The sequence below is a fragment of the Alligator mississippiensis genome, chromosome 7 (genome assembly GCF_030867095.1).
Source record: "Alligator mississippiensis isolate rAllMis1 chromosome 7, rAllMis1, whole genome shotgun sequence".
In the NCBI taxonomy this organism is placed as follows: domain Eukaryota; kingdom Metazoa; phylum Chordata; order Crocodylia; family Alligatoridae; genus Alligator; species Alligator mississippiensis.
This window is the reverse complement of record NC_081830.1, coordinates 6,498,378-6,638,836: the sequence shown is the minus strand read 5'-3', so window position 1 is coordinate 6,638,836 and position 140,459 is coordinate 6,498,378. Positions and strand designations below refer to the sequence as shown.

The following is a 140,459-nucleotide window of genomic DNA, read 5'->3' as shown; positions in this document are numbered from 1 at the left end:
TGGAGACCCACGTGAAGACCTCAGCTCAGAGGGTGTCTGAGTCCCGGCCATCTTTATCCAGGACCTGTGCCCCCTGGGGTACACGGGCCTTGTAGACCTTGAGAGTGCTAGACCCACTGCGAGACCTTGGGGTGCTTCCTTAATCCTGAAGCATAGATAGTCGCCTCCTTTAGTCAGCCGAGCATAAGGATCCTAAAGGCATGCCTCGATTCCTCTCCCAGCAAGTCCACCATGCTTGTTATAGTGGAGAGCTTTATTGGTTAAAGAGGGTAGGCTTGGGGAAGGGTACAGGTTAAAGAAGTATCAAACGAAAATCCAAGAGCAAACAGTACAGCTAGGTAGCCTTTTGTAATGCTTCTACATTACGCTATGTTTCTAGACAAGTTTCAGGTAAGTTATTCACACGTTCATCTGGACCCTAAAAGATCTCCAGAGGCTGTGTGCTTACTCCACGTTCCCCAATATGGCTCCCCCTCCTCCAGGAAGAAGGGACTCTTAAATAACCTTTCTGACTTCATCTTCCAGACTTAATCAGGGCAGGTGTTGTTTGAGTCTGACCAACCAATTTAAAAAACATCACTGGCCACCTAAGTGTGTGACATGGCTCAAGCCCCTACCCCTCTGCCATGAGGTCAGTGCTTCCAAAAATAGAGCAGTTAAATCCACACCTTCTTACCTGTCCTCCTCAGGCAAGCAGGCAGAGAGGGTTGCTTAGCAAGCTGAGTGATAGACACATGAGCAAGAGGAGAGGGGGAAACAGATTAGCCCCAGGGCAAGGAGGAGGCTGGAACAGGATTCCTCCACCCCCCACCCCAACCCCTTCCTTTGAATGCTGGGGCCACCAGAGTGACAGACAGGTGGCCTGACAGGTATGGAGGCAATGACAGAGGGAAAAAAAAAACAACTAGTGAAAGAGACAGTGAAGAGACTGGGATGGGATTTCTCTACACAGGCATCCTCTGCAGATTGCACCAGATCAGGCCCCAGTGGGTCACCTGGGAGGCCAGCTGTACTTCCATGGGCTGGTTTGGGGCACTGGAGGACAAGGACCCTGGGCCCCGAACCATGAAAGTCCCCTGGAGGGGGAGACCAAGAGGACAATGTCCTTCATTCTGTGGGTAACCCTGATGAAGCCCTGGCAGAAGGCTGGAAAGAGTTAATGGGAGACTAATTATCTCCCAGAGCTGCAGTCCCCTGCCCACCAGCCCCAGCTGCTCCAGGAGGCTGAGCTTAGGGAGCCTGGGGACTGCATCAGGAGGCTGCTCTGTGCAGGCTCCTGCCCTGCAGCTGGGAGAAGCCGTGGCAGGAGAAGTCTGAAGTGGGAGGTGAGATGTCTCCACTCCTTGCCCTGGGCTCCAGGTTGGGGCCTCAGACCTGAAGCCTTGTAGAGAAATCTCCCCTGGGAGCCAGGCACCCTTGGGCTGGAGGCTGGGGTCTCTCTGTGCCCCTCTGGTCCCTGGTGGGGTTTATTCTCCTTGCTGGAGCTGGCAGCTGCCTTGATGTGTCTGGGCCAGTGGCTGGTACTGTGCCCTTCAGTGCCGTGCCAATGAGGTGTGTGTGCAGGGGTGTGTAGGGGTCATCCCAGGCATGAATGATGCATGCCCCTGGCATTTAGGGGGACACAGCTGCGGTGGTGGCGGCAGAAGCATGGCGGAGGTGGTGGGAGCATGGTGGTGGTAAGCGGGAGATCTCTAGCAGATGCTGCCAGTGCTGCCGCTGGCGGGGGGCAGTGGGGGGCCGGTGTGTGGCAAGTGCCAACCCATCAGTGGGTGGCAACCAATGGGAATTGCATGCCACCCACTGATGCTGTCGGTGGCAAGGTGGTGAGTGGCGACCACCCATAGGCATGGTGCCTTTTTGTAGGGGGTGCACCGCCATGCTCAGGGGGTGCATGTGCACCCACATGCATCACCCCTATGCATCACCCCTGATCCCTATACATCACCAGGTGTTGGTTTTGCATTAGGATCTCCTTCATGGCCTTGAATGACTTTGTGTAGGTCTGGGTGGAGACCTGTGCGTGCACTGAGGGCAGGCTATCCTGTGAGAGTACTAAAGCCTTCCAATAGGAGGATCTTGGCTACACTATTTATGGTGATGGGGAATTGCTTGCAGGCTTTCCTTCTAGCTTACTCCTTCAGGCTTTTGGCTGGGGGCAAGAGAGACTAGGTGGTATCTGAACTCCAAGGCCTCTGGTCTTGGGGCTTGTATGTAGGTTGCAAGCCATGGATTTAGGAGTATCTGAAGCTGCGGGCTGCGGAGTCTGGGAGGGAGGAGACTTGCCGGTGGTAGTGCCACATGGAGTTGAATGATTGAAATCGGCTCAGTCAATGGTAGCTGGAACTGATTTGGGTGACTGGGCCCCAGATATGATATATTAAAAAGAAAAAAAAAAAGATGGGGGGGGCACCCAGGCATTTCCTTCTGCATCCCCTGTCTTTACTGTGGGCCAGGATGGGCAATGAGGGCTGTTTCCTGTGCTTTGGGAGGTAGTGGAGAGCCCTTGGCTCTGTGCTGCCCTGACTGTGGATCCATTGATCATCTGGGATTTCAGGCTGTGATGGTGTGCCCCCCAAGAGCTCAAGGAGTAGCCAGGAGAGGGGGAGCCCACCCAGGCAAGTGCTTGGGTGGTTTCCCAGGTGCACACACTATAACAGGCTTTTTTCCACAATGAAGAAGACCAAGAGGAGACTTTGGGGGGGTCTTTGCCTTTGAAGTAACTGGGAGAAAGGTCCTGGTGCCTGTGTGAGATCACTGGATCTGGTTTGTACTTTCTGAGGGTGGGGATGGTGGGGAGCTCAGGAGGGGACTCCAGAGCTCAGCTCTAGAGGGGCTGCACAAGCTGGTGCCTCTGCATGGGCCCTGCTCAGAGAAAGGTTTTTGCCTGGGCTTCCCGCACAGTGAGTCTCTCGCAGTGATATCGGCCGGTGTCCTCGGGCCTCAGGTCACTCATGTCCAGGTGCAGCAGGGCCCTGGCATTGTCCCTGGAGATGGTGAAGCGCCCACTCACTCCAGGGATGTAATAGGTGCTGCTGCCAGAGGTGTCAATGGCAGAGATCCATTCAAGGCCCTTCCCGGGAGCCTGACGGACCCAGCCCAGCCAGTAATTGCTGAAGGTGAACCCAGAGGCTTTTCAGGAGAGGCGCAGAGAGTCTCCAGGCTTCCTTACATCCCCTCCAGTCTCCACCAGCTGCACCTGGGACTGGGCACCTGGGGAGAAAAGAGAATGATTCAGGGTTCTGTCCTGGCAGGCTTGCTAAAGCCCACGGAGCCAAGGGGGCATTCGCTGCTGATTTCCATCGGCTTTTACATCAAGTGAGGATTTTATGTTGCTCCCTGGGCTCCACAGAGCTGTGGAATGTGGCGGGTCCCAGGGACTTACCTGATAAGGTGGGGAGGGGGAGGAGGAAGAGGAAGTATCCCCAGGAGAGCATGATGCTGGGCTGCAGGGATGGCTCAGATACCTGGTCACCCCTTATACACCCCAACCCTGTAGGGCCAGCAGCTGCCAGCATTTATGAAGCCTCCACAGCACTAGATTTGCATCTCTCCCCCATCATAGAGCCCCACTCCAGCCCTCCAGCACCATCTCTGGGAGTGGGGGTGGGGTGGGGTGGGGGGAGGTTCCAGTGTGATGGAGGGTTAGGCTAGTCCTACACAGGGATTAATCTTGAGGGTGTGCCGTGGCATGGCTGCATCCAGGGCCATCCCTGGGTGGGGCAAATTGGGGCAACTGCCCTGGGACTTGTGCTTTGGGGGCCCCCCGCAGAGTGGGGCAGAGCAGCAGTGGCACGGAGTTGGGTGGAGCAGTGGTTCTGGGTCCATCTGCTTGCTCCCCCCCCCCGCCACTGATGCTGGTGGTGGCAGCTTCTTTGGTCCCGTGTCGTGGGATCAGAGTGGGGCAGGGCCCCACATGGGCTCATTTGCCCCAGGCCCTGCGCTCTGCTCGAGTCAGCTCTGGCTGCATCCACCTTTTAGATTGCATCCAGCCTGGGACTCTCCACGGCAAATAATCCCCCTTCTCCCCCTTCATGCTCCGGCACATCCCCTTCCCCAACCTTCCCCTCCCCACCTGCTGCTGCTCCTGCTTTATCCCAGCCTGGGTTAGAGGGTTCCCCTTTATCTCTGTCTGCTCTGTGGGGGAAGAGTGGGGTGGGGAAATCTACTCCCCACCAATCTCGCTGCTACACCTGCTGCTGTTCCCAGCTCACAAGTAGCCCAGGAGCAGCTTTGAAGCCTCCATACTTCTGAGACTGCATGAAAAGCAATAGTAGCAGGAGGGGAGGGGTAAAGAGGAGAGAGGATGTGACTCTGAGCTTAGAGGAGATGATGGAAATGATGTGTCTCTACCAGTTGTGGGAAGAGGAAGCTGGGAGTGGGGTTGTAGCTGCCCCTGCAATGGGGTGGCTGCACCTTCACCCCACTTAGCCAAAAACTGTATCCACCCATTGTCCTGCCCTGGATGTGCTTTTCCATGAGGATACTTGCTGCCTACTAGAGGAATTTTCCCTGGTTCCTCCCCTTCCTCACAGTCTGTCTCTGCTCTCAGCATGTGGGGTCTTTGGGGCTGATAATTGTCCCTTCCTGAGTGTCTTCACAGTCACAGAATTAATGCAGGGGTTGTGTAACTGTCCCAGGGTTGTGGTTTGCTCTGCGTTGCTGTGAGTCCATGTTACAGTGATAAGTGTTGGTGTCTGCCTAAGGGCTGGTGATATCCAGGCTGAGGAGGAGCTCTGGCTTCCTGGATAAGGAGTCAGTGCTTGAGCAGGGAGCTCTGAGCAGGGATTTGCAGGTGGTCCCAGGCTGGGGGATGTCAGGGATGGGGTAGGCCGTGGGCTTTGTCTACCCCAGCACAGGGTCAGAGGAGGGGCAGACTGAAGTGCTCTGGGTCAGAATACAAGGGAGTCAGGGGAGAAAGGGACTTAACGGTGGGGGTCTACTACAGACCACCCAACTTGGGGGAAGAGCTGGACCGGGAATTCTCAGGTCAGCTCGCAGAAGCAGTTAAGTCAAGGGACGCGGTCATCATGGGTGACCTAAACTACCCGGACATCTGCTGGGAGGAACAGCCAACTAGGTCTGACCGCTGACGTAGGTTCCTAGCTGAGATACAGGACCTCCACCTAACCCAGGAGGTGCACCAGGTGGAATACCTTGCTGGAAATGGTCCTGGCCACCTGGTGAGGGGACTGCGGGTTCTCAGCCACCTGGGCGATAGTGATCACCGCCTGCTGGAATTCATCATCCAGCGCAGGGTGTCAAAGGCCTGCAGCAAGACAGCAGCCCTGGACTTCAGGAGGACGGATTTCAATGGGTTAAGGAGATTAGTCGGGGAGGCACTAAGGTCCCGGAGAGCAAGGGAGTTGGGAGCCCAAGAAGAGTGGTTATTCCTTAAGGAGATGATTCTCCGAGCCCAAAGGGTGACAGTCCCAACGCGAGTCAAAGTGGGCAAGAGTGCTCAAAAGCCCCCATGGCTCATCAGAGGCATTCGGGATCATCTGAAAGCTAAAAAGGAGGCATACACCCGATGGAAGGGAGGGGCCATTACCAAGGAGGTTTATACCTCCATTGCTTGAGGCTATAGTGGGGCTGTTAGGAAGGCTAAGGCGGAGACAGAACTGGGACTAGCGACCAGGATCAAAGACAACAAGAAGTCCTTTTTTAAATACATAGGGAGTAAAAAGAAGGCACCGGGTAATATGGGGCCTCTGCAGGACACGCTTGGCAATCTGGTGGTTGCACCAGATGATAAAGCTGACCTCTTTAACAAATTCTTTGCCTCCATATTTCTGAGCAGGGACTGGGACATCCCCCACACTGGGATCCCGGACAAACCCAGGCGAGGCACAGCTGGGCCCAGGGTCAGAGAGAACCTAGTCAGGGAACTTCTGGTGGGACTGGATGTGTTCAAATCAGCAGGTCCAGATGATCTCCACCCAAGGGTACTGAGGGAATTGGCAAAGACTATTGCGGGACCCCTGGCACAGCTCTATGAGCACTTGTGGTGCTCTGGCGAGGTGCCAGAGAATTGGAAAAGGTCCAATGTAGTCCCCATTTTCCAAAAAGGGAGGAAGAAGGACCCAGGAAACTATAGGCCCGTTAGTCTTACCTCAGTCCTGGGGAAGCTCTTTGAGAAAATTATCTAAGAACACATCTGCGCGGGACCAGCAGGGGAGATCATGCTTAGGGGCAATCAACACAGGTTCATTAGAGACAGGTCCTGTCAGACCAACCTGGTGGCCTTCTATGACCAGGTCACAACATCCTTGGACGCAGGGGTAGGAGTGGACGTAGTCTTTCTGGACTTTAGGAAGGCCTTCAACACCGTCTCTCACCCCATTCTCATTAAAAATTTAGGCAACTGTGGTGTCAATACCTACACAGTCAGATGGGCTGCAAATTGGCTGGAGGGCCGCACCCAGAGAGTGGTGGTGGATGGGTCATTTTTGACGTGGAGGGATGTGGGCAGTGGGGTCCCCCAGGGGTTGGTCCTCAGGCCCACACTGTTCAACATCTTCATCAGTGACTTGGATGAGGCGTGGAAAAGCACCTTGTTCAAGTTCGCAGATGACACTAAGATGTGAGGAGAAGTGGACACATTAGAAGGGAGGGACAGGATACAACTAGATCTGGACAGGTTACGGGGGTGGATGGATGAGAATAGGATGGGATTCAATACTGACAAGTGCAAGGTGCTGCACCTTGGGGGGAAAAACCAGCAGCAGACCTACAGGCTGGGGAACTCCCTTCTTATCAGCACAGAGGCAGAAAAGGATCTGGGAGTCATTATCGATTCCAAGATGAACATGGGCCGCCAACGTGAGGATGTGGTTAGGAAGGCCAATCACACCTTGTCATGCATCCACAGAGATGCACCACAAGCAGGTCTAAGGAGGTGATCCTCCCCCTCTATGCGACACTGGTCAGGCCGCAGTTGGAGTACTGGGTGCCGCACTTCAGGAGGGATGTGGACAACATCGAGAGGGTCCAGAGGAGGGCCACTCACATGGTCAGGGGGCAGCAGGGCAGGCCCTATGAGGGGAGGCTTCGGGACCTGAACCTGTTCAGCCTCCACAAGAGAAGGCTGACGGGGGATCTGGTGGCTGTCTATAAACTTACCAAGGAGGACCAGTGGGGAATGGGAGAGACTCTGTTCCCCCGAGCACTACCAGGTGTTACTAGGAATAGCGGCCATAAGTTGATTGAGAGTAGGTTCAGATTAGACATCAGGAGGCACTACTTCACATTCAGGGTGACTAGGATTTGGAACCAACTTCCAAGGGAAGTGGTGCTTGCTCCTACCTTGGGGGTCTTCAAGAGGAGGCTAGACAGCCACCTAGCCGGGGTCGTTTGACCCCTGCATCCTTTCCTGCCCAGGGCAGGGGGTCGGACTTGATGATCTGCTCAGGTCCCTCCTGACCCTACCAACTATGAAACTACCCTGAGAGTCCTGGCACAGGGGAGAGTCATGAGCGGTGGTGAGAGAAGCTGTGGGCACTGAGCTGGGGCCCAAGGGGCTGGTGGGATTTCACCCAGAACATCTGGGTTCAGTGGGCCATGGCCAGTGCCCAATGCCAAGGGGACATTTTGCAGGCACCCACGTGGCCCTGCATTACCCCGTTGATTTAAAATACAGTTGTATTAGCATGTGCTGTTTGTTCTCCTGGATTTAATCAGGTAGGAAGCTGATGCCTCTTCCTTTGCACAGGCTGCCTGGGTTCTTGCAAGGCTGGTTTTCATGCAGGCTCCTATAGGTTTCCCCAAGCGGTGTGTCTGACGCGGTGAAACCGCGCTGCGTCTCTGGACTGCAGGCCGCTCAGCTGCAGATGCGCACGGCTGCTGGAGGTGTCTCTGGTGATACCGAGGTGGCTCTGGAGAGCACCATTATACCTGGCGCCTCCCCAGCTGTACATGTAGCTGACCCACTCTTGCCCCTTCCCTGTGGTCTCAGTCTGGCCAGCCCGCCCCACTCTGTACTCAGTGAGTGAGGACCCAGGTCAGGTTGAGGGTTTCTTTGGGCTTCCAGACTCCCCCACCTGACTCTCCCAGGCTGAGCTGGACACGCACCGGTCCTGCTTCTGCGATGGCTCCCTAGAGGGACAGAAAGCTGCACATGAGCTGTGTCAGTGCTGGGGACCTGCCTGCACCTTCTCCATAGAGGTGGAGCTCATTTGCACAGGCTGGGAGGTGGAGCAGGAGCATTATGGGAGCTGTGTGACAGGATCCCTCTGTTACAAGTCCTGGCAGAGTGGTTACAGATCAGATGTTGTACATAGTCTTCCCCTGCCACTTTCATTCTCTGGGCAGCAATGGCTGATGTGGCGAAAACTTGTTCAGCTCAAACTTCTTCCTCCTCCTGCATCCCGAACTGGGTGCACTGCCCTCTGCCCAGGCTGCTGTTGCTACTGGAGCTACTGCATTCCTATGGCATGTGCTGAAAAGGGCCTGTTTGGGATTTCCTGGGGCTTGGAGCCATGTCTGCAGAGCTGAGCCAGGGCTCCTGGAGTTGAGGAGAGCCTTGAGGGTGGGTTTGTTCTCCCATTCCCTGCATCCCCTCTGGCCTCTGTGCAGGGCTGTGCTGTGTGTGGGGCAGTTTCCCCCTCCTGGCACCTTAGAAGGGAGGATCTGAGCTGGGATTTTGTATTGCCATGAATAGGGTTTGAGTCACTGTGTCTCTGGCACAGTAATACAGGGCTGTGTCCTCGGGTTTGAGGCTGTTCATTTGCAGGTACAACATGTTCTGGGAGTTGTCTCTGGAGATGGTGAATCGCCCCTGAACAGCCGGGGAGTACCACTGGCTGGATCCACCACTGTTAATTTCAGCCACCCAGTCCAGCCCCTTCCCAGGAGCCTGGCGGACCCACTGCATGCTGTAGCTACTGAAGGTGAACCCAGAGGCTTTGCAGGAGAGGCGCAGAGAGTTTCCAGGCTTCCTCACATCCCCTCCAGACTCCACCAGCTGGACCTGGGACCAGGCACCTGGGAAAGAGACATGTCAATGCTGATGAGACACCTGTAAAGGTTGCTCAGTTCAGGGTACCGCATGTTGTAACAGATGGACAATACCTTGTAGAGCTGCTGCCATGAAAACAAAGCAAAGCCAGGGGCCCATCTTCACTGAAGCTGGAGGACAAAGAGCTTAGGACACTGGCTGGGCACTGCAGACAGCAGGGACGGTGGATTCTCTCCAGCTGCAGCCTGAGCAGACATATTTAAGCAAGGACCTGGCACTGCCATTTGCATATCCTCCTTGCTATGAGCCTGTCCTGCTAATAAGCTGACCTGTCTGTGTTGGGGCAGTGACAGAAGTTGGGGCTACACAGCCCACAGCAGGCAGAGGGCTGCCAGTGCATAAACCTGAGTTACCCCTAACATCTAACCTGTAGGCTGGGGACCAATCCCCAGTTTTTTGCAGCCCATGTCAAGGGCCTGGCTGTGCCCATGAGCTCAGTTTAATTTTGCAGTGGAAGAAGATTCCCTGGGTACAGAACAGGACAAGTGCAGGGGTGACCGGCCATGGCCTGGGGGTTGCACAGTCTGAAGCCCCCTCTCCAGATTGGGGGTGCATGAAGCACAGCCCACAGTCAAGAGGTTTAAGGGGCATCAGCGGCTGATGCCCAGGGTCACACCTAGGCTGTGGGCACTCATCTTACTATGCCTCTTTGTCTGTCACAGCTCCCTGGGGCAGGGTTTTCCCCATGTGTTTCCAGGGATGGATTTGGTAGAGACTTGTGTCCTCAGCACCCACTACCTCGGGCTGGTAATGCAACATATGCACACAGCAGGTGCTGCTCCTGCCAGAAGATGCTCAGCGCTGCCTCCTTGGGCCCTTGTGGGAGAAAACCTATGGCCCAGCTCAACTGCTGTCCATGGCTAGGGGGAAGGTCTCCTGGCTGGGCCAACTGGGAGAGGCCTGATGGGTGACCCATTAACACAGGAGCAGGGCTTGGTGTTTCTGTCACACAAGGACATAGGACAATTTCCAGGGCCTTAGGTTAGTCCCTTCTAGATGCTGTAGATCATGTCCAGCCATTAGAACCAGTGTAGGGGAGCTCCCCAATTTCATCCTGGGCTGCCCTCCCCTGGGACAAGGCAGAGGGCAGGTACAGATGTGCCTGCATGGGCTGAGCTCTTCCTGGAGGTGAGTCTCCCTAGCTCAGCAGAGTTGCACACAGGAGGGGCTGCTGTCCAGCCTGGACCCCCATGGTGTGTTTGAACCACCTGGGAGTCAGGCCTGGAGGGAGAAGGGACTCCTTGGTCACAGCAGCAATGTTGGGGAGCTAAGTCCCTTGGGAGGACATGAGTCCTGGAGGTGAGCTCAAGGCTATCTGAGGGGCTTATAGTCAGTGCTGGAAGTGGGGATTGTCTCAGCCTGGAGAGACCTGAGTGTGGGCTTGTAAAACTATGTGTCTGGAGTGGAAGCAGCAGGGGCTGGGCCCTGAGTGTGTGTGTGGGGCTAGGGGAAGGAAGGTGGGTAGGGACTCTAGCAAAGACTGCAATGTATTGTCATTGCTTTCATAGAGACTAGCCCTTGGTTGTATACAAAGATTTAACCATGTGAGGAAGCAGGATTGCACATGATGCTGGGCCCAGTGATGGGACCAAGCTGGGCTTTTCTGTGTGTGGAAATCCACTGCTTCCTCTGGAAATCTCTTCTATGGTGAATATGCCAAAAGGGGCATGCCTGGGATTTTCTGGGCACTGGAGGAATATTTGCAGAGCTGGGATTGGGGACAGCTTTTGTCAGGTCAGGTAGAGTTGAAAGGAGTCTTGTAAGTGTGGATTATTCTCCCCTGCAGGGTCATGCCCTCCTGCCTCTGTGCAGGGCTGTGCCGTGTGTGGGGTGGCTGCCCCCACCTAGCACCTTAGAAGAGTTGTTCTGAGCTGGGCTTTTATATTGCCTTAAATAGGGCTCAGATCACTGTGCATCTGGTACAGTCATATTGGGTCACGTCCTCAGGTTTCAGGTTGCTTATCTGCAGGTGTAGCAGGCTCTGGGACTGGTTCTGGGACATAGTAAATCACCCTTTCACAGCCAAGGATTATCACTAGTTGGATCCAGTATTTCTTATCTCAGCCACCCAGCCCAGCCCATTTCCTGGACCATGCTGGACCCAGATCATGTAGTAGTCCATGAAGGTAAACTCAGAGGATTTACAGGAGATGTGCAGAGAGCCTTGTAGCTTCCTCATGTCCCCTGCAGACTCCCCCAGCTGCACCTGGAAACAGGCTTCTGAAAAACAAGGTAGGATACAAGAGTAACTATTACCAGGCAGCATCTGTGCAGCACTCCCCTTCCTCTCCATGCCTTGAGGGAGGATGAAATAGCTTCCAGAGCTGCTACCAGGACAAGGAGTTGCAGCCTAAGTCTCACCCTTGGTTCTGGGAAAAACTCTTGGGTGTAGGCCACTCACTGCACAGACTCGAGGTTGTTTGTTCAGGGGCCTCATGGGCAGTAAGACAGAGCGATTTAGACAGGGCAGCCTGCCCCTGATTTGCATCTCCCCTGACCAAGTTCGCTGATGATACCAAGTTATGGGGCAAAGTCAGTACACTGGAGGGCAGGGAGCAGATTCAGGCTGACCTGGACAGGTTGGATCAATGGACAGAGAGAAATAGGATGCAATTTAATAAAGATAAATGTAAAGTATTCCACCTAGGAAGGAGGAACCTCCAGCACACCTATAGGTTGGGGAGTGTCTTTCAGCAGCTCGGAGGCAGAGAGGGATCTTGGAGTCATAACTGACTCCAAGATGAACATGAGCTGGCTGTGTAATGAGGCCATCAGCAAGGCCAATCGCACCTTGCCCCAGGGAGTGACTAGGAATAACGGGTGTAAACTAGTAGAGAGTGGATTTAGGTTAGATATTAGGAAGATTTTTTTCACAGTAAGGGTGGCCAGGATCTGGAATGGGCTCCCAAGAGAGGTGGTGCTATCACCTAGCTTGGAGGTCTTCAAGAGGAGGCTAGATAGTCACCTGGCTAGGGTCATCTGACCTCAGTCCTCTTTCCTGCCAGGGCAGGGGGTCAACACGATGATCCATTGTGGCCCCTTCCGACTCTACAATCTATGAATCTATGGAAAAAAAGGCATTGAGCACTTCAGCCTTTTCTGCATCCTTTGTCACAAGGTTGCCTCCCCCATTCAGTCAGGGCCCACACTTTCCCTGATCCTCCTCTTGCTACTGACATACTTGAAGAAACCCATCTTGTTACCCTTCACATCCCTTGGTAGCTGCAACTCTAGTTGCATTGGCCTTCCTGACTTCATCCCTGCATGCCTGAGCAATAGTCTTGTATTCCTCCCTAGTTGTTTGTCCAAGTTTCCACTTCTTATAAGCTTCCTTATTGATTTAGTTTACTGAAAATTTCCCTGCTAAGCCAAGCTGGTCTTCTGCTGTACTTGCTAGTCTTCTTGCACATTGGGATGGTTTGTTCTTGCACTCTCAGCAAAGTTTCTTTAAAGTACATTCAGCTCTCCTGGACTCCCCTACCCCTCAGACTGGCTTCTGATTTCTGAATTACTCCCATTCTCCATGGTATTAACATCAAATCCCCACCCTAATGACAGCTGGGCAAGCAAGTTGCCGAGGCAGGACTGAGAATCCAGACCTCCTGCCTCCCAGTTCTGGGCTCTGACCAGCCCCCCATCCGTCCTCCCCAGGTTCTACATTGCCTGAAGTTACCTGAGTGAGATGCCAGCAGGAGCAGTGTGTCTACCCTGTCCTGTCCATGCTGCTGTGTGCCCTGGAGGGCTGCGCAGGCTCTGAGATTGTTGCTGTGCTGCTGGTGGATTCTCAATCCCACTCCTTTATCGGGAGGGGGTCCGCTTTCATGTGCGTGTGATCCCTGTTGTTCATTTGCATGAACCTCAGCCTCACTGGTCTTTGCAGGTGCCCCGAAGGGGTAGATGTGAGATGAGTACTTGGTCACTGCAGCCAATCCCACTCTGAGCGCCGGTCTGCACCCCGAGCTCCCACGGACCCCCGTTTTGGTGCTCTGCCACTCCTCAGGATCCCAACGCCTTGCTGCTGCTGTCCCGCTTCCCCAGAGAAGGTGAGGGGTTTCCTCAACTCATCGGCCCAGCTCCCTGCTCCGGATAAGGATGCCACCTACACTCTTGGCTGCTGCTGCATCTCTGCAGTGGAGTGGGGGGCCGACTGCCCCTAGCCTCCGGGACACCTGGCACGTCCAGCACACTGTGATGGGGCCTTGGGGCACCAGCTCTCTGCCCCAAGTCCTCTGCTGCAGGGCTGGAGGCACAGCCGACTGCTGCTGCCTTCTTCTCCCTCAGCAGAGGGTACCATCCCTGCACGTTTCATTGAAGCAGCCAAAAAACAAGAAAGTTATAGATATTTCATTTATTCCCCATTATACCCTAGGGCTGAATCTCTGAATCACCGAATCTTTTTGGAAAGCCTAAAGCTTCTAGCAATTCGATTCGGATTCATAGATTTGGCCTCCAAATGATCCACATAGTCTCCAAATTCAAATCGTGATCCGAAGCTTTGCACAGCCCTAAGCAATACACAGCGGTGTGATCGCTCCTCAGGCTGCTCAGCTGCAGATAGGCCATGCTGATGAAGGTGTCCGTGGCATGTGTGACTGGTGCATTGTAATACTGGGGGGGAGGGGGGGCACTAGTGGCCATGGGGTGGCAGGGAGTGAGGCTGTGGCTGGCATCAACAGGCCCCCCAGCACTTTTGGGGCCTGATCTCGGGGGGGGGGGGGAGGGCATGTGCCACCCCACGTGCCCCCTCTGCCTTCCCCTCACTGTGCATCCTTTGCACATTAATACAGGGGCATGTCCTCTGGGCACAGGCTGCTCATGTGCAGGTAGAAGGTGGAGCTGTCTTTGGAAGCTGTGAATTGCCCCTGGATGGAGGAGGCATATTTTTTTTCTCTCTACACAGTAATATTAAAGCAGCCACTCCATCCCCCTCCTAGGCACCTGCTGGACCCAGTTCATCCAGTAGCTACTGAGTGTTAACCCACTGGTGGCACACTGTAGCATGTGGGACTCTCCAGGCTTCTTTACAGCTGCCTCTGACTGCATCAGAACCACCTGGGAGAGGGCACCTGAGGGGAGAGAAAAGGGAGATGGTGATGAACAGGTACAGCACTGAATCAATGAGGGATGGAGGGAGCCAGCTGCTTTGGGCAGGGACCCAGGCACAACGAGCATGTTCTCTGTGGCCAGGGTCACACCAGGCATCAGGGGCTTGGGATCACTAAGCTCCAGACCAGGAATCTTCACTCCCACAGTGTATTTATAGTGGAGCAAATGACCTTTCAGGATTGCTGCCATGACCAGGAGTTGAAGTCCCAGGGCCATGGTCCCTGCAGGGCAGCTGTGGATGGTCCCTGCTAATGCTGTCATGGCAGAGGGAGAGACTAATTTATAGAGAGGCCCGGCCTCCAGTTGTATAGTTCTCTGTCCTTCTGTCTATCCCACCATCCCTCCGAGCTCTCTCACCATCCCCACCTCCTCTGGTCCTTCTGTTAAGAACCTGGACCAATCGTCTCTGCATCTACCCCATCACCTGCTTTAAAGCTGCGCTGTGTAGATAAGAAAGGCATCAGCTTCAAGACAAAATAGCAAGTGGTGGGTAATGCACTGCAACCCACAGTGAAGTATCCTGAAGGCTTCCTGATTCACCACATGCATCCTTCCTTGACTCCATTCATTCTGCTTCCAGCTTCCAGACCCTGCCTGCTTGCTTCACCACTAGAAACCCCCCAACCAGATTTCTTCTTGGTGTGAATGTCTTGGGTTGTTTGTGATTCAGGGCACTATGAAACACTCCCCAGCGTGTTGTTGCTTGAGGGAAGCTTTCACTGGGTGGCTCAGGGCAGGGGTAGCTTGTACTGGGCATCTGTCTCACAATATTCAGATCTTTCTGTACCTGCTGTCTGGGTCAGGCTCTGGCCATATGGATTTTCAGGGGCTGGAGGGTGTGGAGGCAGCTGTGGATGAAGATGCACATTTCTTATAGAGCGTGAAAGGTCAGCCAAACCTCTTGTGGAACCATGGAAAGGTGTCCCTGTGGGAGCAGGCGGAGACGTACAGAGGCTCCTTGGGAAGATCTGATGTGTGGCCATATCCATGCCTCAGGGAGGTTGGAAATGCCTCTGGGCTGTTACCACAGGATCCCCCCGAGGCACCTTGGGCAGTTGTGTGGTCTTCTGATTGTGGATCTGTGTTGTTGGGTGCCCTGGGAGACGTGGGGATGCAGACTAGGGCAGGAGGAGGAGCTGGAGAGGAATGGAGACAGGGTGGACGGAGGCACAAGATGCCTGGGGTGGGTCTCAACACAGCTCTGCAGCTGGTGTGAAATCCAGAGAGGAGGCTAATGAATACTAAGAGGTTTCCAGGCCCCTGCTCTGTCCTTTCCCCTGCTGCAAATCATGGTCTGTCAGCACCACCTCTTGGACCAGGCTGGGAAATGACACTGGCAAGTTTTTGCCTAGCCTCGGAGGGACTTTCTCTCGCTGTGTACCTTGCACAGTAATACCGGGCCGTGTCTGCAGGGCTCAGGCTGCCCATCTGCAGGTACAGCAGGTTCTGGGTGTTGTCTCTGGAGATGGTGAATCTCCCTTTCACTGCTGGTGCATAGTTGATGGTCTTTGAGTCCCCAATGATTTCACCAACCCACTGCAGCCCCTTTCCAGGGGGCTGCCGGGCCCAGGCCATCCAGGTGTCACTGAAGGTGAACCCAGAGGCTTTGCAGGAGAGGCGCAGGGAGTCTCCAGGTTTCCTTATGGCTCCTCCAGACTCCACCAGCTGGATCTCAGAGAGGACACCTGCAAAGAGAGAAACAATGAAATCCCTGCTGGCAGCCTGTGAAACAGGGACCAAACTGGGGGTGTGTCTCTCTGGTGCCCCAAAGGAGATGACCAACCTCTGACGGCTACAAGAGCAAGAGTAAAACATAGCCAGTGGGTCATGTTCTTCGGTCTGGAGGGAGCTCTCCTGAGGGTTGGACTCGATGCTGCCCAGACACCAGGGGCTGCACCAGCAGGTGGGAAGCCTCAGATATTTAGCAGCAAATGCTGAGGGCTATTTGCATGATCTTCTCCATATAAGCAGGATGCACAGTCCTCTCTGAAGTGGTTTGTACTCCTCTGGATCCCATTGGCTTGCCCTGAGACTGATTCTCTCTGGGTGGTGCAGATGCTCCCTGGAGACGTGGGCTCCAGCCCCTCTCACCCCTATTACTTTACCCAAATTTAAAGGTGTCTATTCAGAGAGATTCCCACCCCAAGAACCCCCAGAGCCAGGCTGGGATCTTAAGATAAATGGGATGGTGTCTTGTGCTCTGATATGGGGATCTGAGCCTGCAGCCACTTTTAGTGCTGCTGTTCATCATAGTCTGTGCCCTACCCCTAAGCTTGGAGACCCATTTAGCCCTGGCCTGTTGCTGGCAGAAGATGGCAGAGCTCTGCTCCTCCCCACCCTGACTGGGCTCCAAGGGGACTGAGGCTAGATCCTAGCCAGGGGCTTTCCGGGGAGTTTTGGCTCTGGGGTCCAGGGGGCCCTGGGGCAGGCCCTGCATGAGCAACTGGGGCTGTGTGGTTTGGGGCTGATGGTGTCCTTTCTCCTGTGCTGCCTGAGTCCAGATCCCCTCTGAGCCCCTCTGAGCCCTTAGACCATTAAAGCTTCATCACAGCTGTGTATCTGCTACTACACATTTGGGAAGTTTCCTAACATGATATATTTGGAGTTGGTCCAGGATAAGCTATCACCAGATACCTGGCTGCACATACATTTCTTGGATGTGTTTGGTGTGAGCTCTTACACATCTTGTATCTGTGCCATTGGCCATTTGCTTGGATCTACTTCTATCTCATAGCAGGGTTGGAGTGTGCCTGAGAGTGTCATGGTCCAAGAAATGTATGTGCAGCCAGGTATCTGGTGATAGCTTATACTGGACCAACCCCATATTTCAGAGAGTCTTCAACCAGCTCACAGGCCCCAAGTGCCTTCCTCCTGTCTGGGGAAGAAGTAAGTAAAGCCAGAGCTAAGGAGCAAGAAAAGCAATGATTTGTGCTTAGTCCTGTCTGCTGCAGGTGTTTTGTGCATTGCCTTTGAGCAGAAGTCAGGGTTGGAGACCTGTACCCAGAAATGACCAGGAAAAGTATGAGGCAAGGAGTTGTTGTTGTTCTCAGATGTTGTATTGGACCAAAAGTACAGATGGGAGACATGCTAGATGCAGTGTCTGGCACAAAGGGCCCTTCTGGTCTGGGCACGTTTCTCTCCCAGTCGGCCTCTCTCTGAGCAGAGGTTGTGAGTATTGCTACTCCTTGTTCCTGGTGCCAGGTGGGAGAATGGATGGCAGCTACAAGTACCCTGGAAGGTTATTTCTCTCCACTTTTCTAGTTGCTCACTGCAGCGTGTTATGTCTGGTTCCCAACTGGGCTCTGTTGGGGTGTCTGTGCTGGGGACAGGCAGGTGTTGGGGATATGCTGAGTCTCTTGTGCTTTCCTCAGTACAGCTGTAGTTGGGGGGGGGGGGTCTACGGTCCAGGCTGTAGCCAGCAGCTGCCTTGGTATGTTTAGGCTGGTGGCTTTTGCTGCATCTGTCAGGTCAGTGCATGTAGTAGGTGTGTATAGGAAGTTATTGTCAGTGTGCAGTGCCCTGCATTCAGTGTGTGCAGGCTCCTAGTGTTGGCTCTAGGAGACTCCCCTCCCAGCCCTTCCCCAGATGGGGTGGTCTAATGGGGTCTGAGCTCAGGGAACTCACCCTGGAGAGGGAGCTGGGCAGTGCAGGAGTGGCAAGCAGAGATCTGGGGGTTTGGGCTCGGCCTGGATTCAGTTTCTGCACTTGGTTTCTCCTGAGTAGGGAGTCAGTGCAGGGAAGGAGGCTAGGATGGGCCCAAGAGAACTGTGCATAATTTGCTTCCCCTTGGATTTCAGAAAAGACACTTGGAGAAGGGGAAGAAAAGTAAAGGCATCATTACCCCTTGTGCCAAGTCCAGGCTCTGGCCCCAGGACACTCAGGTGGAGGTAGAAACCACAATTAGAAGAAGCCAAAGTGATTCCATCCTTATTGTCCTGGGATGGGAGAGACTCCCCAGCAGGCAGAAGGGAGCAAGACTGGTGCTGGGCAGGGACTGAGGCTCCAGGACTAAAGGGGATCTCTTGTGTAAGGTGTAATTTGCACAAGCTCTAACTCCAGCAGCCTTTCAAAACAACAGCAAAGCTTCGGGCATCTGGGAAATCCTGGGTTTTGGTGCATTTGCTAGGAAGCCATGAAACTTAAATGTGTCTGCGGAGAAGTGAAGGAGGCTTTGGCATGTCCTCAGGAAAGTATCTTGCCGCACAGTGAGACAAGCACTGTGCTCTTCCCCCTCTCCCACCAGCTCCAGGCTTCCCAAGAGGAGTCTGCTGTTGTGAATGGTGTTGTTTCCCTGGGGCAGTGAGTGGGCTGCCTGCATCCTGCCCACTCCCATGGCAGTGTGAGGCAGGCGGTTCTAGGAAGCCTGAAGGTCTGTGCCCTTGGTAAGAGGGGGATGCCCTGCTGCACAGTACACAGTGGTTACTCTGGGGGCAGGTATCTTCCAGGGGCCTGGTGTGTGCACATCCTGGTGAAATGGATAATCTTGACTGCCAGAAACTGGGCTGACTGGGCCCTGGATGTGCCTGTGGCTGGAGATGCATTCACTTATCCCCATGTTCACTTGTGCTCAAAGAGAGCAGGGGAATGCAGCATTACTGAGGGCAAGAGCAGAGGCACTGAGAGCTGGACCTGTTCTGGTTCCTTCTCATCCTTTGAGTCTCTCAGCACCTCATTAGTACTGGACAGTTTCCTCTTTTGTTGGAGACAGTGGTGACATGTAGGGGGTGCACAGGGGTGCACGTGCACCCCCTGAGAGTGGCAGTGCACCCCCTGACCGGCCATGCTCCCTGCTTAGGCGATGTACAATGTAATCTAGGGGATAGTGACCATCGATTGATTGAATTCACTATCAGGCAAAGGCAAGGGTGGGTAAACTAACCAACAGGACTGAAGTGCTAGACTTCAGGAAGGCTAACTTCAGGGTGCCTTTCTGCATTGTGCTTACAAGGGAGGTGGTGCTCTCCCTTACCTTGGGGGTCTTCAAAAGGAGACTGGACAAGCACCTAGCTGGGGTCGTCTGACCCCAACGCTCTTTCCTGCCCAGGGCAGGGGGTAGGACTCAATGACCTACTGAGGTCCCTTCTGACCCTAACATCTATGAATCAATGATATGGTGCTGGGCTGCAGGGATGGCAGAGACCCCTGCTCACCCCAGCCTTGCAGCATTTATGAGGCCTCTGCAGCACTGGATTTGCTTCTCTCCCTCCTCTTAGAGCCCTGCTCTGACTCCAGCCCTCCAGCACCATCTCTGGGAAAGGGAGGGTCCATTCAATGGAGGGTTGGGCCACGGCGGCAAAATGCGAGTCCTGTATGTGGGGTCCTGGCTGTGTGGTCACCATGTAGATATGCACTGCTTGTTAGATGAATCCTCCCTGCTCCCTCCCCTTTCTCTCGGTCCACTCTGTGTCTCTGTCCTACACGTGTGAGATCTTTGGGGATAAGCGTTGTCCTTCACTACGTTGTCTGCACAATCACTGAATTAACCCAGGGTTTGCGTTGCTGCTCCAGTGGTGCGGGTGTAGGCACTGGGAACCCTGTTCCCAAGCGCCCTGAAGCTCCTGCCCTGCACTGATACCCCCTGCAGTGTGAGTGCAGTGCAGGGGCTTGGGGTCAGGGAAGCTGGGGTTAGACCAGGGGGTCATCTAACACAGGCTCTGCCTCTGACCTTGGCCTGTCCCAGAGGCTTCCACCAGTGTTGTGGGAAATCCTCTCCATTCCTCACAGGTGTGGGAGGGGGATGTCTCTACTTCCCTGGAGTTTCCAGCCATCTCCTGCCTCAACATGTGCCCGCAAGCCCTGTGCAGAGTTGCTGTGAGGGTCAGTCTGGTGGGGAAGGGACTGGACAGGCCCCCAGAGCGCACCCATTCAATTTTTTGCTTTTCCCATTTTAGGGTGCCGTGGTGCTGGAGCCCAGCCTGTGCCTCTTGGCATTTCCCCATCACTCCCCCAGGAACCATTTTTCTTTTCTCCCACCTGACAGTTTTCTCCCTGGCCTCCCCCAGGCTTGTGACATGCTCAGATTCTGCCGTGATAGGGCTCAGGTGTGATCCTAGATGACCCTCTCCCAGTCTATGGACATATACTGCAGCCCTGGGCATTCACCTTAATAGGATAGTCCATTGCTGGTCAGTAGAGGAGCTGGTCCTGGCTCCTAATGAGCCAATTAAAAGGGCCAGGATGGGTCCCAGACTTCCCTTGAGGGTACTGAGCACATAAAGGCCTGGTGCTAATGCCCAGCAGCTTGCTGTGGAGCAGTTCAGGCAGAGGATGTCCAGCCCAAGAAAGGACAGGCAAGTGTTGGCTAACAAGGACCCTGTGCAATGTATAGTATGCCTGCATTGCCAGCTTGCACAGTAATACGTGGCGGGGTCTTTCAGCTTCAGGCTGCTCACATGCAAATAGAAATGGTGCTGTTTTTGGATTTCCAGCAGTAACTTAAATAACTGGTGTTAAACAAGCCAGCTGCTCCAGCCCCTTGCTTGCAGACTTTTGGACCCACTGAAGACCATCAAAACCTCTCACCAGGTGCTTCAGCCTAGTGGATTCCCTGGGCTGCTTTATTTCTACTCCAGACTGGGCCAAAATGACCTGAGAATGGGGCCATGGAGACACAAGCATATGGTGAAAGGACTGGAGAACTTGAAGTCCATGGCTATTGGATATGGACTGCTCTGTTATTTCAGTGACTGCTGCTCTTTGCTGTCACTGGGAAGGAGGGAGCATTTGGAGAGGTTTTCGTAGTGACTCTAATGTCTCTGATTGTTGTGTGTCTGGTACAGTAATACAGGGCTGTGTCTTCTGCTTTCAGGTCATTCATCTGCAGATACAGCAGGTCACTGGAGTCATCCCTGGAGATGGTGAACCACCCTTTCACTGTGTTGCTGTAGTAGTCTGTGTGGTTGTTGGCAGCACTGCGTATCTCTGATGCCCACTGCAGCCCCATGTCTGGGGTGAGCTGGAACCACTCCACCCAGTAGCTGATTAATTTGAACCCAGAGGTTTGGCAGGTGAGGCGGAGAGATCCCCCGGGCACCTGAACTCCCCCTCCAGACTCTGCCAGCCAGACCTGCGACTGGGTACCTGGAGGGAAAGGAAATGTGAAGGATCTCATGCCCTCAGGACCTGCTCCAGAGCTGATTTAACCACTGGAAACCCCTCTTGGGCTTCCCTGGGTACCAACTCTCTCAGGTACCTTCCAACTCTGCCTGGCTATGGGGAGGGGGAAGTTACCTTGGAGGGAAGTAGGGAGGCACAGGAGGCTCCCCCAGGGTACCATGGTGTTGAGGGCCTGCTGATGGTGATGGCACAGACCCCTTCTCACCACCACTCTGGGGTCAGGGCACTCGCAGGGTTTATGTGGGGTCTGGGGGTACTGCATTTGCATGTCTTCTCTGAAGGGAACATCTATAATGCCAGTCTCTCATGTGAGCTCAGCCCCTGGGCAAGGGTCCAGTGTGATGCACTGTATGTAGCTAGAGACATAGAGAGAAGAACCCCCCGCACTTTCACATGAACTCGTCTCAGCAAGGATGCTCATGGAGCTACAGAGTGGGGGAACAAGGTCCTGGGTGAGAGTACCCTTCACTAACATTTAAATGATAAATGGAAGCCATAGCCTAGCAAGCCCCAAGCCTTCATGATTTCTTTTAAAAAAAAATCCTTTATTTCTCGCACTGCATTTCTGGAAAGCTAATCTTTCAGCCTCTCCTTATTTGCAGAGCCCGGTTGGCTCACTGACTGAGTTGGCCCTTGAGATTTTCAGTAGGTCCAACCAGCACCTACTAATTAAGTAGCAACTTAGGAAAAGAACAGATCATTCTGTCTTCAGATGTTTCATAGTTGGTAGAGTCAGAAGGGACCTGTGCAGATCATCAAGTCCGACCCCCTGCCCCGGGCAGGAAAGAGTACTGGGGTCAAACAACCCTGGTGAGGTGTTCATCCAGCCTCCTCTTAAAGACCCCCAGGGTAGGAGCCAGCACCACTTCTCTTGGAAGTTGGTTCCAGATCCTAGCTGCCCTGACTGTGAAGTCTGACAGGACCTGCCTCTAATGAACCCATGTTGGTTGCCCCTAAGCATAATCTCCCCTGCCAGCCCCTCACGGACATGCGCCAGGATAATTCTCTCAAAAAGCTTACCCAGGACTGAGGTAAGACTGCCGGGCCTATAGTTTCCTGGGTCCTCCTTCCTCCCTTTTTTGAGAATGGGAACCACATTGGCCCTTTTCCAGTCCTCTGGCACCACACCAGAGCACCACGAGTGCTCGTAAAGCCATGCCAGGGGTCTCGCTATGACCTCTGCTAATTCCCTCAGCGCTCTGTGGTGGAGATCATCAGGACCAGCTGTTTTAAATACGTCCAGTCCCTCCAGAAGTTCCCTGACTAGATCCTCACTGACCCTAGGCCTGGGTGCGTCTCCCCTGGGCCTACTGGGGTCCCGGTGTGGGGGGTGACCCGGTCCCTGCTCAGAAAAATGGAGGCAAAGAAATTGTTAAATAGGTTAGTTTTGATCCAGGTCGCTAGTCCTAGTTCTTTCTCCACCTCGGCCTTCCTAACAGCCCCCTTACAGTCTTGAGCAGTAGAGGTATAATCCTCCTTGGTGATGGCCCCTCCCTTCCATCGGGGCTACGCCTCCTTTTTACCTTTCAGACATTCCTGAATGCCTTTGGTGAGCCATGGGGGCTTTTGAGCACTCTTGACCTTTTTGATTCGTGTTGGGACTGTCACCCTTTGGGCTCGGAGAATCGTCTCCTTAAGGAACGACCACTCTTCTTGGACTCACAACTCCCCTCCCCTCTGGGACCTTAGTGCCTCCCCGACTAGTGACTCCCTCATCTGGAGTATCTGCAGAGATGCTGGTTCAGCTCTGGAGACTGGGAAGGAACCACGGTCGCCTTGCATAAAGATATAGGTGCACTACCCACTCCAGCCCCTTCCCGGGAGGCTGCCAGATCCTGTCCCAGGCGTAAGACTGAGTGGTGATGAAAAAGCTAGACACAGTACAGTTCAGGCTGAAGTTCTCTCCAAGCTGCATCACCCTTGCATCTCAGCCAAGACACCTAGGAAAAGGGAGGCAGAGCAAGATGAGAATTAGCCACTGAGATCCCACTCCTTTCTATTTCAATGAAGCACTCACAGGTGGGAGCTGATAACAGGGAGAGGAGGAGCTATAGGGATTTTGCCCTTGCTTCCAGAGAAAGGAAGGATCCCAGCAGGCAGAGACAGGTAGGTTGGTTTCTGGGCAGGGACTGAGCCCCTACACTCAGGGGTTTGCATTTAACTCAGAATACAAGGGAGTTGGGGGGGAAAGGGACCTAACGGTGGGGGTCTACTACAGGCCACCCAACCAGGGAGAAGAGCTGGACTGGAAATTCCCAGGTCAGCTCGCAGAGGCAGTTAAGCCAAGGGACGTGGTCATCATGGGTGACCTAAACTATCCGGACATCTGCCAGGAAAAGCAGTCAGTCAGATCTGACCACTCATGTAGGTTCCTTGCTGAGATACAAGACCTCCACCTAACCCAGGAGGTGCACAGCCCCACCAGGGGAAATGCATTGTTGGACCTGGTCCTGGCCACAGGCGATGACCTGGTGCAGTCCCAGTCATGCTGAGAGCCTGCAGGGAGACCATGCACTCTTGGTGGGGCTTGGCGAGAGGTGTGGGCAGTGCCAGCTGCACCTGACACCTCCCAGCACCACCACTGAAGCCATATATGCTCTGGTTCGTTGTCACTAAGGTCTGGCGCTCAAGAGATGCTGGGGGCCTGTTTCTGACTGTACACTAACCAATAGATTCATACTCCAGAGAGGCCTACACAGGGGCTGGGGATATTTCTCTCCAGTCCAGATGTTTTGCATGCACAGGCTGTGTGCATTGCTGACCCATGTTCTTTGGCCTATGGGGCAGGGGTGTTTCTTGTTGTGCCTCAGTCAGTCACACTCTGAGGCTAGGGTTGTTTCCCATCTGGGGCATCAGTGCTGGGCACAAGGAGGTGTTAGGGGTACAGTAATTTTTGTATGATCTTTTCAGAGCAGGTGTGGTGGATGGGGTGGCCAGGAGTGGGGTAGGGAGGGGGAAGGCCTGGGTGGTGCTGGCAACTACCTTGGTCTGTTGAGCTCTTTAGGACCAATGTTGTCTGCGCAGGCTCTGCCCATGTTGCTATCTGAGCCCATTAGTGTTATTAGGGGTTCATGTGTTACTGTTCATATTGGCCTCCCTCTGTGCTGATGTTCTGTGCACATGCTGCCTGGATCCTGTCTGTGATGCTGTGCCCGTGACTACCCCACTGTTACCAGAAGGAGCCAGAGGAAAGTACTAAATTGTCTTCAGGTGACATCCTCCACATCCTGAATCTCATTAATGGGTGCACCTTCCCGAAAAGAGAGGGACTTCTGTTTTGAGGTCATTCTGGTCTGTGCCTTGGTGCCCTGTTCTTGTCTAATTAAGTTTCTCATTATCTGTTGGTTTTGTGAAGGGCCTATCAGGAAAAAATGGGTGGTGTTCTTGCAAGTTGCAAATGACAGGCCTAGTCCCAGTCCTGTGAGGCTGTTTTGGTTTGTGCCCTGAGGTGGGCCTTTGTGTCAGTTGTACAGGCACTGATCAATGGTTGTGCTAATGCATACTGCAGCAAGGGCTGCAGCGTTCATCTTGTCATGGCTGATCAGTGCAGGAGGAGTTGATCCCAAGAGTAGAGGCTTCCTCTTGGCTTCCAGTAGTGTGAAGCTCCTGGATGTCTGCAGGGGTGGAGAGAGCGATTTCAGCCCTGCAGAGGCTGCCTACCCTGTTCAATCCCTGCTCTGCTCTGTGTCACTGTGTCACCCATGACACAGTAATATCTGGTGGTATTTGTGACTGTCAGGCAGCGCAGCTGTACAGGGAACTGGTTCCCAGAGTCATTGTTGGAGAATATGGTGTAGCCTTGGAGAGATGGTGTACCTATATACACTACAAGTTTTAATCCTCATTAAATTAAATAAATAGGTTTATAAAATTTAAAACGTGTTTATTTTGCAGCATTACATCAGGTTTTGCATGCACTAGGTTTTCAAATGAATTAAGGTTTGGAGCATTGTATCTGTGTTTGCGCGCGCTAGATTTTCAAGCAAATTAAGCTCGGTCCTGAGTTGGCACCACAGGAGAGCTGGACAGTCCAGCAGGATGGTCCAGCACTACACTCCAGGCTGAGGCCTCCCGTCCCATGCCTGGTGCCCAGCCCGCAAACCACACAATAAAAAAAAAAGCAGAATTTGAAAGCAATTCAGAGGAGTGACCTACAAAAAAAAGTTGTATCACCATCTGGCGGACAAATCAGCTCATTACATGTCTTTATATTTGCACACAACAAATCCATGGACACAATGCCTTAATTCCTAGTCAGCCGAACTAAACTTTGAAAGCATCCGGAAAACCCACGTGTGCAAACAGTGATGCAAGGCAAGAAAGGGCAAAAAAATGGCATATATAAAGGCTCAGAGGGCATATACTGTGCTCTCAGTCAGGCCGTGTACTTATCAGATCCGCACCAGACATTTCAGGGGAGGTTGCAGGATCCAGAACCATTAAAAAACCACTGCTGCCAGAATAACTAGAAACAGTGGAAATATGGGTGAGGGTCTCTCTAGGCTCCTCTACCCCCGACCAGCTGCATCTGAATGAAGGCACCTGGGAACAAAAATGAAGTCAAGATGGAGTCAGACATGTAGGATCAGAGCAAGGGATTCCTGGTCTTTTTCAAGGCACTTATAGGTGAGGACAGACAGGAGAGAAAGAGAAAAAGCAAAGAACACTTCATTGCTGTTCTCATGGGCTGGCAGGAATGGGTTTGGAAGGGAATAAGGTGTCAGGAACCAGAGGCTACATTTAACCAGGAGTCCCTGGGAAGGGATTTGCATGTGGGATCCTGGGTCTGTACAAGCAGTAATAGACAGGGAGCTGCCTGGAAAGGTGACAGCCCTTGGGGACAGTGCCTCTTCCATCCCCCAGAGGGTCATGGGGTGGGCTCTGTCTGACTGTAAGAAGCAGGTCCAGGGATTCAGCCCTACACTGGGACACTGGCTGACGTGTGATTTTCAGCAGGTGGGTGTAGTCTGGCTTGGCTCTGTTTCTGGCAGTGGGGCCTGTGGTGGGGCATTCATGCATCCTGTCCCTGTCCAAGCACAGTCCCATCATGCTGGAGTAAATGGGCTTCTTCACTGATGCAACATCTCCCACATGCCTGCATGTGCCTCTGGCTCTGCCTGCTGCTGCAGGAGTGAGATGGGTCCAGGTGCCAGTGCCCAAGGCACAGGGAGGGCATAGAAATCATGGCACATCCCTTCCTGTCAATGCCCCTCCTGGGCTGCTGTGGGAAAAAGCTCTTTCCCACCATCCCATGGATCTCCACAGAACCAGCTTCCCCTCCCTGGTGCCATTCCCTCCCTGATCCTGGGACACCAACCTGGCCTGTCCCCTGGACAAGGACAAGCTGTGATTGGGCTCTGACCACTGCTGTGCTGAGCTTTTCCTGTCCAGCCTTGCCCCAGGGCACACTAGATGCTGAGGGTTAGTCAGGGGCCCTGAATCTGTGGGTTGGAGACTGCTTCTCCAGTCTGTGGAGCAAGCCCTCCTCTCTCCTCCATCTCATTCAGGCCTTTCCTGGGTCCCTGACAGATCCATACCCAAGTGTATCTGTGGTCAGTAATGGACATGCCAGAGAGAGCACACTACAGTGTGAAGGTGTTTCCAGGCCTTGCTGCACTTGAGCAGCGCTGGAGCAGCCTCTCCTCCACAATGGCTCCTGGGAATGAAGAGACAAGACCAGGGCAGAATGAACCACCTGCCCAGCCTGGGGCCTGGCCTTGTATGACTCCCTCTCTGCTCCAGGGACTTATCCATGGGGACAGGGAGCAGTGTGAAGAAAAGCAGGAGCAAATCCACCCTACTGTGAGGTGAGGCAGCTCCCAGAAGGTAGGAGGAGGCAGGATGAGCGCTAAGTAGGGTCTAAGGCTCTGGGGCCAAGGGTCTGTATGTATCCAGGAGCCACTGGGTAGGGATTTGTATGTGGGTTCCCATGGGGAGAGGATGGATAAGAGCTGAGACAGCCCCTACCCACCCCTGCACACACACCCCATGGGCACTGCACTGATGGCCACAGACCCCGTCAGCAGCCCAGACACATCAAGCCTGAACTACTGCCTGAACTAGTAGGTGTGTGTGAAGGAGATATGTCCCCCTGAGGCAGGACAGGGATTTCATCAATGGCTATGGACTGCTGAGGTTGCTGTGCCAATTGAGACCCCATAAATAAATCAGGAACTCTGTTTTGTGCCCCTAGTCTTCTAATCAGCCCTTGAAATTCTCCAACAAAGGTAACATTTGGAAAGGGATTCTTTGTGATTATAACATATTTGGAGAAACCTAAGGGAGGTAGGTTCCCCATGTAGCTCAGGTGCATCATGTCAAAGATGTCAAAAGGTGAATGACCCAGAACAAGCCTGTGCAGAAGGAGCCAGGGTCTTGTGTCTCCACAAAGCCCTAGAAGGTGAGAAGAGACCCCAGATAGGTCTGACTGAGCCTGGGGGTCTCCTACATTTTGCATCTGTGGGGTCTGGTCCTCAGCAAGGTGATGGGGTTCCCATCTGCTGAAAGGTTTGTGCATCTCCTTAGAGAGCAGAGCTGGGAGCTCAGCAGTGCACTGATGGTCTGTGACCAGCATTCTGCTCTGAGCACTCGGGGGGCTTTGCTCTTCATCTCTGTCTCTGGGAGGTTATTTTGAGTGAGTGACCAGGCCTGGCTCCATGCTGTGGGCCACAGGTGTCCTAGGGAATGGGGCAGTGGGTGTTTAGGGGATGGAAACACACTGTGGAGAGTGTGGTGCTGCTCCTCCAGCAGGAAGGAGACGTGGTCTGTGTATGCTGGTGCAGGGAGGTTGGGAGAGGCTGGCAGGGGTTTCACTCCTCTCCCCTCCACTTGCTGGAAGAATGTGCCTGGATCACCCTGAGCATTTCCAGGGCTGGACCAAGGGCTCAGAAACCTCCCTGGTTCTGTTTGTTGCTGCCCCCAGGAAGTCCTTGTCCCAAGCACAGCAGGGAGCTGGCAGGGCGCTGAGTATTTCTGGACATCCCTGCTTCTGCACAGGCCCTGCTGAGCTGGGGAGGGCTGTCTCCCTGCTCAGCTCTATGGGGATGGGGGTGTCTCCACCTGTGTGGGAACTCAGCAGCATGGACTTGGCCCCTGGGAGTTTCTTCAGGGGGAGGGGAAGGCAGCATGGCCCTGCAGAGACCTAGAGGGAGAACTTCCATCCTCCTTATGGATAAGTTGATGCATCTCTTTCATGCTCTGATGGTAACTAGATACCTTGAGGACAGCAGGCTAAAAAAGGGTTAATAAGGAGACTAATTAACTCCCAGAGCCACAGTAACCTGCCCATTAGCCTCAGCTGCTCTAGTGCACTGGGCCTGGGACTTCAAGAGGAGGCTGTTTGCTCTGGACAGGCTCCTGCCTGCAGCTAAAAGAAGTGGTGGGAGAAGCAGTCTGGAGAGGACAGTGTTCAGTTGGGCACTACCCCCAGGTCAGGCTGCACAGCTGAAACCTTGGAGTGAAAACTCCCCAAGAAACCAGACAGCCCCAGGCCTGAGGCTTGGGATTTGCTCTGAAAGTCCCTGTCTGGGCTTCCTGGGGTTTGTTCTCCTGACTGCGCTTGGAGGATGCCTTGATGTGTCTGGGCTGCTGACGGGGTCTGTGGCCATCAGTGCAGTGCCCATGGGGTGTGTGTGCAGAGGTGGGTAGGGGCTGTCCCAGGTGGGTTTTCTGGTGTCTGGGAGTGGATGTGACTATAGGAGTGCTGTAGAGAAGCTGTGCTAGAAAGCAGTGGCTGTCAAACCTGTGCTGGAAATCAGCAGTCAAGTTCAGGGGTTCAGTCCAGAAGCTGCTGGTGCCCTCCCCTTGATGTAGGTGCCATGCAGGGCTGAGGGTGAAGTTTTTTTCCCAGTCCCTCTCTCGGGTGTCTGATGCAGAGGGCAGCACCTTTGGGGCACCTGAGTGCCCAGAGCTGTGCCCAAAGTTTGGAGGCCCAAGGTTTGGAGGCAGTTGTTGTGGAAAGCAAAGTTGTTGTGGATGAGGAGGTTGTGCTATGCCCTGTGATGACTTGGGAAGGCTGGGGTGATCTTTCTGCCCAGGTGGAGCTTAAAGGGCAAGAGCTGGTGTGTTGGGATGAAGCTGTTAGAGGGTAGGAGCTCTAAGATCTTCCTGACCCCAGGCTGGAGGTGAGAGTACCGTCTCCAGGACACAGACATCCAGTATGCTGGAAACATGATTGAATAGTTATTCTTTCCCCTTTAATATTAACTTCCCTGACCTGATGTGGGAGGTTGATGGCAGAAGAGAGCCCAGGTGTCCTGATCTCCTATGACAGCCTAGCTTGTTTGCTTTTTTGGTGCTCACTCGCTGATTCAGCCTAGATTTCATGCCTATGTATTTGTTCAGGGGCTGGTGGTGAATGTGCTCTCTGAGCTGTTCAGCCTCTGCTTCTCCTTTCTGTGCAGCCCTTTCCCTGCTCTGTGTCACTGTGTCTCTGGCACAGTAATACATGGCAGTGTCTGTGGCTGTCAGGGAGCGCAGCTGCAGGGAGAACTGGTTCCGGGACTTGTCTGCAAAGAGGGTTGTTCGGCTCTGGAAAGATGGGTTGTAGTTCTTTCTCCAGTTGGCGCTGTACTGATCAATCTCCCCAATCCACTCGAGCTCTTTCCCTGGAGCCTGCCGGAACCAATCCCAATAGTTGTTAGTGACAGTATCTACAGAGATGGTGCAGGTCAGGGTAAGGGTCTCTCCAGGTTTCACCACCCCAGGGCCAGACTCCTTCAGTGTGACATGGGATAGGATACCTAAGCAGAAATAAAAGTGGCATTAGTTAATGGACTCCCCCTGCCTCTGCCCCCACCCATACCAGAGACTCTCACCCAGGGGGGCTGCCAGCAGGGACAGCAAAGTCAGCACTGGTGTCATGGTCATTCTGGCTGATGCCCAGCCAGTAGGCAGGAGAGGACAGGTCCCTGTCTGGACAGACGCTGGGGTGCCCAGAGCCAGGGCTGGCATTTAAACAGGGCCCCTGGGGCTGGGATTTGCATGTGGTTTGGCCTGGGGAGAATAAGAGGAGGTGCTGCCTGGAGGGGAACCATCCTTCTCTGCTTTCTAATCAAACAATTCAGCTGCCTGCCAGTATTGTTCCTTCACTGTGTCCCCACCTATGGAGCACAGTGATGGCCAGAGTGGGTCCTAACACAGGGCCCTGGCTTGGAGTAGGGCTGACACTAGATGATTGATCAAAAGGTGCTAGAGCCCATGCAACACTGGAGGCAACTGTGGGGAGTGGGAATGGACCCCTGGCTCTGAGACCCTTTGACCTCTGCCCACCTACATGAGCTGCTGAAGCCCAGTGGTGTCTGCTTTGGAAATCTCCTTACTCCTCTGCTGCCTTGGACCAGATCTGCTCTGAACCCTGGGTTGGGCCCTGTGAGACACTCGCTACAGCTGGGGCATCTGCCTGTTGGTCACACCCTGGGCAAGTCTCTCAGGTGATGTAACTGGTGTGAGCTGTCACAGCCCTTGTCTCCCTGCCTGCATCCTCAGAGTGGATCTCAGCTTCCATCATGCATTAGAGTCATCATGTTGTAGTGCTTGTATTGGTATATGCCAGAAATATATAATATATTGATCTCTTATGTCAGCCCAGCCATGCAGTTGGGAGAGGTGGTATGCAGCTTTTGGCACAAAGTGCTCTACAGATGCATGGATGGAGACTGTAAGGCCGGGCTAAACACTAGGGAAAACCAGGGCTTATGTTTAAATTCATATGTAAAATAACAGGCCCTATTTCCACATGGGTTTCCAGGGTGTGCAGGAGAGGGATGGTATTTATAGTGTCTCCAGAAGGGAATGGTCCCTACAGAGGTTTACACCTGAGAGACTAAGTTCAGTTCAGCAAAAAGGATGAGCTTCCAAGATGCTAAGGGATTTGGACAGCCTGATTCCATAATAACCTTTAGGATTGAGGTGCCAAGCTTTCCTGAAGGCTGGTTCCAATGCCAAGTGGCATACAGAAGCAGAAAGGGAGATCCTGAGTGATTGCTGAGGATGTGAGGGCCTAGGGCTTTATGGGGGAAGCAGGATATGTGTTTGTCAGGGGTGGGGGGTGGAGGCAGCTGGAACAAGGGGGATCCAGAGCCTGACAGTGTATGGGAGCAGTCTGGAAATCACAGCCCTGCTGGTAGCTGGGAGTCGATATGAAGGGGTTCCTGTGGCAGGCAGAGAGTGTGGAGCTGTGTGGAGGGGAGCCCTGGGCAGTAATGGGTGATGTGGCCTGGGTTTGTCCAGCTCAGACCTCCTCCGCACCCCTGTTTTGAGTCTGACACCCTTCCCACTACCCAGGCTGGTGCTGCCTGTGGAGATGCTGCCCTCATGTGGCACAGGGTGCTCCACAGCTGGGTTTTTGAATGGTCACTAATAGGCTGTGGCTCCCTGTGCCTCTCGCACAGTAAAACCGTACCTTTCCTTGGGCTTCAGGCTGCTCATTTTCAAATTGTTGGAATTGTTGTTGGAATTGTCCCTGGAGATGGTGCATTGCCTTTGCATTTAATCAGTGCAATGCATTCAGGTAACTTGGATTTCAGCCACCCATTCCAATCCCTTCCTAGGAATTGGACCCATTCCAGAGTACCCCTAAAGGTGAATCCAGAAGAGGTGCAGGGAGTATCCAGGCTTTCTCACATTCACTCCAGACTTCACCAGCTGCACCTGGGACCAAACACCTGAAAACCAAGGTAGGATCCAAGAGTAATTAGTATCAGGATAGTATCAGTGCAGTGCTCCCCTCCCTCTCCCTGTCCTGTGGGAGGACAAAATACCTTGCAGAGCTCTTGCCAGGACAAAGAGGTGGAGCCCAAGCCCTATATTCCTGGTACTGGGGAAAAGGTTTTCAGTGTTACACAGCCAGGGAGAGTGATTCCAGCACGGCAGGGTAATGGATGCCTGGAGGTGTGAAAGGGTCAGTCAAGTTCCCCCTGAGCAGTCCTGTGGCCAGGAAGGGGGGGAAAGGGCAGGCTGAGGAGCTGGGTGCAGCCACAGGGGGTATACGGACGTGGCCCATGTGGTGTTGGAGCTGTTGTGACCTCCTGGCCTCATGGGCAGAGCATGGAGCTGTGGATCAACAGACATTTCCTTGGCTGTCTCCAGTTCTCTGCATCTTCTGTGGGTGATGCTTTCCCTTGGGGAGGAAAACTGGGTTGCCTTTGATCTACAGTGTTCAGCACCAGGGTGCAGGGAGCTGCTGTCTAGTTTGCATCTGCAGAACTGGAGTGGGCACAGGAAAGGCTCCATTGTTTGCCCTCTCCCATCACTTCCTATGTCCCTGCCCATGTGCTTGAAATGCCTCCAAGACTCGAGATGTCTCTCTATCTGTCTGTCTTTCTGCAAGGCCCCAGGCAGGTATCGGGTGATGTCTAAGCTCTCACAGCACTTGTCTCCCTGCCTGTGTCCAAAGGGCTTGTAGCTACTTCTATCAGATGTGGCTAAAAAGGGTGCTGGGGAATCAGGGAGAATGAGTGTCACAAAGCACTGAGGTGCCCGGCTCCCAAAGAGGGGGAAACTGCTAGGGCTTCCTCCCTAGCAGGGAATAAGGAGCCCAGCTGTGGGTTGCTGGGGCAACCAGGGAAGGTCAGCTGACCAGAAGGGGCGGGGCCTGGCTCCCTTATAAACCCTGGGCGCTGGGACCAGAGTCAGTTCACTGCTAGCAGCCAAGGGGGAAGGAGCTATCTGCTATGGAAGAGAAGGAAAGCCTGACTGAAGGGGCAGCATCTGACTCGGCTGAGGGATGGAGGATTCCCTGGTAGGCTGGACTGTTGTTATGGCCGGGTGGCTTCCATTTATGTTATAGCCAAGTGGCTTACGTTTGTGTTGTTGTTTGTGACCGGTGGTTTGGGTGAGGCTACTAGGGGTTGGAGGAGGCCTCATAGGGGACCCACAGCAGAGTGGGGACCCCAGCGCCAGTGAGGGTGCAGCATTTAGGGTGCACAGACCCCAGCCCCAGAGAGGGGCAGCTGAGGAGCCCCGGAGAGGGGGCAGCATTACTGAGAAGCCCCAGTGTGGGCACGGTGAGCCCTGGAGAGGGAGCAGTGTTACTGAGGAGTCCCCAGAGAGGGGGCAGCATTACTGAGTCCCCGGGAAAAGCCCTAGTGCTGGAGAGGGCACATATCAAAGAAAGGAAGGCCCAGAGAGGACAAAAAAGGGCCAGATTGTAATAAGGCTGGGACACAACGTCCATTCCATTGGTAAGGTGTGGACTGCGGTGTAGGGGAAGAAACAGAGCTGTAGATAGCACCCCCTGGCAGCGGGGCAGTACAAGAGCAGTCTCCCGCTAATCAAGGTCAATTAACAGCAAGGTATGGCAGGTGAGAAGGCGGGCAGTTGCCCTAGGAACAAGTGCGTGGGCCACGTTTGGATTGGCCTAGTGCGAATACTTGTTACAATGAGGCATGTTCTCTTGAGCAGGGCATGAAACTCAGCAGCAGGAGGGGATTGCTGGGGAAGAATCCCAACCCCTTCCTCCCCCCCTCCAAGTCTAAATCTTTCTGGCTCCTGTAGAAAACCCCAGTGGCCTGGGGTGGTTAAACTTTTGGAGCTTGGTCCTGCACAGCTGCATAAAGCCTTAGCCCCTGGGTGTCTGGAAGCCTCCTTGAATAGCTCAGGCTTCCTCAGTGCCTTTCCCCTCTACCTGCAGTGTATGGGCAGTGACAAAGGTGCCCTTGAGTGCTGCATGATGGGGCATCTCCTAGAGTGGAGCCCAGGGCTGGGGAGCCCCATCCTGCCCTGTGTGTGTATGCAGGCAGCAGGAAGTTGAGGCTGGGTCTGGTCTTAGCAGGGTTCTCTTATTCTGCTGTGGTCTCCTTCAACTACTCCCAGCAGTCCCTGGGCTGGTCCCTGCAGGTGTGCCTAGGACTGGCCCTGTTGCTTCCTGCCATGGAGATAGGGCCCATGGACTTGGCCATGTCAGAGCAAGGGGCAGTGAGTTATCAGAGAGGTGGTCAGGGACTGGGAGGGGGCAGTACTAAGTAGCCATGTCCCTCCCTGGTTCCAGGGCATGGCTCTGACCATGCTAAAGGCAGACTGGACATGACCCCTGAGGAGAGGCAGCTGTCCCATAAACACTTTGTGCCAGGGCTGCACAAGCATACCTCCTCTCCCCCCACTATGGGCCCTAAGGGCCTGGGAAGGCCTGGCTATGGTTGCCTCAGTGTCCCCAGGTGGCCCTTGTTTCTTGCATGAGTGAGCATGGGCTGCCTAGCAGGACAGATTCCTCTGTCTGGTTCCAGGTAGAGACTGAAACTTTACCAAATGCTCCATACCCCCTTGCTTCCTGCCCTGGCCTGCTCCTGACTCCTTGGTCCATCACCCTATAGTGCCAAGCCCTGGCTGCCCAGAGCCTGGCCAGGCCCCTGATGCTTTGGGCAGGGCAGGGCTGTTCTCTGCCCTGCTCCCCATGAAGGGAGGTGCCATGCAGCTGAGGTACAAGGCTCTGCCAGAGGCAGGGTGTGTATCTCTGCCTAGGATGTGTGCTCCAGTGTTGGTCAAGCTGCTCAGGCTAAGGTGGCTGCAGGAGGCCAAGGGAGATGGGTGTCTGGTGCCCAGCCCAGTGGGGTGAGATCTGCAGGTAGGGTGGCCACATTTTAAATGGAAAAGGAGGGACACATGCTGCCCCTCCTCCCTGCCAGGGGCACAACTCCATGCTACCTCCACCCCTTTGCTATAGGCCAGCAGAGGGCACATTGCCATGGTGGCGCAGGGCTCTGGGGCAAAGGTAGCAAGGCTAGGAGCCCTGAGCCAGCAATGGGTAGCCCACAACTGTCCCTGGCCCACCCACAAATCCTGTGGGCAAGTGCCCCCCAGTGCCCTCCTCCCTGGGGGTGTGTGTAGTAAATGACAAGGAGCCGCCCTTCCCCATGCCCCCTGAGTGAGCTTTCCATGACTGCGTCTTGCTCCTCACCTCATGCGCTGCCCTGGTTGGGCAGCACCACCAGCCGCAGTTCTGCCCCGCTCTTCCTCACCACGGAGGCCGTGGTCTGCTCCCCACCTCCCACAGACCCTCCACCTCCTATAAACTTACCTGCACAGAGCTGCTTTCCAGGCTGCATGTGGTGCCCTTGTGTCCTGCTTCTGGCAGCCCAAAGCAGCCCCTAATCCCCTCCCCAAGCTACACTCAGTCCCATTAGCCCCAGCTACTCCAGCAGGCTGCAGAGAGTCTGTGGGCTGCTCCTGGCAAGCATCTGCTCTGGAGCTGGGAGGGGAAGCTGAGGGGAGAGGTGTCTCTGCTCCCTGCTGGTGTCTGAAATGAAAAAGGTTTGAGTGTTGCTGTAGCCCTCCCTCTTGGTCCAGGAAGTGTTTGAGTGGCAAGTATTTGGTGAGATGCAAGAAAGAGTGCGGTTGGCCTGAGCTGATGCAATACTCTCTCAGTCTTTGTCATGTTGCCATCATACCCTGGAGCTGTAAGCAGGGACTGAAAATCATGTTGGGGTGGGTTGTGAGCAGCAAGCCCAGCTGGAGAAGCACTGGGGTCAGGGATTTAGGAGCATTGACCCTGGGGCTCCATCCCTGACAGCTAAAAGGATCCAGGCTTTGGAGTCAGTGCCATGTGGAGCATACAAGGAGGCTCTGGCATGGTTTAGGGTGGGAGGCATTGGGTGCTGCCTGCTCATGCCTCTTATCTTTGAGGCTCTTGGCATCTCTATTCTTACTCTGGGGAGCAGCGATAGAACTACCTGAGGGCATCGGAGAAGCTGAGACCCGTGGGGATAAGGAGGAGTATACTGCAGAGAGGGTGGCAATTCCAGCCTTCCCCTAGAACTAGCCAGGGAATGAGAAGAAAGTACTGGCCAGGGGTGAGACTGAAGTGTTAGGAGTTAGTAAATAAAAGTTAAAAACAGACTATTTTCTCTTCCTAGTCACATGGCAGTGTTATTTCCCTCATTATTAATGCTTTTCTTCTAGTCCCTAAATTTAGCTGGCCTGTAATTGAGTATGTTGCCTCATGGGGAGTTTGTACCCTTATGGCCTTGGCTGACTTGGGGTCCTGTCACAGGGGGGCAGGGCCTGGGGAAAGCAGGGTAGGGGGAGGCCTGGGGCATGGATGAACTGTGCTCTGTTTTGTGCAAGGTGGTGACAGGCCTTAGGCCTGAGTCCTGGCTGCCTCACTCTGAAGACTGAGGGGGTTATTAAAGGTCTGCTCCCCTGTGACCTGCTTGGTGATTCCCAACCTCAGCATGTGGCCCAGCAGGGCCAGCTGGTTCCTGGGTACAGGCAGCACCCAGCCCTGCTCTGGGTAACAGGAACATATTCTCCTACAGGGCAGGGCTTGGGTTTCCCCATGCTTTGGCTGTCTGGCTCTTGTTCTTGTTTGTAAAAAGTTATTCTCTCTCTCCTCGGAGGAACAATCATTGCTGCTCGCTGGTCAGAACCAGCTTCCCCTTTTTTGTGCAGCCCTAGCCCTGCTCTGTGTCACTGTGTCTCTGGCACAGTAATATGTGGCCGTGTCTGCCGCTGTCAGGGAGCGCAGCTGCAGGGAGAACTGCTTCTTGGAGGTGTCTCTGGAGATGGCAATTAGGCTCTGCAGGGCCGAGTTGTAGCTTGTTCCCCCTTGATAGTTAATAACTCCCATCCACTCCAGGCCTGTGCTAGGAGCCTGCCGGATCCAGTTCCAGTATGTGCTGCTGGCAGTGATGGACTGCTCAGAGACAGTGCAGGTCAGGGTGAGGGTCTCGCCAGGCTTCGCCACCCCTGGGCCAGTCTCAACCAGCATCACTGCAAAGGCAGCACCTGGGAAAAAATTAATTGGCAAGAATCAAGTTAGCTACTGAATACTTCCATTTATCTATCACTATTGCCCACTGCTGCAGGGACACTCACAGGTGAGAGAGGAAAACAAAGCAAGGAACATCAGGGGAGTCATCATCTTGGTTTTCATAAGAAATGAAGCTCCCAGCAGAATGCAGGGTCTGAGGCTCCTGGACCCAGAGGCCATATTTAAGCAGGCACCCTGGGAGGAGAAATTTTGCATACCGGTTCCCGAGAGAGTACAAGAGGTGTCAGGCCAGGAGTACGGTATCCTCTGGGGTCTTCTTCATGTGATAGGTAGGCAGGCACTTGCTTGCTCAGCAACACCAGGATCACAGCACTTCTCTTTGCTGAGAGAACAAGGAGTGTTGTGGGGTAGGAGGGAGGCTGGGCACATTAGAGGTTCCCCCCTCTCCATAGATGATCTGCCAGAAAAACATGTCTCAAGGCTGGGGTCTACTGTAACCTGGGACCCATGGCTGACTGTGCCCCAGGGCTTGCTGAAGTCATCAACTTTGCCTCCCCTGGATATATAGCACCTGGGGAAATGCTGAGCAGTGGCACTCCTCAGTCCTGCCCAGACCCCTTTGAGCAGATCTGAGAGGGCCGGAGATGCAAGTTTGGGGTCTGGTCTTGGACAGAGTCTTCAGGGCCCAGAAGAAGCCAAAGAGCCTCAGCAGAGGGGCAGAGACCTGAGTGTGTGGAGAGGAGGATTTTTGGCCTTGGCTTCATTAAGGGCTGTCTGGATAAAAAGGGTGTTGGAGCACATCTCACTGGGCTCCTCTTTGAACCTCTTGCATTTTCCTGAGGTTGATGAGAATCTGTCTGCGTCTGTCTCTAAGCCCCATGGGGGTTTGCTAAGAGTATTTAATGTGTGCAGAATCTCCTGATCCTTGTCTCCAGCCCTGTGTCCTCAGTGCTTGTATCTGCTTTTACCACATAAGGCCAAAAGGTTCCCAGACATAGATTGATTCTGGCCCAAGACAGGTGAACTGTGCCTTGGTTTCTTCTTCTTCCTCCCCTGGGACCTTGTCCTCACCCTGAGGTTGGATTTTCCCCGGGGAGGGTTTGAAAGGGTGGCAGCTGATGAACTGAGCCCCAAGTGCTGCAGGCCTTGCACTGCTGCAGACACAGCCATGGAGATGGTGGAGTAGAGCATGCCTGAGGCCTGGAGGAGCTGGGATCAGAGAGCTCTATACAGAAGAACCTTCAGAAGATGGGTGCCTAAATCTTATTAAATGTGATTCAGGCTGTCACATGCCCGAAACACTTTCAGAAATGAGATTTCAGGCTCCTCACTCCCTTGGCAGTATTTCCCAAACTCCCTGTTGCTGCATCTGTCAGTGCCATAGGGTCATAGGGTGTTCTGTCTCTGTGACCAAGGCGTCACGTGTGGCCAGGACCAGGTCCAACAAGGCATTTCCCTGGTGGGACCATGCACCTCCTGGGTTAGGTGGAGGTCCTGTATCTCGGCTAGGAACCTATGTCAGTGGTCAGACCTGGCTGACTGCTCCTCCCAGGAGATGTTTGGATAGTGTAGGTTACCCATGATAACCACGTCTCTTGACTTGCCTGAGAATTCCCAGTCCAGCTCTTCCCCCTGGTTTGGTGGTCTGTAGTAGACCCCCACCATTAAGTCCCTTTCCCCCTGACACGCTTGTATATTCTGACCCAGAGCACTTCAGTCTGCCCCTCTTCTGACCCTGTGCTGTTTGTTATGATGTTGCCGTAGGCTGTGAGGGCATGGGACAGCAGTTGTTCAGCACCTGGCACATCAAGCCCCCGTGGTTTCCTCTTTAGGATCCTGGCCCAGATTGAGGTGATGGAGTGCTCTAATGGGCTACATTCTACTCAAAGTCCTTCTCATGGGTCCTGTCTTTGAGTCTTACTGGGTGCATTAGAAGTTACCCATGCCTCTGTCTGTCCATCACCCCCTATAGTATCTGGTAATAACCATACTTGGTGTTGTGCTTAGGGATACTGGCTTGGGTTTGTAGAGGTGGAGAGTAGGCAGTGCCCCTGGAGAAGTGTATGTGGTTGAACCACTGGATTTCCTTGCAAGGGGCTGGTAAGGCTTATTGCTAAGGCCGCACAAAGGAAGTCTGTTCAGCTTAGGAAGATGCAAGCAAACCATTGTGGTTTTGACTCCCATATTCAAGTTTTCTTTGGGTTTTGGGTGCCAAAGGTTCTTTAGGGCCTTGTGCAATCTTCAAGGGCATATAGCATGTGGGAAGGACTTACTAAGTGATTTCTGAGGGAGGTAGTGCTTAGGAGTGTTTCAGGAACTGGAACAACTTCTCCTCTGTGTTGGCCACTAATGGGTATAGCAGGGCACTAAAATGTGCCCACTCCTTTAAGGGCAGAAGCAGCCTAGCCTGGGGAGCCCTGACGACTAGACAGAGCTCCACAGCTGCAGCTTACCTAAATGATAGCCTAATGGGATAATTAGCCAGCACCTGCAGGCAGTCAAATGCCCAGAAGGAGGTAGGGCCAGGGAATATATAACCACAGGGCTGGGGCTACCAAGTCTCTCTGTCTCTGGAGGTGATCAAGCGAAGGAACCCTGCCTTAGAGAGAGCAATCGAGCTTGTTAGTTAGTTCCAACAAAGGCTTGGTGGGTAAGTCAGGTGAGTGGACTGCCCTAGACAGGTGAGCTGACCAATGTTGAGACAGGTCTTGACATGGCTTTGTCACAATAGGATTACAAAGAGCCAAGGAGAATTAGGAACACCTGCTTTTTTTTTGCCTGAGCAACTGAATTGGAAGAGGGAAACGTGAGTCCAAATGGCCTTAGCATATGAAAATACTGATCTAAATGCAATTTCAGGAAATACTACTTTTGTGAATCCAGAAGTCTTTGGAGTATAAAGTATGTACCACCTTTAGGGCAGACCTAGCTGGGCATTCTTAAAGTACCCAAGGGAGTTGGGAACAGCACTGCTATGAGCATTTAGGTGGATATGGACCCCCAGGTCTCTCTGCTATCTAAAACGGTGCTTCTTTTGTAATGTCTGCCAGGCTATCTTGCAATGCAATGCCTACAGTGTTCACAGTGCTCTCCATAATAGCCTATTAGCTAATTTTATGAAAACTCTAAGATGTTCAAAGTTTATCTTGACTGGGAGCTTCTTCCCTGGGTTTTTGTGGGTTTCCCATATGGAAATTGCAGTGTTCTGACTTAGTCTAGTTCTTCTATATAGACTACAGTCTGCTTCCCCTTTCTGTGCAGCCCCTGCCCTGCTCTGTGTCACTGTGTCCTGCACAGTAATACATGGCTGTGTCTGCAGCTGTCAGGGAGTGCAACTGCAGGAAGAACTGGTTCTTGGAGGTAGCTGCAGAAATCATGATTCGGCTCTGCAGAGATGAGGCATAATTAGTATTGCCGTTATTTGGGTAAATCCGTCCCATCCACTCCAACACGTTTCCAGGAGGGTGCCGGATCCAGTGCCAGTCATAGCTGCTGTCAGTAATAGAGACACCAGAGACAGAGCAGGTCAGGGTGAGGATGTCTCCAGGTTTTACCAACCCTGGGCCAGATGCCACCACCTGCACCTCAGTGAGGACAGCTGGAAAAAAGGAAAAGTGGAGAAAGGGGAGAATTGGTCACTGCAGGGATTCTTGCCTCTGTCCCTTCTTTCTTTCTCTTCTGTCAGAGGCACTCACATGTGGGTGCTGATAACAGAGAGAAGAAAAGGAGTAACAGTTTCATCCTTGGTTCCATGGGGGTTGGCTCCCAGGAGGTAGGGGCAAGCACTTCAGTCTCTGGGGAGGGGCTGAAGCCTCTAGAATAAGACAGCAGTACTTATCCAGGAGTCCTGAAGTCTAGATTTGCATGTACGTTCCCATTGTGATGAAAAGAGGTGGCAGGTTTGCAACTCAATCATTCAAGCATCACTGGGGTCTCTAAGCTCGTTTCCATCGGACAGAAGCAACGAGTACAACTCGGCCAAAGGGCTCAAGCTTCCCCAGGCAACTACCCTCAATGACAACACTCAGATTCACTCCCATTCATTCAAGAAACCAGCCCCAATACAGCCATGCAATTCTAGTGATTTGCAATTCCAATGAAGGGGGAATCCAGATCCCCAGGTGCCTGGAAATATCATGGCCCACTGTAGCTGTAGTGCTGCACTTGCTTTCCAAGACCAGGCAAGTGAGTGTTCAGGGCAGACTGCTTTGGATGGGACATGTCCTGAATGGAGCTTGGCGAGGTTCTGGTGCTCAGCTGCCACAAGCACAGAATGACCCTTCAGTCTCTCTGCCCCTTTCAACTGTTCTGGGAAAGCCAAACCACTCTGTAGGTGCACAACTTGTGTTGAGAGCTGCAGCCTGTGCTCTTACCTTCTTACAGCTGACCTGATGCTCCCTCAGTGTCGATCGTTTGTGCACATGGTTCCTGGATCCTGCCCACGATACTGTGCCCCTGACAACATCATTGTTTCCAAAAAGAGCTGCAGGCAAGTACCAACACATCTTCAGGTGCCATCCTCTTCATCTTGAATCTCTCCCATGGGTGCAAACCTCCTAGCAGAGAGGGACTCCTGTTTCCCAAGTGACTCTGATCTGTGCCTTGCTGTTTGGTGCTGGTCCTATTAATTTGCTCTTTAACTGTTGGCCTTGTGAAACACCTATAAGAACTAATTAGCTACTTCAGTGCAGGCTGTATATATTAGACCAAGTTTGGTTCCAGTGAGACCTACTGTGGTCCATGCTGTTCACTGGGTCCCTGTGTCAGGTGTTTATGGATTGATCAGTGGTTGCATGGATACATACTTTAGTGAGAGCTGCAGTGTGAGCCTTGCCATGGCTGCTCAGGGCAGGAAAGGGAGTAATGCAAAGAGCATAGGCTTCTCCCTTTGCTCTTCCTCTTGGGAAGCTCCTTTGTGTCTACATGGCTGAAGAGAGTGATTCTAGGCCAGCAGTGGCCTGACTGCCTGGGGAGAGCTTGCTTCCCCTTTCCGTGCAGCCCCTTCCCTTCCCTGTGTTGTCCATGACGCAATAATATGTGGTGGTGTCTGTGGCTATCCGGGAACGCAGCTGCAGGGAGACAGAGCAGGAATAGAGTGACTGCTCGATGAAATACCTTCTCTTGTGGTCTGTTTCCCCTCAAATTTCCCTCTGTTGGTGTGGGAAGGTCTCTCACAAGGCAGCCACTCCATTTTGGGGTGACAGCAGCTGAACTGGCTGCTGAATGCAGAGCAGTCAGGACCTTTTGTAGGGAAGAGAGAAGCAGCCGTAGCAATGCCATTGTGTGCTGAGATGGGCAGTATTTCCCCAGAGCTGCCACACGAGTCATGTGCTCCTGCCCCGTAATCTTTTTTTCCCCTCCACTGGACTGTCTCCAACTTGTCCACATCCTTGCTGTAGTGGGGAGCTTGAAACTGGGCACAATACTCCAGATGTGGCCTCACCGGTACAGAATAGAGGGGAATAATTACTTCCCTTGGTCTACTGGCAGCACTTCTCTTAATGCTGCCCAGCACCTCTTAATGCTGCTAAAGTAGACAACAGGCCTCTGCAGTTTGCTTCCCCTCCCCTGCTGCCATTAGCTTTTCTTGTCAATAAGGGCATGCTTCTGACTCATTAAGTGTATTGGCCAATGTAATTCTGGGTCCTTTTTTGCAGAGCTGCTGCTTAGCCATATGGTCCAAAGCCGGTAGTAGTCTCCCTGGGCTGATGCCAGTCGTACAGGAGCCAGGATTTAACCAGGAAGCTGGAGGCTGGGATTTGCATCGGTGCTGCCCCTCATGAACACAGTCATGCCCAGGGCTGCCAAGGAGACTTGTTCTACACACCGTGGCTGCACCCTATTGCCTCCCTACTTCCTCTCAGTTTTCCCACTCTGTTTTGTAACAAGCCCTTTCTCTCTTTCTGGCCTTCTCGTTCTCTTCTGTATGTCTGCTTCCCCCAGTCCCTGGGAATCTTGTTTCCTCCAGACCCTACAACTGGCCTCTGGCCTACCCCTGTCCAGGCTGTGGGGGTCAGGGAGCTTTCCCAGATTGTGGGCTGGATGCCGTCTTGCTGCCAGGCAGATGATGCCCTATGTCTAACTGCACGACACAAAGCTAAAGTTGCCATCCCCTGGCCCTCCCTAAATTACAGGTTCTTGGGAAGCTGATGTGGACACTACCATAGATCCTCTCCCCATCCTGGGTTGGGAATGCTTCCTGCATGGAGCCCTGTGTTCTGGAAATCTTTGGGAGGGGCCTCTTGAAGCAGTAAGGGGAGTTTTGGGACTGGAAGGGCCTGGCCTGGGGATGTAGGAGACTCCAGACAGCCCAGCCCAGGCTGCACTGTCAGGTCTTTTAAGGCATAGCCTGGTTCTGGCTAAGACACCAGGGTAAGCTCATGGTAAAACCCTGAGTGCAGGACACTGGGGCAAGAGGAGAGATGAGGTGGGACTGACATTGTAAGCACGTGTTTGTCTGTAAAGAGAAATAGCTTGTGTTTAACTCCATGCGTATGGAAAGGCATTTTAAAATGGAAGATGGATTTGAAGTAGGAGCAGCGAGAGGTGATAAAGAGCAGCTTTAAGACAAGAATGGAAGTCTGTGGAAGAGTGAGGCCATTTGCAGGGGAACAGGGGCCCTGATTGCCTGTGCAGTGCAGAGAGGTAGGTACAGGGAGCAGGTGGATGTAATGAGCCCTAAAACCAGTGTCTGTGTTCTGTGCCCAGCAAAGTGATGGATTTCTGTCCCCAGTCCGGTTTGCTGCAGGCTCTATAGATTTGCCCTGCATCCTGGGCGGTGAGGTCAGGAAGTCGCGGCTGCTCTGTGCTAAGTGTTCTCTTGCCTGGGTTTGGGGGTCTCTGACCTTTAACTCATCCCTGTGCTGGTTCATTCTGGTGCTGACTGGTCTCAGTGATCTGGACTGCTCCCGGCTGCATCATTAGTTCCTACATGGACTAGGACCGTGGGGTAGTAATCAGTGGGCCGGATGAGTGCCGGGATCATCTCTGTCACGTTCTGAATTCACGCTCCAGGCAGACAGTAGACCTTGCGTGTCATGGGATCCTGGTGACGGATGGGACCCTCTGTTTCTCTCAGGATGGAGTCGCCTATGGCGAGTACCCGGCGTCTCTTCTTCCGGGTCAACTTGCCTCCCTCAGCCCATTCTGTGCCTGGAGTGACCTCCTCACCAGAGGTTTCCTCCTCAGCTGACCTGCCATTGTTGCCCTGAGGAGTCAGGCCAACTCTCAAGATCTCAATATTGTGCTGGTAGACGGGAGGGTGTGACACAATTGCACATATACAAACAAACACACAAATCAATTAGGTACACCCACACACACAACTCTCAACTCGGGTACATACATATCCAAAGTAGCCTAGGCACATGCATACCTATCGCCAATTCAAGCACATACACAATACACCCCAAAAGTTAGACAAAAATCAATTGTTCATATCTGCACACTCAGTAGACATACACAGATCACTAATTCATATATTATGCACAGAATGACATGTATACACACATGCTCACCAGTTCAAACATGTACAACCCACCTACACATACACACAAGTAAGCTCCTAACTTGGATGGTACGGTATGTATGTGTGTGCTTGGGGTACCTGGGATACTTGGGGGAAGGTTAAGGTGAGAGAGAGAGTTAAAGTGTAGGAAGTAAAAGTTGCCAGAACCAGGATTAGAACCAGTGAACTAGAGAGAAGCTGGCTGAGGAACAGAGGCTTGGGTTTACTTAAGATCAAGTGGCCGTGGGGTTACTCAGAGTCACCTGGGGTCAGGGTAGAAGCAAGGTGGGGGAGGGTAGAAGCAAGGGGGGGGGGGGGGAAGAAGCCTGGTGGCAAGGAGGAAACAGCCAGGAAACAGAGGCAAAAGGCAGTGGGGATGAGGTGAAAATGGTGGCAGAGATCAGGGGAAAAGGCAGTGGGGATGAGCCAGAAGTTAGAGGAGCAGAGATTGAAGCAGGGCCAGAATTGTAGTAAAGCAAACCCAACGCAGGGGTCCAAATAACAGTTTTATTAAGCAGACAACACACTACACAGCCCCATGAAGTTATTGGTTCACACACACACACACACAAGCACTCACAATGGCAGCAGGAGAAAGAGACTCAGTGGAAGGGCTGGAGTCCAGGTAGGGAAGAGAAGAAGAGTCCAAGTCCTTGGTTGAAGGGGGGGGGGGGGTGATAGCTACCTATCCAGGCTGGAAAGGGGTCCTTGTCCAGTAGGTGTTGTACAGAGTGGGATCACCAGCAGGGCCTCTGGGTGAATAGGTGGTGTGGCATGGTGCTGGTCCAGATGGAGAGGGCATCCCAAGAAGTCAGTCTTCACTACCCCTTTTATGGGGCAGACTACCTCTGATCTCCTATGGGGAGGGCCTGTCCAGGCCCAGAGGATTCCAGGTGTTCTTACTGAGCATGTGCAGCTTGGCACAATGGTGAGTTGCCTCATCTCTTGTTTCTTGAATGCTGAGGCTGGGTCCTTGGTCCAGGTATTTGTGTTGATGGTTCCGTCATTGAGGGAGCTATTTTTAGACCTACTGCCACTGTCTCTCAAGCACCCACATTCATCCCCATTCATTCAGGAACCAAGTTACATAGGAGAGGTAGGTATGAGTCATGGGTTACACAACCGGGCCTGGGGCCAGGATGGAGACTTGTCAAGTTTCCATTTTGTTTGTCATGACTTATGCTAACTTACCTATGTAGGCCTAAATCTTATAGTCCCAGTAAAACAGTAATATAGAACAGTACACATCAATATAAACATCATTCTACAATATAAAGAAGGAGAAAAAACAAATACAACTTGCTACCAAAATAAAATGCTGAAGCGTATCCTATGTCTTAGCTCCCTTATACTTATCCATAGGGAATAGAGAGGGAGAGAAAAAGTCAGAAATGGTTGGGGAAGGGGGAGGGAATGCATTTAAAAAAAGAAAAGAAAAACTGGGGATTCTGCTGCTGTGAGAGAGCTGATGTTCCCTCTCCAGGCTGCAGGTAGGTAAAGGGTGGGATTTCTTTTCTGGTGGTTTTGAGGAAATAAACAGTCTATGGCCAGGGACACCTTTAGGAAGTGGCTTGGGGCTTGCTGGACCTGTACATAGACTTTTCCCCAATTAATTTCCAGGGGAGGGAAACAGCATTTGCAGTTGTCTCTTCAGCACTTATCCCCTGGGGCTTGGGGGTGTGATGTGACATGTACAGAGTCATTGGAGCCCAAATCCCGGACACAGTCAGCATCTTCTCTGCATGAGAGAACTAGTTCCCAATCCTGATTGCTATCTATGCCCTGGCTTCCAGTCCTGGTTAGTGTTGGCTGGGGATCTTTCTCTGAACTTGGACCCTTTCCCAGCACAGACTTTGAGTGCTCCTGCCTCTTGTTCCTGGTGCCTGTGTCTGAGACTGGCTGATGGGCACTCCACCTCCCTGTCCCCTTACCCTCTGGCTTTGCCAACAGTGGCTTCCATTCTTTCCCTCCCTCCAACCCAGTCTTGCCTTCTCCCTGCAGTCATCCCAGTCAGGAGCTTGGGGGATCCTGTGGGGGAGGCTTGTGCAGGAGATCCCCCAAGGGAGGGAACTGGGAGAGCAGCTCTGCCTGGGAATAGTGGCTAGTATGGGAGAGCCCCACCTGCTCTCTGAGGTGCTGGGGTGTGTGTGTGTAATAATGTCCAGTGCTGCTGCCCTGGAAGTCAGCCTCCAGGGAACCTGGAAAGGTCTGATGGACAGATCCTGGTGACTGGTTGGTCTCATGAAATATGGGAAGTAGTGGAGTCTCTATGGGAACAACTAGGACCCAGGAAAATAGCAGCTTCCCCCAGGCTTTGTCAAGCGTCCTTTGATGTCCTGTGCTCACAGGACTCGTGTTCTGTTTCTTGCGGTGCTGTGTGTGTGCCAGGGTTCACAACATGCCAGGCAGAAGCTGCATTATGCTTCTCGTGTCTGACATCCATGGTCTGAGGTGCATTGAGAGCAGGTGTGTGCGCCAGGTGGTGCAGGTGTGTTCCCTGTGGGAAGCAGTGTGTGGGGCAGTCCCAGGAAGGCTCTGCTGGAGAAGCAGATGTGTGTGTGATTTTTGTGGGGTAGACGGAGATGGAAGAAGTGGGGAGTGGAGCAAGCCGTGTAATGGAAGGGCTCTGGAAAGTGCAGCCCTGCTTCCAGCGGGGAGTTGACACTTGGGTTTCCTTGGCCAGCAGTGACAGTGGAGCTGTGTGAAGCCAGGCTCTGGACAGCAGTGGGTGATGTGGCCAAGGCAAATCCAGTTCAAACCTCTGCCTTCCCCCACATCTTGATGTGGGTGCACTCCTCTCTTCCCAGACTGGTGATGCCTCTAAAGGTGCTGCCCTCCTGTGACATGCACTGAAAAGAACCGGCCTGGGCTTTCCGGAGAGCTGAGCCTGGGGGTGAGTGGTTTTTGTCACATTTCTGGAGTTGAAGAGCCTTGTGGGTGGGGTCTGTTCACCTCCGTGCCCTGCATCCCCTCCTGCCTCTGTGCGGGGCTGTGCTGTGTGTGGGATGGCTGCCGCCCCCGGTACCTTTTAGTAAAGATCTGAGCTGGGATTTTGTATTGTCATGAATAGGGTTTGAGTTACAGTGTGCGTCTTGTGCACAGTAATACAGGGCTGTGTCCTTGGGTTTGAGGCTGCTCATCTGCAGGTACAGCAGGTTCTGAGAGTTGTCTCTGGAGATGGTGAATTGCCCCTGAACAGCCGGGGAGTACCACACTTTGGATGCATCAGGTCTGATTTCAGCCAACCAGTCTAGCCCCTTCTCAGGGGTCTGGCGGACCCAGTTCATGTAGGTGCTGCTGAAAGTGAACCCGGAGGCTTTGCAGGAGAGGTGCAGAGAGTCTCCAGCCTTCTTCACATCCCCTCCAGACTCTACCAGCTGCACTTGGGACCAGGCACCTGAAACCAAAGGCAGGATCCAAGAGCAACTAGCATCAGTGCAGCACTCCCCTCCCTCTCCTTGCCACCTGGGAGGATGAAATACCTTGCAGAACTGCTGCCAGGACAAGGATGTGGAGCCCAAATTCCATCTTCCCTGGTGCTGGGGGAAGCTCTTGTGTGTTGGTGGTCACTGCCTAGACCCGATGGCTATGGGTTGTGTGTGCAGGTGCTGCATGGGCAGCAGGACAGAGTGATTTATACTGGGCAGCCTGTCTGTGATTTGCATGTCCCCTGCCTTATACCACCCTGCTGCTTTCCCCTGCAATGGGGATCAGTTGTGCTGGGGACAGACAGTGGGTGCTGGACTGTCCCATCCTGCGTGTCTGGACAACTCCCACCCCAGGCTCTGGGCCTTATTTAACCTTTGCTGAAGGGACCTGTCCCCACCAGGCCATACTCTTCTGGCGCCCCTGGGCAGGGATTCGCATGTGGGCTGCCCCAGGGAGTTAAGAGCTGACAGCATTTGGCTCCTGCTTCAACTGGGGGTCTTTGTGAAGGAGACATATCCCTGTGAGGAACAGCAGGGAGCTTAGCAAGGGGCAGGGATTGCTGAGGCTGCCCAAGGGTTTTGGACACCCAGAATGCATCGGGTGCTGGGGAATCATGCCTGTGCGTGATCCTGTGTGTCTGCCTGCCTCCCAGCATGTGGATGTGCACTTGTCTGGTGTCTGGGATATGAGAAGGGCTGGGGCAATCCCTTCCATGGCAGGTTCTCACAGGGAGGTGAGTGAGGAACTGTGCCTGCTATAAAGCAGCATGCAGGGGTGAGACACACAGGCCTGTTGCTTGCCTGGGCTCCTTTCTCTCCTCCTTTGCCATGACTGTCAGGGCTGGGGTCTGCTTGCTAGGGGGATGCAGGGAGCACACTTGTGACTTGAGCTGGGCTGTCCTGCTGCATTGAAACCCAGTGAGCACCCTGTGGTCAGCACCGTGAGGCTGGCATCTCATGTGCACAGCTCAGAGGGATGAACCCACAGCTGGGCAGTTAGTGCTGGTGGTAGCAGGAACTGCTTCTCTTTGGTGCTTTCCAGTCTGAAGCTTGTCTTAAGCCCAGAAAGTTTGTGATCGCTGTGCATCTAACACAGTAATTGCTGTCCACAAGTGTGTCCCCTGTGTCTCCCTGTGGGGAGCAGGGTGTGGGTTGGGCCCAGGAAGGCTCTGCTGGGGAAGCAGGTGTGTGTGTGTGTGTGTGTGTGTGTGTGTTTTGTGGGGTAAACCGAGATGGAAGAAGTGGGGAGTGGAGCAAGCCGTGTAATGGAAGGGCTCTGGAAAGTGCAGCCCTACTTCCATAGATTTCATAGACATTAGGGCTGGAAGGGACCTCGGAAGATCATCGAGTCCAGCCCCCCGCCCAAAGGGCAGGACGTCAGCGGGGGTCATAAGATCCCAGCAAGATAAGCATCCAGTTCCTTCTTGAAGGTGTTCAATGAAGGCGCTTGAACAACCTCCGGTGGCAGGCTGTTCCAGACCTTGGGGGCTCAGACAGTAAAGAAATTCTTCCTTATGTCCAGCCTGAAACGATCTTGAAGTAGTTTGTGACCATTCGTCCTCGTCATCCCTTGGGGCGCTCTGGTGAACAAACGTTCCCCCAGATACTGGTGGTCACCCCTGATAAACTTGTAGGTGGCCATCAGATCACCCCTGAGCCTGCGCTTTTCCAGGCTATAGAGCCCCAGGGCTCTCAGCCTGTCATCGTAGGGTCTGCTTCCCTGACCTCTGATCATGCACGTGGCTCTTCTCTGGACTCTTTCAAGCTTCTCCACATCCTTTTTGAATTGTGGGGCCCAAAACTGGGCACAGTACTCCAGCTGCGGCCTCACTAAGGCCGAGTACAGGGGGAGAATGACGTCCCGGGATTTGCTTGAGAAGCATCTATGGATGCAAGCCAGCGTTTTGGTCGCTTTACTAGCCGCAGCATCGCATTGCAGGCTCATGTTCATCTTGCGGTCAATGATGACCCCCAAGTCTCTTTCTTCCATCGTGCTAGCCAACATAGCACTGCCGAGCCTATAAGGATGCTGCAGGTTTTTCTTCCCAAGGTGGAGAACCTTGCATTTATCGGCGTTGAACACCATCAGATTCTCGTCCACCCACTTGCTGAGCCTGTCCAGGTCAGCCTGGATCACCCGCCTGTCTTCTGGTGTGGATGCTTTGCCCCAAAGTTTGGTGTCATCTGCGAACTTGACCAGTCCGCTTCTGACTCCAGTGTCCACATCATTAATGAAGATGTTGAACAGTATGGGTCCAAGGACAGAGCCCTGGGGGACCCCACTGGTCACCAGACACCACGATGAGTGACTTCCATCAATTACTACCCTCTGGGTCCGACCCCGGAGCCAATTTTCCAGCCAGTGGATCGTGGGGGACCCAAGGTGACAATTGGCCAGTTTCTCCAAGAGACGATCATGGGACACCAGATCGAAGGCTTTTTTGAAGTCAAGATATATGACATCAATCTCTTCTCCCTTGTCCAGGTGATAGGTCACCTGGTCATAGAAGGAAATGAGATTGATCAAGCAAGACCTACTCTCAACAAACCCGTGCTGGCTATCCCTTAAGATGTTGGCGTCGGCCAGTCCATTAAGGATGGCCTCCTTAATAAACTTTTCTAAGATCTTCCCCGGGATAGAAGTCAGGCTGATGGGCCTATAGTTAGCCGGACCCACTTTCCTCCTTTTCTTGAAGATAGGCACCACGCTGGCCTTCTTCCAGTCTTCGGGCACTACACCAGAGCACCAAGAGTTTTCAAAGATCCGTGCTAGAGGCTGGGCTATGATGCTCGCCAGCTCCTTGAGTACCCTGGGGTGAAGATTGTCAGGGCCGGCTGACTTGAAGGTATCCAGCTTCTCAAGATGTTCCTTCACGAAGTCAGCATTAATGGAGGGCAGGGGATCACCCTCACCCGGACTTCCTGGCCCTGTAGCGGGCATGGGCGTCCCATGGGCCTGATGAAAGACGGACGTAAAGTACCTATTTAATAGGTTGGCTTTTTCCTGGGCGTGAGTTGTCAGTTGCCCCATCTGGTTCAGCAGGGGTCCAATGTTGCCCCTGCTTTTCCTCCGGCTCCCCACGTATCTGAAAAAGGACTTTTTATTGTCTTTGATGCTCAAAGCTAGCTGGAGTTCAGTTGCAGCCTTGGCTTTCCTGGTCTGCTCCCTACAGGACTGGACCAGTGCAGAATAATCCTCCTTGGAGGTGACTCCCATCCTCCATCCTTTGTAGGCCTTTCTTTTTAGCCTCAGGAGGTCTGCTAGGTCCCTGGAGAGCCAGGGGGGCTGCTGTGCCCTCTTGCTGCCTTTCCTCCGAGATGGAATAGACTTAGTTTGTGCATTGAGGATCGCTCCCTTGAGGAGCAACCACTCTTCTTGAACTCCCCTCTCCCTGTGGTCACAGTCTCTTAGGGCCTCACTGACAAGCCTCCTGAGCTTGTCAAAGTCGGCTTTCCTGAAGTCAAGGACTTGCGTGTTGCTGGCTGACTGACTTGCCAGCTTTTCGGTGGATGGTGAAGGTGATCAGCTCGTGGTTGCTGTCACCCAGCTTCCCATCGATCACTAGGTCACCGACTAGGTCCTCCCCAGTAGCCAGCACCAGGTCGAGCAGCGCTTTGCCTCTCGTTGGCCCATAGACTTCTTGAGTCAGGTAGAGGTCATCCACGCACGAGAGGAAGCTCTGCGACCGCTCAGATTTTGCTGAGCGATCCTCCCACGAGATGTCTGGGTAATTGAAGTCACCCATGACAACCATGGTCCTGGAGCAAGCTGCCTCAGCCAGTTCCTGGGCAAACTCCTGGTCTAGCTCAGGACTTTGGGTGGGAGGTCTGTAATAGACTCCCACCATTGTGTCCCCTGTGCCGTGTTCCCCACGGATTTTAACCCAGAGGGTCTCCAGCCGTCCACCCTGGTCGCCAATATCGGCTTGCAGGGATGCGTAGCTTTCCTTAACAGAGAGAGCTACACCCCCGCCCCTTTTCTCTACACGATCCCTCCTGTACAGGGTATAGCCATCTATCCCCGTGGTCCAGTCATGGGTGGAGTCCCACCAGGTCTCCGTGATCCCTATGATATCGTAATTGTTTGCACTGAGCAGGCGAATGAGTTCCTCCTGCTTGTTCCCCAGGCTCCTGGCATTAGTGTACAGGCAGGCAAGTGCCCCCTGGGGGGCTCCTTCCTTGCCCACAGATTTTACCAGGGCTGGGGCTGGGGTGGGCTCCCCTGAGTGCCGTGATCCGCTGGCTTTGCAAGGATTGCTCAGTGGGCCAGCAGTGGCGGTAGTCCCCCCGTCCCCCAGTGGGCTTAGTTTAAAGCCCGGTGGAGCAGGTCAGCCAGTCTGGCTGAGAAGAGCCTCCTCCCTAGGGGAGAGAGGTGGAGACCTTCTCTTCCCAGCAGCTCGCTGCCTCTCTCGCCAAAGAGTGGGCTGTGGTCATGAAAGCCAAAGCCTTCCTGATGACACCAGCGCCGCAGTCTTTGGTTGACCACATAGATCCTCCTGTCCCTTCTCGGCCCATAGCCTGAGACTGGGAGGATTGACGAGAACACCACCTGTGCCCCCAGACCCTTAAGCCCCACTCCCAAATCTCTGTAGCGCCTCATGATCTGGCTGGGAGTGCTCCGAGCCGTGTCGTTGGTGCCCACTTGAATAAGGAGCATGGGATAGTGGTCTGTGGGTTTGAGGAGCTTGGGGATCCTCTCCTCAATGTCCCGGATGCGGGCCCCTGGGAAGCAGCAGACTTCCCGGGCTAAGGGGTCGGGGTGGCAGATTGGCCCCTACTTCCAGCGGGGAGTTGTGTGGCAGGCCAGTAGGGGACCCTCCTGCGTTGAGCCACCCACCTTGCTGCGCCACCCGCCATCCAGGCTCTGAGTACCTCCCTGGGGTGCCTCCCGTCTGGCCAACCCCTTCCCAGGAGCACACCCGGTAGCCTGGGGTCCCGCTGCCACCATCCAAGGCTCTGGACCCAATTCTGGCTCTGTGCACCTTGGAAAACGCAGGCCTGATCGTCCAATGGGTACTAGACCCAATACAGGCACTTGGGGCACTTCCCCAAGTCAGGGGCTTATTAGGAAAAGTCTCCCTTAGTCCGCAGACCTAAGGGGCCTCCTCGGCATAATTTAGACCCACCCCTCAATAAATCTCCCACACTGGTCACAAAGGAGAACTTTATTGATGACAGGGGGTAGGGCAGAAACAGGGTAAAAGGTAGAGCAGTATCATAGAAACATCAGAGCAATATCAGAGGGATCCCATAGAGCAAACCAGCAAGGCTGAGGTAGCCTTTTGATCACGCATCTGAGTTACTGTAAGCTAAATATCTAGTCGGATCTCGAGTAGCTTACTCACACACATCGTCCAGAGGTGGTTGGAGTTTCCTCTGGAGGCAGGGCACTCTTGGAGCATGCGGTTATGAGGAGAGAGCCAGTTTCAGATGGTGAAGCTCCTCTCCCAGTTTCAGATTCACCTCAATGACTGCATGGCTAATGGCTGCCTTCTTCCTGGCCCAGGCCTTTAAATAACCTTTCTGACCTCAGCAGCCCAGTCCAATCGAAGCTGCCAGTGCTGGCCACTGGCCAACCAATTTAAAAGGTATCACGGGTCAACTGGGCCAGCGAGCAGGGCTTTTCCCTCCCCCTCCCCGGCTGAAAAGAGAATCCACATCCGAGGCACCAGGCTTTTGTCATGCAGGCAGGGAGGAAGATCCCCCTCCTTGAGGGATTCAACACCAGCCTCTCACGCTGGCAGAGACAGATCTCTGGAGAGGGGCACCGACGGTGGCATTTCTGCCACAAGTTGACACTTGGGTTTCCTTGGCCAGCGGTGACAGTGGAGCTGTGTGGAGCCAGGCTCTGGACAGCAGTGGGTGATGTGGCCAAGGCAAATCCAGTTCAAACCTCTGCCTTTCCCCACATCCTGAGGTGGGTGCATTCCTCTCTACCCAGACTGGTGATGCCTGTGGAGCTGCTGCCCTCCTGTGACATGCACTTCAAAGGACCTGCCTGGGATTTCTTGGGAGCTGAGCCTGGGGGAGGGTGGCTTTTGTCGCAGCTTTTGGAGTTGAGGAGCCTTGTGGGTGGGGTCTGTTCACCTCTGTGCCCTGCATCCCCTCCTGCCTCTGTGCAGGGCTGTGCTGTGTGTGGGATGGCTGCCGCCCCCAGTACCTTTGGTAAAGAAGATCTGAGCTGGGATTTTGTATTGCCATGAATAGGGTTTGAGTCACTGTGTCTCTGGCACAGTAATACAGGGCTGTGTCCTCGGGTTTGAGGCTGCTCATCTGCAGGTACAGTATGTTCTGGGAGTTGTTTCTGGAGATGGTGAATCGCCCCTGAACAGCCGGGGAGTACCACACTTTGGATGCATCAGGTCTGATTTGAGCCACCCAGTCTAGCCCCTTCTCAGGGGCCTGGCGGACCCAGTTCATGTGGAAGCTGCTGAAAGTGAACCCAGAGGCTTTGCAGGAGAGGCGCAGAGAGTCTCCAGGCTTCTTCACATCCCCTCCAGACTCCACCAGCTGCACTTGGGACCAGGCACCTGAAACCAAAGGTAGGATTGAAGAGCAACTAGCATCAGTGCAGCGCTTCCCTCCCTCTCCTTGCCATCTGGGAGGATGAAATACCTTGCAGAGCTGCTGCCAGGACAAGGATGTGGAGCCCAAATCCCATCTTCCCTGGTGCTGGGGAAAGCTCTTGAGTGTTGGCCATCACCGCCTAGACCTGAGGGCTATGGGTTGTGTGTGCAGGTGCTGCATGGGCAGCAGGACAGAGTGATTTATACCGGGCAGCCTGTCTGTGATTTGCATGTCCCCTGCCTTATACCACCCTGCTGATTTCCCCTGCAATGGGGATCAGTTGTGCTGGGCACAGACAGTGGGTGCTGGACTGTCCCATCCTGCGTGTCTGGACAACTCCCACCCCAGGCTCTGAGCCTTATTTAACCTTTGCTTGAGGGACCTGTCCCCACCAGGCCATACTCTTCTGGCGCCCCTGGGCAGGGATTCGCATGTGGGCTGCCCTGGGGGGCTAAGAGCTGACAGCATTTGGCTCCTGCTTCAGCTGGGGGTCTGTGTGAAGGAGACATATATCCCTGTGAGGAACAGCAGGGAGCTTAGCAAGGGGCAGGGATTGCTGAGGCTGCCCAAGGGTTTTGGACACCCAGAATACATCAGGTGCTGGGGAATCGTGCCTGTGCATGATCCTGTGTGCCTGCCTGCCTCCCAGCATGTGGATGTGCACTTGTCTGGTGTCTGGGATATGAGAAGGGCTGGGGCAATCCTTTCCATGGCAGGTTCTCACAGGGAGGTGAGTGAGGAACTGTGCCTGCTATAAAGCAGCATGCAGGGGTGAGACACACAGGCCTGTTGCTTGCCTGGGCTCCTTTCTCTCCTCCTCTGCCATGACTGTCAGGGCTGGGGTCTGCTTGTCAGGGGGATGCAGGGAGCACACTCATGACTTGAGCTGGGCTGTCCTGCTGCATTGAAACCCAGAAACCCAGTGAGCTCCCTGTGGTCAGCACCGTGAGGCTGGCATCTCATGTGCACAGCTCAGAGGGATGAACCCACAGCTGGGCAGTTAGTGCTGGTAGTAGCAGGAACTGCTGCTCTCTGATGGTGCTTTCTGGTCTGAAGCTTGTCTTAAGCCCAGAAAGTTTGTGATCGCTGTGCATCTAACACAGTAATTGCTGGTCACAAGTGTGTCCCCTGTGGGGAGCAGGGTGTGGGTTGGGCCCAGGAAGGCTCTGCTGGGGAAGCAGGTGTGTGTGTGTGTGTGTGTGTGTGTGTGTGTGTGTGTGTGTGTTTTGTGGGGTAAACCGAGATGGAAGAAGTGGGGAGTGGAGCAAGCCGTGTAATGGAAGGGCTCTGGAAAGTGCAGCCCTACTTCCAGCGGGGAGTTGTGTGGCAGGCCAGTAGGGGAACCTCCTGCGTTGAGTCGCCCACCTCGCTGCGCCGCCCACCGTCCAGGCTCCGAGTGCCTCCCTGGGGTGCCTCCCATCTGGCCAACCCCTTCCCTGGAGCACCTCTGCTAGCCTGGGGTTCCCGCTGCCACCATCCCAGGCTCTGGACTCAATTCTGGCTCTGCACGCCTTGGAGAACACAGGCCTGATTATCCAATGGGTACTAGACCCAATACCAGCACCTGGGGCACTTCCCCAAGTCAGGGGCTTGTTAGGGAAGCCTCCCTTAGTCCACCGATCTAAGGGGCCTCCTTGGCATAATTTAGACCCACCCCTCAATAAGTCTCCCACACTGGTCACAAAGGAGAACTTTATTGATTACAGGGGGTAGGGCGGAAACAGGGTAAAAAGTAGAGCAGTATCAGAAACATCAGAGCAATATCAGAGGAATCCCATAGAGCAAACCAGCATGGCTGAGGTAGCCTTTTGATCACGCATCTGAGTTACTGTAAGCTAAATATCCAGTCGGATCTTGAGTAGCTTACACGCATCGTCCAGAGGTGGTTGGAGTTTCCTCTGGAGGCAGGGCACTCTTGGAGCATGCGGTTATGAGGAGAGAGCCAGTTTCAGATGGTGAAGCTCCTCTCCCAGTTTCAGATTCACCTCAATGACTGCATGGCTAATGGCTGCCTTCTTCCTGGCCCAGGCCTTTAAATAACCTTTCTGACCTCAGCAGCCCAGTCCAATCGAAGCTGCCAGTGCTGGCTACTAGCCAACCAATTTAAAAGGTATCACGGGTCAACTGGGCCAGCGAGCAGGGCTTTTCCCTCCCCCTCCCCGGCTGAAAAGAGAATCCACATCCGAGGCACCAGGCTTTTGTCATGCAGGCAGGGAGGAAGATCCCCCTCCTTGAGGGATTCAACACCAGCCTCTCACGCTGGCAGAGACAGATCTCTGGAGAGGGGCACCGACGGTGGCATTTCTGCCACAAGTTGACACTTGGGTTTCCTTGGCCAGCGGTGACAGTGGAGCTGTGTGGAGCCAGGCTCTGGACAGCAGTGGGTGATGTGGCCAAGGCAAATCCAGTTCAAACCTCTGCCTTTCCCCACATCCTGAGGTGGGTGCATTCCTCTCTACCCAGACTGGTGATGCCTGTGGAGCTGCTGCTCTCCTGTGACATGCATTGAAAAGGACCTGCCTGGGCTTTTTTGGGAGCTGAGCCTGGGGGTGGGTGGCTTTTGTTGCAGCTGTTGGAGTTGAAGAGCCTTGAAGGTGGGGTCTGTTCACCTCTGTGCCCTGCATCCCCTCCTGCCTCTGTGCAGGGCTGTGCTGTGTGTGGGATGGCTGCTGCCCCCAGTACCTTTAGAAAAGATGATCTGAGCTGGGATTTTGTATTGCCATGAATAGGGTTTGAGTCACTGTGTCTGTGGAACAGTAATACAGGGCTGTGTCCTCGGGTTTGAGGCTGCTCATCTGCAGGTACAGCATGTTCTGGGAGTTGTCTCTGGAGATGGTGAATTGTCCCTGAACAGCCGGGGAGTATCTCTGGTTGGATCCATCAGGGCTGATTTCAGCCACCCAGTCTAGTCCCTTCCCAGGGGCCTGGCGGACCCAGTTCATGTATGAGCTGCTTAAAGTGAACCCAGAGGCATTGCAGGAGAGGTGCAGAGAGTCTCCAGGCTTCTTCACATCCCCTCCAGACTCTACCAGCTGCACTTGGGACCAGGCACCTGAAACCAAAGGTAGGATCCAAGAGCGACTAGCATCAGGACAGCATCAGTGCAGCACTCCCCTCCCTCTCCTTGCCACCTGGGAAGATGAAATACCTTGCAGAACTGCTGCCAGGACCAGGATGTGGAGCCCAAATCCCATCTTCCCTGGTGCTGGGGAAAGCTCTTGGGTGTTGGCCATCACCGCCTAGACCTGAGGGCTATGGGTTGTGTGTGCAGGTGCTGCTTGGGCCGCAGGACAGAGTGATTTATACCGGGCAGCCTGTCCGTGATTTGCATGTCCCCTGCCTTATACCACCCTGGTGCTTTCCCCTGCAATGGGGATCAGTTGTGCTGGGCACAGACGGTGGGTGCTGCACTCCGCCATCCTGCGTGTCTGGACAACTCCCACCCCAGGCTCTGAGCCTTATTTAACCTTTGCTTGAGAGACCTGTCCCCACCAGGCCATACTCTTCTGGTGCCCCTGGGCAGGGATTCGCATGTGGGCTGCCCTGGGGGGCTAAGAGCTGACAGCATTTGGCTCCTGCTTCAGCTGGGGGTCTGTGTGAAGGAGACATATATCCCTGTGAGGAACAGCAGGGAGCTTAGCAAGGGGCAGGGATTGCTAAGGCTGCCCAAGGGTTTCAGACACCCAGAATGCATCTGGTGCTGGGGAATCGTGCCTGCATGTGATGCTGTGTGCCTGCCTGCCTCCCAGCACGTGGATGCGCACTTGTCTGGTGTCTGGGATATGAGAAGGGCTGGGGCAATCCCTTCCATGGCAGGTTCTCAAAGGGAAGCGGGTGAGGAACTGTGCCTGCTATAAAGCAGCATGCAGGGGTGAGACATAATGCACCTCATCAAAGTCTTTGAAAGAGGGTATATGACTTACTCTAGATGCTGTTTGTTTCATTGTGCAGAGAGCACAGTGTAGCGAGTACAGTAATACATAGCTGTGTCACTGGTCCTCAGGCTGCTCAGCTGCAGATAAGCTGTGCTGATGGAGGTGTCTATGGTGATGGTTAGTCGGCCCTTGAAGGCCTCGGCATAGGCGGTAGCACCACTATTGGCATTGAGCCGTCCTATGTACTCCAGTCCTTTCCCAGGGGCTTGACGAACCCAGTTTATGCCATAGCTGGTGAATGTGTAGCCAGAGGCTTTACACGTCAGCCTCACTGCCTCCCCAGGCTTCTTGATTTCTGCCCTGGACTGGGTCAGCTGGATCTGGGAGCTGACTTCTGCAGAGAAAGAATTGAGTCCTATTCATATCTTTCTTTTAAAAATCTTTCCCCTAATCACAACCAGTTCCATCATTTTGCACTCTCCTGGAAGTATCTGAACTCCTTGTCCTTATTAATCCTTTCATCTGCACAACCGTTGTGTGAGGGGGGGCCACAATCTCGGCCCATTTTCCTCCAAGCAAATGAGATACTCAATGTTCCCAAAGGATTTGAGGGCTCTGTAATGCTGATGACAGTTGAAATAGAGAGCCCCCTAAATGGGGATTAAATCCCAGAATTCCTGCATCCCAGGCCTAAGCACAGATCCTGACACCCTCCCTCCTCTACCCAGGGCCCTGCATTTACCAGGGGCCTCTGCATCCCCTGCACTCACCTGAGCAAACTGTCAGGAAGATGAGCACGCCTAGAACTGCCATGTCACTTGCCCTCAATACCCATGCAGGATATACATACATAGCTGTTTGTGCTTTTGGCTGGTTTGCCTTTTGAGTCCAGATTTCTCTTTCATTAGGGAGTTCCCTGACTCATTTGCATGCTGACACTGCTAAACCATTTGCATGCTGTTTACATGCACCAGGACTTGCCCATAAATGTTGCCAGTGTGGAGGGACAGAGACAGTTTCACTACAGTCATTGTTGGGCCCCAATTCAGGAGAGCCGTCTCAGCAGGGTGACTTTAAGGACAGCAGACTGCCACCTAGGACTTGTGCAATAGTGCATTGAGTTGTGTAATACTGGGGTGTGAGATGGCAAAAGCTCAGGGATATGAATGGAGGTGTGAGGACATAACTTTCAATGCCTGATTGGGAGATTTTGTCTTCACATGCAAGGTCTGTAGGCGAGCCTGGCTGTCCAAAACCATAGCTGGGGTTTGGATACAGAGGTGCCACTCACTGAAAAGGGATTTGGGTTTCCAAGTCCCCGCTTTGTAAATTCCACCCCTCTGCAGCTGGAGATAATGATCCCCTCATCTCTGGTCCTAATTTCTGTGACACATCCCCATGGTAAATGCACAAACTTGCTGCCACCATGTGACTGTGCACATCTGCTAAGAACAGAAGGGAAAGACAATCATTAGGTGTTTTCTTCCTTTTCACTGCAAATAGGATGAGCTGAGGGAAGAATATAGGGTGACCAGGGCTTTTCCTTAACATTTCTGGACTAGACTCCATGTGCAACACTAGTGAAAGTCCTTCCTTCCCACTCCAGTCCCTTTCCAGGAGTCTGTTTAAGCCAGTATGTAGCCAGATACTGAAAGGAAATCTGCATACTGCTTCTACTCTGCTCCAAGAAGCACTGTGAATCTCACACACTGTCTGCCTGACCTTTTTTTTTTGTAGAGCTGGGGGAATATCCATAGGTAGTTTCTTGATGTGATTTGCATCAGGACAGTCCAAAAACTCTCACTAGCATTGAAGTCTTCAGGACTCTCATATAAACAGTGCTGGCCTTACCTATTATTCAGCCTTTTAGATGGGCCATTCATGATAAAGAACAACCTAGATTTGTAAATACCCACAACATATGCCATTGGGCCCATTGGATAAAGCACCTCTGCCCATGAGCTGCGTGGTAACTAGTTTAGTTTAGGAGCAAAATCTCATGGGCACTGCCCATCCTGCCCCTCCATGCCATGTGTGTATCATGCCTGGGATGGGAACTCTTGGTATCTGAATTCCTGGGCTGACTGTAGGGAACATCCCTCTGAGACACAGACCTGGGGTGAGGAGGGAGGAGAGACAATGACTTCACTATGGCTATTTGTGCTGAAACAGGCAGTGTCTCCCCAGAGCTGCCAGTGTCTCCCCCCACCTGGTGCCAGAGCCCTGCAGGAGCAGGCATTTAACCACAGAGCCTGGGTCTTGGATTTGCATCAGTGCTGCCCTGGGGAACAGAGTCTTGCCCAGGGCTGCCCAGAAGGCCAGTCCCTCCTGCCTCTGCCTTCCCTCCATACTGCGTCCCACGCTGCTTCGCAACCAGCACTCTCGCCCTCTCTCTCTCACCCTGCCTCTCCCTCCTGTACTTGTGCTTCCCCCAACCTGTGGGGAAGCAGAGAGAGGTGATCATGAGGAGTGGCTTAAAGACAAGAATTGAAGTCTGTGGTGGAAGAAAGGCAGGCCTTATCGCCTGTGCTGTGCAGAGGTTGGCAGAGGTCCCCCTTGTCCATGCTCAGTCCCTGGTGTTCAATGCACATCAGGGTGCTGGATTTCTGTCCTCAGCCCTGGCTGCTGTGGGGGCTGTGGATTTCCCTTGAGTAGGAGCACAGTGAGGTTAGGAAGGGAGCAGCTGGTCTATGCTAAGTGTTGTCCTGCCAGGGTTTGGGGGTCTCTGACCTTTAACTCTTTCCTGTGCTGGTTCATTCTGGTGCTGACTGGTCTGCATCCAGGTTCCCTCACTCAGTTTCCATGGGCAGGTTTGGTGCAGCATGAGGGAGATCCCACAAAAAGGGGACCGCACAGACTCACACTTAGACACCTGCTCCATGGCCGCTGTTGGTCACTGTTGGGGCTGGTTGTGGGCAATGGGGATGTGCTGATGGGTTTTTTATCTCTCGCTAAAGGAAGTCATGTCCCATGCAGTGCCTGTGACTCATCACCAGGGAGTTTGCTTCTCTGACCCCCAGAGCTGTAAGGATTTCCTTGAACCTAAGCTCCATATAAGAGCAGGTCTCCTGTGTGGTAATGTCTGCTCAGAGTGAGATGGGGATGGCAAGTGTTAATGTGAATGTAAATTTTCCCAAGTTCACATGGGGGCTGGAAGGAAACCAGGTGTGTTTTTGCCTAGGCTGGGAGTGTCAAACTTCCAAAGGCCCCATGGCCAGGGGACTTATGGGATGGCCAGCCCCTGATTTGCATCTCCCCTACCCTATAAGCAGCATTGCTGCTTTCTCCTCATGATGGGAACAGATTGTGCTGGGCTGTGAACTGAGAAATCCAGGCCCTCCTATCCAGTGCACCGGAGCAGCTGCCACAGAAGGCCTCATGGCACTTACTGTACTTCTGGTGCAGTGACCTGACTGCCTTCTCTCCCCTATACTTCATACAAAACCCCACAGCCAGGTCAGTTAGTAGATTCATTTCATTTAATGGGATGGAGGGGAGAGGACATTTGGGGATGGGAGCGTTGAGAGGGGAAGTGGCTGCAGGTGGTTCCTGTATAGCATCTAGTGGGGGCACAACGTACAGCTGGGGGTGAGATTTTCTGAGGGTGTGAGGGGCCCATCTCCAGCTCAAGGGCAGCTCCCAAATGCCTTTAGGCTGCTTGAGAAGTGAAGTTCATAAGTGAAGCTGTTTGGAAAGCAGGAGCAGAGATTGGGATGTTTCTCTTGGCTCAGACTGTCTTTAAGCCCAGGCTGTGAGTGCTGCTGCCTCTTATTCTGGATGCTGTGTGGCAGGGTGGATGACAGCCAAATAATTCAGGCATGAGATGCTTCTCTTTGTTGCAGTTGGTCACTGCAGGGTGCTGGGGTTATTTTCCAGCTGTCTCTGCTGAGCCATCTATGCTGGGCACAGGCAGGTATCGTGGGTGCGGTGGGTGTCGTGTGTCCTCCTCAGCACAGCCACAAAGGAGTTGGAGGATCTGGCTGGAGCTGGCAGCTGCCAGGGTGAGCTAGGTGGGCTGGTAGCTGGTGCTGTCGATGTCAGTGAAGTCATCCATGGCAAATCGGAGCCGTCTTAGCCTCTGATCCCGTTTGGGTTCATGGGAAGGCTGTTGCCTGGAGGAATGTCAAGGTCTGACTGGTAGCTGGGCTGTAAATTGAGCTCACCAGGATCAGTGACAACTCCTTTATTTCCATTGATTTTTTTTTTTTTTTTTTTTAGACAGCTGAGCTATGAAATTTTCTTTAAAAATCTACTCGTGCCTCTCTCCTCCTGCCTTTAACCCAGTGGTGTAAGGTGAAAGACTTGCATGTAGAAGGGATTTATACCTCGTGATTCCCCTAAGATATTTCTGCCTCCTTCACAGGCAATAATTGTCTTAGGATCTAATAGGTAATTTGCTCTCAAAAAGGCCTGAAATGTGTGTAAGAGAATAGCTTCCCCTTGTTGTGCAGCCCCAGCCCTGCTCTGTGTCACTGTGTCACTGGCACAGTAATACGTGGCGGTGTCTGCAGCTGTCAGGGAGCGCAGCTGCAAGGAGACCTGGTTCTTGGATTTGTCTGCAGAGATGGTGGTTCGGCTCTGGAGAGATGGGTTGTAGTATGTGGTCCCAGTATATGGATATATATACACCACCCACTCCAGCCCTTTCTCAGCAGGCTGCCGGATCCAGTTCCACTCATAGCTGCTGTCAGTGATGGAGACGCCAGAGACAGTGCAGGTCAGGGTGAGGGTCTCTCCAGGCTTCACCACCCCTGGGCCAGACTGCACCAGTGTCACTGCAGAGATGGCATCTAGGAAAAATAATAAGGCAGAGAGTAAGTTAGCCACTGAATGCATCCATTCCCCTGCTGTGATTGCTGCCCTCTGCCCCAGAGACACTCACAGGTGAGACAGGAGAACAGGGCAAGGAGCAGCAGGGGCATCTCCATCCTGAGGGTCATAAGAAATGAACCTCCCAGCAGGCAGGAGTGGGCAGGATAAGGGCAGGGCAGGGACTGAGGTTCTGGGGCCCAGGGGCTGTATTTAAGCAGGCAGCCTGGGAGGAGAGATTTGCATATGGGTCCTTAAGTGAGTACATGAGGTACCAGGCTAGGAGAGTAGTATTCCCTGGGGGACCAGGGGAGAGGGGTGTGGGTGTCTGTAGGAGAGTACTGTGGACACCTGGAAATCTCCTGAGGAACCAGGGACAGCTCTGGATGCCTGAGGGTTTTGGTCCTGAGCCCCAAGTGCTGAGGATTCCCTGGGAGTTGGATACAATGGGCTACATGAGCTCCTGAGATCTGCCAAGATGCCCATCCTACCCATGTCTGCAAGGTGCTTAGGCAGCAAGCAGGCCTGATGTGGGGTAGAACAAGCCAAAGAGGAGGCCATGCAGGGGTGGGAGACATGGTTTGGAGCCCAGTGGAGCTAGTGCCGGGGCTTCCTAGTAAGCCTGAGAAGCACCCAGAGTTTGGGGGTATTGCAGTGAGCCTGAGGTGAGCAGGGGACTTCATTGCTGTGCCTCCAGCCTCACTCAGACCATCTGGGGAATACGATGCCAAAGAGCTGCCTTTTTTAATCTAACAGGAAACATGCCATGATCAACATAATGTTTTTCCCCCAGGTAGGGGAGGCATCATGATGATGGTGTTGGTCCAGATGGTTTTACTGTACCCTGAAGGGAAGATCCCCTTCTTCCCAACTTTGAATAACTTGTTGTTGTTGAGGGTGGAGGAAACCTCTGCCCTCCACTTCAAGACAGTCTACTATAGCCTCCCAATGGGAGGAACTCAGCTACACATTTTGTTGCAATGGGAGATTCCTTTGGACATTTTGTTTAGGTTACTCCTATGGTGTTTGGCTAGGGGCAAGTGAGAGTAGGGGGCACCTGAACCTCAAGGACTCCAGGCTTGGAGCCTGCATGTAGGAGGCCTGCCATGGGTTTGGGAGTATCTGTAGCCCCAGACTGAAAACTCTGGGAGGTAGGGTATTTGCAAGTGGTAGCACCTCACAGACCTGAGTGACTCGCCTCTGCTCAGTCAACAGAATTCAGAACTAATGACAATTTTTACATGTGTATGTGATACAGCGCCAGGGGCTTTTGACTAGTGACCTGTACTAATTAAGAGCACCCGGCGCTGCATCACACACATCGAAGGTGTTTTAGTTTCAAAGTGCGCTGCCACCATTTTCTCAGTGCTGATGTGCATTTTGCCACTTATACACCTGTGCACAACGCAGCACGAGGCATGTCAGTTTGCATGCTCCATGGACTTGATTAATTGAGTGTTCTCTGATGCCAGTACATCAACGTGGATATCTGTATAGATGCCTGATAAGCCTAATTTGTCCTGACGCACACAATTAAAAAAAATTAATAAAAAAGCCCTTTCATAAGGCATCTGCTAACCTTTTCTGTGCTTCCCCTGCTCTGCTCTGTGTCTGCTGTGGCACAATAATACATGGAGGTGTCTGCAGCTGTCAGGGAACACAGCTGCAGGGGGAATCTGGTTATGGGATTTGTCTTCAGAGATGGTGGCTTGGCTCCGCAGGGTCAGGCTATAGTAAGTGCTGCAGTCTACCTCCCCTGCCCACTCCATCCCTTTCCCCAAAGATAAGCCCAAAGTAGTACTTGGACTTCCACAGGGTTGGTGAAAGTTGTGGAACACCAGCCTATATAAAGGTTCTTGGTCCATCTTTCCATCCACTAGAGGCCTTTGCCAGGAGCCTGCCATTCCCAGTGCCAATAGTAGCTGCTGGTGATGGTGGTCCCAGACAGTGCAGGTCAGGCTGAGGGTCTCCCCAGGCTTCATCACACTGGGCCCAGAATGGACAAGCTGGATCTGTGGACCAGAACAAACCAGCACCCCCACCCCCCTGCCCCCGCACCTGTGAGACTGGCTGTTCTGTGTTCCCAGGGACTTCTGCTTCTTTGATGGCATATCCATGGTGGCAGACAGATGGATGAACAGAGGGACCCAGGTAAGACATGGCAGGGAAGGGGCTGGGCAGACAAAGTTCCCCTGGGCAGGGCACCCTGAGCTCCCAGATGGGGGTACCTGGCCATGGGACTCTCTGTGCTGCCCCCCCCCCCCCCCAGTCACTCCCCCAGCACTGCAGAGCAGGGAGACCAAGGCCACAGTGTGTGTTTTGGGTGAAACTGGGCTCTGGCCTGTGCTGCCCCTGTGGGACCCAGTCTGGCTTAGATTGACTGACTCCCGTGAAGGTCCAGCTCCAACGCACAGCCGAGCCCCATGGAGCTGAGGATAGCTTCAGATCTCTAGCTCCCATGTGCTTTCAGGAATGGGATTACAAGCGCCTCATGCCCTTGGGCCTTTTGCAGTGTTTCCCAGAGCAGCATCTTGCATCTCTTTCAATCAATGCAATGGGTGATTCCCACTCTCACACACACCCTTGTTCTTGTGGGGGGGGAAAAAAAAATCTGTCGCACTAGGAAGGAGGAGACTTGGGAGTTGGATAGGGCATGGTTTGTATCTCTGTCCTGTGTGTTTGACTGACAAGTAATCCTAGCTCTTTCCTGGTTTGTTGGTTCTAGTTCTCTGGGATGTGCCCCCTTGTCACAGCTGTTTGGGGCAGGAGAGGGAGAAACACTGAGAGCAGAGCCTTCCCCTTGGCTTCTGCTTGTGGGAAGCTCTTGGGTGACTCTAAGGGGTTGGAGAGAGCAATTACAGCACAACAGAGGCCTGGCTGCCTGGAGAGAGCTTACTTCCCCTATGTGTGCAGCCCCGGCACTCTTCTGAGTCACTGTCACTCCAGGCCTGGCACAGTAATATGTGGCAGTGTCTGCAGCTGTCAGGGAGTCCAGCTGCAGGAAAAACTGGTTCTTGGAAATGTCCCTGGAGATGGTGATTCAGCTTTGAAAAGAGGAGGCATATTTTGTGGGCCCACCGCTTCCACCTATCGCTCCCATCCAGTCCAGCCCTTTTCTGGGAGGTTGCCGGATCCAGCTCCAATATCCAGCTCTTGTGATGGAGTCACCAGTGAGGGTGCATGCCAGGGAGAGGGTCTCTCCAGGCTTCACCACCCCTGGGCCAGACTCCACCAGCTGCACCTGGGAGAGGACACCTGGGAACAGGGAAAAGAAGAAAGGAAACCATTACCCACTGAACCAATCTCTGGCTATGCCCCTTGCCCCTCCCCGCTTGCCCCTCGGATACTCACAGGTGCAGGGAGAAACGAGGAGCAGGAAAAGTTTGAGCAATTCCATCCCTAGTGCCATGAGGTGAGGGAGGGCAGGCAGGACAGCCAAGGGCCAGGTCTGGGCAGGAACCAAGGCTCCAGAACCAGGGGGCTGTATTTAACTAGGAGCCCCAAGGCAGGGATTTGCATGTAGGTTACCCTGGAGAGAGATGAGCTGAGCATTTGATTCCTGCTTGCACTGCTGGTGTTTGTGCAAAGTAGATGCATCCCTCTGTGGTAGGGCAAGGAGTTCAGCTGGGTAAGAGGGTTACTGATACTGCCTAAGGGATTTGGAAACCCAAGATCCACCAGGAACTATGGGGGTTGTGTACCAACCTCACTTAAAAGTCTTTTAAAAATCTCTGAAAAATAGGTTTTTAGATGGTAAGACTTGCTAAGAATTTCTATTTCTTTTCCACATACCACAGTGCATATGGAGAAGGAAATTTGTCCCCCTTCTTTCCCAGTGCTGGCTGGGTTGCCAGAAGAGCCCAAAGGAGTTAGGATCCCATGTAGCTTAGGTGTCCATGTAAAAAAATTTCAAAAAGAGAATAGTTGGAACCAGCCCATGCAGAAGGGAACAGGCGCCTTATTCCCTGTGCAGCCCTGGGAGGAGAGAAGAAAACCTAAATGGGTCAGGTTGAGCCGGGTTCTCTCGTGTGTTGTTTCCATGGGGTTTGGGGTCCAGCAAGGAGAGGGGGTACTTTCCCTGTGCCCATCTGCTGTGGGGGTTGTGCATCTCCTCAGAGTCCAGAGCTGGGAGCTCAGCAGTGCAGTGATGCTGTGACTAGTGCTCTGCTCTGGGTGCTTGGGGGTCTCTGCCCTTCATCACTGTCTCTGGGAGGTCATTCAGGGGTGAATGCCTAGGCCTCACACCATGCTGTAGGCAGGAACTGGCCAAAGTTGGGGCACAGACCTCACTGGGAATGGGACAGATGGGATATTTAGGGGAGTGGCAAACACATGGTGGGGTGGGGGGGGGGGAGTGCTGCCCTCCCTTGCTGGGAGGAAGGAGATTGCATCCATGATTACTGGTGCAGTGGGGCTGGAGCTGTATCTCTGTGTGGGGGGTGTGATGAATGGGGGGGGGCAGGTGCTCCCCCAGTGGAGGATTTTGCTTGGATCAACCTGTGCCTTTCCGGGGCCAAGGGGGAGAGCAGGAACCTCCCTGGTTCTCTCTGTCCCTCATCCCGGGAGCCTTTCATAGATGTTAGGGTCAGAAGGGACCTCAATAGATTGAGTCCGACCCCCTGCATAGGCAGGAAAGAGTGCTGGGTCTAGATGACCCCAGCTAGATGCATGTCCAACCTCCTTTTGAAGACCCCCAGGATAGGGGAGAGCACCACCTCCCTTGGGAGCCCGTTCCAGACCTTGGCCACTCGAACTGTGAAGAAGTTCTCCCTAATGTCCAGTCTAAATCTGCTCTCTGCTAGCTTGTGGCCATTGTTTCTTGTAACCCCCGGGGGCGCCTTGGTGAGTAAAGCCTCACCAATTCCCTTCTGTGCCCCCCGTGATGAACTTACAGGCAGCCACAAGGTCGCCTCTCAACCTTCTCTTGCGGAGGCTGAAGACGTCCAGCTGCTCTAGTCTCTCCTCATAGGGCTTGGCCTGCAAGCCCTTAACCATACGAGTGGCCCTTCTCTGGACCCTGAGGAGATGCACAACCCCCACAGCAGATGGGCACAGGGAAGGTACCCCCCCTCTCCTTGCTGGACCCCAAACCCCATGGAAACAACACATATGAGAGAACCCTACTTCTATGATGTGCAGTGCCCCATGGCACCCTTGGAGACACTGGGGTTGCCCTTACCGCTCAGTTAAAGCTAAAGGAGCAAGTGATGTTATGTCAGGATGAAACTCCTTGTGGTTACAAGGGTGTTGGGGATCCTAGCCTAGGAAGAAGGTGGGGCTGTGGAGTGATGCTGTAGATACACCCCTAATCCCTGCCCCACACACACAGGCCCTGAAGTGTCCCTAGTGCAGTGGAAAATCCCAGCCTTTCCTTTCTTTCAGCTCATGGCATTTTCATTTTTCCCTCCTTCTCCGTTGTCCTTCCTCTGCCTTGTGCACGGGGCTGCAGTAAATATGCCCTCAGGGCTGTTCAGCTTGGGCCTCCCCTTTCTGTGCAGTCCCTGCCCTGCTCTGTTGCTTTACCAGTATGTGTCTGACAGTAAAATGTGGCAGTGTCTGTGGCTGTTGGGGAGCACAGCAACAGGGAGAACTCATTTGTGGTGGAGTCTGCAGAGAGGGCAGCTTGGCTCTGGAAATGTGCTTAGGAAATGCTCTGGAAATTCAGGGAGCTTTAGATCAAGTGCCCTGCCACCAATTTAAAGTGGGGGATGCACAAGATAGAGGAGCCCGTTGGAGTATGGTTAATCAAGTCTGCTCTGATGTGCTGTTATTACAGTGCATCAGAGCAGCCTCTGCTCTCAAGGACAGGCACCCAATGCAAATCTGCCTGTTGACTAATGGGTATTTGAGCCAAGGTGGGTAGGAGCCTGTAGAAACAAATGAAGAGGGGTTTTGGAAAGTGTTTCTGGCCAAAGTAAAGTCAAGGTGAATCCTTCCACGACTTGAACTTTCCTCCCTCCCTCCCAGAGAACAATGCCTTCCCTGGTACGGGCTTGTGATTCTCAGTGAGGGATGTGTTCACGCTACTTCATTGTACAATTACTGAACAGAGCTGCATCAGCCTGGAGTGAGTTGATTTATTCAGATGATCCCTGTCCTGGGGTAGAAGTGAAACCTTGTTTCATAGCAGCTGAGGGAGTGATAGCCCTGGAATACAGAAGTTTAAAGAGTTTGGGTTTATTTGTGGGTGGAAAGAGTCCCAGATGTGAAGATTAAAGGAAGTGCATTCACTTCTTGTCTTGGAAATTGTTTCTTAAAGTGGAAAAAAAAATCACTTTGTACTGGACAAATGAGAGAAACGGGGAAAAGCAAAACATAAAAAGTGCTTCCTTTCCTCACTTGAGCAGTTGGTCTTTTGTGGTCCTCTGAGCTCATCTCTTCCCATGCAGGTCTGCTTGTGTGTTTCTGTTCCATAGTGCCTGTGTGTGCTGGGAAATGCTGCATACTTGGATCCTGCGTGTCCTTCTGCATCACCGCGTGGGGTGATGGGAGAGGGAGGTAGAGGGATTAAACCAAGTCTGAGGTTTGGGAAGTGGGCTTGTTCAAGTTTGATCAGAAAAAAAATCAGTTGGAGCAAGAAACAAGGGGAGAGAGAGAGAGATTAAATCAAGTCTGAGGTTTAGGAAGTAAACTTAAAAAAAAAAAATGGATGTAGAGAGAGTTAGAGAAAGAGTTGGGGTCTCACCACTCCAAAGAAAGAGTTGGGGTCTCGCTTCACAGTTAGTGGCCCTTCACAGTTCGAGTGGCCAAGGTCTGGAACGGGCTCCCAAGGGAGGTGGTGCTCTCTCCTACCCTGGGGGTCTTCAAGAGGAGGTTGGATATGCATCTAGCTGGGGTCATCTAGACCCAGCACTCTTTCCTGTCTATGCAGGGGGTCGGACTCGATGATCTATTGAGGTCCCTTCTGATCCTAACATCTATGAATAAATCCAGGCAGAAAAAGAGAAGGCAAATTCTCAGTGGAACTGCTGGTGCACCTTTTTTGTCCAAGCACCAGGACAGAGAGAGAGACGGAGTGGGGTATCTTATAGGAAAATAACAATGGTTCAAGGGAGAAAAATGGATTTGTTTATACTGCACAATAGGAACTGATTATTCCTGGCTCTGGGTGGTGTTACTCAGAGGGAGCTCACAATGCAATCCGGTAGAGACAGTATTTTTGGATATCTGATAAAGGATTTATCACTAGAATTGATCTGATAAATGCTGAGCAGGATGTGTACAGGTGTGGGTTAACATCTGGAGCAGAGACACTCATCATGCAGTGCTTCTCTGATCCCAGAGTTCTCTGTGGGGCAGCTAAGGTGTCCAAGCTTCTAAAGGAAGGGGGAGGAAGTGTGGCAGAAAGCCACCTTTGTTTCTCCCCCAAAAACTCTGTTATGACAGTTGTGATTAGGGTGGGCCCAGCAGAGGATACACACCTTTATCCTATCTCTTTGGGTAACCTGAGCTGGACACATTCCTGAGGGAGGGGGGAAACCTCCTCCCTCTGCCTACATAACTGGCATCACATACTTGGGTGAGGGGCTTCCTTCCTGGTGGGCTAGAGTCTGCCCGGCAACTAGTGATGTATTTCAAATTGGTTGTCGCAGCCAACAGGTGCTGACCTCCATTGGACCAGGTAAATGAGGTCACAAGGGTTGTATAAGTTAAGGACTGCCCAGGAAGAGGGGGGCAGCAGCCATGAGGGATAGTCAGGAACAAAGAAGAGCTGGACCATCTGAAGCTTGCCCTCTCTCTCAAAACTCATGATCAAGGAACCGCCTGCCTCCAGAGGGAATCTCCAACTGCCTGTGGATGATACTTGTGAGTAAGCTAACTGAGATCCAACTAGACATATAGCTTGCAGTAACTCAGATGTGAGATCAAAGGCTACCCCAGCCACAGGAGTTGTTGTGTTGTGTGTTGAGTAGGGGGAGCTCCTGCATTGAGCCTCCCACCTCACCAGGCCCGTGCACCTTCCAGACTCCATGTGTCTCTCCACGGGTGCCTAAGCCCTGGCAGACCCCCTTTTGAGCCCCACCGCGGATCAAAACCTGATGACATTAAACACCAAGAAATGCAAGGTGCTTCACCTCAGGAGAAAAAATCCACGTCATAGTTATAGGCTTGGCAGTGCTACACTCACTAGAACCATGACCAAAAGAGACTTGGCTCTTGTGATTGACCATCAGGTGAACATGAGCCACCAATGTGATGCCTTATCTGGAAAAGCAAATATTGGCTTGCATCTACGGATGCATTTCAAGCAAAACCCAAGAAGTCATCCTCCCTCTTTACTCTGCCTTGGTGAGCCTGAAGCTGGAGTACTACATCCAATTCTGGGCTCCATGCTTTAGAAAGGATGTGGAGAAACGAGAGAGAGTCTAGAGGAGAGCCACACACATGATTAGAGGTCAAGAGCACAGGCCTTTTGAGGAGAGGCATGGGACTCTTCGGTCTGGTGAAACATGGGCTCAGGGGTGACTTGGTGACAGCCTATAAGTATATAAGGAGCATGGGTCAGGAACTGGGGGAATGTCTGTTCACCAGGGCACCCCAAGGAAAGACAAGGTCTAACTGCCACAAACTGCTGGAAGACTATTTTAGACTGTACATAAAGAAAAACGTATTTATCATCCAAGTCTCCAGAGTCTGGAATAGACTCCCAGAAGTGGTGCAAGCACCTACTCTGGACACCTTTAAGAAATGCTTGTATGTTTATCTTGCTAGGGTGATCTGACCCCAGCTAACTTCCTTCCCCTTGGGCAGGGGGCTGGATCCAATGATCTTGTGAGGTCCCTTCCAGCCCTAATGTCTATGAAATGTATATGCATGCAGCCCCTGCCTGCTCTGTGTTACTACCTCCGACCCCGGCCTCCTCCCTGGCATAGTAGTAGGTAGTTGGTGGATCCAGTAAGGGCAAAAAGAGGCATATAGGCAGTGGAAGCTACCAGGGAAGCAGGAGGAGTATAACTACTTGGCCCGCACTTGTAATGACGTAGTTAGAAAGGCCAAAGCAACTACAGAGCTGAGGCTGGCAACAGAAATTAAATGCAACAAAAAGGTTTTTTTTTTTTTTAGGTATGTAGGGAGTCAAAAGAAGGTGTAGGGCAGCATAGGACTCCTACTGAACCAGAAGGAGCAATTGGTGACAGGCGGGGGGACAAGGCCGAGCTCTCTAATGAGTATTTTTGACTCAGTGTTTCTGAACAAGGGTCAGGATGAGTCTCCTAAATGGGTTCTTAGATGGGTATCAGAGGTATACCAGCCTACCAACTGTTGATGCTGACTTAGTGTAAGAGTCACTTGGATGGACAGGATGCATTCAAGTCAGCAGGCTTGGATAAGCTGCATCCAAGAGTACTGAAGGAATTGGCCGATGTCATAGCAGAACCACTGGCACAGCTGTTTGAGTGCTCATGGTACTTGGGCCAGGTCCCAGAGGACTGGGAAAGGGCCATTGTGGTCCCTATATTCAGGAAGGGGAGGAAAGCAGATCTGAGTTAATTATAGGCCAGCCAGTCTCACCTCGATCCTTGGAAAAGTCTTTGAAAGTATTATTAAGAAGCATATTTGTGTGAGTTCAGTGGGAAAAATAATGCATCAGGGCAACCAGCATGGATTTGTACCAGGTAGATCATGCCTGACCAATCTGGTTTCTTTTTATGACCAGGTCACACAATGCTTGGATGCAGTAGTAGAGGTGGATGTAGTATACTTGGATTTTAGGAAGGCCTTTGATACTGTATCTCATCTCATTCCATAAATAAATTAAGAGGCTGTACTTAGATGATCACATAGTACAGTGGGTGGCAGATTGGCTTGGGGGTCACACTGAGAGAGTGGTAGTAGACAGGTGGGTATTGACCTGGAAGGATGTGGGAAGTGGGGTCCCACAGGGCTCAGTCCTTGGACCTGTGCTCTTCAATGTCTTCATCAGTGACTTGGATTGGGTCCTGCTTTGGCTTTCCCAAGTTTTGTTGGGGTCATTCCTCTTACAGAAATCTAGCACTCCCAGGGCTGATTGAATATAGTATGGAGTCATGCAATGGGCAGTATAATGCCAGAGCATATTGGGCTGATGAAAAGCCATGACAACTAGGTGCCAAATTCCTTTGACTTTCCCAGAGGTCACTGCTCAAGTGGGATAGGGAGTGGGATTTGATTCATTGTTATCTCTTCTCTCTCCTTTTTCATTCATAGTTCCTTTCTATCTTCATTCATCCATCCATTCTTCCTGCCCTCCTTTTGTTCCTACCGCAGTCAGGTATAGGAGGATTTGGGCACTGAGCCCCATGGTTTCAGAGACTGGTGCTTGTGTGGCAGCTCCTCTGTGGTGAGACACAGACAAAGGGAAGCTGGGCAGGACATGACTGGGGAGGGTTTGGTGGTCCAGTGCCCTGATCCCCTGTGCAATTCTCCCCCATGTCCTGGTGCAGAGCTGATACAGCTGGGTGGGTAAATCAATGGGCAGATAAACCAAGACCTCCCTGGGAGCAGGACTTCCTGACCTCTCAGACAGGGTGGGGCTGACCATAGGGCTTTCCCCGCTTTCGGTCCACAAGGCCCTTCAGCTGTGTGGACACTGAAGGGTCCCATGCTCTAGCCAGAAATAATTGGTGCCTGTTGTGTGACAAAGCCAATCCTATGATTGCTGTGATCTTAACAGCTGTTCCCTTTCCTGTGCCTAGGTTTCCATTACTGACTAAGTGCTGCCCCCCATGCAGCAGGCAGGGACTAGAGATGCAATCCTGGGGTTTGTGTATTGGTAGTAACAGGCTTTGTCTCATTGTGTGTTCTTGCACAGTAGTACAGGGCTGTATCCTCAGGCTTCAGGTTGGTCATCTGCAGGTGCAGCAGGCTGCTGGGGTTGTCCCTGGAGATGGTGAATCGCCCTTTCACGGAGTCAGCATAATATATGGTGGTGACATCAATAAAGGCAATCCACTCCAACCCTTTTCCAGGGGCCTGTCGGACCCAGACCATTTGGTAGCTACTGAAGGTGTACCCCGAACCCTTGCAGGAGAGGTGCAGAGATGCTCCAGGTTTCCTCGCATCCCCTCCAGACTCCACCAGCTGGATCTCACACCAGGCATCTGAAAACCAAGGTAGGATAGAAGAGTGGTTAGAACCCAAATAGCAACCATGCAGGAAACCCCTTCCCTTCCCAAAGCATGGGAGGATGAAATACCTTTCAGAGCAAGTGCCAGGATAAAGAGATGGAGCCCAAGTCCCATCTTGCCTGGTGCTGGGGAAAACTCAGGTGTTGGCTGTTCTCCCCTGTAGGACTGTGGATTGTCTGTGCAGGCTCTGCTTGTGCAGCAGGGCAGTGCAATTTATCCAGGGCAGCCTGCCCCTGATTTGCATCTCCTCTGCCTTATCTCAGCCTCTGCTGCTTTCCCTTGGGGTGAGGTTCTGTTGTGCTGTGCTGTGCTGTGCTGTGCTGTGCTGTGCACAGACAACAGGCACTGGACCCTCTTATCCTGCATGTCTGGGCAACTCCAATGCCAGGTCTCAGAGTCTTGATGACCCCTTTACTGAAGGGACTGCCCCCATCTCTGGCAGAGTGCTGCAGCCTGAGGTCAGAAGGAGGATGCCCAGTACCCACTGTGGGTTGCAGAGGAGCAGAGAGTTGGGGCTGGTCCTGCTAAGAGCCTGCAGGGACACTGTACACTTGGTGGAGCTTGGCCAGAGGATGGAGGCCTGAGGGGACCTGTTGTGGGCAGTGCTAGTTGCACCTAATACCTCCAAGCAGTAACACTAAAGCCATATACGGTCTGGTTCATGCTTATTAAGTTATGTTGTTCAAGATGTTGCTGGGGCCTGTTTCTGACTCTGCACTAATTATTAGGTTTATTAGTCCATACTCAAGAGGTCAACACAGGGACTGTGGATATTTCCCTCCATTCCAGACCCTTTGCATGCACAGGCTGTGAGTGCTGCTGACCCTTGTTCTTGGTGTCCATGGGGGAGAGTGGGTGACAGCCAAGGGCTATGGGCCAGGGGTTTCTGTTTGTGTTGCAGTCAGTCACTGGCTGGGGTTAAGGTTGTTTCCCAGTTGGGCTCTATTTTTACTGATATATCAGTGCTGGGCACAGGTAGGTGTTAGGGGTGCAGTGAGTTGTGCATTATCTTCTCAAAGCAGCTGTGGTGGGTGGGGTAGAAGTGCGGGGGGAGGCCTGACTGATGCTGGCAGCTGCCTTGGTCTGTTTAGCTCTTTAGGACCAACATTGTCTGGGCAGGCTCTGCCCATGTTGCTATCTGAATCCATTAGCATATTAGGGGTTCATGCATTACCACTCATTGGCCTCTCTCTGTGTTGATGCTCTGTGCATGTGCTGCCTGCATCCTGTCTGTGATGCTTCCCCTGACTACCCCACTGTTACCAGAAGGAGATGAGGCAAGCACTACACTGTCTTCATGTGACATCTTCCACATCCTGAATTTCACTGATAGGTATGCTCTTCCCAGCAGAGAGGGATTCCTGTTTCCAGGTCACTGTAGTCTGAGCCTTGGTGTCCTGCTCTCATCTTATTAATTTTCTCATTATTAATTAATCTTATTAATTTGCTGGGAGTACAGCAGTGCAGGATGCTTTGTGACTAGTGCTCTGATCTGGGCGCTCAGGGGGTCTCTGCCCTTCATCTCTTTCTCTGGGTTTTTGTTCTAGAGCCAGTGCCAGCCTGGCTCTGCTGTGGACCACAGCCTTCGTGGGGACTGGGGCAGTGGGTGCTTAGGGGGTGGAAACACACTGAGGTGTGTGGTGCTGCCCCTCTGGCAGGAAGGAGACGGGGTCTGTGTGTGCTGGTGCAGTTGGATGAGGACAATAATTTCCATTTCTAATCCCAGCCCAAAGAAATTCCTTGTTTGAGCCTGTATACTTAGTACAGTGGCCATATGGGGACTGTCAGTTGGCAGTCTGGCACACACAAACAGCACTTTGGGCTGGGCAAGACTCTGTCCAGAGATATCCATGGTAGTCACCTGGTGCCACAGAGGTATGCCATGGGGTGACCCAAAAAGGATTTCTCCAAGCCCAAAATCCAGTTCCTTATTTAGGTCCATACACTTAGCACTGTGGTTGGGGGGCTGTCAGTTAGCAGCTTGGTATGGCCAAGCTGCGTTTTGGGCCAGGCAAGACTCCGGTCAGGAATGTCCAGGAGAGTCCCTTGGTGGCATCAGATGGTTCAGAAAGGATTGCAATCTGTAATCTCAGCCCAAAAGCCGGTTCCTTATTCGAGCACATATTTAGTACAGTAGGCATAGTGGGACTGTCATTTGGCAGGCTGGCATGCACAAACTGCACTTTGGGCCAGGCAGGACTGTGGTCAGGGTTCTTTGGGACAGTCCCCTATTGGCAGGGACAGGAAGTTTAGGGGTGCACCCTTCCCTGACTGGCCACCAAACCATCATTGCCAACCTTGATCTTTCTCCAGGCTTTCTTGTCTCTCTTTCCCCCCCATCTTTTTGACAGTGCCTATTTTAAAGCCCCAAAATGGGGTTCTATCCAGGATAGGCACTCTTGCTCCCTTACAGACTTTGGGGATTAATAGAGTTGCCAACTTGCCTGGTGACCGGGAAGCTGCCCATGCCAGCACTGTCCCCACACTCTTTGCCACCCTTTGGCACCACACAGCCCACTGGGGTGCACAAGTGGTTTCACACCTCATTTGTCAGCTGTGCTGGGGTGCTGGTTTTAGGGTGACCCCACTGGTCACCAAGGCAGTTCCCTCACTGCCAGGACAGCCCCTACTGATACCGACCACAGTAGAAGACCACGGTACTGTCTCCTCATCTCTCCGGACACACCCATCTCAATCCAGGACTGACCCAGGTGTGCCCAGCTCTGGAGTGTAACGGCCACTTATAACAGTGTATGGTGAGGGCTGTGATTAAATGTTGTGTGGCTGTTGCACCCAGCTCTGGGGTGTCTCTCGTGCCTCCCCATACACTGTTACAAGTAGCCATGACACCCCATGCCATGCCTCTGGCACTGGAGACTGTTCTGGACACCCCTGATCATGTGGGCTGGCCCAGGAAGGATTTCCAGTTGTCATCCCCCCCCCCCATTTCAAGCCCATATAATTAGTATAGTATGCATGGGAGAGCTGTGAGTTGGCAGCCTGGCATGAACAAACAGCACTTTGGGCCAGGCAAAACTCTAGTCAGAGATGTCTTGGAGAGTCCCCTAGTGGCACAGAGTCAGGGGGAAGGTGGGGGGCTAAGGAGGATCTCCAGCTCTAATCCCAGCCCAAAAGAAATTCCTTATTAAAACCCATATACATATTACAGTGTGCATGAGGGCTGTCAATCAGGCCATGCTTTGGGCTGCACAAGACTGTGGTCAGAGGTGTCCAGGAGAGTCTCCTGGTAGTACACAGGCATGGAGGATGCAGGGTATTAATTTACATATTATTTGTTAACTATCCATAGCTAATGAATGAAATTCTCTCTCTTTAGAATGTGTAATTCATTCATAAGAAGTGTTTTTATTGGGTATAAATTAGCTTTGAAAAAGGAACTGGGAACAAGTAATAAGGACCTGGGAATTAAAGGACCAAACTGCAGCCTCATGAACCATGCTTTGGCATTGGCTGCCTTGAAACAGTGGATGGTAAGAAGGCCGATCACTGCCAGCCAGGGATCCCTGCCCCACTGCAGCCCCTTCCCTGGGCTCTGCTTGATCCATGCCATCCAGCAGTGATTCGCATCGAATCTGCTCATAGCACATCTCAACGTAGTGGATTCTTCAGGTCTCTTCACTTCTGGACCCGATTGAGTCATAATCACTTGGGACCAGTCCCCTGAAGCAGGGAGAGAAAAGGAAGCTGTGAAGAGGGTGGTGTCAATATTCAGACTCCCCTTTTATCAGGGGAAGATGGGCCTGGGCCACAGAAAGGTCTTGAATAGTTTCCTTCTTTACCACCACCTGCCACCCCCCTGTACTGAATTGATCAGGGACATGATACCTGCCTGAAATGCTGAATTGAGAATTACATGGAGCTACAGAGTCCTCTTCCCTATGATTAGTCCTCACTTCCTCAGGAAGGTGGGTTGGAAACTCCACAGAAGTTGCAAGGCGATTAGGTTATGGTTGTGGATGGGCCTAGAGAGCCTTATACAGGGGCAGGCTGCCATATTTGCATATCCCTATTCTTTTAAATAACTCGGACTTATTCCCTTGTGGTTGGTCTGCTCCTTGTTCTGTTTTGGCCAGAACAAGCCACCAGGCCTGGGGTTGAAGGAGCTGGAGGAGTTGTCTGGTGGTGGATCCACTCCATTTTTTTGCTTCTGTGATCTTGCACACTAGAGTTGGAGGAGCTTGTCTCTCCCTGGAAAGCCATGGCTGTTGGGTTTCTACATCCCTGAACTACTTCTGACAGGAAGTGGGCTCTTGAACTGCTTGACCTTTTTGGAAATTGCTTATTTGGGAGACAGAGGAGTCTACAGAGGCACGTGGGGCGAATCTGATGTGTGGACATCTCCATCCCTCAGGGAGGTGGGCCCTGTCCCCTGGCTGTTTCTTTAGGTTCCACCTTGAGGCACTTTGTGCAGGTGTGTAACCCTTCTGATTGTGAAGCTATGCTGTCTGGTGCCCTGGGAGAAGTGGGGGTGGAGAGCAAGGAAGGAGGAGAGGCTACAGGGGAGCGGAGGAGACGGATCAGACAGGGGCAGGAGATGCCAGGGGTGGATCTTGCAGCCAGTATGAAATCCAGAGGAGACTGATGAAGACAGGTTTCCAGGGCCCTTCCCTGATGATTCCTCTGCTGCAAATCATGTCATGTCATGCTTCTCTCCCAGTCAGACTTTCTGAGCACAGGTTGCAAGTGTCAGTATGTGTTGCAGGGGCCAGATAAATAAACAGTCTTCACTGCTTACTGTCCTGCCATGCCTTTGATGGGAGAAATCAATACATAAGCAGACAAAAAATGGTCTCTTCAGGTTGGCTCTAGTCTATAGTTAGCTAGATGGCCTTTCCCTTTTTCAACATACACACAAGAAAACCCAGAAACAAATAACATTCCCATGCCTCCAGATTAGCTGCTTCAACTGCCTTCAATGATCTCTGCTCTGAAATCCCCTTCCAGGGGTTGATTACTGAATGTCTACCTTTTATGTTGTCCTTTTCACTTCCGGTGGGTAACTATCATGCAGTCTTTTTACAGGTGGAGTTTGTTTGTCCCCAGCTGGTTCCAGATGACGTTATTTTCAGGGGACGGTGTTCTGTCTCCTCAGTAAGATCCCTTTCACTTTCCTTTAAAAGTAACAGGAACAATAATTCCCCTGTTAGTGTGAAAGAGCTCCATTCTCAGCTTCCTCTTTCGGTTTTTGTTTCTCTCCTTTCCTCTTCCTTTCACAGATTCATAGATGTTAGGGTCAGAAGGGACCTCAATAGATCATTGAGTCCGACCCCCTGCATAAGCAGGAAAGAGTGCTGGGTCTAGATGACCCCAGCTAGATACTCATCTAACCTCCTCTTGAAGACCCCCAGGGTAGGGGAGAGCACCACCTCCCTTGGGAGCCCGTTCCAGACCTTGGCCACTCGAACTGTGAAGAAGTTCTTCCTAATGTCCAGTCTAAATCTGCTTTCTGCTAGCTTGTGGCCATTGTTTCTTGTAACCCCCGGGGGCGCCTTGGTGAATAAATACTCACCAATTCCCTTCTGTGCCCCCGTGATGAACTTATAGGCAGCCACAAGGTCGCCTCTCAACCTTCTCTTGCGGAGGCTGAAAAGGTCCAGTTTCTCTAGTCTCTCCTCGTAGGGCTTGGTCTGTAGGCCCTTAACCATACGAGTGGCCCTTCTCTGGACCCTCTCCAGGTTATCCGCATCCCTCTTGAATTGCGGTGCCCAAAATTGCACGCAGTACTCCAACTGCGGTCTGACCAGCGCCCGATAGAGGGGAAGTATCACCTCCTTGGACCTATTCGTCATGCATCTGCTGATGCACGATAAAGTGCCATTGGCTTTTCTGATGGCTTCGTCACACTGCCGGCTCATGTTCATCTTGGAGTCCACTAGGACTCCAAGATCCCTTTCCACTTCTGTGCCACCCAGCAGGTCATTCCCTAGGCAGTAGGTGTGCTGGACATTTTTCCTCCCTAGGTGCAGCACTTTGCATTTCTCCTTGTTGAACTGCATCCTGTTGTTTTCTGCCCACTTGTCCAACTGTCCAGGTCTGCCTGCAGCTGTTCCCTGCCCTCCGGCATGTCCACTTCTCCCCATAGCTTTGTGTCATCCGCAAACTTGGACAGAGTACATTTCACTCCCTCGTCCAAGTCACTGATGAAGACATTAAAGAGTATCGGTCCAAGGACCAAGCCCTGCCGGACCCCACTGCCCACACCCTTCCAGGTTGAAACCGATCCATCCACCACGACTCTCTGGGTGTGACCCTCCAGCCAATTCACCACCCACCGGACTGTGTAGTCATCCAACTCACAGCCTCTTAACTTGTTCACCTGCCACAAACCCGTGCTGGTTTCCCCTCAGCATAATTTGTCCTGCCGGGCTCTCACAAATGTGAGCATTGATAATTTTTTCAAAGACTTTGCCAAGGATGGAGGTGAGACTGACTGGCCTATAGTTGCCCGGGTCCTCCTTCCTCCCCTTCTTGAAAATGGGGACCACATTGGCTCTTTTCCAGTCCTCCGGGACTTGGCCTGTGCGCCACGAGCTTTCAAATATTTCCACCAGTGGCTCTGCAGTGATGTCGGCCAGTGCCTTCAGCACCCTCGGATGGAGCTCATCCGGGCCTGCTGACTTAAAGGCATCCAGTTCTTCCAAGTGACTCTGCACCATCTCAGGATTTACGCATGGGAGTCTGGAGCCTTGCTGCTGCCTCTCTACAACCCCAGTGAGAGACTTGTCGTGCCCTCGCTTAGGGACACTGAGGCAAAGAACTTGTTGAGGAGTTCAGCCTTGTCCCCCCTGTCCGTCACCAATTGTTTCTGCCCATTTAGCAGCGGTCCTATTCTTCCCTGGGCCTTCCTTTTACTCCCTATATATCTAAAAAACAATTTCTTGTTGTCTTTTACTTGGGTTGCCATCCTCAGCTCCATGGTAGCTTTGGCCCGTCTAACTGCCTCCCTACAAGCACAAGCAGAGGAGGTATATTTGTCTTTGGTGATCTCTCCCTGTTTCCACTTTTTATGTGCTCCCTTTTGTCCCTTAGGCTGCCCTGGATTTCTCTAGTCAGCCAGGGAAGCCTCCTGGCCCCTTTCCCTCTTTTACCTCGCACAGGGATCGTCTTGCTTTGTGCCTGAAGGATTGTTTCCTTTCTCCTCTTTGTCTGTCACTGTGGTTACTCCAGGTGTATGGGACTTCAGGTAAGAGGGTGCGACTTTTAACCTCTCTATTGTTTGGAGCTGTGACCTCATGACCTGGGGGCAGGGGTTGAAGCCCAATACATTCCTGTAGGTAACTGTGCTGCTTTTCAAACTGGTTGCTCAGCCTAAAACAACACCTGTCCCTGACTGGGTCTAGAAAGTGAAGAAGGGTTGGAAACCTCTGCAACTCTCTCTCTCTTCCAGGATGCTGAAGTGAGTAAATTACCAGAAACTTAACTAGAAAGGTAGCTTACAGTAATTTAGAAATGCATTAAATGGATATCAGTTCAGTTGTTTGCTCAAGGCTATTCTTTTAATCTTTCTCTGACTTATAGCCCTCCACATGGCTAACCTCTCTACCCAATAAAGCTATACACTAAACCAGCTTTGTGGTACATGCTTGGGAGGGATTGGGCATACCTTTATGCTCTCTGTTCAGCTGACTAAGGGAAGCTACTTTCTGTGCTTTAGGTTAAAGGAAGCACCCCATGATTTCACAATTGATTTCACAAGAGGTTCTGGGAGTCATCCTTGGAGATGATTATATGGCCTTGGATTGTCAGTCCATATTAATACCTGCTCCATGTGAGCCCTTTCTGAGGAAGCTGCTTGATTGAAGTTCAGCTGTACCCACTACTGATGGTGTAATCAGAGACAGCACAGGTTAGGGTGAGGGTTTCTCCAGGCTTTACCACCCCTAGACTATACCAGACCAGGTCTGTCATGGAGAGGACACCTAGAAACAGGAAAGAAAGAAGGAGAAGATCAGAAACATGGGAATAATACCAGCAATCCCTTAATGGCCAGAGCTCTCTCTCTCAAAGGCACTTGCAGGTGGGGAGAGACTTGAAAATAGGGAGGAAAGGTAAGGAGAGTTGCTTTCTCATTGCCAGGGTATAGGGGAGGCTCCCCAGCAGGCAGGAGGAGGCAGGGCACATGCTGGTCAGGGACTGAGCCTTGGGGACCCAAGGGCTGTACTTTGGAGCCCATGTGCAGGGGTTTGTATGCGGGATCCCTTGGGTCGATACGAGCTGCAATAATTTAATTTAGCTCCTTCCTTCAATGAGGTCTGTGTGAAGGAGGCATGTCCCCCGAGGCAAGACAGGGAGCTGAGCAGGGGAATGGGATTACTAAGCCTGCCCAAGGGATTCAGACTGTCCGTCCCCAAGCCTGTCATGACCTGTGGGAAAAGTACTCAGATTCCCTCCTCTGGGCGGAGGAAGGCGTTTTACCCGGTGGCCCTGCTGACATGGCCTGTGGGGGTTTCCCTTTCTCTGGAGCAGGGGGAGGAGGGAGACATGGGGGAGCAGGGCCTCTGCCTTGGGTCTCTCTAGTGCATTTACCATCCCCAGGAGCAGCAGGACACCAGCAGTCCACGTTCCCCTGTCAAACCTGGGGCAGCTTGAGGGCTCTTGGTGTCTTTGGGCAACCGGACCCGTAGTTGTGTGACAGGGGCAGTGTACAGTTTCAGGAATTGGTTGGACAAGGACGTGTCTGACCTATTTTGGATGGGTCTGATCCTCCTGAAGGCAGGGGCCTGGACTGGTTGTGAGCTCCCATGACAGAAGGTGGGTGTGAGATGTGGGGTTGTTCGCTGTCCCCTGGTTGCAGGGTTGGGGTCCGGAAGGAATTTTATTCACAGTTAATTGGGTACGAACTCCTTTTCTCCCTGGTTGTGTAGCAGGGAGCACAGCCTCTGCCTTGCATGTCCCAAGGCCATTTTACCAGTCCTTGCAGTGGTGGGACACTGCTGGCCCTTGTTCCACGATTTAACCTGGGGTAACTCTGGGTGCCCCTGGGACTTTGGGGCAACGGGCCATGTAGTTTTGTCACAGGTTGTTGTGCAGTTGTAGACAGGCCCTTTTCTGGCCTGGTTCACATATGCCTGATGCTGCCTCATCCAGGAGTTTGAACCAGCTGTGATCTCCCGAGAGCCCTGGCAGCCCTGCTGCTCTCTCATTAATTGCCCTTACATTTAGGCAGGGCTTGGCATGGGGCTCTTGTTTTGGGTAAATGCACCTGGTAATAGGTCAGAAGTTACAGTTGGTATTTCCAGAACTGCTTCTGGGAGCATTTGAAGAAAAGCACGTCTCCTTGTGACTCCTTGTTCCTTCCTGCCTGTCGTCAGGTCCCTTGTATCCATTCATCCCCACGCACCCGCTCAGTCTTTCTGCTTTGTTACCTCTCTCTTCTTTTCTGGTGTCTTCCCCTCTTCCCCGTCATGTTGGGAAACTCAATGCCCAGCCTCTACAGGTCGCACGTTACCTCCTCCCCTTCTGCCCCCATGCTCCTCTTACAATTTTCTCTCCATTTATACAAGTTTCTGTCAGGGAGGGCTTGTTTGTGAAATGCATTGCTCCCTGTGTGCTACTCAGCCTGCTTTCCCTTTTTGCACAGCCCCTGCCCTGCTCTGTGGCACTGTGCGTCGGCCACAGTAATACATGGCAGTGTTGGTGGCTGTCAAGGAGTGCAGCTGCAGGGAGTACCAGTTCTTGGAGGAATCCACTGTGACTGAGAGCCTGCTTTGCATGGATGGGGGATAGTACGCGCTCCCACCATTATTTAAATCCCCCAACCACTCCAGGCCTTTGGCAGGGCTCTGCCGGACCCAGCCCCACCAGCAACAGCCACTGGAGAAGATCTTGTCCAAATCACCAGTCATGGTGCAGGTCAGGGTGAGGGTCTCTCCAGGCTTCAATGCCCCTGGGCCTGATGTCACGAGCTGCACCTGGCAGAGGGCACCTGGGAAGAGGGAACATGGTTGCAGGCTGTGCTCTCCCCACAGGCTTCCTCCTTTGCGTTCAGGCTGAGTGTTTGTCCTTACACCCCCCAAACTTCCTTACCCGGCAGGGCAGAGAGCAGGAACCCAAAGGTCAACAGGAGCTTCATGGTGTCTCGGGCAGGAGTTAGCCAGATCCCACTGCCGGCCCCGGGCCTGAGAGTGGAGCAGTTCATAGGCTGGTATTTAAGAAGGGACCCTCAAGCAGGATTTGCATGGGGTGTCTCAGGGCGGGTACAAGATGTGGATGAGCGGCGCTGGCAGGGAGGAGTTGCCATATTGAGGGAAGTCACCCTGGGACCCAGATGTCTTGTGTAGCGGGGGGGGAAATGGCCAGAGCTGTGTTCATGACAAGGCCCCTGTGCTGAGCCGAGTGGGAGCTGCCCTGGGGTTGCTCTGACCTGATACAGCACGGGGCAGAGACCTGGGGGCTCAGGTCACATCAAGTGCTCTTAGCTGCTCCTGATCTGTGCAGCCTCTTGTCCTTCCCTCCTTCTGCCTTGTCTCTCTTGTCTTTCTTCCTCCTCCTGACAGCTCCTGCATCTATTCTGTATTGCCAAGTGCTCATATTTTCTTGTCTCTTTTGCCCTGATGGTAGATATTTAATGCTTGTCTATAAATTTCTGTCTCTTTTAGATTCCCTTATGAAATCGAGATGCTTCCAAGTGGTGCAGGCTGTCTTGGACAGAGAAGATCTGCCGTGCTTGCTGAATGTGCTGAGCCCTGCTGGGAGGCATCCAGCAGCTCTCCTGTGGCCTGAGTTCTCCTGGGAGGGTTTCCAGCAGCACTGAGGTGATACCAGTTCAGTTATGGGTTCAATTAGATTGGAGACCCCAGCTCCTGTCGGGACAGATGAATGAGATTATTGGGCACATAAGAGTGCGGGAGCAGGAGGATTGATGTAGAAGTGCCAAATCAGCTGGGTACACAACTCTGTTTGACCCTCACAAATTCCACCTTTGGGGAGCAATCCCATTGACTGCAAGCACTTCTGGTTGCATTTTCATTCACAGTTCCATCTCTTGTTAGACAGCCTTCTCTTCCTTGCTGTTACAGTCAAATACATGGACACTGTACTGTTCACTAGTATAATTATCATCATAGCAGGTGTTATTGGTCAGTCTTAAATTGAAGTATCCCATTATGACTTGACTTAGGGTATTTTGCCTAGTACATAGAGCTCAGAAAGGCCCCATTCCACACTCCCTGTTGGGGACACATGTCAGCCTCATGTCCGTTTGGGTGCAGGGCAGCCATCCCCAGTCCATCCACATCAGGCATCTGCCTGGCAGTAAGGACCTACCCATATCAAGGCATAAGTCTGTGGTACATCATTGCTTTTCATCTCTCTCTCTTTTGAGTGTGCCCCTCTAATCACAGCATTAATTGACTCTTGGCTAGTCAGTGGCAGGGCGGGGTGGGGGTGTGAAACAAAGAGTGAGATTAAAGACACTCCTGCACCACAAACTTCTGCCACAAGTTAGGTAGGTCCCTAACTGGCAGAAGAAGCAGCACATAGAGCAGCTACAGATCTCCTAATCCTCCAGAGCAGGCTAGGCGGGGCTGAGAGGGGTTGTCTGGGTGCTGAGGAGATGCAGGAAAGTAGTTTAGTTTATATGGAGAAACCTTCCCCATCCAGGTCGACAGACTGGATGTAGACTGTAGTAGGAAAGGGGCAGGGTAGAGGGAAGAAGCCCAGGAATCATTGACAAAGGCCCAAATCAGCTCCCCAGCTCCATTCAGCCCCATGAGCCCCAGCTGCTCCAGCAGGCTGCCGTGAGGCTGTGGGCTGCTCCTGGCAGGCTCCTGCCCTGCAGCTGGGAGAGGAAGCTGAGGGGAGAAGTGCCTGCACTCCCTGCCCTGGGCTCCAGGGCCAGATTCCACCAACTGGATCTGGGACAGGACATCTTGAGACAGGGAAACAAGGCAAGGAAATGATTAGTCACCAAACCAGTGCTTGGCTCTTCCTCATCCTCCTCTTACCTCCTGGACACTCCCAGGTGGGGGCAGAAACCAGGAGTTGGAGAAAGAAGTAGCAGGATCTGAGGAGAGATTTGAGAGGTCAAAAAGGGAGTTTGGGGTTCAATTCTCTAATAGTTTCATAGTTGGTAGGGTCAGAAGGGACCTGAGCAGATCATAATGTTTGACCCGCTGCCATGGACAGGAAAGGTTGCTGGGGTCAAACGACCCCAGCCAGGTGATTATCCAGCCTCCTTTTGAAGCCCCCCAGGGTAGGAGTGAGCACCACTTCCCTTGGAAGTTGGTTCCAGGTCATAGCCACCCTGACTGAAGTAATGCCTCCTGATGTCTAGCCTGAACCTACTCTCAATCAACTTGTGGCTGTTGTTCCTTGTTACTCCTAGTATTGCTCAGGGCAACAGGGAGTCTCCCATTGCCTGCTGGTCCCCCTTGGCCAGTTTGTAGATGCCCATCAGATACCCCCTCATCTGTGGAGGCTGAACAGGTTTAGGTCCTGTAGCCTCTCCTTGTAGGGCCTGCCCTGCTGCCTGCTGATCGTGCGAGTGGCCCTCCTCTGGACCATCTCGATGCTGTCCACATCCCTCCTGAAGTGTGGTGCCCCGAACTGGACATGGTACTCCAGCTGCAGCCTGACCAGTGTTGCATAGAGGGGGAGGATCACCTCCTTGGACCTGCCTGTGATACATCTGTGGATGCATGACAAGGTGTGTTTGGCATTCCTGACCACATCCCCACACTGTCAGCTACCATGTTCATTTTGGAATCAATAATGACTCCAAGATCCTTTTCTGCCTCTGTGCTGACGAGAAGGGAGTTCCCCAGCCTGTAGGTATGCTGCTGGCTCTTCCTCCCCAGATGCAGTACCTTGCACTTGTTAGTATTGAAACCCATCCTGTTCTCATCCGCCCACCTCTGTAACAAGTCTAGATCTAATTGCAGCCAGTCCCTCTCCTCAGCATGCCCACTTCTCCTCAGATCTTAGTGACATCTGCAAATTTGAAGAAGGTGCTTTTCCCCCCTCATCCAATTTGCTGATGAAGATGTTGAACAGTGCAGACCTGAGGACTGAGCCCTGGGGGACCCCACTGCCCACATCCCTCCAGGTAGAAAAAAACCCATCCACCACCACTCTCTGGGTGTGGCCCTCCAGCCAATTTGCAACCCATCTGACTGTGTAGGCATCAATGCCACAATAACCTATATTTTTTAATGAGAATGGGGTGAACGACAGTGTCTAAGGCCTTCTATAAGGACACTGTGTGGAGTGGCTGGGAAACTCCAGTCTGGACCAGCCCTGAGCAGCTCTATGGGACCTGATGATGGCTGTGGGAACTGGTTATGGTCCTGTTGTTCTTGCATTCATTGCACCCCCATCTCCCAACAGGCAATCTTCAGCTGTTCTATATCTTGGCCAGTGTGTGTGCATCTTAAATCTGGTTTACAGAGGCCATGACTGACCTGATCCTCGGATCAGTCGGTCACTGGCATTCAGAAGGTAAGATAACACAAACAATAAGAAGAACTCGGGTAAGACTCAAGCGAGGGTGTCACTGCTGTAGACATCTTCCCTCGGCTCAGGAATATCCAGTCCCTAGGGTTGCTTGCTTACTCTGCTGTCTGGCCCTTCCCCAAAGCAATAGGGTGAATAAGGTAGGGAGGTAGGGACAATTTTGGGGATAGCTCTATCAAGCCTCCAGTCAGTGCAGATGTAGTTAGGGATCTTCTGGAAGGGCTAGACATTTTTAAATCTGCAGGTCCAGATGCCTCCACCCAAGGGTGTTGAGGGAGCTGGCAGGGGTCATCGCGGAGCCCTTGGCCCGGCTGTATGAGCATTCGTGGTCATCTGGCCAGGTGCCGGGGGATTGGAAACTGGCTAATGTGGTTCCAATTTTCAGGAAGGGGAGGAAGGAGGACCCAAGTAACTATAGGCCTGTAAACCTCACCTCAGTGATGGGGAAGATCTTGGAGAGAATCATCAAGGAGCACATCTGTGGGGGGCCTGCAGGGGAGATCATGCTCAGAGGCAATCAGCATGGGTTCATCAAAGGCAGGTCCTGCCACACCAACCTGATTGCCTTTTATGAGCAAGTAACCAAACCCTTGGATGATGGCGTCGCTGTGGACATGGTCTTTCTAGACTTTACGAAGGCCTTTGACACTTTCTCTCACCCCATTCTCATCAAAAAATTAAGCGACTGTGGCATTGATGCCTGCACAGTTGGATGGGTAAAAAATTGGCTGATGGGGAACACCCAGAGAGTAGTGGTGGATGGGTTGTACTCAACCTGGCGAGATGTGGGCAGTGGGGTACCCCAGGGCTTGGTCCTCAGGCCCACACTGTTTAACTTCTTCATCAGCGACTTGGATGAGGGGGTGGAAAGCACGCTGCCCAAGTTTGCTGATGACACTAAGATGTGGAGCGAGGTGGACACACTTGAAGGGAGAGAGGCTGCAACTAGGTTTAGACAGACTACAAAAGTGGGCAAATGAGAATAGGATGAGGTTCAACGTAGACAAATGCAGGGTGCTGCACCTTGGGAGAAGGAATCCACAGCATACATACAGGGTGGGGAGTTCCCCTCTTGAAAGCACAGAGGTGGAAAGGGATCTTGGAGTCATTATTGACTCCAAGATGAACATGAGCCGCCAATGCCAGATCGCGGCCAGCCAGACCTTGTCATGCATCCAAAGGTGCATCTCAAGCTGGTCCAGAGAGGTGATCCTCCCCCTCTATGCGACTTTGGTCAGGCCGCAGTTGGAGTACTGCATCCAGTACTGGGCAACACACTTCAAAAGGGATGTGGCCAGCCTGGAGAGGGTTCAGAGGAGGGTCACCTGCTTGGTGAGAGGGCAGCAGGACAGGCCCTACGAGGAGAGACTGAGGGACCTGAACCTGTTCAGCCTCAGCAAGAGGAGGCTGAGGGGGGACCTGGTGGCTGCCTACAAACTCATTAGTGGGGATCAACAGCAAATAGGCAGAGCTCTTTTCTCCCCAGCACCACCTGGGGTGACAAGGAGCAATGGTAATAAGCTGATGGAGAATAGGTTTAGGTTAGAGATCAGAAGGCAATATTTTACAGTTAGGGTGCCCAGAATTTGGATCCAACTTCCCAGGGAAGTGGTCCTTGCCCCTACGTTGGGCAAATTCAGGAGGAGGTTGGATGATCACCTGCCTGGGGTCTTGTGAACCCAGCATTCATTCCTGCCTGTGGCAGGGGGTCAGGCTAGATGATCTGTTCAGGTCCCTCCTGACCCTAGCTACTATGAAACTATGAAAAGGAAAAGAAAGGGGTTCCTGATCCTCTTCACCCCACTTGGGCATTTTCCAGCCATAGACACTTCTGTATTGGATTTCAAAACTTCAGCAGCCCCTGCTGCCTTTCCCAGGCTCTAGGCTCTCGGGAGCCATCCCTGCTGTTGCTCTCTGGTCTGGTCCAGTGCAATCAGGTGTGGCTTGCCAGTGCATTCGTGTCCCTGGCTTTTCCCCAGTATGGGGGAGATGTGCTGAAAGTTGTCCATCTCTCGCTCGGGCAGATCCTGTCCCATGCAGTGCCTGTGGCTGAGCAGGGAATTTTCTGCCACAGAGCTGGGTGAGGATTTTGGGCTGTTTGAAAGGAGGTGTGGGCATTGGGCATGTCATTCTCAGGTAAGAGCTGCTGCCATCCTCCTTCAGTCTCCACATGTGCCAAGGCCATGGAGCTGACCTTACTGTCCATGAGAATTAAACAAGGGGTTGGTCCCTGTGCTGAGGGGCAGATCACAGGCACTTATGGCCATCAGTCACTGTATATAGGTGTAAACACAGTTATGATGTCTATGTACACACAGGCCTGACAGTGGAATATTGAGTTGCCTGTGTTACCGTGAACTGGTCTAAAGGGTTTGTTGTTAGGGAGATTTGAATCTCACAGTGTCTTTTCATCCATGCAGGTCTCCTTAACCACTGCTGCAAAGTGCCAGGAAATAAGCTCTGACTGGCAGGAGATAGCTGGGGATGTCTGTAAGTGTTTGCAGCATGTGGGGACAGGGTGCAGTGGGTATGCAGATGGTATGGTACATCATTGTACATAACTATTTCCAAAATTCATGGAAATTCTCAGCCATATGTAATTGTACTGCAGTTGTTTGTTGGGAATCGGGGAGCTTTGGGAGTACAAAGTGTGCACAGTGTTTGGGCCAGTCAGAGCTGTGGATCCCAAAAGGCCCCAAGGGTTTGGGAACCTCTCTGCCACCAGCATTCAGGAGGGCTTGGACCCCAAGCTCTTTCTGGGCCAGAGAGATTCCTTTGTTTGGCTTGTCTGTATGTCAAAGACTTGGCAGTGCTCATGGATCCTTTCCCCATGATACTATTGGTTTAAACTTGTTCAAGTTGCTAGAGGTGATGGAAGTTTATCCTGCCTGGGAGGTGCATCCCATGAGTGTGGGTTTCCCATTAGGGAACTTCACTGTTCTGAGTTCAGCTGGTTGAGCTGGTTCTGGGAGATGCCTACAGAAATGATGCTTTGTCTCTAGATTAATGGTTTGGAGCTGGTACTACAAGTGGAGTGTATAGTCCCATTCATTCAGTCTCATTTAGCCACTTCCCAGGTCCTAGTCAGGCTCTGAGATGACTGTAGCTGTTGCCAATGAGAATCACACCAGAGAGAGCTTGCTGGCATGAAGGCCAGGTGCGGGGAGGTCGGGGGAGACCCTCACCCACACTTCCTAGAAATTGGAACAGGTGGATCCCTGGCTTTTCTGAAACCTCTTCTGGTTCCTGTCTGCATCCAGTGGGGCCCAGGACAGAGAGTGACTGAAATCTAAACCCCCAGAGCCAAGTGTAATGAGCACTCGTGTATGCAGCCCTGATGCGTGATGGGTATGTATCTACAAGAGCACAACCAGACCAGGTGCCTCGGTGTGGTAGGAGCCAGGCAGGGGTTGCATTATCTGTGCCTGGGCTCCTCATCACTGCTGGTTTGGTGCAAGTGTGGTCCACGGAGGAGTGGAGCCATTGGGAAATGAAACACTTTAAAGAAACTGAACAGGTTCTGATGCCAATTCCCTGAAACATATCTGTAGTGATGTGCAGAGAGACTGGAAGAAGGATCTTGAGATGCACTTCCAGAGCTCTTGGCTGTGGGTGCTGTGGTGGGCCAGTAGGTGGAGCTCCTGCATTGAGCATCCCACCTCACTATGCCCATCCACCTGCCAGACTCTACATGTCCCTCCAGGGGAACCTAAGCCCTGGCAGACCCCTTTTCCAGCCCCACAGCAGAGTCTGGGGGTAATGTGTGCTGCCACCACCCCGAAAAGGAACTGTCTGGGGCCTGTGTCCTCAGGGAAACACACGCCTAATAGTTCTATGGGTACTCAACCCAAAACAAGAACTTGGGGCACTTCCCCAAGTCGGGGGCCAAAAAGGGTAGTCTTCCTTAATCCACAGACCCAAGGGGCCTCCTAGGCATAATTAAACCCACCCCTCAAGAAGTCTCCTACACCAGTCACAAAGGAGAACTTTTTTGGTTACGGAGGGTAGATTAAGAATAGGGTACAGGGTAGAGCAATATCAGAGAAATCCCATAGAGCAAACTCCTGTGGCTGGGGGAGCCTTTGATCTCACATCAGAGTTACTGCAAGCTATATATCTAGTTGGATCTCAGTTAGCTTACTGACAAGTATCATCCAGAGGCAGGTGAAGATTCCCTCTGGAGGCAGGCGGTTCCTTGATCGTGAGTTTTGAGAGAGAGGGCAAGTTTCAGATGGTCCAGCTCTTCTCTGTTCCTGAGTATCCCTCATAATTGCTGCCCACATCCTCCCAGGCAGTCCTTAAATTATATAGCCCTTCTGACCTCATTTACCAGGTCCAATGGAGGCCAGCACCTGTTGGAAGGAATTTTACTCCACGGTTAATTGAGTACGAACTCCTTTTCTCCCTGGTTGTGTAGCAGGGAGCACAGCCTTTGCCTTGCATCTCTCAAAGCCATTTACCATCCCTTGCAGTGGTGGGACACTGCCAGCCCTTGTTCCACGATTTTACCTGGGTAACTCTGGGTGCTCCTGGGACTCTGGGGCAACGGGCCATGTAGTTTTGTCACAGGTTGTTGTGCAGTTGTAGACAGGCCCTTTTCTGGCCTGGTTCACATATGCCTGATGCTGCTTCATCCAGGAAGTTGAAGCAGCTGTGATCTCCCAAGAGCCCTGGCAGCCCTGCTGCTCTCTCATTAATTGCCCTTAATTCAGGCAGGGCTTGGCATGGGGCTCTGGTTTTGGGTAAATGCTCCTGCTTACAGGTCGGAAGTTACAGCTGGTATTTCCAGAACTGCTTCTGGGAGCGTTTGAAGAAAAGCACGTCTCCTTGTGACTCCTTGTTCCTTCCTGCCTGTCCTCATGCCCCTTGTATCTATTCATCCCCACGCACCCGCTCAGTCTTTCTGCTTTGTTACCTCTCTCTTCTTTTCTGGTGTCTTCCCCTCTTCCCTGTCATGTTGGGAAACTCAATGCCCAGCCTCTACAGGTCGCACGTTACCTCCTCCCCTTCTGCCCCCATGCTCCTCTTACAATTTTCTCTCCATTTATACAGGTTTCTGTTAGGGAGGGCTTGTTTGTGAAATGCATTGCTCCCTGTGTGCTACTCAGCCTGCTTCCCCTTTTTGCACAGCCCCTGCCCTGCTCTGTGGCACTGTGCGTCGGCCACAGTAATACATGGCAGTGTCGGTGGCTGTCAAGGAGTGCAGCTGCAGGGAGTACCAGTTCTTGGAGGAATCCACTGTGACTGAGAGCCTGCTTTGCATGGATGGGGGATAGTACGCGCTCCCACCATTATTTAAATCCCCCAACCACTCCAGGCCTTTGGCAGGGCTCTGCCGGACCCAGCCCCACCAGCAACAGCCACTGGAGAAGATCTTGTCCAAATCACCAGTCACGGTGCAGGTCAGGGTGAGGGTCTCTCCAGGCTTCAATGCCCCTGGGCCTGATGTCACGAGTTGCACCTGGCAGAGGGCACCTGAAAAGAGGGAACATGGTTGCAGGCTGTGCTCTCCCCACAGGCTTCCTCCTTTGCGTTCAGGCTGAGTGTTTGTCCTTACACCCCCCAAACTTCCTTACCCGGCAGGACAGAGAGCAGGAACCCAAAGGTCAACAGGAGCTTCATGGTGTCTCGGGCAGGAGTTAACCAGATCCCACTGCCGGCCCTGGGCCTGAGAGTGGAGCAGTTCATAGGCTGGTATTTAAGAAGGGACCCTCAAGCAGGATTTGCATGGGGTGTCTCGGGGCGGGTACAAGATGTGGATGAGCAGTGCTGGTAGGGAGGAGTCGCCGTATTGAGGGACATCATGCTGGGACCCAGATGTCTTGTGTAGCAGGGAGGAAATGCCCAGAGCTGTGTTCATGACAAGGCGCCTGTGCTGAGCCGAGTGGGAGCTGCCCTGGGGTTGCTCTGACCTGATACAGCACGGGGCAGAGACCTGGGGGCTCAGGTCACATCAAGTGCTCTCAGCTGCTCCTGACCTGTGCAGCCTCTTGTCCTTCCCTCCTTCTGCCTTGTCTCTCTTGTCTTTCTTCCTCCTCCTGACAGCTCCTGCATCTATTCTGTATTGCCAAGTGCTCATATTTTCTTGTCTCTTTTGCCCTGATGGTAGATATTTAATGCTTGTCTATAAATTTCTGTCTCTATTAGATTCCCTTATGAAATCGAGATGCTTCCAAGTGGTGCAGGCTGTCTTGGACAGAGAAGATCTGCCGTGCTTGCTGAATGTGCTGAGCCCTGCTGGGAGGCATCCAGCAGCTCTCCTAGGGCCTGAGTTCTCCTGGTAGGGTTTTCAGAAGGACTGAGGTGATACCAGTTCAGTTGTGGGATCAGATGCATCTGTGACCCCAGCTCCTGTGAGGGCAGATGAATGAGATTATTGGGCACATAAGGGTTCAGGAGCATTGACGTCATAGTACCAAGTCAGCTATGTGCCCAACTCCATTTGACCATCACATATTCCACCTTTTGGGGAGCAATCCCATTGACTGCAGTTACTTCTTGTTGCATTTTCATTCATGGTTCCTGCTCTTGTTAGACATCCTTCTCTTCCTTGCTGCTCTCTGTCAGTTTCTGACCATGGTTCCTTGCTAGCCCAAGAGGTGCCCTGGTGAACAGAGCATCTCCGATCCCTTGCTGCTCCCCTCTTGGCAGTCCCTGTTCACTGGCTCCCTGGTCGCAGGCTCACTGGTTGCTTGGGGAGTCTCCTTTTATACCCTTCTGGGCCTGGGTTGACTCAGGCCTGGGCAGCAATCACAGTCAGCAACCCCACAGCAGTCACGCAGCACTCAGTACCCATTCCCAGCTTCTCCGAGCACACCCACGAAACTAACAGACAGCCGGCTAAACCAAAGGTACAGGCAGCTGGATCTCTTACCTTTCCTGGGCAGGATCTGGTGCCCGGCCTGGTTTTTCTCCTCCTTCCTTTTGCCTCCAGCAACTGCCTGCAAACTGCTTCCCTTTTGGCAGTCCCTGTTGACTGGCTCCCTGGTCACAGACCCTCTTTGTCAGGTCTGGGTGGGCTTCAAATGGAGCCCAGGGAGTTAGGATCCCCAATGCAACTCGAACAGGAGGATTTTCCCCTAGTCTCTGATATCCCTTTAACCTTAGTTTAGAAGTGGCGGGAGCTGAGCAGAGTTTTGAGAGGCCAAAAAGGGAGTTCTGGTTTCATTTCTCTAACAGTTTTCATAAGGACAGTTTGTGCAGTGACTAGGAGACCCCAGTCTGAACCAGCCCCGTGCAGGTGTATGGGGCCTGATGATGGCTGTGGGAACTGGTTATGGCCCTGATGTTTTTCCATTCGTTGCACCCTCATCTCCCAACAGGCAATCTTCAGATGTTCTATATCTTGGCCAGTTTGTGTGCATCTTAAATATGGTTTATAGAGGCTGTGACTGAGCCGATCCTCTGATCAGTCGGTCACTGTTCAATCAGTGGACAAAGAAGGTAAGATAACACAAACAATAAGAAGGAACTTGGGGAAGGCTCAACTGAAGGCATCACTGCTGTAGACGTCTTCCCTCAGCTCGGGAAAATCCAGTCGCTAGGGTTGTTTTCTTTCTCTGCTGCCTTTGCCTTCCCCAAAGCAACAGGGTGAATAAAAAAGAAAAGAAAGGGGCTTCCTGATCCCCTTTACCCCACTTGGGCATTTTCTAGCCATAGACACTTCTGCCTTGGATTTCAAAGCTTCAGCAGCCCCTGCTGCCTTCCCCAGGTGTGGTAGGTTCATCCATCAGCCTGCATTAGCTCAGCTCCTGTGCAAGCCTGCAGTCAGCTCCTCCTCCGGTCTGCTCAAGCTGGTGTGGAACCGGGTCTGGCCCCCGGGGTTCCAGCCCAGGCTCTCGGGTTCTGCGACCCATTGAGTAAAATAAAAAGCAAAAGAGGATGTAAGTACAGAAGGAGTGTCTCTTGGTGCATCTTCCAGCAGGAATTCCCTTTGTTCAGTGCTGCTGCGGTCTCTCCACTGGCGCCCATGCTAGCAGAGCTGCTCTAGGCTCTCAGGAGCCGTCCCTGCTGTTGTTCTCTGGTCTGGTCCAGTGCAGTGAGGTGTGGCTTGCCAGTGCATCGGTGTCCCTGGCTTTTCCCCACCATGGGGGAGATGTCTCACTCGGGCAGATCCTGTGCCATGCAATGCCTGTGGCTGAGCAGGGAATTTCCTTCTGCTGCAGAGTTGGGTGAAGATTGTGGGCTGTTTGAAAGGGAGGTGTGGGCATTGGGGATGTCTTTCTCGGGTCAGACTCTCTCTAAGCGCAGGTTGGCAGTGCTGATGCTGCTTGTTTGCGGTGCTGTATGGCAGGGTGGGCGACAGCTCGGGGGTGTGGGCAAGTGGGGCTCTTTCTGCTCTGGATCTTAGCTACAAAGTTTATTTTATGGAGATGGGGAGTTCTCCCTACCTTGCTCCTTTTGGCCTTTGGGCAAAGAGCAAGCAATACTCAGGGGCATCTGTACTCCAAATCCCCCAGGTTTGAGGCTTGCATGTAGGATGAATGCGGAGTATCTGAATTCCCAGGCTGAAAAAATCCAGGAGATAAATACTTGTCGGTGTTAAGACCACATGGACCTTAATGGCTGAACTCTGCTAAGTTGATGGAATTTGGAATTAAACTGACTAATTTGGCCGGAGACACAAAACTAAAAGAAAAATCTGACCTGAGTTGAGGCTTTCCTTTGGCTCCCACTCATATGGCCATATGGTTCTGGGGCTGGTGTGACCTCCTGGCCTTATGGGTAGAGCCTGGAGCAGTTCAGCAATGGGCATTTCCTGTGCTGCCTTCTCTTCTCTGTGTCCTCTGTGGGTGATGCTTTCCCCTAGGAAGGAAAACTGGGGTGCCTCTGCCCTGCACTGTTCAGCAGCAAGGTGCAGGGAGCTGTTTAACTTATGTCTGCAAATCTGGAGTGGGCACAGGAAAGGCTCTACCATTTGACCTCTCCCGTCACTTCCTGTGTCTGTACCCATGTGCTTGAAATGCCTGGAAGAAACTAATTTTTCAGGGTGTGTCTCTGTCTTTCTATAATGCCCCAGGCAGGTCTTTCAGGTGATGTAATTGGTCTGAGCTCTCGCAGCTCTTGTCTCCCTGCCTGTGTCCAAAGTGCTTGCATCTACTTCTATCAGATGTGGCTAAAAATGGCATTAGGGGATCTGAGAGAATAAGGCATGTTCTCCTGAGCAGGGCAGGGAGCTCGGCAGGGGGAGGGGATTGCTGAGGCTGCCCAAGGGATTCAGACACTCCAAATCCATCATGTAATATGGGAATTGTGCACCATCTCCTTGAAAGGTCTGTGAATTCATCAAGATAATTGCAATCATAAGGAAGAAATTGTTAGCAATGGAGAAAGGACCTTGTCTTCTTAAATTCCTCAAGCGGGTGAAAATCCTCTCTCCCTTCCCCATCCAGCTCAAAGAAAGGCTGCATCCTCACCCTTCCTTCCCATCTCCCACCTGCCTTTCCCTCCTGTAGGGGCGCAGAAGCACTGCAACCATTCCTGTATGCTGCACAGGGGCTGGACTCAGCTGAGGCTGGGCGCAAGGGCAGAGAGTTGTAGGGGTTCCCGTTCCCTGTGCTGTGATGGGTAGGGTGAGGGGAGACACTTCAATTGCCTTGCTGCCACTTTCCCTTCCCCAGCTGAGCCCAGCCCCCCACCCCTGCCCCCCTTGATCTGCACTTCTCTGCCCCCCCAACCATGGGGAATGCAGCAGGGGCAGGCAGGGGAGTGGGGGTGGGGGTGAGAGGAAGGGAGAAGGCCACCTCTGTGCAGGAAGGGCAAGGTGGCAGTATTTTTACCTGCTTTAGACTGTGAAAAACTCCCAAGAGTTTCCCTCAACCTGGTTTGCCTGAACTGCTGGGGCAGAGGAAGCTGGGATAAAGGGGTGCAGACACCGTTGCAGGCTGTTCCTGCACCCTGCTTTGGAAAATGCTGAATGTGCTCCTGCATGTTAGGGTTTATTTAATCCATTAGCTCATTTTGTGGCACTGCACTAGGGCCACTGACTCCTTTAACCCATCTTAGCCAATGCACCATCCCCTGTCACTCATAGGTGTCTCCCTTATTACCTGGCAGGGGACATACCGTGATGAAGGTTTCCACCCAGGTGCCCCTCCTTCCTGGCATTAAATGACTTGGTGTAGTTAAGGGTGAAGATCTGTCTGTTGCTCCCCTGTAAGAGTGCACTAAAGCTTTCCACTTCTTTGGCCTTTTGGCTAGGAGCAAGTGAGACTAGAGGACCCTGAAGCCTCCAGGTTTTAGGGACCTGTACATAGGATGCCTGCCATGGATTTGGCAGTATCTGAAGCCCCAGGGCGAAGAGTCTAGGAGAGAGGAGACTTGCCAGTGGTAGCACCACACGGACTTGAATGATTGAGCTCTGCTCACTTGATAGAATTCAGAATTGATTTGGCTGATTTGACATGAGACACCTCCTCGTCCTCCCCCGAACATATCACGCTTATTGTATCCTACGACTGTCTTTGCCTTGTTGAGGAGACTGTGAACCATTTCCTGCTGCTGGTTGTGCTGCACCTGTTCTCCTAGAGCCTCCTGCCTCTGTCTCCAGGATATACTTAGCCTCCTGTGCTTTGGGTTGCTTTGTTTGGGGAACTGGCATTTTGAAGCTGGGGGGGGGGGGGTGTCTGGAGGGTTTTGGATTTTGAATGCCACTTGGAGGCTTCTTGATTTTGTGTATGTGTGGATTTCTGGAGGGTTTTTGGTTTATTTTGTGGTTTATTGTGTGTGTGTGCGCGCGCGCAAGTTTACATGCACATGTGTATATATGTCTATGTGATTATGGGCAGTGATTCACGGGCATCACTTCTCTCCTTGTACCTGTTTGAATTAGACCTGACCAGGTTGTTTCTTCATATCTCTGTCCAGAGCCCTGGGAGGTAGGTGCTTTTCTGTTCCCTCCTTTCCCAATCCTGAATTCCCGCCCTGTGAGCGATGCACTTACACTGATTCACAAGAAGAAGAGTGGAAAAAGTCTGTGACTGTCAGTGTGGAAAGAGCTTCCCCTTTTTGTCCAGCCCTTTCTTTGCTCTGTGTCATTGTGTATCCCCTGGCACAGTAATATATGGCAGTGTCTGAGGCGGTCAGGGAGCGCAGCTGTAGGGAGACCTGGTTCTTGGAGGAATCGGCAGAAATGCTGATTCGGCTTTTCAGAGAAGAGGCATAGTCTGTTTTCCAAGCGGAGTTGCTGTAGTATTCCCGTTCCATCCACTCCAGGCCTTTCCCAGGAGCCTGCCGTATCCAGTTCCAGGGGATACCACCAGTGATGGTGTAACCAGAGATAGTGCAGGTCAGGGTGAGGGTATCTCCAGGTTTCACCACCCCTGGGCCAGACTCCACCAGCTGAATTTCAGAAAGAACGCCTGTGAACAGGAAAATGAAGTCAGGGAATCATTATCTACTATACCAATCCATGGCTTTGCCCCTCTTTCACTCCCTGACCCCTCAGCACTCACAGGTGGGGGCAGAAACCAGAAGTAGGAGAAGCCCAAGCAATTCCATTCCTAGTGCCATGGGATGGGTGAGATGCCTCAACAGGCAGGAGGGGTCTGGGCAGGGACTGAGGCTCCTGGAGCAAGGGTCTGTATTTAATCAGAAGCCTGGGGACAGGGATTTGCATGTGGGCTCACCTGCAGGAATGAGAGCTGAAAACATTTGACTTTTGCCTGGACTGGGAGGTCTGTGCAAAGAGAAACACCCCCATGAGGCAGGACAGGGAGCTCAGCATGGGAAGGGATTGCTGAGGCTACCAAAGGGATTCAGACACCAAATCCATAATGGACTGTGGGAACTGAACACTGAACTCCATTAGGCCTGTGAATTCCTCTAGATAAATATGGTTAGAGAAGACAAAGTCTCAGCTATGACAGTGTCAGTGGAGAAAAGAACTTGTCTCTCTTCTCTGTAAGTTATGCCTCAGTCTGCAACAGAGCCAAATTGGGGAAGTTCAGATCCCCAATTAGCTAAAGTTCAGGAGTCTCTTGAGCTCCTCATGTGAAGGTGCTTGTATAAAGAGGAAAAGCAGCCCAGCCAGGCAGTTCTGAAGGCAGGCGTGGGGCAGCAGCAGCAGCAGCTGCTGTAATGGGATAATTAGCCAGCACCTGTAGGCAGTCAGATGACTGGACCAAGGCAGGACCAGGAGAGCATATAAGCCAGGGGCGGGTGATTATTTTGGGGAGAGGGCCACTTATTGAGTTTTGGCAAGCCATTGAGGGCCGCATGACAGGCAGCCCAGGGGCAGATAAATATTAATTTTCTAAATTTTTTTAGGAGCCCCGTGGGCTGGATAGAATGCTCTGGGGGGCCTCATCTGGCCCTCAGGCCAAATTTTGCCCCTGCCCATAAGCTCATAGCTGGGGCTAGCAGAGGCACTCTTCCCCCGGCTGCCCGCTGGCTTCCCCTGTCTGTCCAGTGGGACTGAAGACCCACTGGACAGGGAAGGAGTATCTGCCTTGGAGGGCTGCCTAGAAATGTTTGGTTGCCTGCATTGTTGCTTACAAGGATAGTAAGACTTCAAGAACCTAAAAGATATCTAGGACTAAGACATATGTTGTCCTAGCATGAAGTTTGCTTTTTAAAGAGGCAGAATGTGGTCTCCATGGCTGGTTATGTTATAGCCCAAGACTTATGATTTTATGTTATTGCTTAACTGGTATTTTGTGGATGAGGCTATAGGGAAGTTGGAAGCCTCATTAGTGTCCGGGGGGACATTTTCCTGTCTTGAGCCTTGCCAGAGGCAGGCTCAGGGCTTGAGTGCTTATTGAGTGCAGATTGGCATCTGAAAGAGGTGCAGCTATGCAGAGGGCAGGGGCCCAGGGCCAAAGGGGCATAGCCACACAGGGGCCAGGGCCCAGTAATACAGGAGCCAGGGGCTTGGTGACTTGAAGGGACAAATGAAGCTAGAGCCTCAAAACCAGGTTTAGGGCGTGGTTGCAGAGCCACCAGTGTGCGCCAAGGCCACCCCTGGGACTCCAGCCTGTTACAGTGCTTTAAATCTGATTCAGAGCTGGCAGAAACTGTTGTCAGAGATCCAAGATGACCCTAGATGGGTAGGTCATTCCTAGTGGCCCCAAGAGGCTTGGAAACCACCCTGTGTTAGAGGAGGCCTGGGCATGGGTGAGAGGGCCTTCAGGGATCATCCCATATGAACAGGGCTCTGTGCCCAACAGGGAGGTCCCAGCCTCCAGTGTGCTGCCTAGATGAGAAGTCAGTGCTAGCAGAGTCTCTCCCCAGAAGTTGCCAGTGTCTCACCAAGTGCCTGGGTCCCCTGCAGGTTGTTCCCTGGAGTGCCCAGCTCTATGGTGTGAGACACTGTCTCAATGGCATCTTGGGACTGGTCTCTTGGACCATAGGGACACAGAGCTCTGCTGCTCTGAGCCTGGGGCCTGCAGGATATTGCCCATCTGGGATGTCCCTGCATGGCCTGGGAGTAGAGCTCAGGGGTCAGAAAGGAATAAATAGGGCTTCTGGAATGAGATCCTGTCTGATGTTCCCCTGCTGCTTGGAGTGACTGGGACGGCTGAGTCCTGGAAGTGGCTGCTTAGTGTGCCCACATAGGGAGAGCTTCCTGGGGAATGGCATCTGGGGCACCAGGCACATGTTCACGATAAGCATAATCTAAGGAGCAGGAGACTGATGCATTCAACATTTTGGAGATTTGTCCCTTGATGTCCAGAATGATCCAGTGCCTGGGGACAGGAAGCAAATAAGGGAGGGGCAGTCAGAGCTTTGTGGGTTGGGGCATCATCTGCGCTCAGCCCCCTCACTTGGCTGCTGCTGAGCAGGGCATCAGTGCAGGGTAGGAGACTGAGATGTCCCTGAGAGAGCTGTGCACAACCTGCTTCTCCTTTGCGTGCAGTCTTTGCTCTGCTCCGTGTCACCGTGTGCCTTCCCTGCCACAGTAATATGTGGCGGTGCCTGCAGCTACTAGGGAATGCAGCTGGAAGGAGAAATGGTTTTTGGAAGCATCTGCAGAATTGGCGAGTTGGCTTTTCACAGCTGAGGTAGAGCCCATGTTACTGTTGTCTGCATGAACAAATCCCATCCACTCCAGCCCTTTTGCAGGAGGCTGCCAGATCCAGTGCCAGCTGTAGCCACTGCTGATGGAGTAATCAGAGACAGTGTGGGTCAGGGGAGGGTTTCTCAAGGCCACCCTTGGGCCAGACTGTCACTGCAGAGAGAACATCTGCAAAAAAGGAACAGAGAAAGGAGAGAGTTAGTCAGTGAACCAGTCCCTTTGCTGGTTACTAACATTGCCCCCTGCCCCCAGGACACTCACAAGAGAGAGGAGGGATCAAGGCAAGAAGCAGAAGGGGAGACTTCATGATGGCTTTCATAAGTTAAGAAGCTCCTAGCAAGCAGGGCTGGGGCTAGGAAGCAACTGAGGCTCCAGGGATGGAGGCTTGCAATTTAACCAGGCAGCCCTGAGCAGGGGTTTGCATGTGGCTTCCCCAGGGTGTGTATAGGAGGTGCCAGACTTTGAGTGCTCCAGATGTGGTAACATCTTTTTGTGCTATAGACCTTGTGCTCCACTAACTGCACAGTCACGGTGTTTCTGTTCTCTGGGACAGAGGCAGGACAGTGCGGCAGAGGACCCGAGTCACTCCTGAGGGGCATACTTGTTGCTACAAGATCACAAACCCAGAGGAGGTGACGGCCTCTCACTGAACAGAAATAGTGGTGAAGGGGAGAACCCTTGTTGGGGAGCTGGACTCTGGCGCTGATTAGTGACATGGCAGCCCCAAGCTGGTTGCACCCGCAGAGATGGTCCCAGGGAGGATGCTCACCGTCAAAGGGGTCGGGTCCTAGACCTTCAAGGTGCCTGTGGCCTGCCTCCCCATCGAGTGGACAGGTTGTGGAACTTGCGTAGACCTGAGGATGCTGGAAGAGGCCACTATATCCATTTTGGTGGGGTGACATATTCTGAGCCTCAAACTCCTACAAACGGGAGGGAATGAGCTCATGGAGCCCTGTTGTATGAATGCGGTGACCCGCCAACAGAACTGAAAGGCTAAAGGGGGAGGGTTAGAAACTCCCCAAGAGACAGCCACACCATTGGCTGCAGTGGGAGAGACTCCTGCGGACTGTGATCGCACACCAGTCCCTGAAGGAACTAGCAGCCCTGAGGGTGGGTTAAGTAACAGTCTCAGGGAGGAGGCTAGTCCATCAGTGGCAGAGGGAGTCTAGACTCTAAGGGAGGAATCCGAGGAAACCCCTGAGGGTGGGGGTGCACTCCTTGCAGGAGCAGCCAAACTCCTTCTTGATTGCCTAGCGGGGCAAGCAGAGTTCAGGCAGGAGGTTCTAGCAGACCCCAGCTTGGAGGAACTCTGGCAGAGGGCTCGGGAGTCAGAGATGGAGTTCACCCCAGAAAAGAAGGAACAGGTGGTCTGGGACAAGGGACTCCTTTATCGGTTGTGGATAGTGAAGAACCAGGCCGAGACCTGGAAGCCCTGTCGCCAGCTCATAGTACCTCGGAAGTTCAGGCAACAATTGCTTTCCATGGCTCATGATTTATCTTGTACCACCGGTCACATGGGCAGGGAATGGACTCGCCAGCAGCTGCAGGTGAACTTCTATTGGCCCAGAATAGCCCAGAGCGTGACGGACTACTGCAAATCCTGTGAGACGTGTCAGCAGAAGGGCAAGAGTGGGGACAAACAAAGAGCTCCCCTACCGCCCCTCCCGATCATTGATCAACACTTCCAAAGAGTGGGTATAGACATTGTGGGCCTGCTGAGACATCGGACCCACAGAGGGAAGAAATATATCCTGACTTTGGTGGACTTTGCGACACAGTACCCCGTGGCTGTTGCCTTAACCTTCACCGAGGCACCTGTAGTTGAGGATGCCCCAACTAAGATCTTCTTCCAGCTGGGTTTCCCCTCTGAGATCTTGACTGACAGGGTGGGAACGTCCTGGCTGAGGTGATGAAGTGCTTGTGGGAGTGCTGTGGGATAAAACACCTTAAGACCACAGCCTACTGTCCTCAACCAAATGGGCTGGTGGAAAGGTTTAATGGGACCTTGAAAGGGATGCTAAAGGCCTATGTGGACTTGAATCCCGATGACTGGGATAAAAAACTGCTGCATTTGCTCTTTGCCTATCGGGAGGTCCCCCAGGAGTCCACAGGTTCTTGCCGTTTGAGTTGATGTTTGGGAAGTGAGTTTGAGGTCCTCTCGATTTGGTGAGAGAGGAGTGGGAAGGGAAAATCTCTTTCACAAAGACCTCCGTGGTGGAGTATGTGCTTATCTTTCATCAGAAACTAATTGACATGATGAAAGTGGCACGAGACTCCCTGGGACAGGAGCAGGAGAAGCCATTTTTCCGGCATGGCCCAAGCATCAGGACACAGGGAGAGAGTCTGATCCATCTGAAACGCTCTCTCTCTCTGGAAATCTCCGAGCCAAGTCTCTACCATCTTCTGAATGATACTTGTAAATGTTTCTAGAGAGCTAGTCAGCTCACAGTGATGCATTTGTGTATCGAACGGCTACCTCAGCCAGACTGTTTTGCTCAATGGTAATTCCTTGATAGTGCTCTACCTCTTACCCTATTCTACCTCATCCTGTTGGGAGCAATAACGTTCTTTGTGACTGGTGTAGGAGACTTATTGAGGGGTGGATTTAATTACGCCTAGGAGGCCCCTTGTCTCAGCAGACTAAGGGAGACTGTCCTTTTTGGCCCCCAGCACGCAGAAGTGCCCCAAGTTCTTGTATTGGGTTGAGTACCCAATGGACTACTAGGCCTGTGTTTCCCGGAGGACACAGGACCCAGACAGTCCCTTCTTGGAGTGGTGGTAGCACAGATTGCCCCCGGAGTCTGCAGTGGATCTTGAAAGGGAGTCTGCCAGGGCTTAGGCACCCCTGGAGAGGCACTTGGAGTTTGGAAGGTGGACGGGCGTAGCGAGGTGGGAGGCTAAACTCGGGAAATCCCTCTACTGGCCCGCCACAGGTAGCCAGCAGGGAAAGCAAAACCAGCACCAGTGTCATGGTCATTGTGGTTGATGCCCCGTGTCCCCAGCAGGCAGGATGGGCTGGGTCTGCGGACATGCTGAGGTTCAGAGAGTCTGGGTGCTGTTTAAGTAGGCAACTTAAGCAGGAAAAGGGGTCCACCATTTACCTGTGCTTGTTTTATAAACACGGTTTTCTCAAGTCTCCCTGGACACAACATCCATCTTTTTATTGATAACAGAAATCTGGGGAAGCAGATAAAGCCCTAGAGCTGGTCTGGAAGAGCCCCTTCCCTGGTGTGGTCTTGTGACTGTGGGTGTGAGCCCCAGAGCCCTGGGGGGCCTGGTTTTATTCCCAAGGGTCCTGCTCTGGAGTAGAAGTGATGGCTTGTTTCACAGGAGCTGAGGGGGGGAATACAGCAGTCGACTGGATTTGTGATGGGGCTGGTTGTGCAGAGAGGAGAATCCCACGGCGTGAGGGGTGAATGCAGCACGATGGCAGGGGCTGCTGGCTGAAGCAACACAAAGATTTAGCAGCCTTGCTGGCCTCGTCTCAAACTCCCTGAGCTTGTGTGTTGTGATGACTCTCCCCATGGCGCAGGGTTATGTGGGCATGGTTCAGTAACTGCTCCCAACCGATTCAGGGATTGCTGCTTCAGCCCCTGGGATCCCAGGAAATATCCTTTGGCAGGCACTGGCCCTAGCCCAGGCTTTTTCCTTGGGGGTAGGAATTGCACCTCCACCAGTGCTGGCTCAGGGGCCTGGTCAGGGTGGAGGGATGGGGCAGGACGAGGGAGGTGGGGGGGTCTGGAAATGCCTGGGCTTTGCTGTGGGAGAAAGGGGCTGTATTTATGCAGGAGCCCTTGGGCAAGGATTTGCTGGTGCTGTGGGTGTCAGTGCAGTCATCTGTGGGAAGTGAGAGCTGCCTCAGCTCTGGTCCCCATTGGCTTCATGGGAAGGCTGGTGCTTGGAGGAGAGTTGCTGTCTCCCTGGTAGCTGGGCTTGAAGTGGAGCTGGCCAGGATCAGTGCCAGCTCCTTTGATTTCCATGGATTTTAGGCAGGTGAGCTGAGAAGATGTTTTTTGAAAACCCACTTGTGCCCCTCTAATCTCCCACCTCTTCCCACCTGCGTCTGTGCAGAGCTGGGTGTGGAAGGGATTTATCCTTCCCGATTCCCCTGAGATAACTCTGCCTCCTCTCCAAACAGTATTTCTCCCAGGATCTAATGGCAAGTCTGCTCTCAAAAGGCCTGGGGCATGTGTGTGAGAAAAGCTTCCCCTTTTTGTGCAGCCCCTGCTCTGCTCTGTGTCACTGTGTCCTTCCAGCACAGAAATACATGGCAGTGTCTGCCCCTGCCAGGGAGCGCAGCTGCAAGGAGAACTGGCTCTTGGATTTGTCTGCAGAGATGGTGGTTCGGCTCTGGAGAGACGGGTTGTATTTTGTGTCCCCATTGTAAAGATAGATGTATGCCACCCACTCCAGCCCTTTCCCAGGAGGCTGCCGGATCCAGTTCCAAACATAGCTTGAAAAAGAGGCACCAGAGACAGCACAGGTCAGGGTCAGGGTCTCTCCAGGCTTCACCACCCCTGGGCCAGACTCCACCAGTGTCACTGCCGAGGTGGCACCTGGAAAAAAAAAAAAGGCAGGGAGCGAGTTAGCTACTGAACACATCCATTTCCCTGCTGTGTTTCATGCCCCCTGCCCCTGGCACACTCACAGGTGAAAGAGTAGAACAGGGCAAGAAGTAGCAGGGGCGTCTCCATCCTGTGCCTCAGAAGAAATTAATCTCTCAGCAGGCAGGAGCGGGCAGGGTGGGTGCTGGGCTGGGACTCAGGCTCCGGGGCTCAGACCTGTATTTAAGCAGGCAGTCTGGGAGGAGACATTTGCATTTGGGTCCCGTGGAGGGTACAAGAGGAGCCAGGCTGGGAGTGCAATATCCCCTGTGGGACCAGTGTCTGCTTCATGTGAAAGGCAGGCAGATGTTGTGCTCACTGAGCATGCCCAGAAGCATGGCACTTCTCTGCTGGAGAAGGAGAGTCGCGAGCAGGAGGTAGGCAGGGGATCCCAGAGATCCCCTCACTTCAGGTCGGGGAAAATCTCCCAGGGGACCTGTCTCTAGGCTGGGGTCTACCATGACTTGGGGAACCACACCTCTCTCCCTGTGCTGTTTCATGCCGCAGTGGCTGCTTCACACGCTGGCTCCGAGTCCCCTGATTACAACGTGCCCGGGGAACGTGCTGAGCAGTAACACTGTACAGTTATGTCCTGACTCCCATGGCCTGGTCTGAGTAGGCAGGAACTGTGGGTTCAGGGGCCATGTAGGGCTCATCTTTGGCAGGAGAGGCAGGGCCCAAAAGGGGAAACATAGCTCACAATGAAGGCAGAGACCTGAACATGTATAGAGAAGGCCTATCAGCTTGGGCTTCACCAGGGCTCTGGGGAGAAGAGAGAAACTGTGACCATCCAACAGCGGTTTCCATAGCTGTGACTAAGACACACAGCACCTTGCTGCCATACTGACAGGGAATAGATGCCCTGGGAAGAGCTACAGGCTCAGGGAGGGAGCGGCTGGCTGGGCACAAGAGAGGCAGAAACGGCTCGAAGGAAGGGGCAGGGCCCTGAGTGTGCGGAGTACGTGCCTTGTTGGGCTCTGTGGTTGAAGAGGCTGGGCTTCAGTCACACACGGTGTCATACAGATGCCTGCAGTGAATGTCCTCCTCCCACAACATGAGGTCCCAGGACCATGTAGGTAAAACTAGGGAGCTATCAGGCATGGCACTTCTTTCAGAGGTACATGTGTGGGGCACTTTGCCATGTTTCATACATGTTGAGGGGAGGGACATGGGGGACACAGCCGTTGTGCCCACTAGACTGTCCTGGCTGATCCACAACCCTGTTTCTGTACAGAACCCGCTGCCCAGGCTGCTCGATACCCTGCTTTCCAGTGTGTCCCTATGCATCCAGGCCAGTCTCTCCTTGGCGCACTAGCTCACATCTGTTTCTGCCCCTGCATGGAGAAGCAGTGCCTGGAGGTGGCTATAGAGATGGGGCCTGGTGGATCTGGTTAGTGTCTTTGTGCCGAGTAGGGGGTCAGAAGTGGTTTGTCCTGGGTGTAGGAGAAATCCCTAAGGGGAAGTTGCTTTAATTTGTGATGCTTGTTACCATGTTGTCGAGGGCTGTTTCAGGCAGCAGTGCTCAGTGAGAGGGCACAGGGGAGCGCTGGGGCAGCAGGGAAGTGCTGGGGCTGCCATCTCCTCTGTGCGTGGGGGATTTCAGCATGTCTGGCTAGTAGCTGGGATTTAAATGGCAGTGGCAAGGATCAGAGCCACATTTTTTGATTTCTGTGGATTTTAGGCAGCCGAGCTGTGAAGAGATTTTTTAAAATTTTTTTCATGGCTATCTCCTCTCCTGCCTTTTCATACCCGCTGTAATAAGACCAAAGAGCTAGGTATACAAGGGATTTATCCCTCCTGATCCCCCTGAGATAACTCTGTGTCCTCTACAGGCTGCATTTTTCTCAGGATCTATTGGCAAGTCTGCTCAAAAGGCCTAGGGCATGTGTGTGAGAAAAGCTTCCCCTTTTTTTTTCCAGCCCCTGCTCGTTCTGTGTCACTGTGTCCTCCTGGCACAGAAATGCGTGGCAGTGTCTGCTGCTGCCAGGGAGTGCAGCTGCAAGGAGAACTGGTTCTTGCATTTGTCTGCATAGATGGTGGTTTGGCTCTGGAGGGATGGGTTGAACCATGTGCTCCCTTCATTAGGATAGATTCCTGCTACCTGCTCCAGCCGTTTCCCAGGAGGTTGACGGACCCATTCCCAAGCATAGTTTGCATATGAAATGGAGACACCAGAGACAGCACAGGTCAGAGCCAGGGTCTGTCCAGGCTTCATCACCCCTGGGCCAGACTCCACCAGTGTCACTGCCGAGGTGGCACCTGGAAAAAAATTAAGGCAGGGAGTGAGTTAACTACCAAACTCATCCATTTCTCGGCTGTTTATCTTGCTCCCTGCCCCAGGGACGCTCACAGGTGAGAGATGAGAAGAGGGCAAGGAGCAGCAGGGGAATCTCCACCCTGTGCTTCCTAAGAAATTAATCTCCTAGAAGGAAGGAGGGGGCAGAGTGAAGGCTGGGCTGAGACTGAAGCTCTGGGACTTCTGCCTGTATTTAAGCAGGCAGTCTGGGAGGAGACATTTGTATGTGGGTCCCCTGGAGGGTACAAGAGGGGCCAAGCTGGGAGTGCAATATCCCCTGTGGGACCAGTGTCCTCTTCATGAGACAGGCAAGAGGATGCTGCGGTCACTGAGCACCCCCAGAAACATGGCACTTCTCTGCTGGAGAAGGAGAGTTGGACGTGGGAGGGAGGCAGGGGATCTCAGAGATCCTGTCTCTGGAGGCAGGGATGATCTCCCAGGGGCCCTTTCTCTAGGCTGGGGTCTACCATGAACAGGGGGACTGCACCTCTCCCCCTGTGCCTTGCCTCACACTGGCTCTGAGTGGTCTGGATACAGCGTGGCCAGGGAGCGTGCTGAGCAGTGACACTTCAGTCATGTCCTGACTCCCATGGGCTGGGCTGAGGAAGTGGAAGCCACGTGTTGTGGGGCCAAGTGGGATTTGTCTTTGGCAGGGGATTCAGAGCCCAGGAGGGACAGAAGAGTTCACATGGATGGCAGAGACCTGGCTGTGTAGAGAGGAGGCTTATGATCTTGGGCATGACCTTGGTCTTGGGGAGAAGAGAGAAACCATGGCCCGCCCGGGTGCAGACTGTGGATTCTGGGAGGTGGGTCCGACTGTACGAGTGCTATTGTGATGGGAGATGGCAGCTAATGAATCTTTGCTAGAAGTCAGGAGATGAGCGCTGGGGTTCAGTGCAGAGGATGCTGACATCCTAATGGAGAAACGACCATGGCTTTAGCTAATGAACCCTGTCCCTGCATCCGCCTGCCACCAGTGCAGGAAATGCTCAGCCAGAGGGGCTGCCAGGAGGGACAGCAAAACCAGCACCGGGGTCATGTTCATTGGGATTGATGTCTGGTGTCCCTGGCAGGCAGGACTAAACAGGTCTGGGGAGATGCTGAGGCTCTGAGGGCCAGGTTGCTGTTTAAGGAAGAAGCTTCCAGGCATTAAGCAGGAAATGGGGTCCACCGTTTTCCTGGTTTTGTTTTTTAAGGGCCTTTTCAGGTTTCATTGGACAGAACATGTATCTGTCCATTGATTAACAGGAACTTGGGGAAGCAGATAAAGCCCTAGAGCGGGTTTGGAAATTCTTTATGGCTCAGGGGTTGTCAAAATGAATCTTTTCAAACTTCGGGCCTTTCCTTCCCTGCAGGGGCCAGCCCCTTTCCTGGTGTGGACTTGTGATAGCCTTTCTCTGAGCCCCGCATCTTGGGGGTGCCTGGTCTTATTGAGAAGGTTCCTGCTCTGGATTAGAAGTGACGGCTTGTTTCACGGTAGCTGAGGATGTGATACAGAACTTGAATGGATTTGTGCTCGGGCTGTTTGTGCAGAGAGAGAGAATCTCAGGGTTGAGGGGGTTAATGCAGGCATTTGCTTATGGTCTGGAGGACTTTGCAGTACTGTGCGTGTGTCCCCATCCCTCTTGCGTGCAGCACCATAAGAGTAGAAGTGAACACATGCACAGATGAAATGCTGCAGCAGGACCAGTCCCAGCAGCACCAGATGACTGAGGCCAGGTTGGAGGCAGGTCCATGCTGACCTCTGCAGTAGCCTTTCATTCCCAGGGGTTTGGGCTGTGCTGCGCTGTCTCCAGGGAACTGCTCTGTGTTCCCAGCCCCAGTCACTGCCCCAGTGTTTTCTGAGCCCACAGGGCAGTGAGCAGATAGGCTTGAAGCTCTGGCACCCACGGGCTACTGTTTAACCAGGAGCAGGGCTGAACAGGCCGGTGCCCAGATGGGTATGAGGGCTCCAGGCTGGTAGTGCGGAGAGCTCAGAGGTGTCCCTTTTCCAGCATGGGCACAGGTGTCATACACCACCCCCCACCAGCCCTGCCTCTGTTTGGGAGTTGACCCCCTCTGGGCTGAGCTCCTGAGGAGTCCCATGCTGGGCTTGCTCTTGTTCTTGTATTTCCTGCATGTCTCTGTGTCAGAAGGGACATTGCCAGGGCTGCCTGATCAGAATCCCATTCCTGTTTCCGTGCAGAGCCTGCCCTGCTCTGTGGCACCTTGGTTTCTGGCACAGTAATACATGGCAGTGTCTGCAGCTGTCAGGGAGCTGAGCCGCCGGTAGTACTTGGTGCTGGATGAGTCCACGGAGATGGTGATTCTGTTCTGGAAATTTGTGTGGTAGTATGTGCTACCAGTCCACATCCCCATCCACTCCAGCCCTTTGCCAGGAGCCTGCCGGACCCAGTTCCACCAGGAACTGCTAGTAACTGAGCCACCAGTGATGGTGCAGGTCATGCTGAGGGTTTCCCCATGCTTCACCACCCCAGGGCCAGACTTATAACTCTGAACCTGGGACTGGACACCTGGAAAAGATAAGGATCAGTTACAGTCAACCCTGCCAAACTCCCCTAGTTCCATAACAACCTTTAGGATCAATGTGGCAAGCATTCCCAAGGTAGGTTTGAAATGCCTGATGACATACAGAAGCAGGAAGGAAGGTCCTGAGTGACGGCTATGGATTTGGGGGCCTTGGTGGATTGGAGGAGGTAGATGATTTTCTTTTCTCTGGTAGCCATTAAGATCAACTGGATTTGTGATGGGGCTGGTTGTGCAGAGAGGAGAATCCCACGGCGTGAGGGGGAAATGCAGCACGATGGCAGGGGGCTGCTGGCTGAAGCGACATGGAGGTTTAGGGGCCTTGTTGGCCTCATCCCAGAAACTCCCTGAGCTTGTGTGTTGTGACGAGTCTCCCAGTGGGGACTGTTCCCGTCGGCTCCCTATGAGCCTCCCCATGGGGCAGGGTTATGTGGGCATGGAGCAGGCCCCCCCCCCCCCCAACCTGGTCAGGGATTGTTGCTTCAGCCCCTGGGATCCCAGGAAATCTCCCCTGGCAGCTGCCGGCCCTGGCCCAGCCTTTTCCTTGGGCGTAGGAATTGCACCTCCACCAGCGCTGGCTCAGGGGCAAGGTCAGGGTGGAGGGATGGGGCAGGAGGAGGGAGGTGGGGGGTCTGGAAGTGCCTGGGCTTCACTGTTGGAGGAAGGGACAGTATTTATGCAGGAGCCCTTGGCCCAGGATTTGCCATGTGGGCCTCTCCTGGTCTCCCCTTGTGCCAGAGGCTGCATGATGTGATTCAGACCTTGGCCAGAAAGGCTGCTCTGTCCCAGTCTCCCTCCCTCCCTCCCCATGCTTGTTGCGAGACACAAGACTGCTGGGTAGCAGCACTTACACCTGGGCAGTGCCAGCTCTGGGAGGCTCAGCTGCCTGCCCTGTGGGATGCAGGATGGGTTTCCAGCAGTGGGAGGCAAGGAAGCAGCCCCAGGGTGGAGGGGGTGAGGGCCTGCCTGGAGCCGAGAGCTGCCTTGGGGGGTCTGGGCTGGAGGCTGGTGCTGTGGGTGTCAGTGCAGTCGTCTGTGGGACATGAGAGCTGCCTCAGCCCTGGTCCCCATTGGCTTCATGGGAAGGCTGGTGCCTGGAGGAGTGTTGATGTCTGGCTGGTAGCTGGGCTTGAAGTGGAGCTGGCCAGGATCAGTGCCAGCTCCTCTGATTTCCATGGATTTTAGGCAGCTGAGGTGTGTAGATGCTTTTTGACAATTGACTTGTGCCCCTCTAATCTCCTGCCTTTTCCCATCTGTGTCTGTGCAGAGCTGGGTGTGGAAGGGATTTATCCCTCGTGATTCCCCTGAGATAACTCTGCTTCCTCTCCAGACAGTATTTCTCCCAGGATCTAATGGCAGGTCTGCTCTCAAAAGGCCTGGGGCATGTGTGTGAGAAAAGCTTCCCCTTTTTGTGCAGCCCCTGCTCTGCTCTGTGACACTGTGTCCTCCCCACACAGAAATACGTGGCGGTGTCTGCCGCTGCCAGAGAGCGCAGCTGCAAGGAGATCTGGTTCTTGGATGTGTCTCCAGAGATGGTGGTTCGGCTTTGGAGAGATGGGTTGTAGTTTGTGCCCCAATTGTAAGGATAGATTTGTGCTACCCACTCCATCCCTTTCCCAGCAGGCTGCTGGACCCAGTCCCAAGCATAGCCTGAATCAGAAATGGAGGCACCAGAGACAGCACAGGTCAGGGTCGGGGTCTGTCCAGGCTTCACCATCCCTGTGCCAGACTCCACCAGTGTCACTGCCGAGGTGGCACCTGGAAAAAAAAAAATAGGCAGGGAGTGAGTTAGCTATTGAACACATCCATTTCCCTGCTGTGTTTCATGCCCCCTGCCCCTGGCACACTCACAGGTGAAAGTGTAGAACAGGGCAAGAAGTAGCAGGGGAGTCTCCATCCTGTGCCTCAGAAGAAATTAATCTCCCAGCAGGCAGGAGTGGGCAGGGTGAGTGCTGGGCTGGGACTCAGGCTCCGGGGCTCAGACCTGTATTTAAGCAGGCAGTCTGGGAGGAGACTTTTGCATGTGGGTCCCCTGGAGGGTACAAGAGGAGCCAGCCTGTCCTTACGGCTTGTCTGATGACTAAGCCTTGCTCTGCCTGTGTCCTTTAGTCCCAACTCAGGCCACTACTTGGTGCCAATGTTCCCCAATGCATCATGGCAGATCAAACGCCCAGTTGCCCAGAAAGACAGTTGGGTCCCCCAAAGCGGCTGGAGTAGACAGGGTCTCAATACAAAGCCAACAGCACCATTGTAACAGTAAGGGTTTTGCTTAATGCTCATAGCAAGAGTTTTGTATGCCGACTCCATAGTCGGCCGGTGAAAGAGCATGTAGCTTTTTGCTCTGTGAGCGTGACTGAACCATGAACCTAGATAGTAGACCGTTGTAGTACAGTAGAATGTGTTAGATCAAAGGTGTTAGATCACAACTCATCCCCAAATTCTTACCTTGAAATAACTTTATTTATTCCAGACCATACAAGCTGTATATTCTCAAGTTACGGGGAGTTCCTCTACCCTGGCAAGAGATCTGACTTGCGTGGAGCCCAGCACAAGCTATCGCATCCCCGAGATTGGGACACTCCGGGGCCAGGAGAACTGGTGAGGGCTTCAGGCTAGAGCCACTGTGAAGTGATCATCCTCTCTGCTCTGTCCTGTTGCCTGCCTGTGTGTGCGTCCTTAAATAAAGCTTTGCAAAGGTGAGAACAACCGTAAGAACGTCCTGTGTTCAAGTGCGGGGAATCTTCTGAACTCAGTAGTTCATTCTCAGACAACCATGCGCTGCACCTCCCCTCTGCAGAGCTGCATCAGACCTGGTTTCTGGAGTGATTCCTGTAGACACATTGCTGTATGTTTGGACAGGGCTCTGAGCCCATGTGTGGGTTAGGGGTGCCAGGATGGAAGTGCTCAGTCCCCTTCTCAGCATTGGAGGGGCTGGTGGCTCAGGCCAGGCAGGGGGTGCAGTGCATCTGGCCAGAAGTTAAACACCCCCGCCTCCCAATCAACCCTGGGTCAGGTTGTGAGTTGACCCCCTCTGGCATGAGCTCCTGAGGAGTCCCAGGCTGGGCTTGCTCTTGTTCTTGTATTTCCTGCATGTCTCTGTGTGAGAAGGAGCATTGCCAGGGCTGCCAGATCAGAATCCAGTTCCCAATTTTGTGTAGGCCCTGCCCTGCTCTGTGTCGCTGTGTTTTCTGGCACAGTAATACATGGAGGTGTCTGCAGCTGTCAGGGAGCTGAGCCGCAAGTAGTACTTGGTGCTGGAGGAGTCCACGGAGATGGTGATTCTGTTCTGGAAATGTGTGTGGTAGTATGTGTTATCAGTCCACATACCTGCCCACTCCAGCCCTTTGCCAGGAGCCTGCCAGACCCAGTTCCACCAGGAACTGCTAGTAACTGAGCCACCAGTGACGGTGCAGGTCAGGCTGAGGGTTTCCCCAGGCTTCATCACCCCAGGGCCAGACTCGTGGAGCTGAAACTGGGACTGGACACCTGGAAAAGACAGGGATCAGGTACTGTCAACCCTGGCAAACTCCCCAGTTTCTGCCACTTCCTGCAGCCTCCCCCGGCACTCGCATGGGATCAGGGCCAGGAGGAGCAGTGGGCAGAGTAGGGTAGTCATGGTGCTGCAGAAGGGGAAGCCCAGAACTGGGAGGGAAGCTCATCTGGTGGCAGAGGCCCTGAGTGCCCCGTGCCAGCTACTTGAGCAGGGAGCTGGGCTGGGATTTTCAAAGATGGGGTGTGCTAGGGCCTGGCCTGGGACAGATGGGGAATGGGGGAAGGGCACAGAGAGAGAGAGAACACATGCATGTACGTATGGTTACCCGCCCTCCTCCACCTTCCCTCTCCTGGGGCATCCAGCTGCGGACTGGACGCAGCAAAGCTGAACCTTCACCCCTGTTACTGGCAAGTCCATGCTGAGCCCTGCTCTGGATCGAGGGCTCTAGTCCATCCTGCTGGTGCCTCCAGAGGCTAGTGGATGTGACATCTTGCCACTGGGGCCTCAGACCTGTGGCCTGTTCTCTCATCCTGTCATGGTCCCTCCTCCCTCCACCCTGCCACAGCCCCTGTGACCTCCCCCTGCTTTGGGCAAAGGAGTGACCTCATTCCCCCATGTGGGGTACCCAGGGCCTGACCATGGTGGGTTGGTTTTGCCCAAGTATCTGCTCCACGGAGCTTCCCCAGGAGGGTGGTTCCCTGTTGCCCTGAGTATCCCCCATGTTCAGGGACTTCCCCAGTCTGGTGCACCTGTGCTGGGATCAGCCCAAGTGTGGGCTACAGAGCTGCCCCTGCCCTGCAGACACTGCCTGTGAGAAGCTCCTGATACAACCCTTCCTGCCCTGGGGCTGCAGGCTCCTCCTTTCCCCCTGGGCCACAGAGCAACACAGAGCGATGTGGCGAGTCCTGGGACTGTGCACTGGGGATGGAGTGGCAGCTCCTGGACAGGGAAAGGGGAGATCCAGGTGGGCCCGGAGGAGCTGAGCAGTCAGGGATGGAGACCTGGGGATGGACCAGAGCCAGGTGGGTCTAGAATTGCCCTGCAGGGAGGCACTTCCCAGAGCAGGGATCACAACCTGGAGCCAGGGACATCCTCTGCCCCTTCCGAGTGCAGGAATGACCTGTTACTGTGAGGGAGCATGGGAGAGCAGGGCAGGACCTGGGGCTAACTCGGTGACGGGGTCCTGGGGCCAGGACAGGCTGGGCTAGAGCATGGGATGGGAAGGGGCAGTGAGGGGCAGGGTCTTTGCAGGGAGAAGTGGGGGAATGTTTCTGCCCCTGCTGGCTCAGGCAGCGTGGAGCACACTGTGACCAGAGAGGCAGTGTTCCCTGTCACACCTGGGGATGACCGTTCTCCTGGTACGGGGGGAGTACCCACAAAGGTAATGGATAAGTAATCTCTCAATTAGCTGCTGGAGGTGGGAGGTCTTGGCCTTGGATCTTGGAAATGGGAGACTCCTCCTCAAAGCTGGGGTGGGAGCAGGGGGCTCTGTGTGGGCACAGAGCTATCTCTGCTGTGCAGGTGGATGTCCTCATCCAGGCTTCCCCATGGGAATGGTCCCTGCAAAGGTTTTCACCTGAGAGTCAATTCATCTCAGTAAAAAGATAAGCTTCCAAGATGCCAAATGGATATGGACACCGCACTTCCATAACAACCTTTCGGATCTATGTGGCAAGCATTCCTGAGGTAGGTTTGAAATGCCTGATGAAGCACAGAAGCAGGAAGTAAGGTCCTGAGTGACTGCTGTGGGTTTGGGGGCCTTGGAGGATTGGAGGAGGTGGATGATTTTCTTTTCTCTGGTAGCCGTTAAGATGTGCGCTAAGGGAGCCAAAAGGAGTTGCAAACCATCACACTGTGCAGGGAAAATTGGAGTGGGAGAGGAGACCGTGGGTATAACCCCTCAAGGCTTTTGGAAATGCTTTTCTGAATACAATTGCAGGAAATATGTGTGTGTGCTGGTGCAGTGGGACAGGGGCTGTATGCAGTGGCTGGGGGAGGGCAGGAATGACAGGTGGGGGGGTCAGTTCTGCTTCCTAGTGGAGGAATCATCCTGGCTCAACTTGAGCCTCTCCAGGGCTGGGCCAAGGAGACGGGAACATCCCTGGTTCTGTCTGTCCCTGCCCCTGTAGGTCCTTGTCCCAGGTGCAGCAGGAAGCTGGGAGCTGGTAGGGCGCTGAGTCTCTCTGGACATGCCTGCCTCTCTGCACAGGCTGTGCTGAGCTGGAGGATACCACTTCACTGCAGAGCAGTAAGGCAGTTGGGGTGGGAAGGGGGGTGTCTCCAGGTGTTGGAGAGCTCAGCTGCAAGGACCTAGCCCCTGGAAGCATCTGCAGTTAGGGGTCCTACAGAAACCAAGGGGACAACTTCTACTCCTCTTTGCAGAAGAAACACATTGTCCATGCTCTGATGGAGACCAAACTGCTGGGAGAGAAGCAGGCTGGAAGGGGTTATTGAGGGTGCTAATTATTTCTCACTTGCATTCATTACTTGCTCATCAGCTCCAGGTGCTCCATCATTCATGCCAGGCAGCCTCTGGGTTGCAGCAGGGAGGCTTTTTTCAGGTTTGGGCTGGCTCCTTACCTGCATCTTGAAGCTGTGGGAGGAGCAGTTTGGAGAGAAAGGAGCCCAGCTCGGAGGTGAGAGGTATCTCTTCTCCATGCCCTGGGCTCCAAATTGGGGCCCTGGAGCTAAAAAATTGGAGTGAAAGCTCTCCTGGGAGCTTGACACCCCCAGGCCTGAGAACTGAGGCTTTCCTTCTTGTGCCCCATTCTTGACCCTGGGGCTTTTGTTCCCCTGGATGCAGCTGGCAGCTGCCTTGGTGCGTCTGGATCATGTCTGGTGCTGTGGCTGTCAGTGCAGTGCAGTGCAGTGCAGTGCCCTGGGATTTGTGTGCAGGGGATATCTCGACTGCAGGTTGTGGGTTCTGGAGGGTGGGTGTGACTGGAGCAGTGTTGTAGAGAGACTGCGATGAAAGGTGGCAGCTGCTGAATCTGTGCTGGAAGTCAGTAGGTGAGTGCAGGGGTTTAGTGTAGAGGATGCTGACATCCCAATGGAGAAATGACCATGTCTTTAGCTAATAGAGCCTGCCCCTACACTCCCTGCCCTCCAGTGCAGGAAACAGTCACCCAAGGATGGGAGTGGGAGGCAGCGCGGGGGGCTCCCACCAGGGAAAGCAAAATGAGCACCAGTGTCATGGTCATTGTGGTTGATGCCCCGTGTCCCCAGCAGTTAGGAAGGGGCGGGTCTGGGGAGATGCTGAGGCTCAGAGAGCCTGGGTGCTGTTTAGGAAGGAAAGCAAAGCAGGAAAAAGGGTCCACCACTTACCTGTGCTTGTTTTATAAAGGTGCTTTTGCCAGTCTCACTGGACACAACATCAATCTTTTTATTGATAACAGAAATGTGGGGAAGCAAATAAAGCCCTAGAGATGGTTTGGAAGAGCCCCTTCCCTGGTGCGGTTCTTGTGACTGTCTGGGTGTGAGCCCCAGAGCCCTGGGGGGCCTGGATTTATTCCCAAGGGTCCTGCTCTGGAGTAGAAGTGATGGCTTGTTTCACAGGAGCTGAGGGGGGAATACAGCAGTCGACTGGATTTGTGATGGGGCTGGTTGTGCAGAGAGGAGAATCCCACGGCGTGAGGGGTGAATGCAGCACGATGGCAGGGGCTGCTGGCTGAAGTGACATAGAGGTTTAGGGGCCTTGTTGGCCTCATCCCAGAAACTCCCTGAGCTTGGCTGTTGTCATGACTCTCCCCATGGGGACTCTCCTCATGGACTCCCTATGAGTCTCCCCATGGGGCAGGGTTGTGTGGGCATAAGTCAGTATCTGCCCCCCCCCCCCCAACCTGCTCTGGGATTATTGCTTCAGCCCCTGAGATCCCAGGAAATCTCCCCTGGCAGCTGCCGGCCCTGGCCCAGGCCTTTTCCTTGGGCGTAGGAATCACACCTCCACCAGCGCTGGCTCAGGGGCAAGGGCAGGGTGGAGGGATGGGGCAGGAGGAGGGAGGTAGGGGGTCTGGAAATACCTGGGCTCCACTGTGGGAGGAAGGGGCTGTTTTGATGCAGGAGCCCTTGGGCAAGGATTTGCCACGTAGGCTTCTCCAGGTCTCTCCTTGTACCAGAGGCTGCATGATGTGATTCAGGCCTTGGCCAGAAAGGCTGCTCTCTCCCAGTCTCCCTCCCCATGCTTGTTGCGAGACACAAGACTGCTGGGTAGCAGCACTTACACCTGGGCAGTGTCAGCTCTGGGAGGCTCAGCTCCCTGCCCTGTGGGATGCAGGATGGGTTTCCAGCAGTGGGAGGCAAGGAAGCAGCCCCAGGGTGGAGGGGGTGAGGGCCTGCCTGGAGCCGACAGCTGCCTTGGGGGGTCTGGGCTGGAGGCTGGTGCTGTGGGTGTCAGTGCAGTCGTCTGTGGGACGTGAGAGCTGCCTCAGCCCTGGTCCCCGTTGGCTTCATGGGAAGGCTGGTGCCTGGAGGAGTGTTGCTGTCTGGCTGGTAGCTGGGCTTGAAGTGGAGCTGGCCAGGATCAGTGCCAGCTCCTCTGATTTCCATGGATTTTAGGCAGCTGAGCTGTGAAGATGCTTTTTGACAATTGACTTGTGCCCCTCTAATCTCCCGCCTTTTCCCACCTGCGTCTGTGCAGAGCTGGGTGTGGAAGGGATTTATCCCTCGTGATTCCCCTGAGATAACTCTGCCTCCTCTCCAGACAGTATTTCTCCCAGGATCTAATGGCAGGTCTGCTCTCAAAAGGCCTGGGGCATGTGTGTGAGAAAAGCTTCCCCTTTTTGTGCAGCCCCTGCGCTGTTCTGTGTCACTGTGTATTTCCTGGTGCAGAAATACGTGGCGGTGTCTGCCCCTGCCACGGAGCGCAGCTGCAAGGAGAACTGGCTCTTGGATTTGTCTGCAGAGATGGTGGTTCGGCTCTGGAGAGACGGGTTGTAGCTTGTGCTGCCATCATAAGGATAGATTTCTGCTACCCACTCCAGCCCTTTCCCAGCAGGCTGCCGGACCCAGTTCCAAGCATAGTTTGCATCAGAAACGGAGGCACCAGAGACAGCACAGGTCAGGGTCTGTCCAGGCTTCACCACCCCTGGGCCAGACTGCACCAGTGTCCCTGCCGAGGTGGCACCTGGAAAAAAAAAATAAGGCAGGGAGTGAGTTAGTTAATGAACACATCCATTTCCCTGCTGTGTTTAATACCCCCTGCCCCAGGCACACTCACAGGTGAAAGAGTAGAACAGGGCAAGAAGTAGCAGGGGCGTCTCCATCCTGTGCCTCAGAAGAAATTAATCTCCCAGCAGGCAGGAGTGGGCAGGGTGAGTGCTGGGCTGGGACTCAGGCTCCGGGGCTCAGACCTGTATTTAAGCAGGCAGTCTGGGAGGAGACTTTTGCATGTGGGTCCTGTGGAGGGTGTGGCAGAAATGCCACCGTCTGTGCAGGGTTGATCTCCCAGGAGACCTGTCTCTAGGCTGGTGTTTCCCATGAATGGGAGGACTGCACCTCTCCCCCTGTGCCTTGCCTCACACTGGCTCTGAGTGGTCTGGGTACAGCGTGGCCAGGGAGCGTGCTAAGCAGTGACACTTCAGTCATGTCCTGACTCCCACGGGCTGGGCTGAGGAAGTGGAAGCCACGTGTTGTGGGGCCAAGTGGGATTTGTCTTTGGCAGGGGCTTCAGTGCCCAGGAGGGACAGAAGAGCTCACATGGACGGCCTAGACCTGACTCTGTAGAGAGGAGGCTTATGATCTTGGGCATGACCTTGGTCTTGGGGAGAAGAGAGAAACTGTGGCCTACCTGGGTGCAGACTGTGGCTTTTGGGAAGTGGGTCTGATTGTACGAGTGCTACTGTGATAGGAGGTGGCAGCTAATGAACCTGTGCTAGTAGTAAGCAGATGAGTGCTGGGGTTCAGTGCAGAGGATGCTGACATCCTAATGGAGAAACGACCATGGCTTTAGCTAATGAAACCTGCCCCTGCATCCGCCTGCCCCCAGTGCAGGAAATGCTCATCCAGAGGGGCTGCCAGGAGGGACAGCAAAACCAGCACTGGGGTCATGGTCATTGGGACTGATGTCTGGCATCCCCCGCAGGCAGGAGGAAGCAGGTCTGGGTAGACGCTGAGGGCCAGGGTGCTGTTTAAGGAGGAAGCTTCCAGTCATTAAGCAGGAAATGGGGTCCACCGTTTTCCTGGTTTTGTTTTATAAAGGCCTTTGCAGGTCTCGCTGGACAGAGCATGTATTTGTCTATTCATTAGCAGGCACCTGGGGAAGCAGATATGGCCCTAGATCGGGTCTGGAACTTGTTTATGTCTCGGGCATTGTCGAAGTGAATCTTTTCCAACTTCGGGCCTTTCCTTCCCTGCAAGGGACCAGCCCCTTCCCTGGTGTGGACTTGTGATAGCCTTTCTCTGAGCCCCGCATCTTGGGGGTGCCTGGTTCTATTGAGAAGGTTCCTGCTCTGGATTAGAAGTGACGGCTTGTTTCACAGTAGCTGGGGATGTGATACAGAAGTTGAATGGATTTGTGCTCTGGCTGTTTGTGCAGAGAGAGAGTATCTCAGGGTTTAGGGGGTTAATGCAGGGCATTTTCTTACTCTCTGGTGGACTTTGCAGTACTCTGTGTCCGCCCGCCCGCAGAATCAGAGGAGTAGAAGATGATGCTTGCACAATTTAAATGCTGCAGCAGGACCAGTCCCAGCAGCACCAGATCCCTGAGGTCAGGTTGGAGGCAGGTCCATGTTGAGCTCTGCTTTAGCTTTTTCATTCCCAGGGGTTGGGACTGGGCTGGGCTCTGTCTCCAGGGAACTGCTCTGTGTTCCCAACCCCAGTCACTGCCCTAATGTTTCCTGAGCCCACAGGGCAGTGAGCAGATAGAGTTTGAAGCTCTGGCACCCACAGGCTACTTTTTAGCAAGGAGCAGGGCCGAACTGGCTGATGCCCAGATGGGTATCGGGGCTCCAGACTGGTAGTGCAGACAGGTCAGAGGTGTCCCTTGTCTAGCCTGGGCACAGCTGACCAGGGTCCTCCAGACCATGGTGAGGGGCTGCTGGCTTAAGCAGCACAGAGGTTCAGGGGCCTTGTTGATGGCATGGGCCCAGAAACTCCTTGAGCTCTGGTCTTAGTATGAGTCTTCCCATGGGGCTGAGTTCCCAGAAATCCCCTGTTTGGGTCGTGTTGTCTGGGCATGGGGCTGTGCCTCCCCCTGCTTCCACTCCCCCTCCAAAAGGGATTGCTGCCTCGGCTCCTGGGATCTCTGGAAACCTCCCCTGGCAACTTCTGGCCCTGGACCAGACCTTTATCTTAGGGGTGGCATTTTACCTCCACCAGCACTGTCTCGGGCCTAGGCATGATGGAGGGATGGGACTGGAGTGGGGATATGGGGGAGTTGGGAATGCCTGGGTCCCGCTGTGGGAGGAAGGGGCTGGGGCTTTCCCTGTGGCATAGACTGACCCTGCTGTGCGCTGTGAGGTGCTGGGGTCGATGGTGAGTGAGTCCTGGCTGCCTCTCTCTGCAGAGACTGAGGGGGTTATAGAAGGTCTTATGGTGCCTTATCATCTACATGGTGATTCCCTGCTGGTTCCTGGGCACCAGCAATGCCTGGCTGCACTCTGGGAAAAGGGGACATGCCCCAAGTTTCAAGTCTTTGGCTCTTACACATGCAAGTAGAGCCTTTGGCTCTTCACGCACGCTCTCTCTTTCTCTCCTCAGGGGAAAAATTGCTGCTGCTGTCTGGTCAGAACCTGCTTCCACTGCTTGTGCAGCCCCTGCCCTGCTCGGTATCAGTGTCCCCAGCTCAGTAGTACGTGGTGGTGTTGGTGGGTGTCAGGGTGTTTGGCTGCAGGGACATGTGTTTCTTGGTGCCTAGGATGATGATGCTGGTGTGAGATGTTGGACTTCATTTGTCCCTGACCCTGTGTTGGTGTGTGTTTGTGGTTCTGCTGTACAACAGGGAGGGAGCATTGCCGCAGCTAAGATTGTCCAGGAAACTATCAAATACCCGGGGTTCTTGGGTGAGGTCTCGATTGGAAAAACTGCAGTTTGTGCTCCAAGCTGGGCTAAGCTCCTGGTTTCCAAATGACAGGGCCCTGCTCTTGGGAGTGTCAGAGGAGGTCAAATTCCTGTGATCCCTGGTAACTGGACCCTCAACCCTCCCACTTCCTGTGACCTTCCCCCTTGACAGGCCTGTTCACCCCACAGGCCCAGCCCCATTGAAAGCTGCTCAGTGAGACCCTTGGGGGTTGGGGCAGAGCTGGCCACAGCTGGCCTGTCACCTCCTGTGCAGGGCATTTCCCGGGACCTTTTCCTTCCTGGCATCTTTTCCTTGGGCAGAGCAGGGAGAGAGCTCCAGCCACACTGCTCGGGGATTGTCCCTCGGCGGCAGCAGCAGCATCTGTGGGGTGAGGGTCCAGGAAGGGTCTCCCTGGGCCTGGCTGGCTCCTGCTGGTTTCCTCACTTGCTCAGCCTCTTACCATCTAGACAATGTTTGCTGTTCTCTGCTGGCCTGAACAGCTCACAGCTCTTCCAGGTTATTGTATGAATCCCAGGAGGTTTGAGGCAACTGTGTCTTTGGCACAGTAATACTGGGCTGTGTCCTCAGCTCTTAGGCTGTCCATCTGCAGTTGTCCAGTGCTGCTGGGCTCATCCCTGGAGATGTTGAATCACCCCTTAACAGCATTACTTTAATGTACTGTGAGGCCATTTCTTGGGCTGTGAATCACTGAGACTCAATCCAGCCCATTTTCAGGAGCCCTGTGTACCCAACATATATACTAATCACTGAGGATGAATCCTGAGGCTTTGCAGGACAGGTACGGAGACCCCATCCCCTGCTTCTCAACTCCCCTTCCAGATGCCACCACGTGCACCTGGGAACATGGATCTGGAGGGAAAAGCTTTGAAAGCATGACATCCCTGCAAGGCCTGCCCTACAGCTGCTGGAGCCACGGGGAAGCATCCTGCTAAACACAGCCTGCTCTGCATCAGGCAAAGGAGCTTCCCTAGGGTCTGTGAGCACTCCAGGGCATGGCTGGAGCTGGGGAATCACCTGGCAGAGCTGCCACAAGGAACAGTGTCTTCCCCCAGGATGTCATCTTCTCTCTGGAGCTACACAGAGGCTGATAGGCAGTGCCAGATGCCTGTGTTCCCCTTTGAGTCAGGAGGTTTATGCAGGGGCTGAGGCCATGGGTTTGCATATCTGCCCTGGCTAGGCCCTGCTCTGGCCATTTTTAACTCAGTTCACGAGGCTCCGCTATATCACTGCCATGGGTTCCCAGCTGGGAATTTGCCACGTTTCCAGAAAAGGAGCCTTTTCCCTGCTGCTCTCCTGCGCAATACACTGGTGGGCTTAGATCAAGCATAATACGCTTTTGGTTTGAAGTGGTCTGTTCCTTGGATATATTTCTTCCCTCTGTGGGTCCGATGTCTCAGCAGGCCCACAATGTCTATACCCACTCTTTGGAAAGGTTGATCAATGATTGGGAGGGGCGGTAGGGGAGCTCTTTGTTTGTCCCCACTCTTGCCCTTCTGCTGACACGTCTCACAGGATTTGCAGTAGTCCGTCACGTTCTGGGCAATCCTGGGCCAAAAGAAGTTCACCTGCAGCTGCTGGCAAGTCCATTCCCTGCCCATGTGACTGGCACAAGGTAAATCATGAGCCATGGAAAGTAATTGTTGCCTGAACTTTCGAGGTACTACGAGCTGGCGACAGGGCTTCCAGGTCCCGGCCTGGTTCCTTGGTATCCGCAACCGATAAAGGAGTCCCTTGTCCCAGATCACCTGTTCCCTCTTTTTTGGGGTGAACTCCATCTCTGACTCCCGAGCCATCTGCCAGAGTTATCCCAAGCTGGGGCCTGCTAGACCCTCCTGTTTGAACTCTGCTTGCCCTGCTAGGCAATCAAGAGGGAGTTTGGGTGCTCCTGCAAGGATGCACCCCCACCCTCAGGGGTTTCCTCGGATTCCTCCTTTAGAGTCTCGACTCCCTCTGCCACTGACGGACTAGACACCTCCCTTGGACTGTCACTTAACCCACGTTTGGGGTCGCTAGTTCCATCGGGGACTGGAGTACGATCGCAGTCTGCAGGAGTCTCTCCCACTGCAGCCAATGGTGTGGCTATCTCTTGGAGTTTCTAACCCTCCCCCTTTAGCCTTTTGGCTCTGCTGGTGGGTCACTGCATTCACACGGCAGGGCTCCATGAGCTGCCCACTCCCCTCCATTTGTAGGAGTTCAGGGCCCAGAATATCTCGCCCCACCAAAATGGGTAGAGGGGCCTCTTCCAGCACCTCCAGGTCTACACACGTTCCGCAATCTCTCCACTCAATGGGGAGGCAGGCCACGGGCACCTCGAAAGTCTAGGACCCGACCCCTTTGATTATGAGCATCCTCCCTGGGACTGTCTCTGTGGGTACATCCAGATGGGCACTGATTAGTGACATGGCAGCCCCAGAGTCCAGCTCCCCAACAAGGGTTCTCCCCTTCACGACTATTTCAATTCGGTGAAAGGCTGTCACCTCCTCTGGGTTTGTGATCTTGTAGCAACAAGTATGCCCCTCAGAGTGGCTCAGGTCCCCTGCCGCACTGCTTACATCGACTGCATCATAGACAGGCTTGGGTTGGCTGCTTAGTTTTGGGCAATTGGGCTTGAGGTGACCTGGTTCCGCACAACCATAACAGCTTCTCTTTCCCAAATTAGGTGGTTTGGTCAAATCTGGGGCCTCCTTACGCTCGGTCTGGGACGGCCCCTTTTCCCCTTTTGGGTTATACCCTCCCTTCCCTCCTTTGTGGCACCCCTTCTGTTCCTTCCCTGGGTAGGAGGGCTTTTGGTTCAGCCCCTGTGCCTGTTGGTGTAGCAACAGCTGGTCTGCAATTTTAGCAGCCTCTCAGAGGGTTTCAGGTCCTCTGTCCTGGGCAAGGGTTTAATCTCCCTCAGGCACTGAACATAGAACAGTCCCAGTGCAATCAGCATGTCTGTCTTCTCCACCGTATCCTCCTCCACTTCTGGAGTGAGTCCCATATCAGGGTTGCAAATGTGTGCAAGGACATTCCTGACTGGGGGACAGAAGTACGGAATCTGTTGCAGGAGCACTCTGGACCCAGCCTAAACCTTAACTGCATTGCCTCCTTAAAGGTCGTGTAGTCATCTGATTTCACCATTGGCAGGTTATTCAGGACCACAGCCATGTCGCCTTCTACCAGAGCAGCCGTGTGCATCGTGAACTCTTCCTTTGGCACCTTCCACCGTTGGGCTTGTTTTTCGAAGATGCTGACAAATACGTCAGGATCATCTCCGACTCAATAGTGAGAGAAGGCTGAGGTATTTGCTTTGGGGTGTCTCCTGGGTGCTCATGGAGGGCTCTCATTTCCCCCGTTGGGCTGCAGACAGAGTACCTCTAGTTCATGCTTGCTCTTGGCCTCTGGCTTTTGGTGCTGGTGGTCCCTCTCCTCACTCCTCTCTTGTTGTTCCCTCTCTCTCTCTCCTCGTGCTCAGGCTCTGAGCACTGGGCTTCCTGCTCCAGCTTTTTCAGTTCCAGCTCCATCTTGCACTTTTGTAGCTCATACTTGCACTTGCTCTCTCGCTCCCACTACTCAGCTTCTAGCCTCATCTGGTACCTCCAGCGCTCCTCCGCAGGGGGTGACCCCTCGGAGGGTTCCGGACTTGGCGTGTGGGGATGTGATTCTGGGGAGGACTCAGGAGTTGGCTCTGTGGCTGAGTCGTTGTCTCACAGGAGTTTAATCAGCTCATCCTTCTTTAGCCCTTTCTTCACTTGAAGGCCTTGCTCTTTCGCCAGGTCTCTTAGTTTAGGCATAGTCTTTTGAACATGCTTGTCCGCCATCCTAGCTATCTACACTGTCCAGTCAACCCGATACCGAAATGATAATTGTTTGCTCAAGGGTTTCCAGTGACTCTATTCCTTTTCCCAAATTATGCCTCCAATACAGCAGGGTATTTGGATCCCACCACTTGAACCATGTGTGGTGGGCCAGTAGGGGGAGGTCCTGCGTTGAGCCTCCTATCTCACCATGCCCGTACAATTTCTGGACTCTGCGTGTCTCTTCAGGGGCGCCTAAGCCCTGACAGACCGCCTTTCAAGCCCCACCGCAGAGTCCGGGGCTAACATGTGCTGCCACCACCCTGAGAAGGGACTGTCTGGGTCCTGTGTCCTCAGGGAAGCACAGGCCTAATAGTCCTATGGGTACTCAACCCAATACAAGATCTTAGAGCACTTCCCCAAGTAGGCGGCCAAAAAAGATAGTCTCCCTTAGTCCGCAGAGCCAAGGGTCCTCCTAGGCAAAGTTAAACCCACCCCTCAATAAGTCTCCTACACCAGTCACAAAGGAGAACTTTATTGCTCCTGACAGGATGAGGTAGAATAGGGTAAGAGGTAGAGCACTATCAAGGCATTAGCATTGAGCAAAATAGTGTGGCTGAGGTTGCCGTTTGATACGCAAATGCATCACTGTGAGTTGACTAGCTCCCTACAAAAACTTACACGTATCATTCAGAAGATGGTAGAGATCTGGCTCAGAGATTTCCAGAGAGAGAGTGTTTCAGAAGGATCAGACTCTCTCCCTGTGTCCTGGTGCTTGTGCTATGCTGGAAAAATGGCTTCTCCTCCTCCTTCTTGGACCAGGCTCTTATATCACCTTTCTGACCTCAGCAGCCCAGTCCAACAGGAGCCAGCAGTGTTGGCAATTAGCCAACCAATTTAAAAAGCATCACTGTTTACCCGGGCAGAGGAGCAGGGGCTTTTCCCTCCCCCCACTCAGGTGACCAGAGGGACCACCCCCTAGGCACCAGGCTTTTGTCATGTAGGCAGGGAGGAAAATCCTCCCTCCCTTAGGAATTCAACCCCAGTGTCCCAAGCTGACAGAGACAGATTCCTAGAGAGAGACCCAGATGGTAGCATTTCTGTCACAAGGGTTAACAAGCTCACACCAGCCTCTACACATGCCCTTTGGTGTTCAAGGTTATTTGGGTAGAAGTGATTACTTTTCTGACTTATTCGACTACCTAAATTGTTGCAGAAACAGTTCTTTGCAAGTTTTCAGACACAAACACCCCTTTTCAGGCATAGAGAAAGTCTGCTGGTGAATTGTGTGCTCCCATGTGTAGAATAGAAGTCAATATACAAAATGCAGGTCTGTGAAAATGCAAATCCATGTCAGTGAGGATCACGGGGACTAGAGATAATAGATGTGAAGCAGGTGGGAAGAGAAGCGGAATGGTGTTCAGCATTTAGGTGGGATGACAATGTCTTCCCTTGGCACTATCTGAGGCCCTCAGCAGGACATAGGAATTCATCTTGTGACCTGTGACAGGCCTGAGGATGTTGAAAATGCCAAGGGTCTGTCTTCTCCTGCTTCTGTCTGTGTGCTGCTCCCCTGGCTGTTCCCTGCAGCCCGTGGCTCTGGAGCTCCCCCAGCACAGCAGGCCATCTCCTGCCATTGCAACAAGGGGTTTTTGTTTGAGCTCCCTTTCACCACTTCTTACTGTGTACCTTGCACAGTAATACACAGCCGTGTCCTCAGCTTTCAGGTTGTTCATTTGTAGGTAGAAGGTGGAGCTGTCCTTGGAGGCTGTGAATCGCCCCTTAATGGAGGAGTCATAAATGTTGTCACTACTACTGTAAAAATAGATTAGCCACTCCAGTGCCTTCCCAGGTGCCTGCCTGATCCAGTACATATTAGTGCTACTGAGCGCAAAACCACTGGTGACACATTGCAGCCTGTGGGACTCTCCGGGCTTCTTCACGGCCGCCCCTGACTGGGTCAGAGTCACCTGGGAGAGGGCACCTGGAGGGAGAAAAGGTAGAGGTTGATTAATGCACAAGTCCAAACCATAAACTACTTGAAGGAACAAAAGAGAATTGGCAAGGGTGTCACCTGGGTCCTAGTGACACTGCAGGCCTTGCCCAGGGCCCTGTGTTGGCCCAAGGAGCAAGAGCTATTTAGCAACATGAGACTCCACATCAAGAATCCAGGCTGGAGGATGGGAGAGGTGTGGGGGAGGAAATACCTTCCAGTGCTGCTGCAATGAGAAGAAGTTGGAGCCACAGCATCATGTTTCCCTGTGGGTTTGGCAGAAGGAGATCTCTGAGGACCTGCTGGTCTTGCCCAGGGCCCTGGGGTGAAGACTGGTGCTGAGGGAGAGGATTATTAAGAGGCAGGTGGCAGCCCTATTTGCATCTCCCATTTGCATCCCCCTCTAGAAGACACTTGCTGGTCCCTGGGGGCAGGATCTATCCATCTCCCCGCCTACCCCATCTCTCCCTATCACTCTAGTCTCTCCATCACCCTGTACACAATACTATGGTCAAAGGCACAAGCCTAGACACAGCCCACAGTCACAGGTTTCCTACTCCAGTTGCATCCAGTGTGGGATGCGCTGGAGGATGTGGCTTCCCACTGAAACATGTAGTGACCAGCCTGAGCTGGGCCTTTCTCCTGGACCGCAGGGACTTTGCTGTCCATGGGAGCCCAGTCCTGGGGTTGGCGGCATGTAAAGGAGCTGCCTTTGCAGCAGACTCAGTCTCTAAGTCTTGGTGGATTCATGTGACCTTTGAGCTCCTGAACACGTTGGTCCCTTCTGACCTTGGGACTTGCTCTCTCACTCCTGTGGGTGCTACTGTAAATGTGAGCTTGGCTTGGGCCTCCCGGTGTGATAGCCCTCCCTCTTCTCGCTACCCCCTGAGCACTTAAGCATGGATGATCTGAGGGCCCAGGAGCTGCAGGGCTGGAGGGGACCCTGATCCTGGGGGTTGTGGCCTGAGCTGAGGGTCCTTGCAAGGAGTGCTTTTCCCCACTGCTGTTCCCAGGGAGAAGAATCTCCCCAGGGAGGGAAATGGGTGAAGATTGCTTCTCAGTGGAAGGAGGCTGGTGCCATGATGAGGGAAGGTGCCTGTTGGGGGGGGGATCATCAATACAGGTCATAGGATTCATTCGAGAGTGCAGCGGTGTCCACTTGGGCCACTTGGGAGTTATGAGGCCCAGCACTCCTGAAACAGCCTCGGGGATGTCTGTGTCTACAATCTTGCTGTGCTGTTGCAAGGGCCAGCCAAGGTGAGGGCCACGGCCGTCATGGGGAAAGCAGCAGGTGAGGTGTTTAGGGGCCTGGCAGGCATAATGGGGGTGTGAAGCTGCCTCTTGCTGGTGGGAAGGAGTTGGGGTCTGTGTGTCTGGGGAGAAGGGGCAGGAGCTGCTTCTCTATGTAGGGGGTGGGTGACACATGGGTGGGGCAGGTGCTGCCCTGGTGGAGGAATCTGCCTATCTCAGCCTGAGCCTCACCGGGGCAGGAACCTCCCTGGCTCTCTGTCCCTGCTTCCAGGGTACCCATGCCCCAGGTGCTGTGGGGAGGTGGCAGGACACTAAGTCTCTGGACATCCTGGGTCCCTGGCTCTGCACAGGCCCTGATGCGCTGTGGGATACTGTCTCCCTGCAGAGCTGTATGGAGTGGGGTGCTGGGACCCAGCCCTGTGAGAGTCTGAAGACGAGGCACGTGGTCCTTGAGAGACCCAGGGGACAATGTTCACCATCCTATTAATAGCTGTGACTTACCCTTTCCATGCTCTGAATGGGACTGAGCAGTTAAGTGGTGAGCTGCATTGAAAGGGTTAATGAGGGAGCTAATTATCTCCCCACACTGCACTCAGCTGTCATCACCCACAGCCATGAACAACAGGTGCTCCTGGAGGCTGGGGGGGGGTGGGGGAAGGACGTGGCAACTGCCTGCAGGCAGCAGTGGTGGTGGTGGCAGGCTGTGGTGATGGCAAGTGGGGAGCTCCCACAGGTGGCCGCAGCGGTGTTTGCAGTGGTGGGGAGGGGTGGCAAGCTGTGACTGCCCACCCACAGGCATCGCTGACAATCACAGGGGTGCACTGCCAATCTCAAGGTGTGCAGGTGCACCCATGTACACCCTGTATGTATCACCAATGGCTAGCGCTACTCCAATAGGCTCTGCCTGGGTGTTGCAGCAGGTTGTTATTAGCTCCTCTGGGCAGCCTCCTGCTCTGCATCTGGGAGAAGCTGTGGGAGAGACTGTGCAAAAGTGCCCAGCTGGGAGGTGAGATGCTTCCACTCCCTTCAGGTTGGGGCCTCAGAGCTGAACCCCAGAAGTGAAACTTCCCCTGGAGCCAGACACCCCAGGGCCTGAGGATGGGGGTCCTCTCTGCCTGTCCCTTCCTGGCCTGTGAGGGCTTGTTCTCCTGGCTGGGGTGGTAATCTGTCTTGGTGTGTGTGGGCCAGAGGTTGGTGCTGTCTCCATTAGTGCAATTCAAGGGGGCATGTGTAGGGACTATCTGAGTTGTGGTTTGCGGTGTTAGTGAGTCAGTTGAAGTAGGAGCATTGTAGAAGGGCTGTGCCAGAAGGCAGTGGCTGGTGAGCCTGTGCTGGAAGTCAGCAGGTAAGTGCACGGTTTCAGTGGAGATGATGCCGACATACTCTTCGTGATACAAATGCTGTGTAGGGCTGAGGGTGTAGTTTCCTTCCAGTCCCTGTCCAAGGAAGCTCGTGCAGAGGTTGGGATATTGGACACATCTTAGTGCCCACAGCTGTGGCCATGGCTTAGAGGCAGTTGAGAAAAGCAAATTCACTATGGGTGAGGATGATATGCTGTGCCCCGCAGTCTTGGAGAGAGGCTGGGACTGATCCTGCTGCCCAGGTGGAGATAAAGGTGCAAGGATGGTGTATCAGGATAGGTGGTAGGGCTGTAGAGAACATCAGTGCGCCGTTTCGACCAGTGCTTCGACGTTTTGATGGAACAGCATTTCATTTTGAATTTGTTTGATTTGAAATGGCTGTGCCTGCAGGTGGCAGCTGCCTTGGTGTGTCTGGCTGGTGCTGTGGCTGTCAGTGCAGTGCAGTGCCCTAGGATATGTGTGCAGGGGCTATCCCGACTGCAGGTTGTGGGTTCTGGAGGGTGGGTGTGACTGTAGTAGTGTTGTAGAGAGACTGCGATGAAAGGTGGCAGCTCATGTATGTGTTCTGGAAGTCAGTAGGTGAGTGCAGGGGTTTAGTGCAGAGGATGCTGACATCCTAATGGAGAAATGACCATGTCTTTACCTAATAGAGCCTGCCCTTAGAGCCCCTGCCCTCCAGTGCAATAACCACTCACCCGAGGATGGGAGTGGGAGTGGGGGAGCTGCCTGCAGGGAAAGCAAAACCGGCACCCATGTCATGGTCATTGTGGTTGATGCCCCGTGTCCCCAGCAGGCAGGAGGGGGCAGGTCTGGGGAGATGCTGAGGCTCAGAGAGCCTGGGTGCTGTTTAGGAAGGAAAGTTAATCAGGAAAAGGGGTCTACCATTTACCTGTGCTTGTTTCATAAGGGTGCTTTTGCAGGTCTCACTGGACACAACATCAGTCTTTTCATTGATAACAGAAATCTGGGGAAGCAGATAAAGCCCTAGATTTGGTCTGGAAGAGCCCCTTCCCTGGTGTGGTCTTGTGACTGTGTGGGTGTGAACCCCAGAGCCATGGGGGGCCTGGTTTTATTCCCAAGGGTCCTGCTCTGGAGTAGAAGTGATGGCTTGTTTCACAGGAGCTGAGGGGGGAATACAGCAATCGACTGGATTTGTGATGGGGCTGGTTGTGCAGAGAGGAGAATCCCACAGCGTGAGGGGTGAATGCAGCACGATGGCAGGGGGCTGCTGGCTGAAGTGACATGGAGGTTTAGGGGCCTTGTTGGCCTCGTCCCAGGAACTCCCTGAGCTTGGGCGTTGTCATGAGTCTCCCCATGGGGCAGGGTTGTGTGGGCATGGGTCAGTAACCGCCCTCCCCAGACCACTCGGGGATTGTTGCTTCAGCCCCTGGGATCCCAGGAAATCTCCCCTGGCAGCTACCGGCCCTGGCCCAGCCTTTTCCTTGGGCATAGGAATCGCACCTCCACCAGCGCTGGCTCAGGGTCCTGGTCATGGTGGAGGGATGGGGCAGGAGGAGGGAGGTGGGGGGTCTGGAAATGCCTGGGCTCCACTGTGGGAGGAAGGGGCTGTATTTATGCAGGAGCCCTTGGGCAAGGATTTGCCACGTAGGCCTTTCGTGGTCTCCCCTTGTGCCAGAGGCTACATGATGTGATTCAGGCCTTGCCCAGAAAGGCTGCTCTCTCCCAATCTCTCTCCCTCCCTCCCTCCCCATGCTTGTTGAGAGAGACAGGACTGCTGGGTAGCAGCACTTACACCTGGGCAGTGCCAGCTCTGGGAGGCTCAGCTGCCTGCCCTGTGGGATGCAGGATGGGTTTCCAGCAGTGGGAGGCAAGGAAGCAGCCCCAGGGTGGAGGGGGTGAGGGCCTGCCTGGAGCCGACAGCTGCCTTGGGGGGTCTGGGCTGGAGGCTGGTGCTGTGGGTGTCAGTGCAGTCGTCTGTGGGACATGAGAGCTGCCTCAGCCCTGGTCCCCGTTGGCTTCATGGGAAGGCTGGTGCCTGGAGGAGTGTTGATGTCTGGCTGGTAGCTGGGCTTGAAGTGGAGCTGGCCAGGATCAGTGCCAGCTCTTCTGATTTCCATGGATTTTAGGCAGCTGAGCTGAGAAGATGCTTTTTGACTATTGACTTGTGCCCCTCTAATCTCCCGCCTTTTCACACCCGAGTCTGAAGAGATGGATGTGGAAGGGATTTATCCCTCGTGATTCCCCTGAGATAACTCTGCCTCCTCTCCAGACAGTATTTCTCCCAGGATCTAATGGCAAGTCTGCTCTCAAAAGGCCTGGGGCATGTGTGTGAGAAAAGCTTCCCCTTTTTGTGCAGCCCCTGTGCTGTTCTGTGTCACTGTGTCCTCCTGGCACAGAAATACGTGGCGGTGTCTGCCGCTGCCAGGGAGCGCAGCTGCAAGGAGAACTGGTTCTTGGATTTGTCTGCAGAGATGGTGGTTCGACTCTGGAGAGACGGGTTGAACCATGTGCGCCCATCATAAGGATAGATTCCTGCTACCCACTCCAGCCCTTTCCCAGGAGGCTGCCGGATCCAGTTCCAAATATAGTTTCCATCAGAAATAGAGACATCATAGACGGCACAGCTCAGGACCAGGGTCTCTCCAGGCTTCGCCACCCCTGCTCCGAACTCCACCAGTTTCACTGCCGAGGTGGCACCTGGAAAAAAAAATAAGGCAGAGAGTGATATAGCTACTGAACACATCCATTTCCCTGCTGTGTTTCATGCCCCCTGCCCCAGGCACACTCACAGGTGAAAGAGTAGAACAGGGCAAGAAGTAGCAGGGGCGTCTCCATCCTGTGCCTCAGAAGAAATTAATCTCCCAGCAGGCAGGAGCGGGCAGGGTGAGTGCTGGGCTGGGACTCAGGCTCCGGGGCTCAGACCTGTATTTAAGCAGGCAGTCTGGGAGGAGACATTTGCATGTGGGTCCCGTGGAGGGTACAAGAGGATCCAGGCTGGGAGTGGCCTATTCTGTGCAGCACCATAAGAGTGGAAGCCAACACATGCACAGGTTGAATGCTGCAGCAGGACCAGTCCCAGCAGCACCAGATGACTGAGGCCAGGTTGGAGGCAGGTCCATGCTGACCTCTGCAGTAGCCTTTCATTCCCAGGGGTTTGGGCTGTGCTGAGCTCTGTCTCCAGAGAACTGCTCTGTGTTCCCAGCCCCAGTCACTGCCCCCAATGTTCCCTGAGCCCACAGGGCACTTAGCAGATACGTTTTAAGTTCTGGCACCCACGGGCTACTGTTTAACCAGGAGCAGGGCCGAAGAGGCTGGTGCCCAGATGGGTGTTAGGGCTCCAGGCTGGTAGTGCGGAGAGCTCAGGGGTGTCCCTTGTCCAGCATGGGCACAGGTGTCATACACCACCCCCCACCAGCCCTGCGTCTGTTTGTGAGTTGACCCCCTCTGACATGAGCTCCTGAGGAGTCCCAGGCTGGGCTTGCTCTCGTTCTCTTAATTCCTGCATGTCTCTGTGTCAGAAGGGGCATTGCCAGGGCTGCCTGATCAGAATCCCGTTCCTGTTTTTGTGCAATCCCTGCCCAGCTCTGTGTCACTGTGTCTCTGGCACAGTAATACATGGCAGTGTCTGCAGTTCTCAGGGAGCTGAGCCGCAGGTGTTACTTGGTGCTGGAGGAGTCCACAGAGATGGTGATTCTGTTCTGGAAATTTGATTTAGTATGTGCTACCAGTCCACATCCCCGTCCACTTCAGCCCTTTAGCAGGACCCTGCTGGACCCTGTTCCACCAGGAACTGCTAGTAACTAAGCCACCAGTGACAGTGCAGGTCAGGCTGAGGGTTTCCCCAGTCTTCACCACCCCTGGGCCAGACTCATTGAGCTGAAACTGGGACTGGACACCTGGAAAAGACAGGGATCAGGTACAGTCAACCCTGGCAAACTCCCCAGTTTCTGCCACTTTCTGCAGCCTCCCCTGGCACTCGCATGGGATCAGGGCTGTGAGGAGCAGTGGGCAGAGTAGGTCAGTCATGGTGCTGCAGGAGGGGAAGCCCAGAGCTGGGAGGGAAGCTCATCTCCTGGGGGCAGTGGCCCTGAGTGCCCCGGGCCAGCTACTTGAGCAGGCAGTTGGGCTGGGATTTTCATAGAGGTGTGCTTGGGCCTCCCCTGGGACAGATGGGGAATGGGGGGAAGGGCACGGAGAGAGAGAGAGAGAACACATGCATGTATGTATGGTTACCCGCCCTCCTCCACCTTCCCTCTCCTGGGGCATCCAGCTGCAGACTGGATGCAGCAAAGCTGAACCTTCACCCCTGTTACTGGCAAGTCCATGCTGAGCCCTGCTCTGGATCGAGGGCTCTAGTCCATCCTGCTGGTGCCTCCAGAGGCTAGTGGATGTGACATCTTGCCACTGAGGCCTCAGACCTGTGGCCTGTTCTCTCATCCTGTGTCATGGTCCCTCCTCCCTCTACCCTGCCACAACCCCTGTGACCTCCCCCTGCTTTGGGCAAAGGAGAGACCTCATTCCCCCATGTGGGGTCCCCAGGGCCTGACCATGGTAGGTTGGTTTTCTCCAAGTATCTGCTCCAGGGATTTTCCCCAGGAGAATGGTTCCCTGTTGCCCTGAACATGCCCCATGTTCAGGGGCTTCCCCAGTCTGGTGAACCTGTGCTGGGATGAGCCCAAGAGTGGGCTACAGAGCTGCCCCTGCCCTGCAGACACTGCCTGTGGGAAGCTCCTGATACAACCCTTCCCGCCCTGGGGCTGCAGGCACCTCCTTTCCCCCTGGGCCACAGAGCAACACAGAGGGACATGGTGAGTCCTGGGACTGTGCACTGGGGATGGAGCGGCAGCTCCTGGACAGGGAAAGGGGAGATCCAGGTGGGCCCGGAGGAGCTGGGCAGTCAGGGATGGAGACCTGGGGATGGACCAGAGCCAGGTGGGTCTAGAATTGCCCCGCAGGGAGGCACTTCCCAGAGCAGGGATCACAACCTGGAGCCAGGGACACTCTGTGCCCCTTCCCGAGTCCAGGAATGACCCGTTACTGTGAGGGAGCATGGGAGAGCAGGGCAGGACCTGGGGCTAACTCAGTGACAGGGTCCTGGGGCCAGGACAGGCTGGGCTAGAGCATGGGATGGGAAGGGGCAGTGAGGGGCAGGGTCTTTGCAGGGAGAAGTGGGGGAATGTTTCTGCCCCTGCTGGCTCAGGCAGCATGGAGCACACCGTGACCAGAGAGGCAGTGTTCCCTGTCACACCTGGGGATGACTGTTCTCCTGGTACGGGGGGAGTACCCACAAAGGTAATGGATAAGTAATCTCTCAATTAGCTGCTGGAGGTGGGAGGTCTTGGCCTTGGATCTTGGAAATGGGAGACTCCTCCTCAAAGCTGGGGTGGGAGCAGGGGGCTCTGTGTGGGCACAGAGCTATCTCTGCTGTGTAGGTGGATGTCCTCATCCAGGCTTCCCCATGGGAATGGTCCCTGCAAAGGTTTTCACCTGAGAGTCAATTCATCTCAGTAAAAAGATAAGCTTCCAAGATGCCAAATGGATATGGACACCGCACTTCCATAACAACCTTTCGGATAAATGTGGCAAGCATTCCCAAGGTAGGTTTGAAATGCCTGATGACATACAGAAGCAGGAAGTAAGGTCCTGAGTGACTGCTGTGGGTTTGGGGGCCTTGGAGGATTGGAGGAGGTGGATGATTTTCTTTTCTCTGGTAGCCGTTAAGATGTGCGCTAAGGGAGCCAAAAGGAGTTACAAACCATCACACTGTGCAGGGAAAATTGGAGTGGGAGAGAAGACCGTGGGTATAGCCCCTCAAGGCTTTTGGAAATGCTTTTCTGAATACAATTGCAGGAAATATATGTGTGTGCTGGTGCAGTGGGACAGTGGCTGGGGGAGGGCAGGAATGACAGGTGGGGGGGTCAGTTCTGCTTCCTAGTGGAGGAATCATCCTGGCTCAACTTGAGCCTCTCCAGGGCTGGGCCAAGGAGACGGGAACATCCCTGGTTCTGTCTGTCCCTGCCCCTGTAGGTCCTTGTCCCAGGTGCAGCAGGAAGCTGGGAGCTGGCAGGGCGCTGAGTCTCTCTGGGCATGCCTGCCTCTCTGCACAGGCTGTGCTGAGCTGGAGGATGCCACTTCAGTGCAGAGCAGTAAGGCAGTTAGGGTGGGGAGGGGAGGGTGTCTCCAGGTGTTGGAGAGCTCAGCTGCAAGGACCTAGCCCCTGGAAGCATCTGCAGATCGGGATTCTACAGAAACCAAGGGGACAACTTCTACTCCCCTTTGCAGAAGAAACACATTGTCCATGCTCTGATGGAGACCTAACTGCTGGGAGAGAAGCAGGCTGGAAAGGGTTATTGAGGGCCCTAATTATTTCTCAGTTGCATTCATTACTTGCTCATCAGCTCCAGGTGCTCCATCATTCATTCCAGGCAGCCTCTGGGTTGCAGCACAGAGGCTTTTTTCAGGTTTGGGCTGGCTCCTTACCTGCATCTTGAAGAAGCTGTGGGAGGAGCAGTTTGGAGAGAAAGGAGCCCAGCTCGGAGGTGAGAGGTATCTCTTCTCCATGCCCTGGGCTCCAAATTGGGGCCCTGGAGCTAAAAAATTGGAGTGAAAGCTCCCCTGGGAGCATGACACCCCCAGGCCTGAGAACTGAGGCTTTCCTTCTTGTGCCCCTGTCTTGACCCTGGGGCTTTTGTTCCCCTGGATGCAGCTGGCAGCTGCCTTGGTGTGTGTGGATCATGTCTGGTGCTGTGGCTGTCAGTGCAGTGCAGTGCCCTTTGATTTGTGTGCAGGGGATATCCCGACTGCAGGTTGTGGGTTCTGGAGAGTACGTTTGACTGGAGCAGTGTTGTAGAGAGACTGCGATAAAAGGTGGCAGCTGCTGAATCCGTGCTGGAAGTCAGTAGGCGAGTGCGGGGTTTTAGTGCAGAGGGTGTCTGGAGAGGAGTCAGCGTTATCTCAGGGGAATCGGGACCGATAAATCCCTTCCACATCCAGCTCCTGGAGCTGATGGGCAAGTAATGAATGCAAATGAGAGATAATTAGGCCCTCAGCTACTCTTTCCATGCCTGGGGAATGTGTGTGAGAAAAGCTTCCCCTTTTTGTGCAGCCCCTGCGCTGTTCTGTGTCACTGTGTCCTTCCAGCACAGAAATACGTGGCGGTGTCTGCCGCTGCCAGGGAACGCAGCTGCAAGGAGAACTGGTTCTTGGATGTGTCTGCAGAGATGGTGGTTCGGCTCTGGAGAGATGGGTTGTAGTTTGTGTCCCCATTGTAAGGATAGATGTATGCCACCCACTCCAGCCCTTTCCCAGGAGGCTGCCGGATCCAGTTCCAAACATAGCTTGAAAAAGAGGCACCAGAGACAGCACAGGTCAGGGTCAGGGTCTCTCCAGGCTTCACCACCCCTGGGCCAGACTCCACCAGTGTCACTGCCGAGGTGGCACCTGAAGAAAAAAATAAAATAAGGCAGGGAGTGAGTTGGCTACTGAACACATCCATTTCCCTGCTGTGTTTCATGCCCCCTGCCCCTGGCACACTTACAGGTGAAAGAGTAGAACAGGGCAAGAAGTAGCAGGGGCGTCTCCATCCTGTGCCTCAGAAGAAATTAATCTCCCAGCAGGCAGGAGTGGGCAGGGTGGGTGCTGGGCTGAGAATGAGGCTCTGTGTCTCCTGCCTGTATTTAAGCAGGCAGTCTGGGAGGAGACATTTGCATGTGGGTCCCCTGGAGGGTACAAGAGGAGCCAGGCTGGGAGTGCAATATCCCCTGTGGGACCAGTGTCCTCTTCACGTGAATGGCAGGCAGATGCTTCACTCAGTGAGCACCCCAGAAGCATGGCACTTCTCTGCTGGAGAAGGAGAGTCGCGAGCAGGCGGGAGGCAGGGCATCTCATAGATCCCCTCACTTCAGGCAGGGAAGATCTCCCAGGTGTCCTGTCTCTAGGCTTGGGTCTACCATGACCTGGGGGACCACACCTCTCCCCCTGTGCTGTTCCATGCCCAAGTGGCTGTTTCACACACTGGCTCTGCATCCTCTGGATAAAGCGTGCCCAGGGAACCTGCTGAGCAGTAGCACTGTTCACTTATGTCCTGACTCCCATGGCCTGGTCTGAGTAGGCAGGAACTTTGGGTTCGGGGTGATGTAGGGCTCACGTTTGGCAGGAGAGGCAGGGCCCAAAAGGGGAAACATAGCTCACGATGAAGGCAGAGACCTGAACATGTATAGAGGAGGGTTATCAGCTTGGGCATCACAAGCGCTATGGGGAGAAGAAAGAAATTGTGGCCATCCGACAGTGGTTTCCATAGCCGTGACTAAGACACACAGCACCTTGCTGCCATACTGACAGGGAATAGATGCCCTGGGAAGAGCTACAGGCTCAGGGAGGGAGCGGCTGGCTGGGCACAAGAGAGGCAGAAACAGCTCGAAGGAAGGGGCGGTGCCCTGAGTGTGCGGAGTACGTGCCTTGTTGGGCTCTGTGATCAAAGGGGCTGGGCATCAGTCACACACGGTGTCATACAGATGCCTGCAGTGAACATCCTCCTCCCACAACATGAGGTCCCAGGACCATGTAGGTAAAATTAGGGAGCTATCAGGCATGGCACTTATTTCAGAGGTACTTGTGTGAGGCACTTGTCCATCCCCTCAACATGTATGAAACATGGCAATGGGGGACACAGGCATGGTGCCCACTAGACCGTTCTTGCTGATCCACAACCCTGTTGCTGTACAGAACCCGCTGCCCAGGCAGCTCAATACCCTGCCTTGCAGTGTGTCCCTACGCATCCATGCCCGTCTCTCCTTGGCGCACTAGCTCACATCTGTTTCTGCCCCTGCATGGAGTAGCAGTGCTTAGAGGTGGCTACAGAGATGGGGCCTGGTGGATCTGGTTGCTGTCTTTGTGCAGGGAGGGGGTCAGAAGTGGTTTGTCCTGGGTGTCGGAGAAATCCCTAAGGGGCAGTTGCTCTAATTAGTGATGCTTGTTACCATGTTGTCGAGGGCTGTTTCAGGCAGCAGTGTTCAGTGAGAGGGCACAGGGGAGCGCTGGGGCAGCAGGGAAGTGCTGGGGCTGCCATCTCCTCTGTGCGTGGGGGATTTCAGCACGTCTGGCTAGTAGCTGGGATTTAAATGGCAGTGGCAAGGATCAGAGCTGGCTGCTTTGATTTCCATGGATTTTAGGCAGCTGAGCTGTAAAAATGCTTTTTGAAATTTCTCTCATGCCCATATCCTCCCCTGCCTTTTCATACCTGCTGGAGTAAGACCGAAGAGCTGGGTGTGGAAGGGATTTATCCCTCCTGATTCCACGGAGATGGTGATTCTGTTCTGGAAATGTGTGTGGTAGTATGTGCTAGCAGTCCACATCCCTGTCCACTCCAGCCCTTTGCCAGGAGCCTGCCAGACCCAGTTCCACCAGGAACCACTAGTAACTGAGCCACCCGTGATGGTGCAGGTCAGGCGGAGGGTTTCCCTA

The 140,459-nt window shown here is 53.4% G+C and overlaps 1 long non-coding RNA gene and 4 gene segments (V, D, J or C); 1 reads left to right on the top strand and 4 right to left on the bottom strand.

Moving 5' to 3' along the window:
- Positions 1–2,866: 2,866 nt before the first annotated feature.
- LOC102572014 (Ig heavy chain V region C3-like) lies at positions 2,867–9,170 on the bottom strand. The segment is given in 4 exon segments: positions 2,867–3,129; positions 8,037–8,091; positions 8,669–8,979; positions 9,067–9,170. Coding segments are annotated over 4 exon segments (675 nt in total).
- Positions 9,171–15,007: 5,837 nt separating this feature from the next.
- Positions 15,008–16,000, bottom strand: LOC109283744 (Ig heavy chain V region G4-like). The segment is given in 3 exon segments: positions 15,008–15,044; positions 15,501–15,804; positions 15,903–16,000. Coding segments are annotated over 3 exon segments (387 nt in total).
- Positions 16,001–28,531: 12,531 nt separating this feature from the next.
- On the top strand, positions 28,532–113,847 carry LOC132251345 (uncharacterized). Of its 3 annotated transcripts, none has more exons than XR_009463320.1 (5): positions 28,532–28,874; positions 31,786–31,911; positions 84,852–85,007; positions 90,126–90,195; positions 113,616–113,847. It is a non-coding gene; the product is annotated as an uncharacterized LOC132251345 (long non-coding RNA). The 3 variants fall into 3 exon arrangements; XR_009463319.1 differs by lacking the exons at positions 28,532–28,874; positions 31,786–31,911 and adding exons at positions 32,883–32,975; positions 65,215–65,278; XR_009463318.1 differs by lacking the exons at positions 28,532–28,874; positions 31,786–31,911 and adding an exon at positions 32,883–32,975.
- On the bottom strand, positions 57,128–57,637 carry LOC102575806 (Ig heavy chain V region C3-like). The segment is given in 2 exon segments: positions 57,128–57,495; positions 57,592–57,637. Coding segments are annotated over 2 exon segments (414 nt in total).
- On the bottom strand, positions 92,810–93,359 carry LOC132251465 (immunoglobulin heavy variable 4-38-2-like). The segment is given in 2 exon segments: positions 92,810–93,180; positions 93,282–93,359. Coding segments are annotated over 2 exon segments (417 nt in total).
- Positions 113,848–140,459: the final 26,612 nt, after the last annotated feature.